Source organism: Telmatherina bonti, assembly GCF_933228915.1.
Source record: "Telmatherina bonti genome assembly, chromosome: 13".
In the NCBI taxonomy this organism is placed as follows: Eukaryota; Metazoa; Chordata; class Actinopteri; order Atheriniformes; family Telmatherinidae; genus Telmatherina; species Telmatherina bonti.
In genome coordinates, this window is record NC_136611.1 from 13327091 (window position 1) to 13449725 (window position 122635).

At 38.0% G+C, this 122635-nt stretch overlaps 5 protein-coding genes across 6 annotated transcripts in view; 1 reads left to right on the forward strand and 4 right to left on the reverse strand.

Annotated features, from left to right (window-relative positions):
• Positions 1-8928, reverse strand: part of kcnip3b (Kv channel interacting protein 3b, calsenilin) — a gene marked incomplete at both ends in the record, with an annotated part of 30682 nt that extends 21754 nt beyond the window's left edge. The window contains one exon of the mRNA XM_079250923.1: positions 8874-8928. Within this exon, the coding sequence (XP_079107049.1) occupies positions 8874-8928 (55 nt within the window). The remainder of the gene's footprint in view (positions 1-8873) is intronic.
• Positions 8929-52349: 43421 nt separating this feature from the next.
• On the reverse strand, positions 52350-55506 carry pcna (proliferating cell nuclear antigen). The gene is made up of 6 exons (XM_079251592.1): positions 55091-55506; positions 53634-53731; positions 53463-53530; positions 53177-53371; positions 52879-53002; positions 52350-52793 (listed from the first exon to the last, which is right to left on the reverse strand). The coding sequence occupies exons 1-6, from the start codon at positions 55309-55311 to the stop codon at positions 52717-52719; spliced, it is 783 nt and encodes a 260-aa protein (XP_079107718.1). The 5' UTR covers positions 55312-55506; the 3' UTR covers positions 52350-52716.
• Positions 55507-56954: 1448 nt separating this feature from the next.
• LOC306764820 (putative aminopeptidase W07G4.4) lies at positions 56955-64218 on the reverse strand. Its single transcript, XM_079252087.1, has 16 exons — positions 64132-64218; positions 63392-63433; positions 63187-63277; positions 62318-62466; positions 62112-62220; positions 61895-62022; positions 61703-61802; positions 61528-61603; positions 61361-61446; positions 59059-59163; positions 58720-58795; positions 58503-58621; positions 58339-58422; positions 58192-58249; positions 57365-57546; positions 56955-57273 (listed from the first exon to the last, which is right to left on the reverse strand). The coding sequence occupies exons 1-16, from the start codon at positions 64140-64142 to the stop codon at positions 57136-57138; spliced, it is 1554 nt and encodes a 517-aa protein (XP_079108213.1). The 5' UTR covers positions 64143-64218; the 3' UTR covers positions 56955-57135.
• Positions 64219-64735: 517 nt separating this feature from the next.
• On the forward strand, positions 64736-74725 carry fahd2a (fumarylacetoacetate hydrolase domain containing 2A). 2 transcript variants are annotated; one of them, XM_079250959.1, is made up of 8 exons: positions 64736-64743; positions 65375-65640; positions 65742-65958; positions 68752-68811; positions 68894-69056; positions 72170-72278; positions 72718-72805; positions 73748-74725. In XM_079250959.1, exons 2-8 carry the CDS (start codon positions 65375-65377, stop codon positions 73808-73810), a joined length of 966 nt encoding a protein of 321 aa, XP_079107085.1. In that variant the 5' UTR covers positions 64736-64743; the 3' UTR covers positions 73811-74725. The 2 variants fall into 2 exon arrangements, with proteins under 2 accessions (XP_079107085.1, XP_079107086.1); XM_079250960.1 differs by lacking the exon at positions 64736-64743 and adding an exon at positions 64782-64872.
• A 975-nt stretch (positions 74726-75700) lies between these two features.
• Positions 75701-117396, reverse strand: gpat2 (glycerol-3-phosphate acyltransferase 2, mitochondrial; the record flags this gene model as incomplete). The annotated part of the gene is made up of 22 exons (XM_079251618.1): positions 75701-75817; positions 78407-78462; positions 78806-78874; positions 79575-79695; positions 86164-86286; positions 89678-89755; positions 90276-90460; positions 95094-95197; positions 95386-95546; positions 95804-95874; positions 95969-96096; positions 98352-98434; positions 99160-99258; positions 100911-101084; positions 107456-107555; positions 107797-107930; positions 110320-110419; positions 113345-113467; positions 113889-113999; positions 114087-114157; positions 115543-115653; positions 117328-117396. The coding sequence occupies 22 exons, from the start codon at positions 117394-117396 to the stop codon at positions 75701-75703; spliced, it is 2388 nt and encodes a 795-aa protein (XP_079107744.1).
• Positions 117397-122635: the final 5239 nt, after the last annotated feature.

Below are 122635 nucleotides of genomic sequence, written 5' to 3' on the forward strand. Positions count from 1 at the left end.
GTAATATCCTGGAGGTGACACCAAGCATGCCTACCTGAGCGATGGTACCTGGCTGCACTGTGACCGCAGTGCGAAAGGCAGCTGGGTCGAGACAAGCGCCTCCTGGCCTCCACAGAGAGAGCCGCCATCACAGCTCCCATCATGCAGCTAAGAGATCTCAGAGTTCTAAGACCAGATTTTAACTTTAAAGGACTAAAAGTAAAAGTAAAGATGAGGAAATCAATCTGAACAAAAAGCTTTAAAAAGAAGAGCTTCAGTGTTTTACTTTGGGAGGAAAAAAAGTCAATTGATGGTGAAAAAACGAGAAGCTAGTAAAGCCTGAAATTCTGAGCCTGATATACTGACAAAGGTAAGCGACGGTACTGTAAGTAAGGTGACAAGCGGAAAGCGCTTTTGAGTTTGTACGTGTGTGTGTCTGTGTGTGTTCTTGTGTGCTTTTGTAAGAGGCCACCTTTGAAAATCTGTTTGAGTTTGCAAGACCGCGTCACGGTGTGATGGACGGAGATAAAAAAGAAAAAGGGATCAAACAGCACTGCAGAGTTTCTGACCTTTCACATCACACACGTCGCACACCTCCACATGTCTTTATTTCCCTCTATAACTCACTGCCTTCTAATCTGTACATAATACACACCCTAACAGACTTAAAACGTGCAAATTTCTACTTTTGTACATTTCTGGAATCCCAAGAAACACAATCATGCTCCTATACATTACTCACTATAGAACATTTGGTGTGTATCCGTTTAGTGCGCTTCACAGGGGACGGGGATTTGACAGGGAACTGTATAGTTACAGTTCACAGATGCACCTTTTATTGTGGTAATTTTTACTGTTTTATTATGAAATGTTGAACTTTTGTATCTTTTCACATTGTTTTGTGTTTAATTTATGTTTGTGTGTCTTGTTAGTCTAGAGACTACAGATGGAAATTAGTTCTGAGAGCTATAATCTGGTACTAGGCATATTTTCTCTGTGATTAATGCTGGTGTACATTGTCCCTGTCAAATAAACTAAACTAAACTAAACTAAACACTCCACGAATGTTGCATAAATTAACGTTATTGCCATTAAATACCATTCATTTTCTTGCATTTTGTATTAATTAATATATTGCATTCAAATTCATAGACTGCAGTCTTCTCTGCTTCATGTCTTTGTGAGCTGCTAAACAATGATTGATGGATGTTTGATTTGTTATAACTGGATTTTTTTATTGTTAGAAAATGGGGAAACCCATATGTGATCATCTAGCCTACATTTAGACTTCCTTTTTCTTGTTTTCTTTTTTTTTTCGGTAGATCTTTCATCACAAAACTTGGGTCAAGCAAATGCTGCATGTGATCTGGCTAGAAAGTGAGAAGTCACACCTCATAATGACATCATTTTGACCTTTTGATGTCCAGCATAGTGTACATGCAGACTGCTTCCAGGCTTTGTTGTCCAAAAGGCAAAAACAAAAAGAGAAAAACTCTTTATTTCTAGAAGAACAATTTCTAAAGAATTTCAGTACTTGTAAGATTATTACATAAAGGAAGACAAATGAGTTTGGGTTTGAATGGAAAAAAAAACAAAACTTGGAGTATTCTTAATAAGAATTAAGTTTGAGGTTTGTTTAATGATAGCTGTGTATATTTTAGTCATTTATATTTCTATATCATGTTTTCCTCTTTTTATTTGGACTCATTTGGACCTTGTTTTCAGCTGTGATGCTTTAAGCTTTTTAATGTAAGACTTAATCTGGTCAAAGACTAACTCATGGTATTTCATGATTCATTTTATCTCTATGTTAATAAATGCAGCAGAATGAGATGGATGTAAGTGTAGCTCAATGTTTTTCACAATTTCTGGGTTGTGAATGTTTTGATAAAAATCCTATTTAAAAGGTTTTTTTTGTTTTTTGTTTTTTTTTAAACTTTCAATTGTCTAAAAACAGATCAATATTTATGCCTTGATACAAACTCCTACTGTCCAGAGAGCTCACAGCTGGAGTTAAACCACAAAGCTGGCGCCATGCAGTAGAGGATAATGTCACACAACACAAAGTGTAAACAACAACAAATGATCTATCTATCTATCTATCTATCTATCTATCTATCTATCTATCTATCTATCTATCTATCTATCTATCTATCTATCTAGCTATCTAGCTATCTATCCATCTATCGTTAGATGCAATTTTTTTTCACCACTGGCCACTGGAGGGCGCTGTCATCCTTTCAACGAGCAGTCCCGTAAAGCTGCTCACAGTGATATACTAACCCAATCAAAGAGAGAGATGGAAATGAAACATGAGAATGGATTAGATTTTCTGACTATTTAAAGATCAAATTTACCTAGATGAAACCCAATAGGTGGATACTTTGGGGTTTGTAGCGTCTGCTTCTGTGTTTAACAAGGATGCTGGATCAGGAGCAAACACATGCGAAGACAATTCAAACCAAACAGAAATCGGTGCAATGAAAAGGTTTCTGCTTACTGCACTCCTATGAAATCACGACATGCAACTGTGCCTGCTGGTGAAAATAATGACGTTAAACGTTTAGAAACCACTGTTTTCAAGCTCACTGTTGCTTTGCCACAGAGAGCTTATTAAACTATCCAAGGTTTCAAAGAAAGTCCTCCAGGGAATGAAGATGGAAACTTTTCACTGTGTTGCACCAGGTCTTGATAAGATCTGTCTTCTCCACACTAGTAAACAACACCCAAGACATTTAATCCTGCTCTACATCATCAAACTTACTCCACAAGCTGCAGAAGTTATCAATAGGGAAAAGATGAAAGTGCTTTCAAGCTTCTCCTGCTCCTGCTATCTTTGCCGCTCTCCTTCAACTGCTTGATGTATTCCAATTAAAATCAAACCCAGGCCTGTTTCTACGAGAGATAATCTTCTTTTCATGAACCACCTGATCCAGGAAGGTGCAAACACAGCCTTAGTTTTGTAATTAAAGCATGGACTTTGGCAAAGCTTATTTCCTCTCCTTTTCCCTCTGCCCTTCTTGTTTTGCACCGCTCTTATCTCCCTTTATCCAACATCCAAATACTTATCCTTTTTTCTTCCTGCTGAAGACAGAATTATGTACAGCTAATGAGTTAGTGTAGACCTGAAGCTACCTAAGCTGGGCTCAATTAAAGGGATTTAAAGTGGGAACTTCTCAGGAGGACAGATGATGCAGAGAGACAAAATCAAGCAAGAAGCAAAATAACTTTTCCTTTGTAGGGAGCATCATCATCAACTTTTGTCTGCTGCAGTCTACCTTAACAGATGTGAAAACACACTGTACAGAGGTGTCCTCAGCTGCCTGCACACACTGGAAAATCTGAGACCAGCAGTAAGACATTTCTAGCAACATGTGATGGATGACCAATGTGAGAAACCAAAGATAGTGACAATAAAGAATGATGTGAATGAGGAAGATGGCAAGTTAAGGGTAGCTGATAGTAATATGTTGGATGAGAGAAGACAGATGACAACCTATCACAAAGAGGAGGACACAGATTGATTTAAAAGGACAGAAAAAGATAAACAGAAAGGTGATAAAAAAAACAAACTAATTCATTTAGTCTATTTTCTAAAAAAAAAAAAAAAAAAAAAAAATCTAATTCTGCACAAGTTCCAGTCACACATGCATGAATGAATGAAAATTTCCATACAGTTCCAGATACTTTAGTATTTGCATAATACAGTGAAAGTCCTAAAAACTCATCTCCAGTCAGTTCAGAACTGCAGACACCTTTTGGAAGAGAGGTGAAGCATTTTCAAGCCACAGAAAGAAGTCCAGCTGCCTTTGAACTGGATGACTGAGAATCTGCACCAACAAGAACTGAACCACAAAAAAACCACAAGAAAACAGGGACTTATGTACAGCTGAATTCTCCGACTGTATCCGAAAGAAAATAATTACATGAATTAACAGTGATGTGTAACTAAAATAGATTGTTCAATGTAAATCTTTGTCAAGCATTAATATGGAAACATGTGAATATCAAAGCATTTTAATCCAAGGACTTCCAGTGCAACCAGTTCCAGATGCTTTCTCTACAGTTGTGGGTTTCCACGACTGTACTCTACCCCTCCAACATGCGGTAGAGCTCCCAGTTTGAGGGGGTTGTCAGAATAAATTTCTATACATTGAAACATTTTTAAAAAAACAATACTTTGGCATTTTGAGCTGGAAATTTATTACATCAGAGAAATTTTGAGCTGAGAAATTCCTGTTGGCACCAAATACACAGTGTTTGGGCAGCATTGTGTGAAAATATCATTTTGAAATTTTAATAGTAACCCACAGTAATAGCAACCCATATTTTTAGATTTAACATAAATTCATCCATTCTGCCTGATAAAACAGCACAACTTAAATAATCATATAACAAAATCTAAAATTAAACTTAATTAAATGCAGGAAACCAAGGCATTTATGTTGGCTGCCATTCACCCAACTAGCCTAACTCAAACATTCATTCATTCGTTCATTCATTTTCCAAACCGCTCAATCCAATTCAGGGTCGTGGGGAATGGCGAGCTGTCCAGGGTGTACCCTGCCTTTCGCCCAAAAACAGCTGGGATAGGCTGCAGCTTCCCCACGACCCAACTTAAACAGATAAATAAAATATTTCTGCAATGACAACTTTTAAACTTGTTTGAACAATTATAAAGTATAAGAAGCATGAGAGTAAAAGAGAAAATACCTTGAACTAGCCTCCCAGAGACGAAGCCAAAGAGGCATCGCAGCAACTTGCTGATTTCCTTTTCACACTCTCTCATGCATGAAGTCATCGTATAAACTTGACCAGTGAAAAATGACCTTCCAGAATGAAATGAGCTCAAAATCTTCACAGTAAGTTTTAAAACACCTCCAAAAAATGTTCCATAAATGACTGTAAATGTTTCCTTGAGCTGATGTTGGCTCCTGCTTTTTAATGAAAACTTTATAACCTTTCCAGACTTGTCATATGACGTTCCCTCCGTTCTGCTCTTCTTCTTCTTCTCCCTTCTTTTTCTCTCTTCACTACCCTTGTCGCCTGAGAGGAGGTGAATCACATGATCCTGGGTCCATCCTGCTGTTTCATACGACAGACGGACTACATCACACCGATGCTTGTCAACACTTCTGTTTCAGGCATCAGTGCTGCACCGGTCACCAGGAAACGCTCGTCCTCTGAACTTCATCTCACTTTCTCCAGCATACAGAAGTCATGCAACCACTGGCTGGTGTGCTTTCATAAAGAAATCAAATCTCTGCTTCACTCGCTCACTTTGTTTTCTGCTCCACTACTTCACATCTAAACCAGCTCAAATTACACTTTTCATATTACATCTACTGATATCTTCTTGTTTAGTCTCTCAGTTTCCTTTCTTATCTGAATCTTACTCAGATATATATTCTAAAGGATGCAAACATTGAATTTTGTGCTCTTTCTTTCTTTCTTTCTTTCTTGTACTGTTAAATAAAAATCTGGACAGTGCATCTACAGATGAAAGAGGAGTCACAGATCAGACAACTTACGTTTCTGGGATCAGGATAATATTGGTAATTAATAGAAAAATAAACCAGCTTAGTTTCCAAATATTTCTATTACACCTGATAAATACATTTTTAGGATGCTTTATTTATTGTGTTGCCAAGATGAAATGCCTTGAGATCTTGTGACTGCAGAATTGTGTGGAGGGAAATATTTTAGCTTCGCTTTTAGCTCAACTCAACTGAAAAAAAAAAAAAAAAAAAAAAAATGGACGTTGTAAAATGGAAATCTTAAAGATATTTACAATTACAGTAACAGAGTAGGTTAGAGGTCAACTCACAACACGCTCGCGATCAATTTGAATCAACACCCATTTGGGGTCATTGAGCATGCAGAGATGTCCAAATGAACTGCTTGAACAAGCAGCTGTGCAGAACAGAATTATATGTATATATATATATATGTATGTATATATATATATATATATTATAATATATTGAAATGAATTTGAACTGACAAAAGAAATAGATAAAAATGTACTGAAAATGAATGAAATTTTAGACATCATTTGATTTGTTGTTAAACAGAATAATTTATAAACAAACTAATAAAACAAGACTGATGGCGTTCTAAACTTAATATTTTGTTGCAGGACTTTTTGAGGCAAACGCTGCAATCGTACTATTTCTGTAATTGTCAGACTTCTGCACCTGTTAAAAGACATTTTGACCCAGTCCTCAGGAACAAACTCCAGTTGTCTTTGGAGAAGGCTGAAATGTGAAGGCAAGTTTTAGTTGTGTGGTTTTGGTTAATGATCCTATCGGAAGACCCATAACCTGTGCCAGAGAGCAAGTTTTATGACAGTAAGTGGCCCCTTTTACTCCAGAATATCTTAACCTTGAAATGTCATTGCCCTGCACAGATTCAAGACACGCTGTGCCAGATGCAGCCAGGCACCCCCAGAACATAACTAAATCATAACTTTCTTAATCTGCTTCAATTTTGCGTCTGTGAACAGAATTGACTTGCTTTGCTTAAAAAGCTCCAGTTGTGTTTCATCTGTCCAAAGGAGAGTTTCCCAGAAGCTTTGTGTCTTGTCAATATGCATTGTGGCAAATAAAAAAACAGCTAACTGAGTATTCATAATAATTAACTTCACAGCAGGTCAGAACATCATCCATGTAGGATCCACAGCTGTATTTCCTTCATGCTCAGGTTTCTCCTTGTGGTTTCCTCACCGCAGCTGCTCTGCATAAGCCCTCAGCTCTGGCACTTCAGCAGTCTATTGGAGTGGGTAGTTATCTGCTCACTGTCTCAACCTCTTCACCCACAAACCACTATCCAACACTACCACCCCTCCTCTCTCTGATACACATCTCCATCTCTGTGCTGCTATTTTTAGCTACTAGCCATTATTGAGGTTAGGGTTTGCCTGGTGCCAAAGCTCAATCTCTTTTCCTTTTGCACTGCTGGGATGAAAGCCATCCCGTCACAGGCTGTCTTTTCTTTTCTCCTTGCAACTCCTTGTCCTGCTGTTTTATTTTTATAGCTATGTCTCTTTTTCAGCTTAAAAAAATCAGCCAAAATGGGAAAGAAAACCCCAAAAACTTAATGATTTTGAGAATACTGGTTATTTTTTTTGTTAATATTTGGCAAAAACTTTAGGCTGTATTTAAAAATCAGAATCCAGAAAGTGTTTGTTACAGAATTGAACATAAAAAGCTGCAATAAAGCATTTCTCAGTAGCAAGCTACTGTATATCACATGTTATAAGAGATTGAACAATAATAAACAAATAAAACCTCAGTAAAATGAGCTTTCTTGCTAAAGGAATATATTTAAGTGGTCACAATGGTTTTAGACTCTTAAAGTGTAATGCATGTTTCTGGAGGTAATGAATAAGGTGCAGCATGTCGGAAAAGAGGATGTGATAGAAGCGACCAGGAGGAAAGTAATAAGGAAGACGTGTAAGAAGGATAAGAATTTAATGGTGCGGACACATGGAGATAATTAAAATGAGAAAGAGACAAGGGAAGAAAGGAAGAGGTCAGAATAAAGGTGGATGCACAAGAAAAAGTCACAGAAGGGCAGGAGGTGGAAAAGAGGAGGAGAAAAGAGTAAAAGAATACAGCAGGGGTAAAGATTGAACACATTAAAGAAATGAAAAGAAAAAAATAAGGGAGAAAAAAATGTGAAGGAAAAAAAAGTGAAAGAGACAGATTAAGAAAATCATGGAGCTTAGGATGGAAAGCAAGTGAAGAGAGAAGCAAAGGAGTGGTAAAAAAGCTGAAAATAAAGACCAAGGAAAGAGGGAAGGAAAAAGGGTATCAGGACCCTTGAGTATCTGATATATGATAACAAAATATAAATAAAAGTTCAAATGAGACTAAAAGTACAGCTTCAAAACAACATGTGATACAGGGAGCCTAGCATATATACTGAGCGCTGCCATTCATTGAAAAAAAGATTTTAAAAAAAACTTCAGGCAAAAGATGGATAATGCACAGTTACGGATGGACCACTGGATGGAGCACTCAGACTAGTCCACAAACCAACCTGGACCTGAATCCAGTCCAAGCACAACAAAAGTAGGAAAAACAACCAGAAAATCCTCATTATTCCCTACGTTCTGCTAATGCTTTACAACCCAGTGTGTGATTTACTGAGTAATTAGATACTAATGGTAATTTGCTCCTTGTAGGCGTGTTCAGCCCTGCAGTCGCTCATAACTGCTGTGGTGAAACAGAAGGCAAACATACATTATTCTAACACCCCAAGACATCTCAATAGTCACCTGAGGAGCAAAAACATGTCATTTTCCTGATCAAAAAGGAGATTTTGTTCCTAAAACCGTCCCACAGACATGCAGTATAAACAAAATAATCTGATTCTCTAAAATCCTAAGTTTTTACTCAGCTGTGTCCAGATTCAAGCTTTTTCTCTTTGTGTTTCTAGATACTATACTATATTCTAGATACCAGTGATTTTTACACCCTGGTACCAGGCAGAGACAGAATAACGCAGTAAATTTGTGTTACAAAATGTTATCTCTGTACTTGCTTCATAAAACTATGTAAATATGTGTATGTGTTTGTCAGAGGGAGTAATAGTAATTACTGTGTAAGAGGCACAAAGCAGAGTGTGTGGAGATTATTAATGATGAATCGGGGGAGTGGGAGCAGTTGAGAAATGAGTGCACACGGTCCAATAATCTCTGGGTACTTGACCCTAAGGCCAACTGCCCAATGCAATGAGTCAGGCAAACCCAAAGGGACCTCCGTGGGCCAGGACAGGTCCATCTCGTAAAAACAGCATCACTCCAGAAACACTTGAGGCATTTGCTGTGTACAACAGCACCGTCAGGCCCACCAGCACGCCACTCACTCCAGATGTGTGTCTCTTCTCACCTTTGTCCTGTGGCTGCGTGCTGGCGATGATCCATTTCACCAGGCAGCACTTCATGAGAGCTTTCCTTGAGAATCGGGGCTTCTGCCACTTCCCAGAATCCTTCACTCTGCCTGGCGCGGGCTCGACGCCGTTGGCATCTCCCAGCAGGCTGCCATCGACCACCTTGCCATCCGCCTGGAGGGAGGAGTGAACAGAGAGCGCGTTCGGGTCATTATGGAAAGCAGATATTCAAATGAACCCAGGGATTATGTTTGTTTCTGGAAAATAGGTTTTGGCTTCTGATGTGGATGTAAGGTTCAGGAAAAGTTCATATCAGAACATAAATATTTTTATCTGCATGTTTAAAATACTTTAGCTCAATTACCAATCAAAAGCTGTTATTGACAAATATAAAACAATGAAGGAAATGAGTGCAGCATGTGGGAGGAATGGAAAAGTCTTCCTCCTTTTTAAAGTTGTTTGTACACATTACTCCATTTGTTAATGCGAAATATTGATTAGAGCGGCTGGACTATTGTTTTGTAGTATAGATGGTAAAATTATAGATCAGGAGTATTCAGTTCTGGTCTACGATGTCCACAATCCAGCAAGTTTTCTATGTGTCTTTGCTCTAACACAGCTGAGACAAATGAATGAGTCTTTGTGTGGGCTGTTAGATCCTTTTACACAGTTAGATTCAGGTGTGTTGAAGCAGGACCACATGGAAAACCTGCTGCAGCCCTCGTAGGGACTGAATTGAATCCTCCTGTTACAGATGTTTGCATTTAGGGGTTTTGAATAGATCACCAGCAAGACAAATTAGTTTAAAATGATTTTGCTGTTTAAAGCTGGGGTAGGTAATGTTGGGGAGTTCGCAAGATGTGAAAGTAGCACCCTGTCTTGGCTCCTCCCCCTCTGGTTTTGCTCCTTGCATGATCCAAGGCTTTTTTCTTACCTCTGCCAAGGAGGGTATGTTTTTACCGACGTTTATCTGTTTGTCTGTTTTGTGTTCAAGATAACTAAAAAAGTTATGGACAAATTTTAATTAAATTTTCAGTAAATGTTCAAAATGTGGAAAGGAAGAACTGATTTAATTTTGGTGGTGATCCGGATCAACTTTGATCCAGGAATTTTTTAAAGGCCGTGGCGGACTTTTTTAGTTTGCAGCATTTTCTACCAACAATTTTCTGTTTCTCCGCTGTTTAGCGGGAGGAGGCAAACAAACCGAACCAGGTCGGGGTAATCCTTCCTGCATTTTCTCAGACATGTTTGCCTTCCAAGTTTCTTCTTCACTACTTTGTATTTTCATCCTAACACGCTATTTATATGCAGGGTGTGGCTATCAGGTACGTGCTACGGGAGGGGAAGGAGGTAAGCCGGTAGAAGAAGCTTACAAAATATAAGAAATAAACAACTTCAATTTGGCCCGAACGTTTGGTTTGGTCAGAGTTTTTACAGATTTACAGAAAACTGAGGGATCTGACTATATTTCTTAGTGTTCATGATTACAAAATGTATGTAATATGATAAGAGTCAGAAACATCATTCAGAGACCTGCATCATGTAGAGCTGTAATTAACAGTTGTAAACTACCTGGACCCCACTCAGTTCAGCAGGTTGTAGAAATATAAACTTGTTCTCCAGTATTTAAAGTGGTTTGAGCAGCAGATATGTATTTTCATAATTACAGGCATCATCCTATTCCCATCTGAACTGAAGTAAATTCTTTAGTTTGTGATATAAATTGTATAAGGTTTCTAAAAGTGCACACGCGTCCTGATCGTTCACTAAAGATAGCTAGCAACAACCTAAAGATGCAGAATAAATTTAGTTTCATATCTGCCTTCGACTTATCCCCATGTCCCTTATGTGGCTAGACCAGGCCCCTCCAACTCATTCACATTCAGCATTTATCCTCTTCCATCAGAGGATATAAAGTTTTCTATCCTAATATAATTTTTCAATTTCTTTCCTTCGTATCCTAGCATCCTTTCAAATCTCCCACCCGCTAATGCTGATCTGATCTGATGTGATCTGATTCAGTGAGAATGACTTTTCTTAAACTCTTGAGAAGCTCTATTAGATCGCTGCTGCTGGGTGCATGTTTAACACACACACACACACATGCATGGGGAGAAAGATAAAAGAGGTGAACACAGAACAAACATCCGCTCTGTTTATTCTGGTGGAAGGAGAGAAGAGGAGAGGGATGATAGAGAGGGAGAAAGAGATGGAGATGGGAGGGGGGAGCACAAACCAACACAAACAGTGAGGACGTTTAATGGCTATTTGATCCCATGGGAGTCTGATCATGCAAATCCCTTCTCTGTATGCTCGCAAAAGAACAGAAGAAAGCTAACGTAGACAGAGAGGAAAAAGTCGGAGATGTGAGGAGAACAAGGCCTGATCAGGAACCCGGAAGAACTGAAGTCAATTAGCATCATGATTCTCAGTCTGAGTAGAGGAGCTAAGGACAGTCAGAGGACAGAGGGATGGACAACGGGAAGATTGTACAGAGGGGGATGAAAACATAAAGGGGCTTTGCTGAAGAATATATTTGGGGCTGTTTCTTTGCAGTTTCAACGCGAGCCGATGAGTGTGAACAGCAAAAACAGAGAGGAAGAGGCGAAAACGATGGAAGGCTGGTGGAAGGGAGAATGTCACGAATAAACATCTGCACTGAAGCTCAGATGCTTAAATGGAAAGAGACAGCAAAAAAGATTCAATTTACCCCAAATTTAATCTCGCAACATCAAAAGTGGCAGAGTATGGAAGAGTAAAATGAAAATACAGCGAATGACCTAAGCAGCCATTCACTCCTTTGGAGAAGTAAATAAGAGGAAAGAATGGTTGGCGACGTGGCCTCACAGTCCAAGTCACAAATTGGAAAGAGAGAGCCGGGAGACAAACAGATGCAGACAGTGTAAACAAGAGAAAATTCAGAGCTATATTAGTTGTTTATTCATGGGCTACTGGGCACGCAGGCATACTCACAATCTCAACTCATACACAACACACACACACACACTTTCAACAATATCTTTTGCTCCTTAATGCTTCAGCTAGCTTTGTCCTGGGGAAGCACTTCTCTTTCATAATGTCTACAACGCCCTGCAAAAATACAAACACACACACACTCATGTCCTATACGGCAGAGCAAATAGCCCTAACTCTCAGAACACACACAGAATCGGGACACTGTGCACATTACAATGCTCTGGCATAAATTATTAAATATCCCTTGCTGTGTTTTTGGTTAAGGGATTGTTGGTTTACATGAATCATAAATTCTATCCTCATGACATGATGTTATCCAACACAGCTTGGACAGAAAAAACAAAGTTAATTTGCAAATTAACCGAATATTCAGAGCTATTTAATCCCTACAGAATATATAAAGTGGCAGATTATCTGACCAGGCAGAACATGAGAGAAACGTTAACCTCTTTTTGCTCATCCAGTTGGACAAAGACAAACATGGCAACCCAGAGAAACACAGATTTCTGCCAACAAATACATACAGAAAGCAGCATTTAGAACTACATTACAGTGTGAAGAAAGACAGCCTTTAACTCAAAAACTAGAAATCCGACAGGCTCTCTGACCAAACTGGTGTGAGAAACCACTGCATATGCATGGAAGCAGTAGAATATGTCAGAGCCGGATGGAGAGACACTGAGGCAACACAAGAAGCCGAACTCGACTGAACATTTTGATTTATTTAATCTCTTTTTTGTTTGTTCCTCCTGTTTCAATCAACTCGCTGTCATCTTGTCAGATAGTTCATTCCCTATTTTCTATGACGCCTGCCAAAAACAATCTACTTACTTTCACCTTGGTAACTTTTTACTGGGAAATAGTTTGTGTCATGGCTGAGCATATCCTCCACAGAGGGGAACGGACTTAAACAGGCTTCGCTTCATATGCAACTACTCAGAAAAAGGATTTTCTACAAGATAACTGCGTGCTTTTCCAAGTCAAATTTGTGAGAATGTCAGAGAAATGTTGATGATTAACAGAGTGGGGAAGATGGAGGTGGTGGGGAGGATTTGCATTTTTAAATTGCTGTGCATATTAAATGAAGCAAATGAGTGAAGTTACAGTACATTAGTCATATCAAGGCAAAACTAGATTATTTTTTAAAGAAAAATATATTTATATAGGTTCAGTCAGTGCCTGTGGATCCATCCATCCATCCATCCATCCATCCATCCATCCATCCATCCATTTTTGCTTCAAGTCACTCATTGGTCATTTGGAATGACCAGTTCCGTGAAGGAGCAAATACGTTTCTGACTTTAAACCTGCTGTGAACCCTTTAAACTCTTCTGACTGGTTTTGATGGTACACTGAAGAGAAGAAGGGACCCACTTTATGTCAAATTATACCAAGAGTTAATGAACCGGAAGTCCCTCCCCTTTGTGATCCAATCAGCGTGTGCCACGTCACGAGTGGGCGTATCTTAATGAACCGGAAGTCCCTCCCCCTCTGTGACCCAATCAGCGTGTGCCACGTCACCAGTGGGCGTAACTTGGGTGAGGGGCGGTCCCTGGACCACGTGACGTCCGGAAGTGACGTCCCTCCTCCCAGGCGTGGCTCTAAAGTGACGTCATCCGTGGGCGGTCCCTGGACCACGTGACGTCCGGAAGTGACGTCCCTCCTCCCAGGCGTGGCTCTAAAAGTGACGTCATCCGTGTGCAGTCCCTGGACCACGTGATGTCCGGAAGTGACGTCATCCGGTGGCGGTCCCTGGACCACGTGATGTCCGGAAATGACGTATGTCCGTACGTCATACCTGGGCGGCATGTCCGGACATGTCTTCTGGACGTACGGCATGCCTGGACGGTGTGCCTGGACATGTTAGGGGCATGTCCGAACGAGTCTAGAGGTATAAAGAGGGGTCCGGGGGGGAAAAAAAAAGAAAATTAAAAAACGTCTAAGAGAAAGAGTAATAAAATAAGGTAAAGAAAGTTTTGGGGAAAAAAAAAAAAAAATCCCTTACCTTCTCCATATGCGTGTCACTCTGATGCAATCAGTATTTCTTCAGCGATGAGACGTGGTTTTTCGCCTTTGAGTCTTTTGGGTCTACTGGAAAAGAGCAAACTTATCATGGGAAATGCAAAAAGTAGTATAAACAGAGTTTACTGGGTGGGAAGAGTGAAAAAAGTTTTTTATGCTGGCTGCAAAAATCCTCTCTGAGTCTGTTTGTATTTACACCCCCGCTCTTCTACTGGCCCATGTGACAAGCACCCCCTCTTGTCTGCAGCAGGCTTTTTACGACCCTCTGTTTGTGTGTTTTCAGTGACTTTCGCGTTGATAAACTATTGGAAAAAAGAAGAAGAATTAAACTATTATGATAAATGCAAAAAGAGAAGTAAAAAAATAGAAGTGTTAGCAAAAAAAAAAAAAAAAAAGTGCTAATAAATGGATGGGAAAAGAAAAAACGTTTTTTTTTTTTTTTTTGCTCCTGCAGTCTGCAAAATCCTTTTCCCCCTCGGTGGTGGGACATGTGTTCTCTTGTTGGTCTGAAAGAAGAGCAAAAAAAAAGCTAACTTATTATGATATTTGTAGAGTTTTAACTGATAAAACGAGTACCTTTTTTCTACACACGTCTATCTGCTGCTCATGCGTTTTGAGTCTGTTTTTTACTGAAGGAAGAGAAAAAAAGTTCCTTTAACTGTCCCTGTTTAAATCCTCTAACACCTGGGTTAACTTGCAGAGAAGTGGCAGCAAGCTGTTAGCTGAGATAATACAAACAGAACATTCTTTCTGTCTCAAAGTAAGCTTTTATTGATTAATTACCCTCTAGCCGGGAAAAAGTTTTAAAAATCAGACACCTGGTCCATGTTTAAGAGAAAGGGTTTTTTAACCTATGGATGCTCATATATTTAACAGAAACGTGTGGTAAACATACATAACTTACAGAGAAGTGTCAGCAAGCTGTTAGCTGAGATAATACAAACAAAACATTCTCTGTGTCAAAAATGAGTTTTTATTGCTTAATGACCCCGTAACGGTCAAGAAACCTGTCAACAACGGTTGCTTCTTATCTGAAAGTTAAGTTAACCACACGTACTTTGGTTCAGTTGACAATGTTGGGTCAGTTTTGTCCTGCAGGTTTTGCTCTGGCCTTATTCTCAAGTACTTTTTGCCTTTGTCCGAAAGCCAACTTCAGTACATCAACTTTCCCGCCGATCTGAACGAGCTGAAAATAGTTCGCATTCCTCTAGTTGGGACAGGTGTCATCGCAGGTACTTCTCACATGGTTTCATAAAGTTATCAATGTTATACAAAGTTTGTGAGGTGTTTAGTTTACCTGATTCCATATTTTCTACTCGCAAGTCTTCTCAGCACAATGTGTGTACCTTTTAAATGTAACCTGTGGTCCTGTTCACAGAACAATGCTGACGGCCGACACGCTGCATAACAGTAGCATAGAATGACCTTGTTAGCAGACTGATGTCGTAACATTTTAACAGAGAAGTTTTTATATTAGCTAATATTAGTCACTGTGAGGTGCTTCATTCTGTTCACACAGAATTAAGGAATTAAAAAAAGAACTGTTTATGTTGTTCCAGAGAATTTGCTTCGTCAGTTGGACTTTTTAGGACAATTAACGTCTTTATCAGGCTGGGGAAGAGTCTTTCTTGTATTTTAAAAACAGATAAGAAGAAAATTAAAGAAATTTCTCAATTATCTTCTCCACTTATACCGTCTCCATTTTTGATTGTTGCTATTGGAACAAGCAAATCTTTCTGTCTCACACTGATTGAACAGCTATCAGTGATGAAACTATTAGCCTTTGGTTTACAGGTTATAACACCTGGGTTGTGGTTTGATTTCATCAGGTGTTAAGTGTGGAGCCCTCCAGGAACATTGCAATACAAACACTTTTGTACGTAATGGTATCCGCTCTCCTGTCCCTGGCTGTTGGTAAGACTTGGTTTTATCACAAAACCTGTAAATAGACACGTTATTAAGGCAGCTATCAATCATATTTAGTTTGCTGTTTGCTTCATGTTGTAGGACTAGTTTTAGTGGCTGTCTTGTAGGTAACTATGATCAAATCAAAGATACTTTAATTAAAACCGTGTCAGTCTTATGATCCGTTCTTCTGCTGAAACATTTTAAACCTGGAATCTTTGCAAACTACTTCAGGTGAGAGGAGTTTTCCATGCTTTAGTAAAACAGCTTTGCTATATATGATAGTTGGATAGAAAGTAACCTGCAGGCTTTTCTTTGTGTCGAGGATGAAAAGTACCCAAGCGGTGGTGGTGCAACTTGTTTGGCTTCAAAATATTAGATAATATTTAGGTACATGCAAAAGACTGTGGACTCATTGTTACCCACCATTAATTATTACTATTACTGGTCAAGCAGGGACAGACATGCTCCATCATAGTTCAGTTTTTTCTTTAAATTACTTGAAGTTTCTCTTGTTGTTTTATCATCATCTCCTATCAGTACTTTTACTAATTTGTCAAAAAACTGCCAAGTTTTATGTAGCCGCGCCGCTGTGATAACTCTGGCCTCTGAGATGAGGGATGTTCCAGCACCAGGAGATGGAGAAACTCCCGGGATGACAACGGTAAATATAGTCTCTTCTTCTCTGTATCGAGTTTGCTAATATTATTTGTGAAGTGTAGAAGTGTGATGAAAATACGACAGTCACTGTGTATCTCGGAAAAAAGAAGCCGGTGGACGGTTGTGTTCAAGGATCCAACGTTCTGGACCTGCATCTTGCTTGCTCCTTAATACTGAAGTAAAAAAAAATATATATATCCTTTTACTCCACATTGTGAAAGTTTAGAAAAAGCAGACGATTTTATTTGGTAACTATTTTTACTCAAATAATTTAAAAAAGAGTTAATATTTTATCCCTGTAAATTTCTGGGGTTTTTCAAAGGCTACCGAGCTGCACCTGAATTCTTACTGGGAACGACACTTTCTCAGCAGTTGCATGAGCTTTGATAAACTCTATATGCACGTACTTTCTATTCCAGCTACCTTCCAGTCGGAGCGGTGTTCCTGATTGCAGCCACGTGCTGGAGGTCAGCGACTGGGATTCCGTCAGAAAACTGGGACACTTTGCAGGAGCTGTGTTGCTCAGGTAGGTTTTACCACCAGGACCAGAATCCCACTCCTCCTGCAGCAGGACATACTATGCACACGCACTCTGGTTAAAGTTACAAGACAAGAACTCAGACATGCTCACACATTGGCTCCAATTACAATCATTTGTCAATCTAACAAGCTTTTTTTTCTTTGCGCTGTAGAAGCCGGACTATCAGAAGAAAACCTTTCATCATGTAGCAAAACAGAAATCATTTCCATGAGAGAACCATGATTCATTATGATTCATATCTATATCTGCTTTTTTTTTTTTGTTTTTATTCCTGGACTTCCGGATTGCTTACGACAGCTAGGGCCTGAAAAAAGTGCATTGTAGCACAAATATATCTCCATCCGCCGTGCCAAGAAGCTTGGAATGGAAAATAGTGAAGAAAAGCTGAAAGAAAGCAAGAAATTACTTCAGAAGAAAATTATCATTCCAACTCAATAAAAGTTGTTTTCACAAAGAAAATTGTATTTTCACAGTGTTAAAATTTTTTTGATTAACGTAAATTAGATAAACTACAAATTAGATGTATTAATTACATCTAGTAAAGTGATATAACATAAACCCCTTTTTAGCTGCACGGACAAAAGAATCCTTCATTCAATCAAGTTATGAAACGGAAATGAAGCCATATCTGTAATGCATTTTGGAGAAGATGCACTGGACTTAGACACACATTTTCCCATTTACCACAAAAAAAAAGAACCTCATATCTAAATATTACAAATGTCGAGATCACAAAAAACTATTTACAAAACCAGCCAATGTGTAAACATAAGATATGAAAACATGATAAAAACAAGTGCTACTGAGTTGCATGGCGGTGGTGATGGGTGTTCCAACGCGGTGTGGTGAGAGTCAGACCCCTGGCTGGTGGTGTGGAGCCGGATCTCCTCCGGGGAAAGGCCCAGGTCACTTTCAGACATGCTTATTGGACAAAGAGAACAACATAGTTTGAATGATCCCAGACAAACTGTTAAAAAAGAAGCGTGTTTCATTTCTCAGTGACAAACAAACAGGTAAGTACAAGTTTCCTCATTCTGGATTTTACAATATTGATATCAGATCTACATTTACAAACCTTAATCCGATTATAAATCTTATACTTGAAACCTAAAAATGCTGCATTTAGAATTAGTTTAGCATTTCCTCTTAGTATATTTTTGTAGCTCAGAGAAAATCCAAAACGGCTTCATGTATTTTTCATCCAGGTGACCGCTCTACTCTGCCCAACCCGACAGTTACTATCATCACAAGTAAACTGCAATAAGCAGAACCTCGCTATGCTAACTGAAACCAGACAAAAGAAAAAAATTATAACTGGTGTGTCATCTTATTGTGTAAACAATTGAAAAAATATAAAAATAAGTACACATACTTATTGGGCAGTAGACTTTGCTAAAAAACATTTAAAGGGGTGTCATCAGTTAAAAAGTAGGTTATGTTGATGAGAAGGACGTGAGACAGTATTCTTGTTGGATCAATGCAGCTGTTATTTGTAGCATGACTGAGATAAAGCGCTGCGTTTTGTAGAGAAAAATTGATGTGTTTATTGTTATTTAACACTTGATCCAGATGACGACACAGCGGTTTAAAGCGTGGCTGATTTTGTTTCGCTCCATTTTCTTAAAATGGACATAATGCAACATCTTTATTTAGTCACATAATTAAATCACATAACATACAACACATTTATTTGATACAAACATAACATTGTTGCGTAGTGACTGAAAGGTACTTTTTCCCTAAAAAGGATATTATTCATCAGTTTGGGCAACAATTTCGGCTTTGTTTCTAAATCAGTCTTAGTTGCATTATATCAACATGTATGTGCCTGAATTGCTCAACATCTTACTGGGTTTTTGCAACACAAATTGCTGCTTTACAACATTTGCACTGCTGCTCAGAAATGGGAAATTAGAAGTTGAAATTGCAATATAAAAAGATGGATAAAACATTTCTCATAAACAAATTGTAATCATCAGCATTTATCTATTTAGCTTCACTGGTAACACCTCAAAGATTCAAGACAGTTTTGATGCTTCGCTCCACTGAGGGGCAACATCCACCAACGGGCAGGAAGAAGCAACCGCTTCTCTAAAATGAATGAATAACTTCTTAAACGATATTACTGATCATCTTACTGTATTTGGAATATTAATTTTCAGCCAGGAAAAGTGAGCCAATTTACAAACTGGTGAGAATAGGAACTCCCAAAAAAATGTAAGTTTTAAAAGTGGATCTTGCAAAGTGTACTTGGGAAGACGGGGATGTTGAGGTTGGGAATTTGGTCTTTGATGCATTTTTGTTCACATTCACCGAGCTATATAAGAAGCATTGCCCTGTTAGAAAAAACTGTCAGACTGAGGAAAAATATAAGAGGGGAACCTTGGATGACCAAGAATCTACAAAAGGCCGGCAAAAAGAAAAAAAAATGTTACACAAGAAATATTTACAAATGCAAACCAATGAAAGTGAAAATATATAAGCAGTATTACAATGTTCTGACTTCTGTTATGAGAAGTAAAATGAAGGAGCACTAGAATGCATTATTTAAGAAACTTGGACTTTTATCAGTGATTTTATTCAGAAGAAGAGCAGCAACAAAGAATTTCCTATTTTTTAAACAAGTCTGGTGACACAGTGCACAATAGACGGGATAGTGCTAAAGAGTTCAACTATTATTCTGTAGGTGATAATCACGATATGGCCAAAACAATTCCAACATGTGATACTAATTTGAATAAGTTTACTTATACGATCAGGGATAATGAAACTTCAATCTTCCTTTGAGGGAATAATGAGAAAGATATAATAGTTCTAAATAGTTATAATAGTTCAGCACAGGCTGAAGCTAATGTAAGCCTGTCCTATTGAATAAATTAAGTTACCTTTCAACATGTATAAATATTACAAAAATAGAAAAACAAGAAAAGAGACAAGATAAAAATAAACAACCTGAAAACACGTTATCAATAAACAGTCAAATGGAAGAGTGATGAAGCCGACTCATAAGTTGTATAATTCACAAATAACTCTCGTAGCCCTCAAAAATCACCAGGAGAACCTTCTTTCTTTTTGAAAACCAAAAATGTACCACTGGTTCTTAAACTTAGTCAGCAGCAGTCCAAAATGAAATCCCAACAACAGATATACAGCTCTTTTTCATTTATTTTTTGGCCTTTGTTACCGTGAATTTGCAAGTGTCTCAATTCATATTTAGTCTCAGAATTGTATACTTGCTGGGAGTGACTTTGTCTTAGCTTTACACGAAATTTTCATTCTTTTGAAATACACCAAATAATTGAATTTTAAAACATGTAATTTCATAAACAGTGGATGACTATGTGCATCTGCCTTGTTAATCCCTATAACTCATTTTTGTAAAAAGAATTATTGCATTTAAAGTTGTTTTATATTTCCAGACTTCCACACAGTAAGATATATCAGGAAGACTGAGTGAACAATAAATATTATATAAAGCTTTACAGCTTCATTTATTTCTTGATTTGTACAAGATTGCTATCATCTTAGAAATCTTTCCTTTGATATAATAAACATGTAGTTTACCTATTCATTTAAAATCAGTAACTACCCTCAAAAATTAATTCTAATTTACACTTTCAATGTTACGTATTTTAAATTTAATCTCCTTATTCATTTAATTTCCATTTCCAAAAACCATGAATTTGTAAATTATTTCCAGAACTGTACATGTTTGTATCATCTGCAAATATAATGAAGTTCAACAGACTTGTAACATTACAAATATCATTATTATCAAGTAAGAAAAGATTTGGACCGATTACAGAACCCTGAAGTTCGCCACAAGTCTACACATTGTCTGCTTTCCAAGTTTCTCCTCTACCAAAAAAAAATCATTAGGTCAATACGATGATCAATGGTATCAAATGACTTCTGCATATCAATAAAAATATCAGCAGCATGCTTATCATTTACATTTGCTTTTGTTATTTTCTTCTTCTTCTATCTCCATAACCACATAAGTGCTTGTTCTGTTTCTCCTGAACCCGTGCTGCAAAGAGCCAGTTGTTTAACAAATAAACTTTCCAGTATTTTTGGTCTGGTCTATAGTTCTGGCCTATAATTGTCATGACAATATTTGTCTCCATTTTTAAATATCGGTATTACCATTGTCGTTTTCATATTATTTGGAAAGATACCCTTTTGAAAGGACAGGTTGAAATTATGAGTAAGAGGTTTTACAGTAACATTAATAACTTCTTGATTATAAGCATATCAATTAAGTTAATGTCTGTTGAGGTATTATTTTTAAATTTTGAGACTATTATATCTTTCTCATTATTCCCTCAAAGGAAGATTGAAGTTTCATTATCCCTGATCGTATAAGTAAACTTATTCAAATTAGTATCACATGTTGGAATTGTTTTGGCCATATCGTGATTATCACCTACAGAATAATAGTTGAACTCTTTAGCACTATCCCGTCTATTGTGCACTGTGTCACCAGACTTGTTTAAAAAATAGGAAATTCTTTGTTGCTGCTCTTCTTCTGAATAAAATCACTGATAAAAGTCCAAGTTTCTTAAATAATGCATTCTAGTGCTCCTTCATTTTACTTCTCATAACAGAAGTCAGAACATTGTAATACTGCTTATATATTTTCACTTTCATTGGTTTGCATTTGTAAATATTTCTTGTGTAACATTTTTTTTTCTTTTTGCCGGCCTTTTGTAGATTCTTGGTCATCCAAGGTTCCCCTCTTATATTTTTCCTCAGTCTGACAGTTTTTTCTAACAGGGCAATGCTTCTTATATAGCTCGGTGAATGTGAACAAAAATGCATCAAAGACCAAATTCCCAACCTCAACATCCCCGTCTTCCCAAGTACACTTTGCAAGATCCACTTTTAAAACTTACATTTTTTTGGGAGTTCCTATTCTCACCAGTTTGTAAATTGGCTCACTTTTCCTGGCTGAAAATTAATATTCCAAATACAGTAAGATGATCAGTAATATCGTTTAAGAAGTTATTCATTCATTTTAGAGAAGCGGTTGCTTCTTCCTGCCCGTTGGTGGATGTTGCCCCTCAGTGGAGCGAAGCATCAAAACTGTCTTGAATCTTTGAGGTGTTACCAGTGAAGCTAAATAGATAAATGCTGATGATTACAATTTGTTTATGAGAAATGTTTTATCCATCTTTTTATATTGCAATTTCAACTTCTAATTTCCCATTTCTGAGCAGCAGTGCAAATGTTGTAAAGCAGCAATTTGTGTTGCAAATACCCCAGTAAGATGTTGAGCAATTCAGGCACATACATGTTGATATAATGCAACTAAGACTGATTTAGAAACAAAGCCGAAATTGTTGCCCAAACTGATGAATAATATCCTTTTTAGGGAAAAAGTACCTTTCAGTCACTACGCAACAATGTTATGTTTGTATCAAATAAATGTGTTGTATGTTATGTGATTTAATTATGTGACTAAATAAAGATGTTGCATTATGTCCATTTTAAGAAAATGGAGCGAAACAAAATCAGCCACGCTTTAAACCGCTGTGTCGTCATCTGGATCAAGTGTTAAATAACAATAAACACATCAATTTTTCTCTACAAAACGCAGCGCTTTATCTCAGTCATGCTACAAATAACAGCTGCATTGATCCAACAAGAATACTGTCTCACGTCCTTCTCATCAACATAACCTACTTTTTAACTGATGACACCCCTTTAAATGTTTTTTAGCAAAGTCTACTGCCCAATAAGTATGTGTACTTATTTTTATATTTTTTCAATTGTTTACACAATAAGATGACACACCAGTTATAATTTTTTTCTTTTGTCTGGTTTCAGTTAGCATAGCGAGGTTCTGCTTATTGCAGTTTACTTGTGATGATAGTAACTGTCGGGTTGGGCAGAGTAGAGCGGTCACCTGGATGAAAAATACATGAAGCCGTTTTGGATTTTCTCTGAGCTACAAAAATATACTAAGAGGAAATGCTAAACTAATTCTAAATGCGGCATTTTTAGGTTTCAAGTATAAGATTTATAATCGGATTAAGGTTTGTAAATGTAGATCTGATATCAATATTGTAAAATCCAGAATGAGGAAACTTGTACTTACCTGTTTGTTTGTCACTGAGAAATGAAACACGCTTCTTTTTTAACAGTTTGTCTGGGATCATTCAAACTATGTTGTTCTCTTTGTCCAATAAGCATGTCTGAAAGTGACCTGGGCCTTTCCCCGGAGGAGATCCGGCTCCACACCACCAGCCAGGGGTCTGACTCTCACCACACCGCGTTGGAACACCCATCACCACCGCCATGCAACTCAGTAGCACTTGTTTTTATCATGTTTTCATATCTTATGTTTACACATTGGCTGGTTTTGTAAATAGTTTTTTGTGATCTCGACATTTGTAATATTTAGATATGAGGTTCTTTTTTTTTTGTGGTAAATGGGAAAATGTGTGTCTAAGTCCAGTGCATCTTCTCCAAAATGCATTACAGATATGGCTTCATTTCCGTTTCATAACTTGATTGAATGAAGGATTCTTTTGTCCGTGCAGCTAAAAAGGGGTTTATGTTATATCACTTTACTAGATGTAATTAATACATCTAATTTGTAGTTTATCTAATTTACGTTAATCAAAAAAATTTTAACACTGTGAAAATACAATTTTCTTTGTGAAAACAACTTTTATTGAGTTGGAATGATAATTTTCTTCTGAAGTAATTTCTTGCTTTCTTTCAGCTTTTCTTCACTATTTTCCATTCCAAGCTTCTTGGCACGGCGGATGGAGATATATTTGTGCTACAATGCACTTTTTTCAGGCCCTAGCTGTCGTAAGCAATCCGGAAGTCCAGGAATAAAAACAAAAAAAAAAAAGCAGATATAGATATGAATCATAATGAATCATGGTTCTCTCATGGAAATGATTTCTGTTTTGCTACATGATGAAAGGTTTTCTTCTGATAGTCCGGCTTCCACAGCGCAAAGAAAAAAAAGCTTGTTAGATTGACAAATGATTGTAATTGGAGCCAATGTGTGAGCATGTCTGAGTTCTTGTCTTGTAACTTTAACCAGAGTGCATGTGCATAGTATGTCCTGCTGCAGGAGGAGTGGGATTCTGGTCCTGGTGGTAAAACCTACCTGAGCAACACGGCTCCTGCAAAGTGTCCCAGTTTTCTGACGGAATCCCAGTCGCTGACCTCCAGCACGTGGCTGCAATCAGGAACAGCGCTCCGACTGGAAGGTAGCTGGAATAGAAAGTACGTGCATATAGAGTTTATCAAAGCTCATGCAACTGCTGAGAAAGTGTCGTTCCCAGTAAGAATTCAGGTGCAGCTCGGTAGCCTTTGAAAAACCCCAGAAATTTACAGGGATAAAATATTAACTCTTTTTTTAATTATTTGAGTAAAAATAGTTACCAAATAAAATCGTCTGCTTTTTCTAAACTTTCACAATGTGGAGTAAAAGGATATATATATATTTTTTTACTTCAGTATTAAGGAGCAAGCAAGATGCAGGTCCAGAACGTTGGATCCTTGAACACAACCGTCCACCGGCTTCTTTTTTCCGAGATACACAGTGACTGTCGTATTTTCATCACACTTCTACACTTCACAAATAATATTAGCAAACTTGATACAGAGAGGAAGAGACTATATTTACCGTTGTCATCCCGGGAGTTTCTCCATCTCCTGGTGCTGGAACATCCCTCATCTCAGAGGCCAGAGTTATCACAGCGGCGCGGCTACATAAAACTTGGCAGTTTTTTGACAAATTAGTAAAAGTACTGATAGGAGATGATGATAAAACAACAAGAGAAACTTCAAGTAATTTAAAGAAAAAACTGAACTATGATGGAGCATGTCTGTCCCTGCTTGACCAGTAATAGTAATAATTAATGGTGGGTAACAATGAGTCCACAGTCTTTTGCATGTACCTAAATATTATCTAATATTTTGAAGCCAAACAAAGTTGCACCACCACCGCTTGGGTACTTTTCATCCTCGACACAAAGAAAAGCCTGCAGGTTACTTTCTATCCAACTATCATATATAGCAAAGCTGTTTTACTAAAGCATGGAAAACTCCTCTCACCTGAAGTAGTTTGCAAAGATTCCAGGTTTAAAATGTTTCAGCAGAAGAACGGATCATAAGACTGACACGGTTTTAATTAAAGTATCTTTGATTTGATCATAGTTACCTACAAGACAGCCACTAAAACTAGTCCTACAACATGAAGCAAACAGCAAACTAAATATGATTGATAGCTGCCTTAATAACGTGTCTATTTACAGGTTTTGTGATAAAACCAAGTCTTACCAACAGCCAGGGACAGGAGAGCGGATACCATTACGTACAAAAGTGTTTGTATTGCAATGTTCCTGGAGGGCTCCACACTTAACACCTGATGAAATCAAACCACAACCCAGGTGTTATAACCTGTAAACCAAAGGCTAATAGTTTCATCACTGATAGCTGTTCAATCAGTGTGAGACAGAAAGATTTGCTTGTTCCAATAGCAACAATCAAAAATGGAGACGGTATAAGTGGAGAAGATAATTGAGAAATTTCTTTAATTTTCTTCTTATCTGTTTTTAAAATACAAGAAAGACTCTTCCCCAGCCTGATAAAGACGTTAATTGTCCTAAAAAGTCCAACTGACGAAGCAAATTCTCTGGAACAACATAAACAGTTCTTTTTTTAATTCCTTAATTCTGTGTGAACAGAATGAAGCACCTCACAGTGACTAATATTAGCTAATATAAAAACTTCTCTGTTAAAATGTTACGACATCAGTCTGCTAACAAGGTCATTCTATGCTACTGTTATGCAGCGTGTCGGCCGTCAGCATTGTTCTGTGAACAGGACCACAGATTACATTTAAAAGGTACACACATTGTGCTGAGAAGACTTGCGAGTAGAAAATATGGAATCAGGTAAACTAAACACCTCACAAACTTTGTATAACATTGATAACTTTATGAAACCATGTGAGAAGTACCTGCGATGACACCTGTCCCAACTAGAGGAATGCGAACTATTTTCAGCTCGTTCAGATCGGCGGGAAAGTTGATGTACTGAAGTTGGCTTTCGGACAAAGGCAAAAAGTACTTGAGAATAAGGCCAGAGCAAAACCTGCAGGACAAAACTGACCCAACATTGTCAACTGAACCAAAGTACGTGTGGTTAACTTAACTTTCAGATAAGAAGCAACCGTTGTTGACAGGTTTCTTGACCGTTACGGGGTCATTAAGCAATAAAAGCTCATTTTTGACACAGAGAATGTTTTGTTTGTATTATCTCAGCTAACAGCTTGCTGACACTTTGTAAGTTATGTATGTTTACCACACGTTTCTGTTAAATATATGAGCATCCATAGGTTAAAAAACCCTTTCTCTTAAACATGGACCAGGTGTCTGATTTTTAAAACTTTTTCCCGGCTAGAGGGTAATTAATCAATAAAAGCTTACTTTGAGACAGAAAGAATGTTCTGTTTGTATTATCTCAGCTAACAGCTTGCTGCCACTTCTCTGCAAGTTAACCCAGGTGTTAGAGGATTTAAACAGGGACAGTTAAAGGAACTTTTTTTCTCTTCCTTCAGTAAAAAACAGACTCAAAACGCATGAGCAGCAGATAGACGTGTGTAGAAAAAAGGTACTCGTTTTATCAGTTAAAACTCTACAAATATCATAATAAGTTAGCTTTTTTTTTGCTCTTCTTTCAGACCAACAAGAGAACACATGTCCCACCACCGAGGGGAAAAAGGATTTTGCAGACTGCAGGAGCAAAAAAAAAAACAAAACGTTTTTTCTTTTCCCATCCATTTATTAGCACTTTTTTTTTTTTTTGCCAACACTTCTATTTTTTTACTTCTCTTTTTGCATTTATCATAATAGTTTAATTCTTCTTCTTTTTTCCAATAGTTTATCAACGCGAAAGTCACTGAAAACACACAAACAGAGGGTCGTAAAAAGCCTGCTGCAGACAAGAGGGGGTGCTTGTCACATGGGCCAGTAGAAGAGCGGGGGTGTAAATACAAACAGACTCAGAGAGGATTTTTGCAGCTAGCATAAAAAACTTTTTTCACTCTTCCCACCCAGTAAACTCTGTTTATACTACTTTTTGCATTTCCCATGATAAGTTTGCTCTTTTCCAGTAGACCCAAAAGACTCAAAGGCGAAAAACCACGTCTCATCGCTGAAGAAATACTGATTGCATCAGAGTGACACGCATATGGAGAAGGTAAGGGATTTTTTTTTTTTTCCCAAAACTTTCTTTACCTTATTTTATTACTCTTTCTCTTAGACGTTTTTTAATTTTCTTTTTTTTTCCCCCCGGACCCCTCTTTATACCTCTAGACTCGTTCGGACATGCCCCTAACACGTCCAGGCACACCGTCCAGGCATGCCGTACGTCCAGAAGACATGTCCAGACATGCCGCCCAGGTATGACGTACGGACATACGTCATTTCCGGACATCACGTGGTCCAGGGACCGCCACCGGATGACGTCACTTCCGGACATCACGTGGTCCAGGGACCGCCCACGGATGACGTCACTTTTAGAGCCACGCCTGGGAGGAGGGACGTCACTTCTGGACGTCACGTGGTCCAGGGACCGCCCCTCACCCAAGTTACGCCCACTTATGACGTGGCACACGCTGATTGAGTCACAGAGGGGGAGGGACTTCCGGTTCATTAAGATACACCCACTTATGACGTGGCACACGCTGATTGGATCACCGAGGGGGCGGGACTTCCGGTTCATTAAACCACGCCCACGTGTGACGTGGCAGCTTCTCATTGGATGACAGGGGTCATAAATCACTCTTTGGTATAATTTGACATAAAGTGGGTCCCTTCTTCTCTCACTGACATTCATTTTGCACATTCCTGAAGCTGTTGTTGTCCTACATCAGTGTTTCTCAACTCCGGTCCTCAGGACTCCCTGTTCTGTGTGTTTTATGGGTAACCCCATCTTAAAAACATGTATAAATAAATAAAGGGCTCGTTGACAGGCTGAAAAAGAAGTTGATGAGGAGGAAAACCATCTCCAAAACACGCAGGGCATGGGTGTCCGAGGACCAGAATTGAGAAACACTGCCATACATCCTTCCAAGGCAGAGAAACTGCATGTCCAGTCTAGAGCGTCATGTGACAGCTGTGTTTGGCTTTATGGCACCATGTTGGCTGGTTGTCCTGTGGCTGTTTTGAAAACGCACCTCAGCTGATTCAGCAAAGAAAACAGAAGAGGATATTACTCCAGGAAGTTAGGAAAACAAAGAGAGAAAGTGGCAGAGCAAGAGATAAAACAAGAGTCAACATTAGACTGGCTTTTACGGGGCTGAAAAAAATCTCAAAGAACAGAAGAAGAAGGCTGAATTCGCCTTCATAATGGGAGCGTATAAAATATAAAAATCTGCTAAATTCAATAATGCAGCTTTAAGGTCACGAGAAGATCATTGCAAAATGTAGCGATGTTTCTTTTTCTGGCTCACTGACTGTCAACTCCTCTAATAAAAGGACAACTAGTGGTGATAATTACCTGCATGTCCCACTGAAATACATTTCTTTTCAAGTTTTGTACTGCTGTGCTCTGCTGTGCAGCCACTGGTGAAAAACTTTTTCATTTTTTCCTTAAATTATGATCAGCTGGCAAACAGCTGTAGTTTTTATTTCATATCAAGGTGCATTTTTTTAAAAGTTTGTGCTTACTGGGCCTTCAATATTAAATTAAATCTGATGACTCAATCTTCAATTAACAGGGTGAAAAGTATATTTTGGCCATGTACATAATGATGTTGCAAGGTAATGAACTTCTGCTACTAACTGATTTAAAATAATTGCTTTAATTGGGAATCGTTGTGATTTCCCTGCACATTTATTTAAGGTTGATCAAATAAAAAACAGAAAGAAACTTACAGATGAATGTAGAAGTACTGAGAGGTAAAGCAGGCTACTGTTCTTAATTATGCTTATCATGGTCGCCTACACATTCTGACACATAGCAGAAATTCAGTTATCACTTCTTTACTGCACAGACAACGTGGCGTTTAATGCATCGCTGCTTTTGCCTTTGCAACAAACCTGAGAGAACTGGAGAAGGTAGCTGATGGAAAGATGTCTGACACAGAGAGAAGTGTATCCTTGTAATGTTGTATTAGTGAGAAGGCGTCTCCATTAATATGAGATCAGAGATTAAGCAGGCCACAGCAGAGATACGTTCATGTCTCTCTCTGATGTTCTGCTTTAATGGCCCTTCTCACATGCTCTTGGATGTTCTCTCAGCGTGATGCAAACTCTCAGGCCAGGGATTCATCTGTTTGGTGTGTTTACTTTTCCAAGTTCAAAATGCATTTAAACATTCATGGAAAACCCTGGATATGAAATGTACTTCCTTACAGATCAAAAACAAAAACATTAAATCCTTAGAGTTACAAAAGAATCTTTATTTCAACTGACTTACCTGTTGTATGACCTCGGACACTTATTTTTTTTATTGTCCTTGCCAGGGCACAATAAAACTGAGATGTTACCCAGACTACAACTGAGATGTGTTCACTATACTTCTACAGAAAACAGTCAAGTGCCATATAAAAAGTACACCAAACTATGAGAGTATAAATACATTAAGATCAAAATGCATACGTAAACACATGCACTCTTCCCCTTGTTACACATATAACAACCACCCACATGTGTACCCATCTTGCAGCTCTGTGATACTATTTGCACAATAACCCTCAGGGCTGGTGACCCAGTACACCCAGCAAGATAATTGCTGGCTTAAACCACTTCCAGAACTGCAGTTGTCCTATCACAGTTTCTGCAGGTACAGCACATGGTTTCTAGTTCAAATTACATCAAAAGGATCATAGTTGTTACTTGGTACAGGCTCTATCTCAGATTATATACTTCCATACTTATGTTCTGAATAAAGAACCTTATTAAAAGGCTACAGAGTGCCGAAGGGGGAAATAATGGAACTTAGCTCCCAGAAACTACTCTATGTCAAACAATCAGTAGATTTCTATCCATAGATTGTGATACCATAATTTGGAGACTTAAACAAATCCACTATTTGTATATTTTCTTATTAAACTGAGCTGACACGTCTGTTATGAAAGAATGAAAAACGCTATTCATTAGATACTCTATGAGTACAGTTTCGGCAGTAATTAGTTGACCATTAAATTAAAATAAATTGATGCAAGATGTGATGAGATTTTTTTTTCAATCACTTCTATAATTTTAACATCACCACACACTTCTCTATTGTTCAGCGCCGCTTCATATAACCCTGAGGAGTTCAAGTTGATCCATAGGGCAATATTTCAAAGACAAAACCTGATTGACTCTGCATGAAACTGAGTCTACACACATGCATGCGCGCACAGATACACATACATGATGCATGAAATGGAAAACAACAGCCATGTCATTAGCAGCTCACATTAATATTTATTGTGTGTCTTCACCCTGAATGTCTGCACAAGTCTGTCCTCAATTGCTTCATCGCGTCCCCACTTCATTCATTCCAATTTATTTTACCGTCAATCACTCCTTCACCACAGAAGCACTCCTCCCACCTCTTCCCCATGTCGCCTGTCACCGGGTTACTCTGCAGGTGAGGGAGAAATGCAAACTGGGATCAGCTCAAGGGAGAGGTAGATTGAGACTCTGTGAGGCTGTGAGGGCTAACACAACAGAGGGTGGAGGAAAATGAGATGAGAAGCAGAAATATGAGCATGGTGACAAGGACTGACAACGCAAAGGGAGGATATCACTAAAAAGCAATGAAAATAACTCACACACCCTTGGAATTTCAGCAGAGCAAGAGGATGTGAACGATGCCAAAAAGATCCATCCTAGCATTTCGATGGCACACTTAGTGCATCATCCCATGGAAGTATTAAAAAGAAAAGGTGCTGCGAATCTTTAAAAACATATTTACTAAAGGAAATCGATGTCAGGAGTTCAAGAAAAAGTCAAACAGAACTCTGTTTAGTAAAAAAAAAAAAAAGAAAAGATATCAAATTTGTTCAAACAACAATGAGTACTTCATATTCTTGGGTATTTTAGCCGAAATTGATCAAATGCTTTGTTTTCATAAGAAAAACAGATCCAGAGATTTTATCCATACTGGAGGATGTAAGTTGAATACATAATTCACCAATTCTATGCAGAATTCTATTACAGTCGGTCATTAATTTTCCACACCTACTTGTTCTGCTTTAAAAGGCATTAAACCTTATTCTTTCAGGCCAGGACGGATGTCTTTTGTACCATGTGTAGCATGGTGGGGGTGGGTGCGGTGGGCCGGGGTTACATGTCATCTGAACTGACAAATGAGGTTGTAACAGAGGTGAGATGGCCCTACCTTGGTGTGTGCTTACACACACTGAGCCAGCATCACAGCCTGCTGTCACTGCACAGCAGATTTCACGATGCCACCTCGATATGTACCAATATCAAGCTAGACTTACAGTGATGCAGGGCTGACCCGAACCTTCTGTCCAAATCTGAAAAGAGCCAGGACTGCCAGCGGTGCTGGAACTCACCCAGCTGCCACACAATGAGCCACACACACTTTATAGGGACTTTGATGAGGGGTTACAATCAAACTGAGATAAAGTTTAAGATGTGTTGAAGATGTTATTATTTGCTTCTGGTCTAAGGTTTGCCAAATGGAACAGTTTGGATCTGCTCTCAATCATAATGGTGCTACTTGGCAGGAAAACACGTTCTGAGGTTGTATGTGGCATAAAAAGTTTGAAAACAACCACTGGACTTTATCATTTAGGAGCTGTTTGCTTCCTCATAAGGACTTATGTAATTTGAACCAAAACCAATCTGCAGCTTAAACGGTGTGTAAAACTAATGCTCTGAAAATAACTCACAGAACTGCCAGACAGGAAACTAAGACCACATGTACTCATGGTTTTATGGTTTATGAGTTTTGTTTGTATACTTTTTTGCCTTTGCTAGATTGATTCTTGTATATTTTGTCCTCGTTCTCCTGTATATTCTGTACAGTTTTGCTTGAAGTTCTTCTTTCACATCTGGTTTCATTTACAGACTTCTACCTAGCTGTGTTCTGTTAATCATTACCTCCATTCATATTTAATTATTTTAGAATCCTGCAATGTGATGGTTATCTGTCCAGGGCGTCCCCCGCCTCTTGCCCAGTGATTGCTGGGATAGGCTCCAGCTTCCCTGCAACCCTTAATTGGACTCAGTGGTTAAGAAAATGGAAGGATGGACTTCTTTCAGAGTGCATAATTGTGGGAGAACATTTAACTATGCAAGGAAATTTAATGTGAGCAACTTACATCATTACTTGGGAAAAATCAGTATATTTTTAACTTTGCACTTTTCTGACACCAAAGACTTAATAACAGATAATAAAGGGATTTATTAGGGAAAAGTTTGGCTTGATTGGTTCAAATCTATGTTCAGTTCCTTTTGCATTTCTGTCTGTCATTCAAAACCACGTTTACACTGAGATTATTCTTGCCTTGTGCAATCTTGTCTAAGCTGATAAAATCAAGTGAAATGTAAAACAAACGACGATATGCAAATAAAAGTTTTATAGAAAATAAAAAACAAATCATCTGACTCGCAGAAAAACAGTCACCGATGATGAGGGATTAATAAAAGAGAAAGACTGATGAGATGCTAGGAATGATCAGCGTTTGTTTTCAGTCAGCTGAATAAAACATGAGCACAACTGTAACCTTTACTGTAAGCTGAAGCATCTTTATGTCGTCTTGTGAGATGGCTCCGCGAGGCTGTGCGTGTGTAGTCAGCTGCATGATGGAGAAAACATGTGAGCAAGCTGATGGTCAAAAGCTGATACTATTTGTGTCCTGAGCGCTTGAGCCTCTCAGTATGGCTGTCGGTGCAAATCAGTGTGTCTGTGGGAGGACAGCACACCCATATGGACTGCATGCTGTGTGAGAGTGTGTGTGCGACAGCAGAGAGAGAAGTGAATATTATATCAATGTGTGAGCCTTCATGTGGACACAGAATTAATACTCTGGGGATGCTTTTAGCTATGTTTAACAACTCTTCTGCTTCTTTTTCTCTAACACACACACACACACACACACACACACACACACACACACACACACACACACACACACACACACACACACACACACACATACGCAAACACACATCCCAAAGCTCCACTTTGTCAATTAGATGTAATGCACAGATTTAGCTACAGTATGTGTCTTTGCCCACTAATGTCACATGTTTTTTTTATTGAAACAAACAATTTATTTAAAGAAAATAACAAATTTCTTAAGATTAAATTTGTGCAGAATTTCTTACAATAAAAGATATTTGTTGTTGTTAACTCAAATAGTTGGCAAAAAAAAAGAGTTTTTGCACAATTATTCTGAGGTTTTTATGGATAGTCAGTGTTGTTTTCAGCCAAATCTAGAGAAGTGTTAGCAAATGGCGAGTCTTATGGCTTGATTTTGCTCTCTGCCTTAACCATGTGAGAGAACTGTGACATCAACCCAGCACCATAGCTGCTTATGTGAGGACTAAATTAAATCTCGGTTCTAAATAGGACTGGGCGTCATTGTTGAGAAATTGAAGACTGGAAGCTATGATAATAATGATTACATTATGAAAACAAAGATCACTTCTTGGGTCACAGACTGTTTTAATTTTAAGCAGGTTTTGATATTTTTGCAGCATTTGCTGAAACTGGACCATCTTTGCTTTTGATGGTTTGTACAGATATCTTCAGTTCCTCCTGCTTTTTAAATAGTTTACAGAAAAGTGAACTATTATTATAGAGTAGACTAGTTTCCCTTGCTGAGTCGGGTTCTTATAAAAGTTTTTCCTTCCTATTAAAAAGGAGTTTCTCCTTTCCACTGATGCCTCGTACAACTCAGGATTGGGGATTTGATCAAAGTCAAGATTCGATGCAATCTGTTAGTTTTCCCTAACTAGACTAGTCATGAAAAATGAGCTCGAATTGATGTGTCTGTTAAGTGTCCTGAAATGACATTTTTGTAAAGTGCCGCTTGACAAATAAAGCTGAAGTTAAATTGAATAGATAAAATAAAAACTTGGTCAAAACGTGATTATTCTAATAAATTCCAGCGAAGCATTCAGATGTAGTATATCCTGCAGTTTTGTGATGAGATGGACGCTTCTCCTCTGTGTCTGTGTTGGCTGGAGAAGCTGGATCAGAAAAGTTCAGACACATCACTGTTCCCATTTCAAAGGATACAGTTACTGGAGCTGTTCAATTATTTAATGAGCCTAAATCCACCAATCACTCCACCTTTTTAACAGGTGGATCCTGACACAATATCAGGTGCAGTGCAAAGCATCCTGTGAGTCTGTGTGTGTGAGTGTATACACTACTGTCAGCCTGTCTGGTGTGGCGTCACTGATCTTTGCAGGTTGACTGTGTGCGATTGCTCTGATTGACGCGCTGCCCTGTAGAAACCTGCTCCATCAGTCTGAGTGTCTTAAATGAGAATTCCACCATGTAATACTTTACTGTGTGACATTGGCTGTAATGTTAGTACTGTTATCAGTGGGATTTATGTCACTTATCTGGGGAAGTACAATTCTGGGGAAGTTTTAAAATCCAAAACCTAAATTAATAATACAACATATTTGTCTGATGTACAAGTAATACCTGAACTGGTGAAGACATTACAGACTGGAAAAAAATCTGTTGTTGTTTAATTAGGTGTTCAATAATTGAATTGGTTTTATTTGTTACAGCAAATTCAACAAAACTACTGCATAAATTTTGTCTGTTGTCTTCTCAGAAGTGTGAGATTACTGGAGAAAATGTCTGAATGAATGGATGGATCAACAAAACATGGGGCTTTGCTACTGGTGACAAATGTTTCCTGAAAGTAACCAGCACTAAATCTAATCTCCTTACCTACAACTATTTTTTACACTGACCAAAAAAGTGATAACACCCATCTGTCTTTTTAAAGTTTAAAGTGTTAAAGTGAACTTAATCTTGCATCATACAACTCTGCAGCAATCATGGACATTAACTGGCTATGTATAAATAGATTTAGTATTGATGGAAACATAATACCGGGGGTGTACACACTAAATTTTTAACTAAAAACACTGCCCTTGCAACCTCAAGAGTGAGCACAGTTCCTGTTTTCTTCACAGAAACATGTGCTTACCAACCATTACTTGAAACATGAAGGTTCTGAAACTGATACAAGCAACCTGTGACATTAAAAGGAGAATAATAGATTTTATGGATGTGCAGGAGAACTCCCAGCTCACCATCAGTCAAACTGTGTGGGACTGAAGTCAACAATCCAGTCAAAGAAAAAAAATACTAAGCTTTTCTGTAAAAGTCAAGCTTGTCAGAAATGACTGTCCAATGCAGCCTGAGAAGAGCAAAAAGCTTCATTTTGTAAAATTAACAAGCTTTTCCTCTCAAGCTTTGTAGAAGTTACTAAACCAACTCTAAATACAGCCTAGCTAACAAAGTATATAGGGAAAATGCATCACTACCGACACTGGGAAAGGATTTTGCCATCTTGTTCTGACAGGTTTAAGTAACCTGTAAAAATCCTTTTAAAGAAAGCATTAGCTAATCAGTAGGTATTATTGTTTTATTAAATACTTATACATACATATACAAACACACACACACAGACACACACACACACACACACACACACACACACACACACATATATATATATATATATATATATATATATATATATATATATATATATATATATATATATATATATATATATATTAAAAAAAAAAAAAAAATATATATATATATATATATATATATATATATATATATATATATATATATATATATATATATATATATATATATATATATATATATATAAATGTATTCATTCATTCATTTTCCTAACTACTTAATCCAATTCAGGGTCATGAGGAAGCTGGAGCCTATCCCAGCAGTCTTAGGGCAAAAGGCAGGGTACACCCTGGACAGCTTGCCAGTCCAGAGACAAACAACCACTCACGCTCACACTCACTCCTAGGGGCAATTTAGAGTAACCAATTAACCTAACATGCATGTCTTTGGACGGTGGGAGGAAGCCGGAGTACCCGGAGAGAACCCACGCATACATGGGGAAAACATGCAAACTCCACAAAAAATGGCCACTGACCAAAGCTTGCCCCAGCGCTATATACATATATGTATATATACATATATATATATATATATACATATATATATATATATATATATATATATATATATATATATATATATATATATATATATATAAATTCAAATTGTACAATACAAGCCAAATAACCTTTTTTTTTTTTTTTTTAAAGATGATCCTCTTTATAAGCAGAATAATTTTACACACGTTATCTATTCACCATATTGTCCAATAATTACAAGATGTCTGAATAATCTCTATATGTCTGAATAATTACATTAATAATTACAATATGTCTGATATGAAGTGACCTCATGCCATCAATAAAACGATATACATTTATGTATGTTTTCATAAACCGTCTCTAGCTTAAAAAAATGATAGATGACAATGTGAGCAGCTTAAGTTGATCAGTTTGAAACTACCCCTCTCAAAGCCGGTACTGCACTCATTTGTTCATATTTACAGAATGACGAAGCTTGTGCAGTTTTGATAACTGCATGTCACTGCAATACACACATACAAGTCAATGTTCAATAATATTTGTCAAATTCACCAGAATAACTGCAACAACAGCAAACAAGATCATCATGATGAAGAAGTAAGAATTATGTACACCATGTGGCTCGTTGGTGTATTTCTCACAGTTTGTTTTAACAAATGGATATTCTTCAGAACAATACCACAACTTTCTTGTTTTGTTTTTACATTGTCTTTAAGACTGTGTTGTCTATAATTAAACACCAAACAGAGAAAAAAGTAATAACAAAAGCAATTCAGTTTTCAAACACAGAGTTCATGAAAAGAACAGGGCATTTACCAAACTGATGAAAAATCTCTTATATAATAATCTCACAAGCTATATAAGAACACATCAGTGGATTCAGTTTTACTTCTTCTGACAGGTAACTTGACTGCTGAATATGACTCAGAATGTGGTAACAGCTAATTCCCTTATTTATCACACAGTTATTTTAGATTGAAATTATTTTGGTGAAGCGAGTTAGGCACCCAGATGCTTTGCAACACAATTTCACACAAAGATCTGAATACTGATAATGAGAGAAAGAGGCAAAAGAAAAATTGTGAATGTCAAAGATCATTTCATACAAAAACAAATCAGTTCAACTTTCATCTAACCTACTTGTTAATAGTTAAAAACCTGTCATCCATATTTGAACGACATTTCAAGTCTGTGTGGTGAAGTGTTAATTGACAAGTCATCTCACCTTTAAGATTTGTTTCTTTCTTTTATATTATTTTGTTATTAAATTTGATACAATACAATTTTATTTATTTATTAGGTTTTATCACTTTGGAGAACTGATATAACCAACCTAAAACCTTAAGTACATATCCCATACAATCACGACAAAAGAGCTTTTTGAGGGAAAAAAAACGTGCAAGAAAAATTATATGGACACTCCAGAACTCTCCGGACCTCAGCAATCCATCTGATTTTATTGCCTGATTTACTGACAAATTTACAGACTGATGATGATCAACTAGGAGGTTCTTCCTCATTCTGCTGGCTCTACTCCAATCAGCATTTCACCAATAAGAGCCATATGCCCATACAGACATGGGTCGTTTATGTGAAATATAGGCTGACTGAGCACAGAAGTTTTAGTCCAACAGACTCTGCGGTTGTCCTCAAAATGCATGTCTATACACCAAACAAGCAAAAAAAGGACCAAATTCTACCAGAAAATATGTGATTTTTTCTGCATATGGAAAACATAATTCCACAGTCAGAAGTCATTAAACAACAATGTTTTGGTTGGAAGCTATTTTCTGAAGGGCACTGCTGCTTTATGTGAAGCATCAACATCGTCACATTGTGACAAATGTGAGCATCATTAATAGTGCAGCAGAAGCTGTGCTGCAGCCCCACTCTGGGTATTTTATCTCTGTGATGACATCACTTTAAAAATGGAGTTAAATTAAAGAAATTAAAATAACCACAAATTTAAAAAAACAAAAAAACAAAAACAAAAACAAATGAACAGCCAAGAGGTCACCCAAAACATGTCACAGAGAAAAACTATTCAGTTGTATTAATAACAATTTTACTGATCATAGTGATAATTTTGCTTGATATTTGACAAAATGCTGACCGGAAGGACCAAAACTAAGCAGAGGGAGGCCAAAAAAATTAGAAAAGATGGAAGTCAAATTGAAAAACAAAAAATGGAAATGAGAATACGATCAAAATGTGAAACAAAATTTTAAAAAATGAGACAAACAAAAAATGCTATGAAGAGATGCGGAAGGATTGCAAAAAAACATGTAAACTCCCATGTGACACATTGCTGAATTTCCATATCAAATGGTATCTGCATATTTTTTAGATGTAGATTTTTGCTTTGTGATTCTCAGCACAACTGAGGTCTGTGCCATGGAGGCTGGTTGCATCAGAAGCATTGTTCAAGTTTCATGCCATTCAGCTATGGGTTGGGGAAAAAAAACACAGTTCATTCACCGGAGCTTCTGGTGTATTTATGTGAAAAAGAGCTGTTCTGCTTCCTAAAAAGGCATTAGTTTGCGTGTAGTAACAGGTTGCCCTTTTGACAGCTCCAAAGAAAGATTCATCCAATAGGAAAACTCCCCCAGAGGCAAACCAGTCTGAGAGAGTAGCAGCGAGCTGGGAGACACTCTGTGGATGCAGGGTTTTCACTTCACACAGTCAACTTGATCAGATCAGAAGCAAACGTTGCTTGTTGCTGAAGACTAAACTGCTTCATCGCGAAGTGGAAAACACGCAGAGACACAATTTCAAACATAATCTCACTCCTCCTGCACGGAATGAGAATTTGAGCCAAACTGCACATTTAGACTATTAAAAGATTGGAATTCAAGCCCAAATGTCTAAATCACACAGCTGAAATCCCACTAATATACCCCACACTGAAAAAAATGTGTCTCACGAGTGGGAGGAAAAGTCGCGCTTGGAGGACGTGATGCAAAGTGACACTTGGTGTCCGCAGGATTTCTGCCGCGCGCGGAAAGGGACGCGTCTCATCCAAACACAGCTTCCAGTAGAGCCGCAATTACATAACTTCACTCCAAAAGCTCCTGCTTTGAGGGGGAAAAGTATGCGCAAACGAGCCGATGAAGCTCGCGGAGAAATGTAAAGATGAGGATAAAAATAGCAGGAATAACAACAAGTAGCCTGGCGATCAGACCCAGGCGCCTCTTTTCCTCCACCTGCAACTATTATAATCTCGTTTGTTGCAAGACAACAACAATAAATAAAAAAAAAAGAAATAATAGAAATGTTTCCCACCTGCATGATTTCCTGTGTTATAACGGTGACAATGGTGGCTGAGCTCTGCGGAGTGTGTCCTCTCTGCGCGGACCCTCAACCTCCGACTGCCGCTCCTCTGGATGCGAAGGAATGTGCGCATCCACACACACATAGAGACACGAAGGGGGGTGGGGTGGGGAGAGAGGTGTGTGTGTGTGGTCACAGAAGAAACAAGAGGATATCCACATATTCCATAATTACACGAGGACTGCCACCAGACAAGTGGATTTGATTTAGTTTATTTATTATTAGTGACACCTGGACAGATGTGATGAGGAATTATCAGCTGTTTTTATTTTTTTATTTTAAACTCAATGCTATAAATGTACTTGTGTGTGTTTTTCTACTTTTAGTCTTGTAACATTACTTTTCATAGTTAATAAGCTCTCACTAATGATGCTTCACACTGCAGAGCGCTTATTGGTCATTTTTCAGATTTTGGGTTGCCAGACTGATGAAAAACCCCTCTGGTGGTGTTAAAACAGCCGTGTTTGTGCTTTGTGAAATGTTGGTTCTTCTGTTTGTTCATTGTCTTTTCTGAATTTGTTTCTGTGCTCTGTGTTTTTTTTATGGCCGATGTCTTAATTTTGTCGTGTTTTCTGAAATATTTGTTGTTGTTGTTTGTTGCCATATTGTAAATGAGATAATTAACAAAATGCCACAGAAAGACTGAATGTGCATCGTGGGAATGAGTGCCACTAGATTAATTATTCATATGTGGCCTGTAATAGATTAACTGGGTAAAATTACTGAATGAAATGCATCTGTTAAAAACTTAAAGCTGCACATGTGGTGAATTGCTTCAGAGCTCTTTATTATCAGATCATTTAGATGCCTCACCACAGCTGTTGTTGTTAACCCTTTGTGGAGTGAGAACTTTGATACATATAATCGATCTAAAACTCTCTTCAGTGTTAAGCATGTTGAACAAATAAGAATTTTAAAGATCTGTTTTTTAAAAAAATATATATGACAAAGTTGTGAGATTTACAACGGGCCTTGAATGCAGCATCATACGAAAAGCATAATTTTCCATTTACCATTAATATAGTTTTCTCCTATACTGGACAGTCTGGTTTTGTCCTCTATTATCTCTGTAGCTTGTTAAAGCAAGTCAACATACCTTTTCGTGTGTGTAGGTGTGTGTGTGTGGGTGGTGTGTGTTGTGGGGAGTGTTCAGTGAGTGATTGTCTTGAGAGTTATTGGTACAGAAATGCAATTAAAGCCTTGCAGAAGAAATCATGTGCACTTGGTGGGAACCTGAATCCTTTTAGGCAACATGGTTTTCAGCTGCCTGGAGCAGAAAGAAGTAGTAACATGGCAAAAAGCAATCAAGCCAGGTCAAGCTTCTTAACACATCACATTGATTGCATAATGAACAGCCAAGAATTGTAAACAGCCTGCAGGATGCTTGAGGGTCGGCCATCTGTCTAATTAAACTGATACCTATTAGACACCAAAGCTGCAGACATGTTTCTGTATTTTCACAGGGTTCAGGCAGCATAAAAGGTCACATACAATAAGGCTAAATCTTAAAGCAGCCTCCTGTATATTCACTATATTCTGAAAATAGTGTAACCAGGACTTACTGGATTGGAGGTATAGTGGTAAAAGGAAAAGTGCCAAATTATCACCAGACATACTGCATGCTGCTCATCAAATACACAAGATTTATTCATGCAAACCCTCCGAACTATTATGTTTTACTTTCCTTATTAGATTTCTGTATCATTAACAATCATGATTCCACACAACACAAAACATTCACACAATGGATATTTTATAGTTTACATTGAAATGTTATCTATCTATTATACCACAACAAGTTATTTCTTTTATATACTTTTTGGGGTAGAAACTATACGAACATGGTTTGAAGTTCCTAAAACACCAAAGTCATTATTATCTGACTTTTAAACTCTGCAAGTCCTCTGATTCACTCCATCACAAGTTGATGTCTTTTTTTTCTGAGGGCATGTAGACCATAGGAACGCTGCACTACATAATCTTTGCATGTAAAACTAAAACCAAGTCTGTAGTTATTAAAATGAAAATCCTCCTGTAGCAAATTTGCAATCTCATCTTGCACAGTTTAATTTGACGGTGGGATTAAATGCCTCTGGAGGTTTGAATAAATTAAGTGGTACTCCAACAACCTCTGTACTGTCTTTAGTGTCAGCATGCGTCCCTTTAGATTGAAAGCCGATTGAAAGTTAAGGCTTGGCTGGCTGACATCAACTGCTGCATCTCAGAGTTGACTCAGCAGCTGTTTTAGAGCCTTCACACATCGCACACGCTCTTCCTCACCAAAGGAAGTTGTGTCTTTCACAGATTTTTTTGTCCAAGTTTAACTTATATTCACTATAACTTGTAAAAGGTATACCTGTGGGCAGCATGGTGGCATAGTGGTTAGCACTGAGCCCTCATGGCAAGAAGGTTGCTGGTTTGAGCCCTGGCTGGATGGAGGTTTAAAGAACAAAGAGTTTGCATGTTTTCCCTGTGCATGGATGAGTCCTCTCTGGGTACTCTGGTTTCCTCCTACCTACAAGTCATGCATGTTAGGTTAATTGATCACTTATTGCATGATAGTCACTTTAACTGTAAGCTATAGCATTAAGTATAAACTGCAGAATAGAAAATATCTTACAAAATCATTTGAGTCAGATGTAAGGTGGCTTTTTTTTTAACTTAACTTTAACTTTTGAAGGGGAAATATCAGTGTTTTTTTCACATGAGAAATGTCTATAATCTATTCAAAGCATGCAGTCAATTGATAAAATCTAATGACTTGCAAACAAACTCAACTCTAAGTGTGTAGCAGTAGGCTTCACCTCCACCACCCACAAAGCTGAGGAGCATTTGAATGTTATTGATATTGATCCAGTTCAACATGAACTTTAGAGTGAGTTTATGAACTATAATGTGATGTTAAGTGCATACTTATCTAGTAATTTGCAATGTGGGTTACATCATTTGATTTATTTTTTAGGTAGGGTTGAGTGTGGCGCTTAGGAGTAGTCGTTTCATGTGCTGCATTAAACTGTTGCCATTATAAACTGTTGTTTTTTGGTTTTTTTTTATTATTGCTGATTCTGTTGTTTCACTTGAATGAAATATTTACTACACTTTTTTGTTCGTTTTTGTGGTTTAACTTACGTTTGCTTCTATAACTTCTCTGGAAAGCAAACCCTCAAGCAGATTCAACAAAATTCATGTTGGTTGTAAGTTACATCATGCGGTCTGATGAAAATTTAATGCTTGAGTTATACACTCACATCGCATTATATTCATTTAACACAAGCAGAACTTCTTATTGTCCTCTCAAAGACTGACATATCTGCTCATTTTGGTGTAGTTTGGTGAGAAAAATGCTCTGCTGACTGTAAATATTTTGATGTCGAAATTTGAGGGCATGAAGAACATAGTCTGGTAAAAGAAAGAGCAAGAAGAAATGATCATTTCTGGAACCTAAGCTCTTATCTGAAAAGAGACAAAGTGGACTCTTTTGCTAATCTCAAATCTGCCAGATCCTGTTATCTTCATCTCTGCCTCTCCTCTCCTTTATCTTTGCCCTGAAAGCTTTTTATAATGCACATAACTGCATTGTTCTCCAATGACATTCAATGAACAAATGCATGTGTTCCCATAAGATGAGCATCACAAACAAAAACAAAATAACATATTAATCTGAGGTACAAAATCTTTAACTCTCCATTTGCTTCTCTTCTCCCTGTTGTGTCTTTGTTTTCTCCGCCGTCTGGGTTTAACCTCTCATTCTGTAAGCCTCCCCCTTATCTATCCACACACATTGTGCATTTGTCTTCCTCACAGTGAGGAAGGATAACAGATATCAGAGAAAACAGCTCAGGAGGACTTATAATCAGCACAAAGGTCAGCTCAAACAGCTCATTCAGAATAAACATAATGGATGCAGCTCCTGGAGGTACATCGAACCCTCTGATTCTGGTGTGGGGATCGAGTTTTCCATGGATGGATTGAACTGCCTGAGTCTGCTTCTTTACCCCCAAGGATGGCTCTGCTCTTTGCAGAGGAGAGGAGTTTACAACAAGGACATGAGGAATACCTTAAATTTTGAGTCACAGCTGTGTGTTCTTGCAGTAGAAATGAATGAAAACATGACTGGGGTTTGTCTGACAAAGTTAACAGCTGTATGGAAAAAAATATGCTTAAAATCAATACTTAACGGCAGTTATCAAGGATGCAACTTCTACTTTAGAGATGTCCAAAGCTAAAGATATTTCTGCCCTCAAAACAAATAAACAAAAAGAAGACCAACTCAGGAGCCCCCTCTATATGTCTTTTCTTCTCACGTTGCTTTAATAGATTTTTAGATACCGCAAGTCATAGAAAGGTCAGTTTTTAACTCAAGTTCAGATTTGTGGTGCATAGACTCGTGTTTCTGACTCTTTTCTATCCAATTTATCATATGATGGTTTCTTTTGGAGGTCCTGATCTCTACTTCTTTGAAACCATCTGCCAAATGAAGCCGATGAGCCCCATCTGTTCTACATGTAACATCATGACATTTGCACTTATAAATCTAAACCTTGAATGTCTAACATCACTCCAAACACCAGCCTGATCACACCACACAGTGCATAAAAATGTTCACTTATCAATTTATTAAATGCATAACGGTATAAAAGCCACTGCAATGTTTTCCATTTCTCACTTTATTAGGTTACATTAAACAAACCCGTTACCCTTTGCACATTCATATTTAAGCTTAACCATGTATTTTTTATGCCTAATCTTAACTAAACTCCACTGACAACAAAATTAAATAGTGAAAATTTATTAGATAACATTGTGTCTGATGGGACTTGATCTCTTTTCTTTTACATCACATTCTGTGATGCTACATAATCTAATCCCTGCTTCCTTCTTATAAACACAGCATCCACAATCCCATTTATGATTAATGTAAAGTGTACAATTTGCGAATGAAAATGAAAGCAGGTCAGAGCTTTTGTTCTTAGAAATAAAGTAAATTACAGTTTGAGGCATTAATATGAAGCTTAAACATAACTTTTAGACATTATATTGTGACACTGTGTTGTGCATGTTGTGCTGATAAGTTCTAGCAGTAAAATTATGTATTTCTCTGTGAATAGTCATCACAAAAAACTTCCATGTTAATGAAAGATATTCTCAGACACTTTGCAACTGTAAAGCTGCTTCAGTCTTCCTACTATATCAGAGCTACCAAACACCTGGCTCCCAACATCTTCACCTTCATCAAACCGCCTCCTTTCATCCCGTGAGCGTCCTTTGACCCGTTTTAAAGGTCATCTCCATCCCTCTGTGTAGGCAGCTTGATCTAAAATTGAGGTCTGCTGAGGCCAGCTCAGCATTTTCACAGCTCACAGAGGGTGTTAATTGCTTAATTGTATCACAAAGCACAACTGTGTTAAAGCCAGTGGTTTTTTTTTGTGTGTGTGTGTGTGTGTGTGTGTGTGTGTCTAGATTGCTAAGCACAATCACACGTGCATGTGCACACTTTTGGTTGTCTGGAACCACGTAAAATACAACAAATACTGTATGATATATAAATCTACGAACAACATATTCATTTAGACTTAAAAAAAATGGCACAGTGAAGCACATAGGTTTGTCAGTAAATACTGAATATGCAAAATATACATATGTATACTTGGCTTAACTCTTCTATATTCGTCAGATTGAGTTGGAGAACTTTGTCCAGTTCTTTTCGACAATTCAGAACTGAGTAAGCTGCACCCAACATTGTGGGATCAACTGTTTCTTGTATTTTAACAAAGGAACTATTGCAGGGAGAGGGGGGAAACAAAAACAAAAACTAAAAAAAAAGAAGAAAAAACAAACAAAACAAAACAAAAGCAATAAAAAAATTGCACAACCTTCCAGGAGGACATGGCAACACCTGCACCCAACTAGACTTGCAGCAGTGCGACTTGCTCTTGTCTATGATGTCCTCGACTGTTTGATTTCTTGCTCGGGTTGTTTTTACTCTCAGATGAAAGTCACTTTGGAGAAAAGCGTCTGCTAAATGACTGTAGAATGTGGGAGGATAAAATTATATCTTCACTGTCAAAACTGAATCTTGAGCATCAATCTGTCTTTTCAACTGCTTTTTTATGATCCACATCAGCCAGAAAAATGCAGATGCACAGATGCAGCAGAGTGACTGAAATTACATCCTCAGGGCACCACAGTAGCACAAACAGCAGCTCCTTTCTGACTCAAATTAACTTTCAAACAAACATAATTTAGCTTTCCATAGTTTTCCTTCGAATGAACTAAGAATAGAAACTTGCTCATATAGTTGTGTTTTTTTTCATATCATGTAGACAATATTTTTTTCACAGAGGATTAGCTAAAAAATCATTCAGTCCCCCCTCCGAAGCTAATGTTTATGAATCTACACCATGCATGGCAGCTTAGAATCTGTCGCCATGGTGGCAAAAGGCGGTGACGGATGGGGGGGTTGATGATCAAAGTAATGTAAATTTTTGTCTGCTGCAGACAGAGGTTCCCCAAGACAGAGCTTCACAGCTGGACTGACACAGTCAGTAATTTGCCTTCACCTATGGAAGAAACTGAAGAACGACACACAGACACACAACAGCAGCAGCTTGAGAGTAATTCGCCCCTCTGGATTTCATGTTTCTATGGAGAAGTATGTCTATTTTTAGAAGCAATAAAAATAGATTTTTCTGTTGCTCCGATGCTTGGAATCATGTCTGAATTTACCCCACAGCCTTCACTGTATATTGTTGTCTAATGTATGTGTTTCTCTTATTGTGTGTTAATCTGTGTTGACTTATTTTTTAAAAAAAAAAAACCAGAAAAACTTCCAGTCTTCCCACTTTCTGGCTGTCTTTCAGCATGATGGTCAGAAGCATGAATGGTTTCCAGGGAAAGTGTGGAAAATGAAGTGTAAGTGGTCTCAGTGACACTGAAGTTGATCTGTGTGGTCTCAGAGCACACTGACACTCAGGATGGTGAGAACAACAGAGCTGGGGGTGAAATGAGAAAAACGCTGTGACCTCCTTAGACGCATAAAACCACTCAAAAAAAGTTCCAAGTAGATGAACATTTTTCCACAAGAACGATTACTGTAGCCTGAGCATTGAAGCTGAAACAGATTCCAACCATGATGGAACTGCTTCATCTCCCAGCTTTATGGTGTGGACATGAAGCAGAGAGGGACACTAGCGACTTATTGTGGAGGCGAGGTGGAGGGTGAGACAGGCAGCAACTTTGTAGCCTTGGAAACAGTTGCTAAGTAGCAAACTAAGGCATCCCCAAATGAGCATGGACAAAGATCCAATTGTAATGGGAGACTAGGTGTGGGAAAAGAGAAGAAGAAGAAGAAGAAATTCCAGCATTTTCAAGGTTTCCAAGAAATTTTCAAGGATGTTCAGAATTTCATGTGACTGTTGGGAACCAAACTGTGAGACTGAATGAAAAGGAGTTAGAAAGCTGATTGTCTTTTCCTCGTTTATTTTCATTCATTCATCTTCTATACCACTTAGTCCAACTGGGTCACAGGTAAGCTGGAGCCTGGAGAAGCAGGGTACGCCTTGGACAGGCTGCCGGTCCATCACAGGGCCAACACACACACAGAGAAAGAACCATTCATGCTCACATTCACTTCTAGGACCCACACACACACACTGCCGAGATAAAAGCAGTTTTCTTGCTTGCAGATTGTCAGCAGTTGTCGGCCCTGCACAGTGATATCTGAAAGCAAATACAGGAGGACAAACATCTTATAAAACCTGGATGCTTCTAGATGCAGAGGACATGTTGTCCTGTCTTGTTAAGTATTGTTCTGATTTTTTCTTCATTGTTTTGGTTTTAGATTGTAGTTGGATACAAGATCCAGCCCCATTTGTTCCAGGTTTGAATAATAACTAATAATAAACAATAATAAAACAATAATAACAAACAATAACAATATTAATAATGTTAAACAATAGTAATAATTAACAATAATTTGGTTTAGAAATAACACAAAACGCACTTTCACAGCATTAACCTTGCATGCTGAAGGGCATCTAATGTGTTACAATGTGATGCCAGGGAGTCCTGACAAAGCGTCGGCATATGACGTGTTGGGAGAGAGACAGGCTCGCTCCTCTATCTTCCTCCCCATTTGCATCGCCTCATCTTCTCCCTTGCTGCTGTGAAATCTGAGTGACAGAAAACAGGGACAAAGAGGACATCCCATTAATATGCTAATCCATGCAGGGATGACTTCAACATGTGAAGCCGAGTCAGAAATACATGTGTGTCATCTGTGAGGCAAACTGTGTAAAATCAAAGCTCAGGGAGGAGGAGGGTGAGATGAGCACACCGTGGAAAATGAGCTGAGGCGACATGCATAAAAACTAAGGTTTGCAGGTCTGTGGCGAGGGAATCCCCATGTCATCATGAGCAAAAAGTAATACAGCGCCTCCCCAGAATCTCTGGAATAGAAACAGTGTCTTGCTGGAGCATGCAACATATGAAATTGCCACGTTTGGCTTTGATTGTTCTTCTCTGGCATCAATAATCCATGCAGCTTGCTTTTGTGGGGTGACAGCAAAGCACTAGGGGCTTATGTAAGATTGTCAAGTCTAAGAGTTGGGGATGACCCTTCGGGGTCTGACTTACTGACAAAGGGAGTTTATAAAGAAAAGAAAATTCTCCTCCCATCTATACTGTACAAAACAGACATAAAGTCATTTTGCTTGTACTGAAAGCAGTGACATCTTCCACCCGCAACCCATTTGTTTTTAGGCTGATACGATCTTTGGTAGCCTGGAATGGTCTGAAATGATGTTTCCAGAATCTCCTCTGCCTCATTGACTGCTGGGATGAGCCAAAACAACCCACTCTTCCCTCTGTCCTGTCAGTAGTCTCCCTCTGCCTCACATTGGAAGACAGAGATAGACAGCCAGGGAGGCTGTTTCATCCCATTCCCCTTATCTCCTTGGCCGAAATCCCATGCTTCCAGAAAGCCATTTAAAGGCCAGAGAGACAGAAGAGAGAGAGAGAGCAAGTCACGAAGATGCAGAAATGCAGCCTCATGATAACGTTGCAGGCTTCAGGTTCACTTTATACACAACAGGCTACATCCCTGACACATATTCACAGGTTGATCATGCATATAAGGCAGAGCAGTGAGTACAGGAAAGAAAAACATCTAATGAACGTCCTGTTTTACATTAAGCAACTCTAAATTATTCTCAATTTATAAAAAAAAACAAAAAACCACACACAACAACTATGGATCATGTAAATGTTCGGTAATGGTTTGCCACTCGTTGACCTACATAAAGATCAAGATCTGAGGATCAAGATACTAGCTGGGCTCAAGGGGTCCGAGCCCTCAAAGCCACACTTGTTTGTGTGCTGCAGCAAAGCTTCAAATGAGCAGACCCACTGCTGCATCGCTCTGACTCAAAGACAGACTGCCTGACTGACCTGATTTTGTCAAAACTTCCTCCAAGTGTCAAGTATAGCTCAGAATTACAGCCTTAACAGTGTTATAAAGGATAGCTGTGGGTGAAAGTGTGGCCAATTAAAAAGTGGAAACCCCAATCAGCAGGAATGCTCTTTGCTGCTTTCCAGGATGCAATTAATCTCAACCTGGATGGTGCTGGTTAATTAAATATTAAGGCAGCTTAAATGGCTGCAGCGTCTCTTTGCTTTATCGGTCACTTCCTAAGAGGACAGTCCCATCTTGTTTCACTGCTTTCCATTTGGAGATTGCTTCCCATCTCTTCGTGAGGTAGACAGGTGAAGCAGATGCGTTGTTCTTTAGAAAATTAAAGATAACTTCTCCCATGAGCACAGGGACATTTCAGTACATAGCACAACAATGGTGCAAGGGAGGTGGGGGCATTTAGACTCTTCAAACAGACGTGTCAGTATGAGGAATTACACAACACATTTTCAAAAGTATTCGTCATAAATAAATCCATAAAAATGAAATCCTCTTTTCCTGCCGCTGGATGCATGCTCAGCCCCTTCAGCAGATGAATTCTGCGTTCCAGAGGAGTTTGGGATTACATTGACAGGCAATCTACTGTAAGGTTATAATCTGCTCTGTCTGTGCCCGCGTCTCTATCTGCCATCATGCTGCTGCTGTTATTCAACCAGAGCAGGTACAGCAGGAGCAATGTTTACTGCCAAAATTACTTTTTTTTATGGAAGAAGAAACTACATATGTCTTTAAAATATATATTTTTAAAAAAATCAGGGATATATTGCTTCGATCTGCAGTGACGTTTTCTAACCTTTCATACACACACATGCTTTGTATTATGACATCACACTATTACAGGATGAACACCACCTTTAGGAGACTAGTGGTTTATCACATTACTAGCAAACGGTGGAGAGATTCTGAAAGATTTAAGAGACAATTATTATCTGAACATGAGCTAAAATGATTGTTTTCTGACCAAAAAATTAAGATGAAACTTTATTTTCTCACAACCAAACTGCATTTCAGCACATCCTTGCACATCTAATAAATTGTTTAACACACACCCAACTTTGCATGCATCAATTAATTCAATGTTAACACTTTAACTTATTCAGAGGACTACAAGCCTTTAATGTTTCATTCTGCAAGTGCAACTTGATAGGCTTAATTAAGTTACTTTATGCTATCTTTAATCTGAGATTTATTCATCTTCAATCTAGTAAAACCTACATTTAATTTTTTTAAACTGCTGCATTAATCTTGCCCAACCTATATGCTGGCTACAAAAGCCTAAATTGATCAGTCTATACCCAAAGTTAATACGTGTTCTTACATGAATGCTTCCTACATTTAAACTATTGTTGTATTTTAATACACACACTTTATGTTTAATGTCTATAATCACGGCTCAGTGGCATTTCTACCCCAGAACGTAACCAGACACCAAACATATCTGTCCACTGCAAATTAAAAAGATATTTTAAAGTAGTGATAAAATCATCATAATCTGATATAATAGGAAATCTTTATTCTAATTACAGTGACTCATGGAGTCCACAGCACATGACCCCATGAAAACCACTGCTGAATGTGTTTGGAAATGTTCATGTTTGTACACTTTAATTAATAGACAAACAAAAGAAGGCGAAAATTTTGGCACATACCAGCTGTTTGATCAGTAGATCCTGCACTAAGCTGTGTTATTCAATTTCTACAACTTCTATTTTCTTTGTTCTTTCTGTCTCCCTCTATTCCCTCTTTCTCCACTTTGGACCACTCTGATTAACTTCTTATAGTCAAATACAGAAATGCCGAACAGCAACTTGATTCTCAGGACCCAGCATGCAAATCAAAATAGGGACAAATGTGAGAAAGTGTGATTTACATGTCATGTAATGTGTGATTTTAGATATATGATTCACAGATACGCAATACTTCTCCTCAGAAACCCTGGTGTCAGCTGATCACGGCATGCTGTCAGACTGAGACAGAGGCCAGATGTGTCTGTCAGAAAGATTAAAGCTTTGCGAGGATTAACACTGTCTGACCAACACCACGCAACCTCCTGGCCCCAACATACTGAAGAATAACCAGCAGCACACACAGATTTATTCATGTCAAGCATTTCTGTCTGCGTGTGAATGCTTAAATCATTCAGCTGTCTGTACGTTTTGCTCACATACCAGCTTTGGCATTCCTGGAGTACTGAGGGTTCCCAACCCTCATATCTATACAACTTCTGTGATGTAATTTCTCTGAAACCAGGCTTGATGAAAAAAAAAGAAAAAAAAAAGAAAAATCTGATTATTTGGTTGGGTAACTGGATAACAGCAGAGCAACAATCCTAAAACTAAGCAGACTCTCTGTGAAATAAAACAGAGGAAAGATTATGAAAAAATGAGGCAGAATTTTTAATTTAATGTCAGTAATGTTTAATATTTTAAGACCTTTGATGTGTCCCGACAGATTATGCGGCCCCACAAAAAAATAATGAAACGGCCCCACCTTGTGGCTATTTTACGTTACTACACCATCCGAAATAAACACAAATCGAGTACAAGTTTCAATTAATGACACCTCCAATAACAATTTTTAAAACGAAATTTAGACTTGTGTATATTCTCCACCAATAGGTTTAAGTCTTACATAGCTGCAACAAATTAGTATGTTTTACCAGGGAATTATGCACCTGTATGAAACAAGTATTTTCATTTTATCTCCACAAGTTTTAGCAGCAACAATTTACAATCCAAGTGTTCATTTTATTATAATAAAATTTGGTTCACCAGCTCTTACTCACATGCTGTAATTATTACTGAATGAATAAATACCGATCTGTCCTCAGCATCACTTTCTCCTTTCTGCAACAAGTCTGTTAAACTATAAAATGCCTTTATTACTTTCCATAAACAGCCCAAGTTTGAGGATTTTAGCCAGAAAATATATTTAATAAACTACTAGATCTGCAGTACTAAAGTCTCATCATTTAAAATGTATAAGCATTGTTTATTCATTCAATCCCATGCTTTTTTTTTTTTTTTTTTAAATTATTTTTAGTATTATTTTTTTTTAGTTACAGATAAGAACTTGGTAATATACAGCACACTTCTGATTGTGTCAACTGCATACAATAGCAGAAGACTTTTGACTATGATACTGTAGATTTATACTGATACAGACAAGACTTGGGAAGTTCACTGTGCGAGAATGAAAACTAAAGCCCCTTGTGGAATTTGAACCCTGAATTACCTTCAGTGTTGTGACATACAAATGAATCAATTTACTTAATACAAAGACAAACTGGGAAACAACTTAACACTATGAGGGTCCTGACGGTAAATGTTGAAATGCATTGTGAAGAGCAACAAAAATATAGACAAACAGAAAGGAAATCTGGAATGGAAATCATTTAATCTGGGCTGGATTTATGAATACAAAAACATTTTGAGCTGATCGCCGGTGCGAAACCACAGGAATTATTTACAAATGTGTTATCTACAAAACAACAAAAAAAAAAAAAAACCCTTAAACTGCAAAGAACAGACAGAGCGAGACAGAGAGAAGCTGAAGGAACAAGGGCTGGGATTTACACTGGGAACATCAGGACCAATCTCTACCACTGGGAAGCTTCGGATAAACACAGCATCAACGGAGGAAGGTGGATGTCCTCGCATGCATGGAGATCAGAGATGCTGCAACATCACTTAGGTCCTTCAATCACTCAGGAAGAGTCCCAAGCATCTACTTTTCTCCATTCTCCCCTTTTGGTCTGCTGCAACTTAAGAAGCCTCTTCGTCGATCTTTGGAGCGAGGTAGTATTTAACGTGTCCCATGTCAGCAATCTTGTACTCCACCACTGCAGAGAGAAAACAGTCAAGTCTGGGATTGGATAACATTCTAAATATATTGATATGCTATCAGGAAGAAGGGCACGTGCTTACCGAGGGGGATATCAGCAGACATACTGAGGGTGACTGTCTTTGACAGTGGTGTGGCCTTTGTGAAGAAGTTCAGGTAGTTCAGGGCAAATATCAGCTGGACAGGTTCATTCATCTCAATAGTAACCTGAAGATCAGAAAGTAAATGGAAATAATTTACTACATACAAAGTACTACGGGAAAAGTACATTTTCTTTCTTTGTTTTGCAACTGCAAAAAAATAAATAAGCCTGAAGGAATCTGAATAAAAACTACCTGTGTATGTTTCACAGGACTTTTATCTAACTTTTTTTTAACTCACCGCCTCATCTTCCTTGTCAACGTTGCTGGTCTGGGACAACTTGATGTTTCCTGTTCCCAGCTCTCCAGAGGCAGAGAACTTGACTCCATCCTTGGCACAAGAGATCATGACGGCATCTCCGATCTGCGACAGGTCACGGCAGATGCGCGCAAACTCGCCAGAAGGCATTTTCACGACACAGCTATATTCCTGCTCCTGACGGGACAGACAGGCAACGAAGGATTAGGAGAGTAAAAGGAAATGAATGATCGATCAAAAACTAAAGATTAGTGGCAAAATGACTTACTGGAATCCCAAGCTGCTCCACATCCAGGTCCATAAGCTTCATCTCATAGTCTGAGACTTTCTCCTGATCTGCAAAAGTGAAAAGATAAACAGTGTTTTGGGGAGAAAAAAACTGCAACCACTTGGCCCTGGTTGAACAGACTGGATTTAAGATTTAAAGCAAAGTACTTACTGACTGTCTCAAAAACAAGAGCAAGTGTGTCTGCATTGTCTTCAGCTCTCAGAGTGATGATGTCTTCATTCCCAGCACATTTTAGGATCTTTGACATACTGGAATAAAGCAGCAGACAGGCAAAAGTTTGTTACAAATTGAAAGAATCAACAAAAGAGACAACACATCTCAGAAATGTGAAAACAGAATAACAAAAGTGGGACATAAATAACATATTTAAAAAACAAAAAGACAAAATAACATGAATTAGGACTAAAAATAGTCTTAAAAACACCCCCACCAAAAAAAATATATATATATATAAATTTTAATTTATTTGGTTGAGTTTCCTCCACAGGGTGGCCAGGCTCTCCCTAAGAGATAGGGTGCCTTGGGATCCCCCAGCAGAGTAGGCAAATGTGGCTGGGGAAACTGCAACTATTTGGTCTGGGCTTCCCTACTTAGGCTGCTGCCCCTGCGACCCGACCCCGGATAAGCGGCAGAAGACGGATGGATTCATTTCATGCCGTGCTGATGTATAGACATATGTGTCGATTAAGAGAGTCAACAAATGCAATTGTAATGGTTATGACTGAGCAAAAATTAAGTGACATGGTATTTCTCCTGTTTTTGGAAGCACTGGAATAAATGTCTTTCTTTACAGATGTTTTTATAAATATGTGTGTGTGTATATATAGGCTATGTGTCTATGCATGAATATGTGTTTTTTAGTTTTCTTTCTTTTTTTTTTCATTAATTGCTGATATGGGCCGATGTGTCTGGATTAAAGAATAAAGTAAGTAAGTGTTTGTTTTGTTTTGTTTTTTTTAAAAATGACAAATATCTGATAAACAAACTAATTAATCACATTAAAGAGAGAAAAAAAGTCATTTTTGCCGCATTTGAACAAAGACGCCGGTGCAAAGTTACAAAAGGCGTGACGGAAGTGGAAGTTCCCGGGTTAAACAACAATTCCCGCCAAGGCGACCGGCGGAGTTTGGCGCTCAAATGACGTTTCTATCTGACATAAAGCATGACACAAAGTTTCTAAAACTACCGTACATGCCATTTGACATGTCCAAACCATTTACCAGTCTGTCGTCTACATGTGTACAAGTCTAAAAACAGTTCAACATGAAAACAGTCATTAAACAGTTAACTTGGTGAGTTTCGATACAGAAACATGCCCAGACATCTCCGCCAAGATGGCCACCCTCTTTGTCAGCTGAACTACTACACTATAAACTACATTTTGCTTTCAAAGGACGCGTAAAGCCTGAGATCCAGTGTTGTAAACAGTTGCAATGTTTACAAAAGTGCTCTAAACAACTATACGATTACTTGTTAGGCGCCGAAGGTTAAATCTACAGCTAGCCGCATCAGTCTGAACAGATGCCATAGTTTCTGTAAAACCACCCAGTCTGAAAGTAAACTAAAACACCTTTTTCTATCAAAAACGTGAATTTAACTTGTCCAACCTGCTGAGGTTGACCCCCATGGCGAGGTTTCTGTCGCAGCGGTAGGAGTCGAAACCATCGTGCCGCAGAGTCAGCTGCACCAGAGAGACGTGAGAGGAGTCCATGCTCTGCAGAGAGATGCCGGACGAGCTGACATCCCAGCAGGCTTCTGTGATCAGATCCTTCAGGGCCTCCAGCACCTTCTTCAGGATAGAGCCTTGGACCAGTCGAGCCTCAAACATGGTTGCTGTGGAGTGTTACGTACGCGTGGAGGAAAGGAGAACTACTGCCGCTTTTCGCCTTGCGCTGCCTGATCGACTGTCAAAATGCGGAATCACCACGACGCAGACAGCTTTCTGGTACAGTTTTGGCTTCGTGTGGTTATATGGTTAACTGATTCAGCAGCAGTGAGTAGATACGATTCTCACAGCGGATCGCAAGTTTGAGCTGCAAGCGCGCGCTAACGTCATGTTTTAATAATTCGGCGTAGTTACGTCATTTATGTGCGTCTGTACGCTCCGCCCAGCTGTGTGAACGTTCATGTCCATTTATCGATCTGTAATGTACAGTTGTGCTCATGTATTTTATACCATTTCATTAGAGAAAAGGCTGAATTTACAACAGTCACTCAAATAACTGGAGTCTTAAAAAGGGAACAACTACTAAAAATATGAAAAAGTATAATTTAGTTATATAAGACACTTTTTTCATTTAAATGAGTCGAAGAAAGAAATAAACAAATAAATCGGTCCTGGACAAATTAGAGCACTTTTCTGTTGAACAGTGGGACAAAATACCTGTCAACAGGTGCAGAAGTCTGACTGAGAGGAACAGAAAACATCTGACTGTAGCGGAAACATTAAAGGATTGTTCAACAAAATATTAGTTTATGAGTGATGTAATATGTAATAAATTATCTTTTTTGATTTAAAAAAAAAAAAATTCTATTGAACCAGAATTAGAAAATAATGTAATGATTTTCATAAAATATTCATTTATTACTTTAGTCAAGTTCAGCTTATTTTACAGGCAGCTGTTTTTTTTCCTTCTTTAATGAAAGGGTATGAATAAATATGAGTACAACTGTCCATATATTATACATATCTTCATCTATATCTCTATATATATCTATATCTATGTCTCTCTCTCTCTCGCTATATATATATATATGTATGTATATATATATATATATATATATATATATATATATAATTTACAATAAAAAGTAAAACATATTTGAATAAAGGAATCAATCAATAAACTTATCAGTCTAATGTATAAAAAACCTTTTACTTAAACTGAAGACATATGTATTCATTCTAAGTAAGTGATTATTCATATCCCAGTTTTGCTATTTTGTTTCTGTTTGACCCAATTTATTTTACTGAGCTAGTTTCAGGTTGCTTTTTGAGCATTTGGCTTCTATCAGATGGACAAAATGTTAGCGGCCTTTATACTTATCACACCTAAGTTACACTTTAATTACAAACTATTCTATTTGGCCTTCTTATGTAAAACAAAGCATCTTAAATAAAATTCACAAATTACAATTTGAATTTTGCCCACCAAATAATCTACAACAGTTAGTACTCCAGCCTTCAGCTTTGAAGTATTAACATAAAGAGAAACCTTTACTACATTTCATTATAAAATGGCACAGAATGGTTAAATAGTTTTTTTTCCCTGTTTTTGGCGTAATCTGCAATGGACTGGAGACCTATCCAGGCTGTAAACCGCCTCTCATCCAATGACTGCTGGGAAATGCTCCAGCTTCCCCGAACCCTTAATTGGACTAAGCGGTTAAGAAAGGGGAAGCATAAATAAATGAATGACTGTTTGGTGTAATTTTTTATTCCATGATTTAACCACTGAGAAATTGCTAATTATGATCACTTAAAAGGTTGTTTGACACTTTATTCAGAAAGTTTAAAGATCTTACAAAAAAGAGCAACAAACAGTCTGACAGAAAATGACCTGAGGCATTAAGAAATACAAGAATTACTATGTTGTGGCATAGTTTTCACATATACTGGACTGTTACAATTTTTTGTTTCAACTGTATTTCTTTACAGAGTATCTGCAAGGATGTAGTTGGCTGCCATGGCGACGATGGGAGCTCCTGTTGGGATACCAGGGAAAGGACCACTGGACCCAGCGATATCAATGTGGGAGTATGGCAGAGGCTTGTCAGAATCAACGCCATGCTGTGGTAAATATTCAGGCAGAAATAAGAATGATTAATCACTGCACTCTCTCTATATTATAAATATACAAACAAAAAAATCTTGTAAACACCTTGTCCAAGCCTGAGGCCATGATGAGAAATGCTGCAGGGGTCTGATGTCCTCGGGGTGTAGCGCTAGATGGCAGGTTGTTGCACTGCAGGATGTCTTCATACTCAGACTTGCCCTTGTGGAACTCGTAGTCCTCTCGCCTGATGGTGGATATCTCAAATAAATCTCCCAACACCTCTCCAGCTGCGAGTGAAAGGATAAGCACCAGCGTTAGTTTGTTCTGGAATCACTCAACTTCTATGGAGCAATGTGGAGATGGATCCCAAGTATGTGGTATAGTCACAAGGGAGACATGATGACCTAAAGCATTGCCTTTGTATGGAAGTGCCAAATCAAACACGCAACCTCCAGGTCTGCCTCCTGTCTTTTCATCAGGGTCTGTCTCCAAACCATGCATCGCTGACTTCACCATCTTTCCTTTCCTTCTTGCCCATTTATCACACTTTACACCGACACTTTTCTCCACCTGCTTCAGCCTGTTTGTACACATCTCTTTTAAACACTCTTTGAACCGTTGACCTTATGTATATAAAATCCTCCACCATCTCAATGATGACTCCCTGTAAGGAATAATAATTTAACCCACTAACTGTTTTAGCTTTTGTTCAGGATAATATATGATCAAACTAAATGCTTTTCAAATCAACCCACAAATATATGAGACGGCAACTTGATGACAACTCTGGTTGCTTTCTTTTTCTATTCAAATCTTTAATAGTGGAGTTGCTTTATTGTTATTTTACAGTTTAATTACATTTTATTTCATTCTATTTTCAACTTGAGGTGGATGCTTTGGAAAAGGTCAGTAAGCAAACTTCTGTCACTCACCTTTCTGCCACTGAGCGGCATTCTTTCTGTGATGGGCTGGCCCGTTGTCCATGATGATCTACGAGGATAAATTTTAAACTCATGAACTGTAGATGTGAAATACTTCACTGACCAGTGAGTTTAGGTTTGTGTTTCAGCAGGACTCACAGAGTAGTTGGGTCCCATGGCTCTGATGGCGTGACCAGTCAGAGTTGCAATGGTGAACAGCTGAGGGTTGATCTCTTGTACTGCCTGCAGAGACAAAAAAGGGTGAAAAAGGATTAAACTGAAGCCTAACTAGTCCAGAAGAAGTTTTATGAGTTCTCTCTGACCTTCTCTTTCATCTCACAGAGCAGGTCCACCATCACCATACGTCCCTCTGCATCAGTGTTTCCCACCCTCACTCGACGTCCCGCACGAGAAACCACCAGTTCATCGGCCACGTAGCAGTCTGAAAAAAAAGCAACCAGGCTGCTGAGAAGAGGTTCAAAAACACAGACCACTCAGAGATTCATCAACAGGATCAGGTATGAGGGGTTCTACACTGACCTGCACCCACACTGTTCCTCACCATCGCCATCGCGCCAATAACCTTCAGGTGCTTTGGCTTCAGATGTGCTAATATCTAGACGGCAGAGGGGAGGAGTAAGAAGTGAGCTGCACTTAGAACGCACAAAAAAACCTCAAATTTAGCCATCCAGAAATAATAAAACAGAATTTGCACAGTGAAAATATTCATCTAAAAATATTTTGTTAAGCTTTTTGCTAAATGTGGCTCAGGAGCATTCAGGTGTGAGTCATCCTGCTTTCAGTGCTGGCTGACACACACATGCTACATTTATATTCCAAGTACCGAGATGCTTCCTGAAAGGAAGAGGGTTCACTCACCTGGAAGAATCCAGCAACAGCAGCAGCTCCACACTTGTCCCTGTGCATGCCGGCCATGACCCCGCCGGCCTTGATGTCGGCTCCACCAGTGTCGTAGGTGATGCCCTGAAATCAACACACAAGAACCAAACATTTTACCAAGTTGCCAGCAACAAACACACAGTTGGCATTCGTGCATATTCCTCCCTCAATTTTTTCCCCATTTCACCTAAAAGTGACAAACAATTTGGCAACCCAAAGTTCTTTTATTTAGTAGAATTTTCTACAAACTTTGCCACAACTTGAGTTTGCTGTATGAGACTATTTATGACACAGGTTATTATTATTATTTACAGATTACTCAAATTAGTACAATGTCTGTCCACAAAAATAGCCAAAACAAACAAAATACAAACAAACAAATCACCACCTGGATTTGACTAAGCAAACAGACAAGAGGCTTCCCTGGATAATTACAGCATGGATGATGACAATTCAGCTGGTAACAAGTTATTTAACTGTAAATGATGTAATGGGGAAGTTTTCATTTCATAAGCAACCATGTTGGAAGACACAGCCAGTGTTCATGGAAATGATGCAAGGCTAGGATGATGTTAGGAGGGTCAAATTATTGGTATCAAGTGGTGAAAACTTCTCAGTAGATAACAGAAACAACTAAAACTGGGTTAACCATAGGGGTAGGAAAATAAAATAGAAAAATCAAATATTGGGATTTTTTTGCTCCATAATTGCTCCATAATTTCCATAAGCAATATCAAAGAATTGTGAGAATCATAATTTAAATCGAATCGGCATTCAAAGAATCAGAATTGAATGGAATCAGGAGAAATGCATATTGTGGCAGCTCTCGTTAACGTCCAATGGATTATTAGAAACTGCGAAGACAGTGGGGAACCATCATCTTCCAGGAAGAAAAGCTGGAATGATAATTACTGGCAGTCACTTAACTTTTTGGTGAAATCAAATAATAAATAAAACAGTAGAACTCAGGTCTACATTTAATAGTGAAAGTGAGAACATTTCCACATGCACAGTGCAAAGGGAACTCTGTGGATTAGGAGTGAACTGCTGTGCAGCCATAAGATTATTAGTGCAGCTAATTGGAAAACAAGGCTTCAGTAGGTTGGGGATCATAAAAAACTGGACTCTGGAGCAATAGAAGAAAGTCATGTGGTCCAGATTTAACTTGCTCAGAGTGACGGAAGCATCAGGGTAAGAAGAGAGGCAGAGGAAGTGAGGCCCCCATTATGCCCAGTGCTTCCTGTATGAGCCTGTGGGGGCACCTGAATATACTGAACAAGCAGGTTAATCCGTTAGTGGATTTTTTTTTTCCCTCCATGATGGTATGGTCATATTCCAACATGACCATGCCAGGATTCATCACGCTCAAATTGTAAAAAAGTGACTCAGGGAGCATGATGCATTATTTTCATCCATGGACTGGCTACCACTCTGTCCAGACTTTACTGCACAGGCTCCCAGTTTAAGCCACTCCTTAATGCTCCTCAACTCTGGAATTCACCCCCACAGGGCATTCGCAACATCGACTCCCTCCCTCCCTCTCTCTCTCTCTCTCTTAAATCTAAAGTCAAGACTCACCTGTTGCTGCATGATTTCTCAGTTACACCACGCCTGCATTTTTATTCAGTTTTTGTTGTTTTATCACCTGTTTTTCTTCTATTGTCACTGAGTGACGTAAAGGCAATTAAAATGTGTTATTATTAGTATCATCTACATTATTATTAAATTTGGGTTGTGCTGCAGTCCGACTCCTCCACGCTGTCTGAGGTCAGAGCCCCCCCATGTCAAACTAGCCCCCACCCTGGAGTGTTTTAAGTCTTATCTTAAGATTCACTTCATTCTCCGGCTTTTAACACAGCGTGACTTGTGTGGTCCTCAGTGTCTTTTTACTTAATTTTCTTTTATTAAATTATTTATTTTTACTCATTTATCGTTACCTATTTATTGTGACCGATTTCAAGCTTACTACTATGTATTTATTGCTATTTTCATAAAGTCCATATTTTAGTGTTGTAACATTGTTTTTCTCTTTCACTGTTTTATTTGTGCAGGACTTTGGAAACTGTTTATGTTTATAAAATGTGTAATAGAAATAAAGTGGAATGGACTCTCCCATCATCACCATGAGTTTTTGGTAAGATATTAATGCAACTCTGGATGGAAATAAATGCGATATTGGTCAGTGTCTTTCATCTTTCTAGTTGATAGTGTAAACCATTTATAACATGTAACAACAACACTAGACTGCTTCTTGGACAGGTGTCTGAGGGTCACATCTCACCTTTCCCACCAACATGAGTGTCGTTTGGATTGGTCCCTCACCGCAGTACTTCAGTTTAATGACTCTGGCCTGGTGACGAGGTACAGCTGAAAGAGGAGGAAACATTGAAGGCATTTCAGAAGAACATGTAGCAGCCGTGGGCAGGTGATTAAGGACTGCTGTCTTACTGTTGGCACAACGGTTGACTGCAGCCAGACACGGATACTCTTTCTCCAGAGTCTTCAGATCGCTCAACACCTCCACCTGGAGGTCAATACACACAGATTTGCTGCTTAAAAAAAAACTCACTGGTACCAAATATTCTATTTTTATGAAGGCTAGATGTAATTTTCCACCACTTACAGACACAGGGCTGTTCTTGAACATTTCCTGGACGTAGTCAGCCGAACGGGGGGCAGCCATACGTTCAGGGTCTGAGCCGCCAATGTCGCGATAAGCCATTCTGTGGAGGGGAAATGAGGGATTGGTGAGCGTGTGAACACCAACATCTGAGAAATTTTGGGGTAATGAGAGGAAATACAGTATTTAACCCACCTCCCACTTTCCAGAGCATTAGTCAGCTCCACCAGCCTCTTTCCCTCTGCCTCCTTTGCTGCCCACAGCCCCAGAACACACACCTTGTAGTCAGAGGATTTTATGTGTGCCTCTCGCACTTCAAGTGGCTTTTAAAGAGAGAATATATAAAATTAGAGGGTTAAATTTAACATAGCTCACACATCCGACTTCTCTTTACAAGAGCATCTTTCCTCACCATGTAGAGAGCATGAAGGGCCCCAAGAGCAGCCACCAAGGTGTTGTTCTTATAGTCCCTGTGTGGAGGGCATACTAGCAGGGGGCGCTGCATGCCAGCTTTCAAGGCACTGAAAGGACAAATAGTAAAGCAAAACAGCAATAAAACCTGGATGCAAATCAGCAACAAGACACAAAGGAGGTAAAAATCGGCTACTGTTAACTGACCGTTTCATGCCGTTCAGTGCTGCATCACTGAAGCGTCTGACATCATCATAGTCACGGTTCAAAGGGCCGGTGCAGGCAAACACCAGGCGGTTGCCAGGGAGACCGGGAACCCTGAGAACAACCACCTCCTCCGCTAGACCACTGTCCACCTAGATGAAATGTATCACCACGAAAAACACAATAGCATCACTAAAATTCATCAATCAAGTATGTTTCTCAATAAATGACAAAGCCAGAGTCTGAGGAGATTAAACAGACAAAATTTGACAAACAGAATAATTTTATGAAAAACAAGTGTATTTCCTGCTCTTTCAGTCTCAAAGAGCCGAGCAGGAGGCAGAGCCTTTGGTTATCAGGCCCCTGTCTTATGGAATAAGCTCCCTGTTAGTGTTAGGGAAGCAGACACCCTCCCCACCTTTAAGACTAGGCTGAAGACTTATCTTTTTGATAAGTCCTATAGCTAGGGATGGTTAGCATCCCTTAGTTATGCTGCTATAGGTTTAGACTGCTGAGGGACATTTCCTGATACACTGAGCGTTTCTCTCCCTTTCTTTATCTCTCTGCCCCCCCCCAATTGAATTATGAAATGCATTACAGCAACCAGTCAGTCCCGAACCTAATCTTTTCTCTTGAAGAAAATTTTATTTGATATAGATGACATATATTAACTTTTATATTAAAAAAAAAAAAAAAATAGCCAAAAAAGCAAATCCATTATTTATTTAAATATATGTGTGTGTGTGATATTAATATAAAAATCAGAACAACTACAGTAAAAACAACAAAATATTTCAGCATCAACTCTGAATAAGAGTTAATACGATGAAAGCTCAACAGTATAATCTTGTGGTGTAGGAACAGACACTTACAGAGCTGTAGTCCTGCAGTGGAGCTCTCAGATAGTCCAGCTGATCAGACAGACTATCATGGCTTTGAGTCACAAGGATGACGCCATCAAAACTAGAAGAAAAAAAAAAAAAAAAGACAATCACCAGACTCAGCTATTTGCAAGGAAACAAATCCCCAGCATGCTTACAGCTGTAGAGGAAGTAAAACATATTTTACATGACTTACTTCTGGTTTTTCAGGTTAGTGGTCCACTCAGTGGGCTGGACGCTGCAGAAAAACAAAGTGAAGAGTCAGCAATAATGTTTAACAGACGCAGCTCAGATTGAGCAGTACAATCACATTTCTTATCTGTAACTGTGTAATTCAGGTTAAAGCACAGAGACTTGGAGGATCTTTGTACCTTTGAAACCTACAGCTAAGAAAAAGTGAAACAAAACTTCAGGATCAGGTGATGTTCTTAAAAAAAATCGCTGTATAATAGCTGACATACTATACTTATCTCATGATTTGGCTCACAGTGTGCACTTTGTAGGATGCAATCACATACGTTTGTAGGAGATTACAACGCTACATCTGACCTCCAAGCAGACATGCTTCACATTAGTCAGACGCTTTTGACATCACATGACAAAACAAAGGGATGTAAAAGTGTCAAATTTGCAGGGATGACTAAATTGGAAACTGAATCTAGATTTGTCTAAACCTCGTGAGCAACATGAGAGGATCAGATTTCTCTGGTTCGACCCAACTGAAAATGAGATATAATCATTAATGGATGAAAAGCAAAACACATACAACAATCTAATAAAGAAACAAAAACAGAGCTGTGATACAAACAGGCTAACTGATGCTCCTCAGCTGTTATTTTATGCACAAAAACCAACCAAGCGGATCGCTGCACATGGACTACATGTTAAATCCAGACTAAAATTAGCCGTTTAAAAGGAAACAGGCGTTAATCCTACCTGGTGCACATCGTTGTCCTTCTCTTCCGGTGTCTTCAGGTTGAAAGAGACAGCAGATAAATGTTACCAACAGATCCTCCCTGTCGGACTCGCCACTTGATCACGTGATCTGTTGGGTTCGAACTTCTGCTGCCTTCAGGGACCAATGTCGGTCGTATTTGCAAAAATCCCTGTCGGAAAATACTATTTTGCTCAGATAATTAAGACGGTTCAGATACTCATTTCACGCTGAAATAGTACATGAAGTAATAAACTTATTCTATGAATTAATAATCTATAAGAGTTAAAATTCTTGTCATATTCTTCGTAGGGCGGTCACGTAATGAGAAATTCCTATTTCATTTTAATGTGTATCTGTCATTCCTGGGAATTGTAGTTTTAGGAAATCTTCGCGCAAACGCCAAAAGCAGCGCCAAAATAACTGCAATCGCAATGACGATAAATTAGATCATGTAGTTATAACATAATATCAACTAAAATAAATATAGTTAGATTTGATGTTTTTTCTATCTTTGACTGAACTGACCTTCTGGACTACAAACCTGGACTAATGGACTACAAACGCTCACCGGAAGTAGTTTAAAATAGCGTTTTCTGTGCAGAAACGCGGAGGTGAGTATTGACTGGTTTCGTTCAAAGGGCAAAGTAGATGCAGCAGGTGTTGTAGTTATTCAGCAGTTCGTTGCATTAGCACATTCCTCTTTACAAGGCGTTTATCTAAAGATTAGCCTCAAGCAACGGGTAGGTAGCAAAGTTTGTCAGCTACAGTATCGCTGCTGATTTATGTTGTAAACAGAACAGCACTGATAATATGCCAGTGTTAGGACAGATGAGCTGTTAGTTTCTGTAACAGTTGCATTTTGCACCCCTGTTTGCAAACTAGTATGGTTAAGTCCACGTTTTGTCCTGGCTCGATTGATCATGTCGATGTCAAATGATCAATGATGACAAAAATGCCTGAGTTCGACAACTCTTAAGAAAAGCAAAGATTATAATTAGTATTTTTTTTAAAAAAAACAACAAAACTTTTTAAATAAAACTTCTCCAGAATTTGACCAGCTAACAATTTCAGTTATCAATTTCCTTAATGTAATTAAACTTAATAGACTTACAATTAAAAGATTTGTTAAACTTTTTAAAAAAAACAAAACAAAAAACACTTCAAAAGTGAATGATCTGATATGACCTACTTAAGAAAGAGAACTTTTCTAATGCTTCTAATAGTTTTCTTCTTCATCTGCAGATGAGACTTCTTCTTCGCTCTTTTTGTATATTCTCTAAATTTATCTCTCAGAAGAACACAGCAGCCACACAGAGGAGAGACTTCAACAGTGCAGCGATGCGTTTGGTCCAGTTCTGTCGCCATAGTGATGGAAAAACCATCAGGGTGGGAGTGGAAAAAGGCGAGGGGCTTGATGTGGTGGATCTGAATGCTTTTGATCCCTCCATGCCCTCAACAATAAGAGAGCTGCTGGAGTTAGGAGACAGGGGTCTGCAGTGTGCTCAGAGGTATCAGGCACATTCTTGCCGTTTGTCAAATTGAAAATGATCGAGGTCATTGTTTTCCTTTATGTTCAGACTCTCCTAAACTCATCGTATTTCCTCCTCAGAGCAATAGAATCTGGTCAGTGTATGGTGGATCGAGCACAAATCCAGCTGCTGTCTCCCATTTTGGCTCCGGAGAAGGTGGTGTGTGTGGGTATGAACTATCGGGACCACTGTTTGGAGCAGAATGCGCCCATTCCCAACGAACCCATCATTTTCAGCAAGTTTCCCAGTGCAATCACTGGGCCATATGATGACATTACTCTGCCCTCAGAGAGTCAGGTGAGATCAAGTGAACTTGCTGAAAAACTAAACCTGAATTAGTACAACTGGAGGTAAATAGATGAGCTTTGTTTTTACCGCGAGATGTTGTGGCTCCAAAGAATTGTGAGATATCACTTCCACTATATCAAATGGTGAAAAAGGAAAACAATACGGAAGCTCTGTCAAACCAAGAGAAATGAGCCAGCTCTTTATCGCAGCTATCGCATACATATGTGTGAGACAGTCAGTTAAAAGAGTCCCTGAGCAAAAACGACAGTCTCAGGTTGTACATCCAGCAGCAACAAGTGACAGATTTAAATAAGACTCTCCAAATTACTCTACATTTTGTCTGAAATGTGAGTTGCACCGTGCTGGAGATAACCACAAGATTCAGTTCATCATGGCTGTGTGTAGAATGAAACTAGAGGAGCTGGTCCATCTGCTCACAACCTCCCTGCTGAGGCTGACTGTAGTTGTAATTGTGATTGCAGGCTTGGGATGACACAACTGTCATTCAAAGTGGAGCAATTTCTCTAATTAATCTTCCATTCCTTTTTAAAGGACACCTGATTGAATTAAAATGGCTTTTTTAAGCAACTATTTACAGACTAGGATAGTAATTAACTTTCACATCGGTCATGTTAATCTCAGAACAATAGATAGTAAGAGGACAGAAAATCAATACAACTATTGTTTGTAGTTTAAACAGACTCTGCAGGCAAGTGATGAAACAATGGTGAAAGACAGCATAATAGCATGACTTATAGGTACCAATATCCTAAATAATCCCTGAGTCTAGGAGTTAAGATCCTAAAGACTATTTATTTCAACATCATAAAGCTAAATTTTTACTTGGAAGCACACCACCAAGAACTAGGGTTTATGATTCTGTCTTAACCTCTTTTCATGACGGCTCAGGTGGATTCTTTACTGCCTCACTAGAGTCATTAAATCAACCATTGCCCAGCAGTGTGAATCCTGGACTTTATACCGGTTGTTATACAGGGGTCTTGAGTCAATATTTGGCTTGAAAAAAAAAAAAAAAAAAACCTTTTAGCAGCCATCACATTAAGCAGTATCTCTCAAATATTACCCATGGGAAAATTTAGAAAATAAAGTCTTTTACCTAGGAGAAATATTTTCATTAATCATATTTTGTTCACAGAAAAGTAAAACCAAACATCCCACACAGAAATCAGAGAGATGTTCAGGTTTGAAGTGTTTAGCACCACATTATGCATGGTGCAATGATTATCTTTGGCCTCTAGATGGCACTGTGGTACAAAGGCAGATTACTGAAGGCCAACAAGAGACGGATTAGTAGAAAATATGTCATACAATTCTTTTGTCATTGTTGATTGTTATACAATCATCAACTTTACATTAATTCATATAGATTCAAACATGGTAGATTCAGCTTGAACCACTCTCAGGAATGCAAGCGAGACCTGCAAGGCCATGGGAAATGTCTTCTCTGGAGGAAGCAGGACAAGCATGTCAGAGAAAGATCAACAAAGGCAGAATGGAGGTTTAATCTGGTTGCATGTGATGTGTAGCAGAGAAAAGTATAGACTTTGTCTATAAGGTTTTTTTTAAAAATGTTGTTTCATTGGTGATATAGTGTCTACATGAGAAGCATGGAACGAATCAAAAGGTCATTAAGATGTTTGGGTTCTGGACTGAATTTATTACCCTTGTCAAAGCAGGGAACCCTCTCCAGGATGAGAGATCCAGTTCATGTTTTATTCTGTCAGTAGGCGGTGACAGCGAGTCTGTAAATCCTTTAAATGTCAACTGTACTTCTTTTGCCCCATGGAGATAAACTTTCTGGAGGAAAATCTAAAGCCCACCTTCATGCCTTTGATGAGAACAGACAGCCAAGGCTGCGATGGGGTCTTTGTGACAGATATGTGGTGAAGTTGTTGTATTAACAATGCCACAAGTGTTCAGTAACACATCTGTCACAGAAAGACGATTTGCAGCCATTGGCCACGAAGTGTTGAAGATCAGTCCTGTAAATTGGTGAAAAAACAGCATGGTGTCACATCATCTGTCTGTTTGTGTCCAGATATAACCTCCTTTAATTGCCAGCTTCTTGTATATGGACTGGGCCACCAGAACAGCTGGGGTCCCTGCAAAGTAATAAAAAGCTGTCCAGGGGGAGAAAACTACTTAAAAAAGAAAACCAAACAAACAAACAAACAAACAAAAAAAAAAAAACAACAAAAAAAAAACAGGTAAGAGGGTTTTCAGATGGGTATAGAAAGTTGGCATTATTAATGTAAAACATTTCCAACAAAAGAGAAAAGGCTAAACAAAAATAAATCTTTGTACTATTTTAGCTTTTTGGAAGCAGACTGGAACCGTTGTGAAGCATAGTGGTGGATGTGTTATGGTTTGTTTGTGTGACTGTCTCAGGGATTGTTTGTCAAATCCAGCAATGTTTATTAGCTCACTGATAAAAACACCAAGCTGCCTTCGTCAGTATACATGAGCAGATGTGTAAAACAGTGACTGAATAAAGTTGACACTGCAGTATGATGACAGTTTAAGAACAACCAGATATACAATTATGCAAAACACTAACAATAGGTTATTATAGATCAATAAAAGCAAGGAAATGATGTCTGCTTGCAGTATAGAAGCAGGTTACCTTCATCTGTAGGGAGTCTATCAAAGATCAGCTATTCACATATAAACCATATTGGTCTTGGTGAGATGCATTTATTATTTACCCATAAAAAAAAGCAAAAACAGCAGCTTAATATTAGTGTAATGTTGTGATGTATATGTTCTTCTGATTGACTGAAGGAGGTGGATTGGGAAGTGGAGCTGGCCTTTGTGATTGGACGAAGAGGAAAACACATCAGGGTGAGCGTCATACCACCACATCTAATGCACTCTAATGAAGTATCTGCTGTGACTCTGTTTAGCTTCCCTACTTGTTATTCAGGAGGAAGACGCTCTCTCCTATGTCGCTGGGTTCACTGTGGCTAATGACGTCAGCGCACGTGACTGGCAGATGAACCGCAATGGGAAGCAGTGGCTGCTGGGAAAAACATTTGACAGCTTCTGTCCCCTTGGCCCTGCCTTAATAACAACTGACGCAGTGAAAGGTACGAGTTAATAAGTGGCCAAAGCTGGAAGTGTGAGTCAGATGAGAGAATTAAAGTCAATCAGATGAATCATGCAATTTTCATTGGTTTCTGATGTCAGCAGCATCACTGAGTTACTGCAGATCAGTGAAAAGTGTAGCTCCATGGATGTGTAAGCAAACCAAAACAATCAGAGCCATACTGGAATACTGCGTTCACCTTTATCTGTACAGATAAATATGTGAACCAATTAAAACCAAAAAATTCCATTAAAGGAATGTTAAACAGTGTTTTAATCTTAACACAACTACAGTAAGTATGCAAAAACCTGAAGTAATGGACACAAAAAACTGAGTTCTTTGTGATTTACAACCACTAACTACACAAATGTTGTTCTGCAATTACCAGTGTGTCTCCATGCTGGTATTTCTCATGGTGGAACATAAAACAATAGCTGGGGGAATTAAAAGTTGTGATTTCATAACATAAAAGATGAAAATAAGGAAGATCAGTTACCAACTAAGAATGAGTGGAAACAACTGCAATAGGTATAAAGAGGTACAGAATGAGCCACAGTGGCACTAATCAGAGCAGGACTGGTTGTCTTCATAGGCTGAGGACGAGATAACTGATCAATCTTACTGGGCACCTGCTGTGGATCTGGCATAGAAGGTATAAATGGAAATGAGTTTCTGCAACAACCAATATTGTGTGAATAACTGGCATTTCTATGGATTTTATCCAAGAAGAAAAATACAAGCCGTGAAGAAAGTTTCCAAAGTCTGAAGACTCTATGTAAAACAGGAATATTTCAGCATCCAGAGACAAAAAGAGAAAAATATGTAAAACATAGGACCTGATCCAAAATACCACCGGACTCCATACCTGTACAACCTGATTGAAATGAAGTTGGGATGTTGTGCAAAATGTAAATAAAAGCAAAATAAAGATTTTAAAATGATTTTTAGCCTATATTATTTTGAAAACACTACAGAGACTAGATGTGTAATGTTCAAAGCAATAATACAATTGTTTTGTATGTTTCAAATATTCACTACTTTTATATATGATGCCGGCAACACATTTAAAAAGAAACTTGGACAGGGGTGTGTTTATCACTGTTGGATCACCTTTCCTTTTCACAGCACTCAATCAACGTTTGGGAACGAAGGGCACTAACTATTGATGCTTTGTAGGGGGAATTCTTTCCCATTCAGTTGCTCTAAAGTCCATGTTCTCCGTTATTGTAGCTTGTGCTTCATAATGCACCACATATTTTAAAAAGGCAACAGTTAAGTACCTCTTTAACTACGAAACCAAGCTGTTGCAGCACGTGCATTATGTTGCTTGGCATCGTCTTGCTGAAATCAGCACAGATGTCCCTGGAAAAAAAAAAAATCATCACGTAGATGCAGTATATGTTGCTCCAAAACCTGGATGTACTTTTCAGTATTAATGGTGCCTTTAAAGATGGCATGGGCACTAACACACCCCCATACCATCATAGATGCTGACTTTTGAACAATCTGGATTGTTCTTTTCCTCTTTGTCCTGGAAGACATGATGTCCATTATTTCCCCCCTAAAATGTGAAATGTGTACTCATCAGATCACAGCACTTTTTCCATTTGCAACAGCCAATCTCACATGAACTGCACTCTGTCGATATATGGATTTCGCTTTGCATGGCAGAGTTTTACCTTGCACTTGTAGATGTAGTGACAGAGGTTAACTGACAATGGTTTTCTGAAATGTTCCTGTGCCCATGCAGTAACATTCTTCACATGAGTCTGAGTTTCTTCTTCACTACTTTGTATTTTCATTCTAACACACTATTCATATGCATGGTGTGGGTATCAGGTATGCGCTGTGGGGAGGGGAGCCAGGAGAAGCTTATGAAATATAAAAAAATAACTTCATTTCGGTTTGAACGCTTTGATTGGTCAGTTTTTACAGATTTACAGTGAACTGTGGAGTCTAAATATATTTATTGTTCATGATTACAAAATATTTAGACTACTATTTAGACGAGGAACCACTTCACCCAGAGTAAAAAAAAAAAAAAAAAAGAAAAAAGGAAGATTCTCTGAGGAAGATTACCTACCCCAGCTTTAACACTTTCATGCAGAGATTTCTCTAGATTTTTTGAATCTTTTGATGTTCTGGGCAGTAGATGATTAAATCCCTTAATTCTTGCACTTGTACATTGAGAAACATTGTTCAACTGTTGGACTGTTTGATCATGCAGTTGGTTCATAGCAGCGAATCTTGTTCCATCCTTGCTTGTGAACTGCTGGGCCTTGTGGGGATGCTCTTTGCTCTTTTCATACCCAGTCAGAGCTCTTACCCCTTTCCAACGAGCCTGTTAACCTGTGTGAAGTTCTGAACAGAAGTTTTTTGAGCATTCCTCAACGTTCCCAGCATGTTGTTCCAGTGAAATGTGTAAATAAAAGAATATTGATGATAAATAATACATTCATTGACTTTCTTTACTGCTTACTGCAGTGGTCTCATCTCCAGTTTAAGGGCTGCAATTTGGCAGGTGTTTGTTGTTTCCCTGGTCCAACACACCTGAATCAAATCAAACGGCTTATTGTCAACTACTTTACAATGACCCATTCATTTCAGTCAGGTGTGTTGGTACAGGGAAACATAAACCTGGATTGCTGCCCTCAAGGACTGGAGTTTGAGACCCCCGGCTTACTGCAGTTTAGCATAACGGGGAAGCTGGAGCAGTGAGAGGCAGGGTACAGCGGCCTGGTTACCAGTCCATCTTAAAGCCAACACAAACAACTATTCATGCTCTGACTCTCCCTTTGGGAAAAATGTTAGAGACCAATTAACCTAACATGCATGTCTTTGGACAGCGTGAGACAGCCAGAGTACCCTGATATAACTTTTAGTCACAAAGTGTTTTGACTTTTAACATATCCAGTTCGCATCACGGGGCCTAAATTCATGACATTCTATCCAAATGATTAGATTTTAGTTGACAAAACTAAAAGTAACCTTTATTGACAGGTGATGCATTTTTGGATGACTTGATATTTAAATGAATCTTAATCCTTAATATATTTGTCTAAACTGACATTGATCAGGAATTTTGATTTGTCCTGCTTTGTGTTTCTCGTCCAGATCCTCACAACCTGGGCATACGCTGTCTGGTTAACGGAGACACAGTCCAGAGCAGCAACACTGATCAGATGATCTTCAAGACAGCAGCACTGGTTGCATGGGTCTCCAAGTAAGTTGACTCAGAATTATCAGTTATAATGCCGGCATGACAACCGCTCATTTTAGTCACAGTTTACATCATACAGAACTCCGTCTTTCCTCAGTTGCTGACTCAGTGTTGAATTTCTAATTAGGAAAGTATGAAAATCGAAACACGCCAGGGTGATCAAATGGTCTTTGTTTATCACAGACTGGGCTGAATTGAAGCTTCAGCTAAGACCACGACTGAAAATCTATACTCAGAACCACTCAACCAAATAAAGCGATCCCCATCCGACTTGAAAAGTCTGCATGATAAATCCCATAATTCCTTTTTCTGAATTGCTTCTGTTTTGCAGTATTGGCAACTTAATTTGGCCTAATTTGCCTGCAGATCAGGGTATTTTCATGCTGCTGTAAGGCTCATGTTTATTCCTGCCTCTCTGCACTGTTCTCTTTCATCCTCTCAGGTTCGTGACATTAACTCCAGGAGATGTGTTCCTGACCGGCACTCCTCCAGGTGTGGGTGTGTTCAGAACACCACCAGTCTTCCTCAAGGTGACTGATGCATGACACAAACAAAAGTCAGAGTACAGCTCTGCACAGAGGAGTTTCTGAAGAACTGAAGTGGCTTTAGTAGTTTGATAAAGACCTTAGTTCAGAAGTGTGATACTCTGAACATCTTGAGTAGCTGAGCTATGAAAAGCATATATTTGAAAATAAGATTAATCAATCTTAAATTATGGCATGAATTTAAGTCCATTATTTGTTTTTGTTAGTGTTATAGTGAAAGAAATGAACAAGTACAAACGTGATAATGTGATTATCCATATTGATCTCTTAACATTTAAAGTCTCAGATTTGCTCATTTGTTGGAGTAAAAATTTGTTACCGATCATCTTAGGACAGATCAGGTGATGTTTTTAAAGCTAATTAGAAAGTGACTTCAAATTTACAAATCATTAGCCACAAGCTCCTAATTAATTCTGCATGTAGTCTTCAGATTCAAATAACTTATTTAAACTGAATTATTTAAATGTAGAAAAGGCCCATTAAAACCCTGTTTCAATGAAGAACATCTTCAGGGAGGGTTAGTTTGGATAGTTGGTCCAATTTTTTTCAGCTTTACTACTAATCTACAGCTATGACCTTTGAGAAGAATGAACCGTCAGACTTTTCCTGAATGCGTTTCATTAAATTAGTCACCTGCAGTTTGATGGACACAAAGAGCCTGGTCCCAGTGAGCAGAGCTATGCTAGCTCTTATGTTTCTGGTTTAAATAGACCATTTGACTGGTGGTGGAGGTGTGTGTGGTTCAGGAGCAACAAATTCTGAGCAAACAGACCATTAATAACCCAGCCTTAACTCCATCCCTAATCCAACAATGCTGTGCGTCCAACCTGCTAGAGAAACTTTGACCTCTAAGTACTCAAACTACTGCATGCCACAGAAAGGTGTTTAAAACAAGTAAATGTGTCTTTTGTTTGTTTTATCTTTCAGAAAGGAGACATAGTGGAGTGCCAGATAGATCAGTTGGGCTCCATCATCAACAAAGTGGTTTAAATTTAGGAGTGTCTCTCCGATTAATAAACCATACTTCTGATCATCTGCAGGCTGTGCTATTTGATGACTTTTGTATCAGAGATACTTCTGGAACAGTGAGGATGGAAACTGTGGTATTTTTACAACCTAAAACTATGCAATTATGTGACCCAACCACTGAGTCAGTGATCAGCAGCTGGAAAAGCAGCAGCCACCCACTCCTGCTATACAACACAAACCTCCTGACTTGTTTTACCGTGTAAAAATAGAAAGTAATTCTCATCGTGTTTAACACTCAGGAACATATTTCTTTTTTTTTTTAACTAGCTTAGACAATTGAAATGGAAACTTTTCTTATAAAAAGAAAACAGATTACTTGCAATGCGATTTAATTAAAATAAGCAATTTTCAGAATCTGTCCTTCATATTGCCTGAGAGAAAATTCACAATAATTGCTCTGATTTATGTTTCTGTGTGCTTCGTTTTTAATTTTGCTGTAAAGACAGAAGTCCTCTTTTCACTGACACACAGCTTTAGGGAAATTCCAGCGACAAACTTTTATTCCCACTTGTTTTTTGCAGTGTGACGAAGTGGACCTGCTAATTTAGTTTGACTTTTGAATCACAAATAATTGAAAAACTGTTAAGATTCAAACTTTCACTGCATGAATGTGGCCATTTTCTCTGTGCAGAAGAGGATGTTTTCACAAATTGTGAAGGGAAACAGTTGTGATTATTGTCAAATGAAAGTATAATTCAGTATAGAATAAATTTGCATAGAAAAAAATCACTTCATTATTGTATATTTATAATTATTTGTATTAGAAATGTTTGTCAGTGCGTCCCAATGAGCTAACACATTTAGTGTTACGGTTTTGCATGTAGTACAAGATGTTCAAGTCATCAAAGGGAGGAAATATTTCATTTGACCTTGTAATGCCACGGCCAAAGTATCATTAAAATTTACTTTCAAAAACAATCTGACAGTTCTGTGCAGCAGCTTTAGAGAAAATTGCCAGGCAGCAGCTCATCAAACTTCTTTGTTTGCATACAGACTACGTTAAGCATGATTAGCCTTGAAACTATAAAAAAAAAAAATCCAAACCTGTTTCATATCAGCAGAGGAAACAGATTTAGGCGGTACTTTCAGTCTGGGCAGAGTTATTCACAGGCTTCAGGATTCTGGGTGGACACTGGGTGGCAGGAGAGAGTTACTGCTGCTGAGCTTCTGCAGCTTTAGTTTGTTTTGGGAGTTGGGGTGAGAAACAGCTGCACTGACTGTTTGACTGTACAAACAGTCAGCTGTAAACGGCAAAAATATTAACGCTTGGCAGAAAATGTCCCCATCAAAATGAGGCATTGATTTGTCTCGCCCTTTTGATGTCCAAAGGTCTGCGTCAAACAGACTCTCCGGAGGTCTGACTCAGCAGAGAGTGATCTACATCCAGGAGAGCGACTCAGAATGATGAGATGTGTGGAGGAGCACATCTAATACACAAGTGGAAAGAGGTTTCTTGTGCATGAGCAGAATTTGAGAGGAAACAACTTTTGTTTATTGTTACTACTTGAAAATTTCAGACGGGACTAACAAAAAAGTCATTTTCATAACAACATAAACAAATAACAGGCTGTAATGGGGCAACACCGCCCAGTGAGTCTCACCAGCTGATTAGCAGGACTGAAGAACATATTCTTTGTCTCCTGTGGCTTTATGCTAATGAAATTACCTAAGATGAACTTAAAATCAATGTCTCATTGAAAATAAAAAAATGCACCTACTGAAAGACACTTTTCAAACTCTGTCTATTTTTAATGAACAGAGGCTCCTCCAATATAAACTGAGGATGTTTTTTTTCTTTTAGCAGAACAAAGCCGAGTCGAGGCCTTGAGTCACGCTGCACTTTTAAACACATTAATTGTAGAGGTACTGTGAGATGAAGCGGTGCAGTTTCTGCCTGTTCTCTGACAACTGGAACAAAGGACTAACACCCAGGACGACGCCTCCCGTCTGACGCTCCTCCAAAATGACCTGAATTGAAAATAATGAACGAAAGCACAGAAGTTAGAGGACGCTTCAGCCACAATGCTTTGTGATTAATAACCTTTAAACATTGTGAGTGTTCAGCGTTTCATCTTAAGGAGTGGGCTTTCTGCACAAGGCAGAATGAAAAAGTAATGGAGGAGATAAAACAAAACCTTTCATATCAAGTCACACAAACAAAATTTAGGATGTAACACTGAAAAAAACCCCACTATGTTATTCACTAAACCAGGTCTGAAGTAATTAGGCCAAATGAGAGAGAAACTCCAGGCTGTGCCGTCTTGGCTTTTGTTTTGCAGTTGCATCAACACTAGAGGTATATTTCTTCTTTGATTTAACCTGAAGGTTTTACACATCATGCCTTCGTGATATTGGGTAGAAGAAGCAGCTGCCAGTCTGAAAGCACTATGACGATAATGACCAATTTTTACTAATGACCTCAATAATAAACTATCTCAAGTCTGTCTCAACTGTTTCAAGGGATCTTTGCAGATATGGGTCAATGATGCTCTATTTAAAAAAGAAAAAAAGTGACAACCACCCTGCAGAGAAGACTGAGGGGAACAATCACTGTCTGCTAATTTGGGAAGCCGAGTACTAATTTGCACCGAGAGGAGAATTTGAGTAATATCAATGTGTCTGTGTCAAAAAAAAATTTTTTTTTCCCCTTCTATGTTCTTTCCTAGATAAATGTTTTTTTTTCTCCCCCAGGTTTTTAGCATTGAAATCGATGCCTTCTGGCCTCCTTTTCCCTGTATTCTTCTTTATTCTTTGCTTTTTTTTTTTTTGCAAAATCTGTAGGTGGAGACAGCAGATGCTGATACTCTCATCCATTAAACCCATTTTTTCCAAGCCTTACTTTTTTGCACCATATGGAAAAACAACTTTCATTGGCTTTAAAACATGATTCAAGCATGATGATCTGTCATAATAAACAAGCTAACTTTTGTGTTTCATCAAAGTGTTCCACAGCATAATGTGCAAGTAGGGTGTTTTTCATACAAGGACATCTCACAACCCACAAGAAAAACAGGAAATATGAAGGAGAGCAGTCTTCAAAAATAAATTCCCTTACTTTTCATAACCCAGCAAAGTAGAACTTGGCTCTTTAGTGAGGAAAAAATGACACCATTACAATAAAACTTAAGAACTATAAATCTTACTTAAACACAAAAGTATTATTTCCACGACTCCATTAGAAAAAGTCTGGAGAGATTAATACTAAACTCTTCAGCCAGTCATCCCTCATTTCTTTGTACGTTTGGCACACAGGAAATAGAGGCAGCAATATTCTGAACATTTGAAAAGATAAATGTAGAGCAACGTATATAAAAAGGCAAATATTTAGTGTTTTTCTTCGACACAGCTTGAACCTTTCCAGGCTTTTTCATCATTTCTGGAAGTCGTCTTCAGGAATAGTTTTCTCGTTTGAAAGCTCTTCTTTGGATATGGGTTTTCCTATGTTCTGTTCTCTGCCAAGATGATACTACACTGCTTCACTAATGTTGAGATCCAGACCCTAAGGATGACGCCAAGACGTGTCACTGCTGACTCTCAGTCCAGTTTTCCAGCTTTCCTTGTAGAGTTGTTCTGATGACACACTGGATCAGATGCATCTCTCGGGTCATGGTTTAGATCTTTGCAGGATTTTTCTTACTTCCTAAAGACATCACTTTCTGATATAATTCCTCTGCTGGAGTTTTGTTTGTTTTTATACACACACACTTCTTGTCTAATTTCCCAAGAGAGTTTTAAACATGCTGCAGAACATGCAGAGATATGTCAAGATTTTCCCCTAATTAATGCAAACTTACTCATTTATGTCTGTCAAACTGTGTTTATGTCTGGCACACAACAGATATGCATTTGTCAGAGCCTGCTTAATATTTCATTTAAAATGTGTTGCTTAGTTGTGCTTAGTGTTGGTTTATCCCTTGAATTAAGTACATTTTTATGCTTGAATGATTAATAGATTTATGTTTAGGGACACAAACGAAAACAGGCCCTCTCCCAAAATTGTCGATACGAGGAGTGGACTGAAAATGAGTGATAAAGCAGCCAATGAGAAAAGAAAAAATGAAAGACCATCAGAAAGACTGGAGAACTGTTGATCAAGATCACAAAAATAAAAAAAAGGAAAACTTCAGAAGAAAGTCTGGCTCTTAGAAATAATACACAGAAAAAATGGACAGTTTAAGAGTTTTGAACAGTATTGTGCAATAATGAACAAATAACCTGCATCCTCCTTTCAGTTCATTGTTTCATAGGTGGATAATTCTGACAAAAACATGAACAGAAACAGCTGCTCTTATTCTCTGCTGCATTAAAGTCAGGTTAGATGCATGTTCACGCTGAGCTCAAGGCTCTTTACAATGACTAGTTAATCCAAGATTTAGGCTGCATTTAATGTCACCTGGGAATATTACCATTTGGACTGAACTTCTGGACAGCTAGATTACTCCTGAACTTTAAGTCTCAAGTCAAACTCTAATTTTCAGCAATCAGACACACACACTCACACACACACACACACACACACACACACACACACACACACACACACCACCTGTCACTCACCCCGAGGTCTATTAGTGTTCTAACTGCAGTGCGCGCCGCCTCCTCTGAGCAGCTTTCTGTGAGATACAGCACAAAGGCACACATGAATAAAAAGAACAGGCAGATAACCAATATAGAAAACCAGGTCGGGATAACAGAACAAAGCCACTACCAGTGGGACTGTAATTTTCATATGAAGTATTATTGAGGGGTTTCATTTGATTCAATTCTTACTGTCTTATGTGTTATTTCAGCAATGTGGGTGCATGTGATGCTGGTGTGGAGGCTGCTCTGTGTTTCCTCTTTGGTCTCTGCTGAATTGTTGAATCAGTGGGAAAAGGGAAGCTGACAAGCTTTTACAATTCTGACACAAAGACACCTTTGTACAGTTTTTGGGAGAGGATGTCAGGTCGAGCTCACCATAATGCTGTTTCTTCTGATTTGCAGTATCGCACAGATAGGAGTGTAACTGGGATACAAACTCTGCTTCTGCAGGAGAAAGGAAAATAAAGGCATTACTCCAACAAGGCAAAGTGATGACGGTGTGCTGTGAATGTGGATGTAGTCTTCATGCTTCAGTGCCAAGATGTATATTTGTGGCTGGTTCAGTAGGTTAGAGCAGTTTAAAATTAGAGACAGAAAACTCAACATCAGCATTCATTTGAATTCTAATATTTTAACCTAGAATTACCTTTTTTCTTTTTCCTTTTAAAAAAAAAAAAAAATATATATATATATATATAAATAAATACATACATACATACATACATACATACATACATACATACATACATATATCTATATCTATATATATCTATATATAGATATATATATAGATATATATATAAATATATATATATATAAATAAATAAATACATACATACATACATACATACATATATCTATATCTATATATATCTATATATATACCGTATATATATAGATATAGATATATCTATATCTATATATATAGATATATCTATATATATATATATAGATATATCTATATAGATATATCTATAGATCTATCTATCGATCGATAGATAGATCGATATATATATATATAGAGATATATGTATGTATTAGATAGAGAGAGAAAGAGACAGAGAGATAAATGTTCAAACATTTGAAAGCTGAATCAATCACACAAAACATCTCAGAAAAGAAGTTAAACATGGAGCACTCATACCAGCCAGAGGAGTGCTCATATGGTCCAGTGCAGCAGTGGTCCAGCAGAGCGCCCTCAGATGTCCAGCTAGCATACTGCAGAGGAAGAAGAGCATGTCTGGACACTGCCTTGGCTGGCTTATCTATAAAGGTAGATGGAGAGCAAAGCAGAAGGGATCAGAAAAATGTCAAATCAGAGTGAGGGAGTGTATTATTTCTGGGACACTGAGTTTAAAGTTAAAACTTCTGTCAACAGGATAAAGTACAGTTGGAGGATGCAGGGGTATCATACTGCTTATGGATATTTTTTTGTTTTTTTTAGATAATTTTGCATAATTATCCCACATTCATACTGTGTTAACTAATGTAAAAACCTTGTAAACACTGTGTTTCTGAAGAAATAAAAGCACAGCATAACATGGCAGAATGATCTGGACACTTGTTGTCTGACCTAATCTCATCTCAGGAAAAAGAGAAAATGTTTATGTACATGAGACTTATGTCTTCAAATAAAACCTTTGTTAATACTCATTTAGTACTCTGCCCTTTAAAAAACACAGCTGAGGGTAGAGCAGGGTTGAGAACTGCCCAACCTTGAATGTTCTTCTAGATTTACAGGTCACGTTAAATAAAAGTTTCTATGGAATGACTAGATGTAATTAAAACATCTAAATTCATGCAGTTAAACATGAATGGAGATAAATGTTTTAATTTGAACATTTTCAGCAAGAATGTTAAACCAGTTTAATCAATAACAATTTGACCAATGACTTGATCAATCAGCAGGACTTACTACAGTAATGTAGTAAATGCTTCAGTGGTAGTTGAAGAGCTGACAGCTGATGGACCATGCATGGATTTTAATTTGTATGGACGGTTATGACATCACTCAGATCACAGATTGATAATAAAAGCAGTTCTGATAAAGAACAGAATATTGAACAGCTTTGAAAGTCTACAACAGTCTGCTAACAATCAACGATGTAAAGTTTGTCTTCAATCTAAAACTCTTTCAACAAAAGCTTCTCTGATGGTTCCACTAAGAACAAAGGATATGTTGCAAAGTGTTGTAGTAACTATGCTGGCTCAGCAGCGTTAAATGAGCTCCAGTTCTGAATAAAACTAGTGTCTTCAGCACACCACCTCCCACCTACCATCCATCAACCACCTCCACAACAGTTGGAAAGGAAACTTTAAATGTGGACTTATTGGATTAAATATCCCTTGTACAGGTCTAATGGTAATGACTTTTGAGTTTTAGCACAAGCAGTTTTCGCCTCCTACTAATCTTCAACATACTTACATACAGCGGTTCTACCGTGAAGGCCTGACTCACCCAGTCTCCTCCAAACACTTGACTTTATGTTGTGTCTTTTATTTGAACTGTGGGAAGCATTGATGTGGGCTAATCTGCAGCAAGGAGACACTCTTGGTCTATATCTCCTGGGGCAGACTGCTTGAGAGCAAGTTTCATCATGGTGTTTGATGGTTTGTATGACTGCACTTGAAGAAACGTGATTTTTTTTTTTTTACCCAACTGACCTTCATGTCTTGAAGGAACATTGAACTGTCATTAGTCTTACCAAGTTAAGCAGCTGAGATGTCAAATAGAGAAGTTTGCCATTTAATGACACCAAGTACATATAACATCACCAATGGTAACAAATGCAAATAATGTTTAGCTGTTGACTTGAATCTTTCTGACAGATGACCCAAGTCTTTAAACAGCAGGGTTTGAAATTACTTTGTAAAATCTAAAATATAAAACATATTTTTACAAGTTTTTTTTTTTTATTTGACTTTTTAACATACAGTGGATGGGCTTCCTCAGAACTGAAAACAATTAATGAAATGATCATTAAAGTGCATCATTTCAAAATTCCTAAACTTAAAATAGAGACCACACTTATGTACACAAAATGAGTGAACAATAATGCTCATGTTGCTTTTTAAATTACTTGTGTAGACTTAATCTTTAATGGGAGGTTTTCAGAAGCTGTACATCTTCTAATATAAAGACTATTAAAAACTATACTTGGTAATGTGCAAGGCCATTAAACTGGGGTTTAATGAAAGCACTCCAATCATAATCAAGTCATGTAAAAATACGAGGAGGAGACATACTGTAGAATACAGCTGTTCCTGTAAAACTGCTTCATTTCTTGGTCATCACACAGCTGTACAAAGGAAAGCCTCTCAAGGGATGTGTGTTTCTGCAGCTACAGCATACTGAATAGTTTGCAGCAGGAATAATACGTTGCTTCTGTTATCAGCAGATGCAAACTAACTAACGTTTGAAACTGCAGTTTTAAGTATTTGTACTAAGAAATGCATCCTTTTCTTACTAAAAGTGGTACTTTTATTTACCCTGAAATCAAATGGATTTCATGCCACCTTTAATGAGCAGATGCCATTTAGTAAGATAGATTATTTAAAGCTGTGCTAAAATAATCATTGCAACAGTGAAATTAAAGTACAAAAAAGTTGAGATGGGTTGCTGTCAGAAGAGAAAATACCCTGAAATGTACTTGTAACATTTAATCCAAATAATAGCAATAAGTTGCATAACGTAGCTGTAAGAGAACATGGGAGCAAGTAAAGATATAAGCCCTGCTTTTAACATGGGTTAAACTAGGGTCATCAGAGGAATGCATCACTTTGCAGGCTAATAACTAACTAGATATGGCAGCAGAGAAGCAGTTATGTGAAATTAAATGATATTATTGCTGTTGTACAGAGTACTTGAGCATTTTCCAGCTGTTTTGTGTATTTATTAAAATAGTTCATCTGCCTCTGAAACTCAGAAAAACTGTAAATGATTTAACGATGAAAAATAAAAAAAAGTTAGCACCTTGACAAACAAACTAACCTGTTTGTGAATAACATGAACCTATGAAAGTTTGGATTTTTGGGAGTAAAGCTAAGCCTTCACAGCAGCAGGCTGTTCTGAGATATAAGCTTTTGTACTGACTTGACTTGGATTACAGCCAGGCTGTTGTGAAAGAACACCTGAAGTGAATTTATCCAGGCTAACTGAAAACAAGCAAAAAGGAGGAGGTGGTTGGGGAATATTTTCTTTTTTTCTCCCTTGCTTAGTATGGAGGTGTTTGGTGTCCTCATTCAGCACCTGATATGAGCAGAGGCGTTGAGTGAGTGCACTGGATGGAGGATAAAGATATTGTTTGAAAGAGAAATAATGTGCAAACTTTGGAAAAGCTTTCTGTTCAGTGAACACAGCTCAAGTCAGACAGACTTATTTTCCAGTGTGGGGGAGTTTTTACTTGGATTGCTGTGGTCAGCCATCAACTCGCTTGTAGAGCAAGTTGTCAACAAGAACTGCTTTTAATCATTAACTTTACCATATCATAATAAACTTACATATTTTTATTAATTCAGGGTTTTAAATGACTGCATCTCCACAATGTAAGAAGAGTAAATGTGTGTTAAACAACAGTGGCTTCTACCAGGCTTCTCTTGTAAAACACGTCAACATCTCCTTTAACAAAATCTTAATATCCTGCACCGGCCGAGTCAGTGCCTTGTATTAATATACCGTACATGTGTGTCCCTGCTTGCATCACCATTTAGTCTGTTTACACAATCTTGTTGAGAGGGATGACCATCTATTGGGAACAAAAAGCAAGTGCCAGTTTCAACTTAGGGTTGCAACTTTATGTTTTACTTAAATTTAGATTTACAAGAGTATTTCTTTCAGTTAGGATTACAATAAATCTTTAGAAAATCATAAATGTAATGCACTCTCAGGTGATGGGAATACAACTGTGTGATGTGTGAATAGGTGAGTGGGAGGCAAATTGTAAAGTGCTTTGAATAAAAGCTCTATATAACTACAATCCATTTATCAGCCCATATCCCAAAATGATCTAATATGAACAAAACCTGATGCCAAAATGTTCCATCAGTAGTAATTTTTAAAAGCTTGCAATATGTTGTGGGTGGGTGGTCTTTCTTTATTCATTTGTGTCAAGTTCCATCAGAAAAGTCCTATTACAGCACAGGCAACCCAAAACCTGCAATTATAACCCCAACTGTCCCTCAGATACATGAAACCCAATATATTATTGGACAGATACTGCTCTCACCATACTAAATAATTTACTGGATAATTACTGGCCTTCAATTGATTATTTTGTGGATCATTTTAATTGTAAAATTATAAGTATTATAGATATCATTGCTCCCACCAACGTAAAAGCGATCAGTGCCAAAAAGAGAGTTTCATGGAAAAAAAAAGTCATGCTGGGAAGTGCTGAAAAATGAGAATGTTGAAAAACTGAAAGCAGGTGGTGAAAAACAAAGTTGCAGGTTCACTATGAGATCTATAGAGTGAAGATTTATAACATGGATCTGAGAAATGCTGAAAATGATCGTTCTTTTCTCGGTATACTATTCAATCTACATTCTTCTCAGCTGCTGAAAAACGTTTAGTGTGATTGTGTCAGTGCTTACGCTTCAAAATTAGTGAAAACGTTACTAATTATGTGGTCTTCCATGTTGTAGCTGAAAAGAAAAACAGCAGGATATTGTTTTTTTTCCCCAGCTAACCTAAGTACATCACGTCCAGCTCTGTCCAATCAGAACCTCTCTTAAACCCCAGATATAGGACACATTCACATCAGCTTTTTTATTAGAATCCTAGTCTGTTTGCTCAGAAAGTTCGCTTTGTTTTGGGAAATATTAATGTGCCAAATAAATTCTGATATGGATGAAAGAAGCCGATTCGGTCCCCCAACAAATGCAAGTCTCGGTCCGTTTCAAGCTGACCAAATACAGGAAGTGAACAAAAATGTCACAAAAAAAGTCACTTCCTGCATTTGGTGCAGTATTTCACTGTGGTTAGCGTTAAGAGTCCTTTGCCTTGTCTGTTGTTCATACTACGTCCACTGTTGCAGCGGATTTTTGCAGAATACTTGCATAAGACAAAATGAAAATCCCAAAACAGCAATGGCTTCCTGCTACATGTTTAACCGGGAAAGTGGATGAAAGTGGAGTTTTCTTCTTCATGCAGGTCTTGTCCTGTGTTTTCCTAAATACTAGTGCAGCGCCTCCTTTGGTGAGAATGAGGATCTATTTTTCTAATGGTTTACACGTAAACGTGAACTTAGCATGCAAAGATTCACCCCTACAGCTGAGCCGAGTTCCTAACTAGACGAGTCTAGCGGGATATCCTGACGGGAATACACTCCTAAAGCAAAATTAAGTAAAGGTGAATAAAAGTTGTTTTCTATGTAAACCTCAATTTAAAATGATTATTTCCATGGAAATGTGAAGGAGAATACTTTAATTGGGAATTATTTAATTCTGAATAAAAAAAACAAAACAAAAAACAATCTTTCCATAGTCATTAACACACTTGTGAAGTATGACTTATCACTTTAGGAACATATCAGGGATTAAAGGATTGATGTTTAAGCAGGACTTATAAAAAGTTTGTCTTTACTAGACTAGACAACGCAACGCTGTCCTTACAGATCTCCCTAAAAGTCCAGCAGACGGCTGCAGTTAAAACGCTGCTCCTGGACTCCTCACTAAGCCCAAGCAAGTGGATTATATAACTTCAGATCTTTACGCTAGCTTCAGTTTGTCAGAGGACTGACTTTGAAACCCTGCCGCTAGTTTATAAAGTACTGAATGGTTGAAGGCCAAAATAAATTTGAGATCTTCTGGTTTAGTTTGAAGCAACCAGATCCCTCAGATCGTCAAGGTCAGGTGTACTTTCTGTTCCCAGAGTCAGGACTTAAATGAAGATGCAGTGTTCAGTTTTTATCCTTCTCACAAGTGAAACAAACTCCCAGAAAACTACAGGCCTGCTGAAACTCTCGGCAGTTTTAAATCAAGGTTAAAAACCTTTCAATCTGACACCAACAAAAAAAAAACTTACATTTTCACACAAACCTTTCTTTATTGCTTTTTATCTTATTTTAGCTTTACTTACTACAATTTCTTTTTAAAGTTTGTTTTTAATGTACTTCTGCATGTTTCTTCTGCAACCCACTATAATGCTTATATTTAATATAAAGCATTTTCAATAGTCTTGAACATGAAATATGTAATAGAAAGTCGCCTTGCGTCATTTTATAACAAGTTCTGTAGAAATGAACCATAGTCTTACAATATAAAACAAGTTCCACTCCTTTTATTTATTGGTAAAAATGAAGGACAAAGAACACATCTGACATTTTTTAGTTGCATTTACATATTCTTTAAAAAAATTCATTATAATGCCTACGCAGGTTCTGTTTGCTTCTGAATGATATAATATCAAAGTCACTTTGCAGTGATAAGGACTTGCACTCCAGCACCTTCGGGTACCTTTTCATGTTGCTTTGAAAAATGACATGTAATAACAGTAAAGTGTCTTTTGCAGATGACACATACCTCTAATTGACCTTCAAGCAAAGTGATTCATTTGTGTAGGAGCTTTTGTAATGTAGATTTAGTTGCTTCAAAGTACTTTTTCATGTTGTGTTTCCTGTATTTTGTAGGCAATCACCCCAAGCGGCTCCTAATCAACATTAAATCTTTTACCCTTTTGCTGCTATGCTGCATATGAAGTGGCCAAAAGGGGCCAGGTGAAACTCTTTTTGTACCTTATAAGAGCGCAGGTCTTCCTCCTCGCAGTCAGAGTCGCTTTGATAGGGGTCATCACTGGTGGTCCAGGTCAGAGCAACCCTCCTTTTCAGGAAATCACATATGGGAATATCTCTGGGAATCTAGATATGATAAAACACAGAACAGGTTGCAAGTGAAGGTCTCCAACAATGGACGAACTAAAATCTTTAGTTAGTTGTAATTTATAGCTTACTTAGAACAAAAGAAGATGAAACATGCCAAGTTATTCTATATACTAACTCTAAAAAGTCTTTGTTATGTACTTACTGGAAATTAAAGCTAAACTATAAGACCAATGGTATTTGCATGTAGCTAGTATTGATAAATGTCAATGTCATACAGCCAGTTTTCACACAAGGAGATAAATCTGTGGGATTAACAGATTTACTTTATATATCAATCCATCAAAAATCCCTTTATTCTCTTCATTTATGAAGTTTCTGACAGTTTTCAAACTTTACATTTTGAATTTGAAGCATCAGGTGTGCAGAAAAAAAGTTATTTCTGATGCCACCATAAAATTCTGAACCTGGCTTTACCTCAGCAAAAGAAGCTGATTTTGGGTCTGTAAGTGCCCAGAATTTCACAGTAGAAACAAATTATTTAGCTATTCTAAATAAATGAACACTTCAGTAATGAACAATAAAACACTGAAGAATACAGTACTTTGTTATTCTTTAACCATTTGTAATATGGAATATATATGAAAGCTTATCTCATTTGAAGAGGTCTGGTAGGTCTGTTAAAAAGCATACTCTGTTGTGTTTTTTCAGGCAGAATAAATTCACTTCTCTTATTAAAAAGGCCAAATCAGAATATTACTTATCTGTCACAACTGAGAAGCTTTAAATATTCACAGAAATTTTGGAAAGTTATTAAATCTTTATCTGTAATCAAATCCCCTCAGGTTCTTCCAACATTTGTTCTAGAAGACTCAGCCCCAGTATATGATAGAACCGAGGTCTTAAATTGCTTTAATAAGCTTTTTGTGGCATCTGGTTCTTTGTTTGACTCTATAGGAGCTGCCTCAAAGATTCCCTGTACAAACCCTCAAATGTTTTCTGGAGACTGTTTCCATTTTTTGCCTTTTACTGTGCAGCAAGTGCATAAGGCCCTTAAATCTCCTGGAGTAGATGTGATAGAGCTTTACTTTTTTTTTTTTTTTTCTTCTCGTGTCTTGTCCAGCATTTAAGCAAGCAGTATACATGTTGATCTGATGACTGCCGTCCCTGAGCCAGGTTCTGCTGGAGGTTTTCTTCCTGTTAAAAGGGAGTTTTTTCCCTCCCACTGTCGCCTCGTGCATGCTCAGGATGGGGGATTGGATCGAAGTCATGATTTGATGCAATCAGTTGGTTTCTTTTATAGGCCATGTATGAATTGGCTTGAAATGATGTGTATGTTGATTCGTGTATGTAAAGTACCCTGTGACAACATTGTTGTGAAGTGGCGCTATACAAATAAAGCTGAATTGAATTGAATACATTAATGATTTGGGATAGAATGTGTCTGATGTTAATAAGCATTTTTATGCTGATGATACAATTATTTACTGTCTTGGCTCAAACCCTGCTGGAGTTGTTGAATCTCTGAAGAAAGCTTTTGATGTGGTCCAGCTCACACTTTTACAGTTAAAATTAATTCTTAATGCTGACAAAACAAAACTAATGTTTTGGGTTTTTTTTTAACTCAAAGAAGGTTCCTCAAATTACCCCGACATTGTCCACTCTTGAGGGAAATGAAATTGAGGTGGTTCATATGTACAAGTATCTTGGTATTTTGCTTGATGAGACACTCACTTTCAAATCCCATATTGATATTTTTGTGAAGAAGCTTAAACTGAAATTGGGTTTTTTTTTAATCGAGATTAATTTAGTTTTTCTTTTGAGGTGAAAAAGCGGCTTGTTACTGGAACTTTTTTTTTTTTAATCCATTTTGGATTATGGGGATTTGTTGTATATAAGTGCTTCAGCTCAATGTCTGAGAAAGCTTGATGCTGTTTATCATGCTTGTCTGAGACTTATAACAAACTGTGGAGCCCTGACCCATCACTGTAAACTGTATTCTCAAGTGGGTTGGCCTTCTTTGTCCACCAGAAAGTTGGGACACTGGTACACTTTCATTTATAAGGCCATGCTTGGACTATTGCCCTTTTATATTTGTAACTTAATCACATAGAGAAATGTCGATTTGCATGGCTTGCGATCAACAATTGTCTGTTGCTCTCTGTGCCATTTGCCCGCACTGAACTGGAAAAAGAGCCTTTGCCTTCTCTGCCCCTTCTTCATGTCACATCATGCAAATGGATTGGAAACTAACAGAACCTATTTCATTGAATGACTTTAAATCCAGATTTAGAGCATCTGAGACAGCCTCCTTAACCTGGAAGTGCTTTTATTTATTTGAAAGTAATTGTAATCGTGACTTTGCTGTAATTGATACTTTTTGTTTCCTCTTGGCTAGGACTCTTTTGAAAAGAGGTTTTTAATTTCAATGGTTAATTTCCTGGTTAAATAAAAGAAATTAAATAAAATTTGGGCACAAGACCCAGTGAGAGGAGCGAGTGGGTGGGGGCACAGTGACTTCCGCCTGTAAAGGCGCACACATAGTGGCCAGTGAAGCAGTAAATAAAGTAGCAGCTTAAAAACAGACGGCAAGACCGTCCCATGCACGGCGGACCGAACGGTTTGGTATTTTACTGAGTACCATTGCGTCCCCAGAACATAACTCACCACAACTTCTTCATTAACCTACTTTATGGAGATTCTCACAGTGTCAAATTTTACATTTAGAGAAGGATGACCCATATGATATATAACACAATTAACTTCTCACTCGTTGGATCTGACATTCCGGTCCACACTAACCAGTGAACTGTAATCAGATTTGTTAGTACTTATATTTGTACTCGGTATCAGAAAGTACTTAAATATAAGTACAAGTATGAAAAAAAAAAAACGTGGTATTGGTGCATTCCTGCTGAAAAGGTGTGTGTGTGTGTGTGTGGGGGGGGGGGGGGGGGGAACGGACGGACTCTACATAAACTGTACTCTGTTACAGGTCTGTTGTAAACTGCTGGCTTTTGGACTGATGCCAATTTGAACAAATACAATATTGTACATATTTTCCAAGTTTTCTGCTCATTTTACAGAATTGCAAAGACGTATATTAAATTCTTGGAACTGAAATAGCCCCATTTTTATGGCCTTTCAATATTTTCAAGTAAATTATTAATGTACTTGTAAACAAACTTACAGTAATTCAAAATAAGACACTGAAAAAGTAACTGAATAAATAAATTAATAGCTCAAGACAAGGTAGTAAATTAAGAATCGGAGGGAACATTAAATATGTATTCATAGATAAAAAGCAGAGCAGATCAGATCACTGAATAATGAAGTTAACTTTAGGCAAGATAACATTTCAAAACCAGTGCTATTTTCAATTATGTACACTTTGAAAGAACAACTTTCAGAAATCTTTACGTCTTCTTACTTCTTCCATGATCAAGATGCCGCAGCGGACAAGACTGTCGACAGCATCCAGGGCAAAACTCTGGGAAGACTGACAGGGCTGGGGAGAGCAAGGGAGCAAGATTGGGTTAGCTCGGTGTTGAAATGCAGGAAGAAGCAAAAATAGCCTCAGCCCATCGCCTAACTTAGAAATGCAGAGGGAGACGGCTGACAGAGAGAGTAAGGTGTGTAGTAGAAATGTAGCAGAGATCACAGAGGGACAATGAGAGGCGGCCAGACGGGGGATGAGAGCAGGGGAGATTTTTTTTTTTTTGGTGAAAAATAGGATAGAAACAAAGCTAGAAGCGGAGGAGACAAGAAAAAGCAGCTGGTGAAATGAAAGGTGTGCAAACGGAAAGAAAAAGTATTACTGGCTCAAATTCGGAACCCTTGAAGTCAGTCTGATGACGCACATACTTACACAACCACGCACACACACAGTACACACAAGCACAATCTAAAACCTTTCTCTGTTTGAGATAGAGGCAGCAGAGCAGGATGAATGGCTGTTCAGCTCCATTAAACATCCATTGAATGAGACGCACTGGGTGTGTGTTTGTGTGATATGAATACAAACTTACTGGCATGACGCCTGGAGGCAGGAGATGGCAAAGCTGCAAGGCTCTCTCCGTCAACTCAGTCTGGCAGAGCACCACATCAAACTCCATGTCACCTTTGACCTCCTCTCCCTCCACTCCGTCAGTCCTCACCCTGCTGCTGACTCCACTGAAAACCACCTCACACAGCATGGCTGACACTGCACATGCTACACACACACACACACACACACACACACACACACACACACACACACACACACACACACACACACACACACACACACACACACACACACACACACACACACACACACACACACACACACACACACACACACACAAACACAAACAAAAAAACACACTCGTTTGCTGGAGTTAATCAAGAACATAAGAAAAGAAATATGCATTTTAATCCAATTGGGTCTTTAATATCAAATCAGGTGATGAATTCTCTACAATTTATTGCATATATTTATAAAGACGGTCCTCAGTTTACGAACGAGTTCTGTTCCTACGTCATGGCATAACCTGAAATTCCACGTAGAAACAGATTTACCTTTAAATACTCCTACTTAATCCCTTAGTCACTTAATAACTATCTAAATACAAGTTATACATTATATTAATGGAAAAAAGTACAGGCAATTAAAATAGACATTTCAATTAAAGTAAAATTGTTGTCTCAATCTCAGGGGTTGCAAGAACTAACCTTGTAACTTTGAAAGTTACTCTATTTTTTTTATTTACATTTATTTATTGAGCGTTGTAAAGTGAAAACGACATAAGTCAAGAACCGCTTAACCCAAGGGCCGCTTGTATCTCTCTCTACAGAGAGAAAGAGAGTGTGTGTGTGCTAACAGGAAAACCCCACTTGCATTGTTTCTTTCCCGAAACACAACAGCCCTCCAACATGACAAAAAAGGACTCCTAAAAAGATGATGTTACACACAAATCCCTGTGGAGGCTTAGAAGATTTCCCTTCAGGTGTCCTTAAATTAGCGTTTAATCCATGGCTTTTCACCAAACATCAAAACAAAATCTGGAGGTAAGATCGCACCATGCATGCACAGATTACACCAGGGCTTTCGGCCGCACAAACCAAATATCAAAGCAAGTAATGTGGGAATAAGGAATCATACAGTAAAGGTACCTTCCTGTAACATCAAAAAATAATTTTTACCTCCACCAACAATGCTGGAATGTGGCTACAGAAGCTGTGGCTTCACCCAAGCCTTCCTGTCAGCTTGATAATTAAATTTAGCAGACGGATATCTCTGAGCTACAGAATAAATTGATACAAGACTGTGGTAAGGATGTGGGATTCTAGGCTTTCTGCCATTAGATGATTACCATACATTAGTGATACATAATATGGTGTGCTCCAAACCCCACTGCCAGAGAGAAGCACGCTGACTAAATAAGCACTCTCATGAATTATTTAAATGTCATTTAGTAAAACTTAAATATGGAGGAAAAAAAGGCATAGTTTTAGTTGAAAATACAAGTCAGGGTTTCTGCTCCAAGTATATGATGGTGGCGCACCCCCACAGCAAAATAAAGGCTGCCATGCCCTCTGAATTATGATTTTTTTGAAAACCAGATTTTACTAATGTAAATTATTCGGTATGAAAGGATCCATAAACAAAGTCTATATTTGAGCACATTTACAGATCATAATAAGAGCATGAACTCGTGCTGAAAACGTGACAAGCCTCCGCAAATAACTTAATTTTGAAAAAACCAACACTTCCTGTCCATCTCTACTGCAGTTTGCTGGAGAGAAGCAGCAAAGAGTAAAGGGACAAAGAAAAGGCGAAGAAAAATGTTTCAAAACAAGGATAAGTTTAATGAATACTTTTCTAAGCCTGTGAAAGTGACCCTAATGTTAAAGTTAATAATGCAATATTAATATACCAGCAACCGTTACGTTTAATGTCAAGTTTCACCTTCACATGTTGTTTCAGATGACATTACAGGTATTTTTTTAAAAAATTTTTTAAGACTACATCAGGTAGTTTTCTGTAATCTGGAGGTGACAGGAACATAAAAAAAGAAAATCAAGTGTGTCATCTTTGCCCAGACCGGCACATATGACTAACAACATCACAAATCTTTGTACTCTCTTAAATGTGAAAATCAAACATGCAACTTTTTTTTTTTTTTTAAATGTAGCAAGTCAGCAGGAATCACAGAATCTAGACAAACATTTCTAATATAGTAATAACAGGATGATGCAGTCTGGTCTAAAATGAATGGATTTTTTTTGGCAAAGAGGCTAACAGATGCATCAGTATAAAATATGGACAAATATGTAAATAAATAAACAATCCCAAAAAATGTTTTGTTTCTGTATATTGTCTTACACACCTAAACAGAAGCCGCCTCTAGCACATTTTAAAGACAGAATATCTGACTATTAATACACAAGAAATAACCTTGACATTAAATAAAATCAGAAACTTTTAATGTTGCTGAATGACGAGTAAAAATTCTATTCTATTCTCCAGTCATTTAGCAGAAGCTTTTATCCAAAGCGACTTAAATACGAGAGTGAGAACAACACAAGCATGAAATCAAACAGTACAGAACATCATTAGGAAGGTGCTAGTGGACTGCTGGAGTCCAGTTGGACGCCGATCTTGACATGACTTTTTTTGTCCCCACCCCACCACACAATATTACCCATGTTAAAATACAAACAATGAATATCATAATGTTTGTTGCAAAGAACTGGGTTAAGTTCTCCAACTGTTCCAACAGATATAGCTAAACTAAGTGTGGAAGTGCTCCTTGAAGAGCCGACTCTTCAGCTTGCTCTTAAAAGTAGACAAGGACTCTGCAGAGCGGACAGAGTTTGGGAGGTCATTCCACCATCGTGGCACAACAGAGGAGAGTCTGGCTAGTGATTTAGTCCCACATAGTGGTGGTAACATGAGGCGTCTCACTAGTGGAACGTAGGTGTTGAGAGGGAGTGTAGCTCTGGATTAAGGAGTGAAGGTAGACAGGAGCCATTTGAGTTCTTGTTTTATAAGCCAGAAGCAAAGCTCTGAATTTGATGAGTGCTGCAACCGGAAGCCAGTGAAGTGTGATTAGCAGCGGAGTGACATGAGCCCGTTTGGGTTGGCTGAAGACCAGTCGTGTGTAAAAAAATCAAGATCTCACTTTCAATAGGACGATTTAGTTAAGAAAGACATAAAATAACTACAATTAAGATCAGCTGTTTTAGCCAGAAAACACAACCAGTTAGCCAGCAGGAAGCTGACATAACCAGTATCATAAATGTAATGAGACGAGGTAACATGAGGATAAAACAGTTGTTGTACTGACATGTTTTCATCACTTTATTGTAACTTTGTATACGTGTTCACTGCTAACTGGCTATATTGGATCAGACTTTCTGGGTTTAGTAATCTCCTTACGAAAAACAGTGATGTGAAGGTAGTACAGCTTACTACAGCTTCTATCATCATCATTATCATCACCCCGGCTGATGAAGGTCCGGCTGCAGTCAAAATGTCAGTCACTTTGGGGAATGGGGAATATGTTAAAGATTATGGCACAGGTTTCCTGTTTGCTAAACAGTCAGAAGTGGTAGAGGAGACTAAGCGGGGAGAAAAAAGTGGTGGTGCAGACCAGGACAGCGTGACAGGTGAAAGAAGCAGGGAATGTGTGGACAGCTTTCGGTACAGCAGAGCTGTCGAGCAATGCCACCCTTTTTGGAATGTTCAGCCAATTTCAGCTGTCATTTCATTGTGACGCCCTGGCCTTAACTATGTTTTTCTTTATTTGTAGGTAGGTGTGCTATGGGCGGTTCCAGTCATCAGAGCACCTGCCTATATAAGGCTGTGGGCTGTTTGCTCTCCAGCTCTCTCAGCCCACAGCTTGGTTTGTTCAGACACTGACTTGCAACCACTTTACACCACTGAATTCCACGTTTACACGCTGCATACACATACTTTAATTTCTTTCTTTAACAAAATACATCTTTGTGTATAAACAGCGTGGCTTTCCCTCACTGTTGTCACAGCCTTCTGCGCCGGTCGTGACAATAAGCTAATATGTGCAACAAAACAATAAAAATGATCAATTTGAACAGTAAGTGTCTTGCTTTGGGTCAACAATATGCAAATCTCTGTATTGTTTATATCTACATTTTACACAGCTTCTCAAGTTAATTGGAATTAGGGTTGTATATCCTTCTCAGCTTGTTGCAGACTGTCGCAGGACCATGTCTGGCAGTGAGTTGGACACCTTTGAGTCCAGCTGCATGCATATATGCAGTAAGAGATAGTCATAAGCACATTAGCTGTGTTTGTTTGTCTAACTTTGAAAGTTTCACAAGCCTAGGTTTAGCTGGCTGGAGAATCACTGCATCTGAAATTTGATTCACTGGCCACAGGTTCATAAAACAGCCTTTTTAAGACCCAAAATGCATTTTTCAGGATACAGCCTTTAACATTCACCTGTATTGATGCATCACTTTGAAATTTAAGAAATGAATGATTGAAAGAAGCCAACTCCTCATAGCATTTTGTCCTTGTTAAAAAAAAATAATAAAAAAAATAAAAATAAAAATCAAATCCAGCCTGCATGTAAAGTACCCAGGCACTGCTATTACTTGGTCTCCACTAAAGATCACAAATATCAACTTCTCCCAGTTTTAAATGTCATCTCTCAAATTGATTTTCCACACTGACATGCCAACAGCCAGAGTAGCTGCCAAGAACTCCCACGAAAAATAAGATGCCTGAAGAACATAGGATCTCAGGATATTTAAACTGAAGTAATGCAGGGAGGTTCTGCTAACCACACAAAACACAACCACTTAAAGTCACTCACCTCCAACAGCTTCTAGTATAAAGGTGTGTGTCACCGTCTGCGCCTGGAGGGAGAGGTGAAGTGTAGCAGCTAAAGAAGGACGGGGCACAATGAGAGGGTCTTTCCTAATGAGAGAGAGAGAGAGAGAGAGAGAGAGAGAGAGAGAGAGAGAGAGAGAGAGAGAGCGAGACAGAGAGAGAGAGAGAGAGAGAGAGAGAGAGAGAGAAAAAAGAGCTTTAACTGACAGAAAATAGGAATTCTCCATTTATTTTACTTTTACCAGGGTTCTGCTCTTTGTTTCTTGGAAACCAACCTGGACGGTGCTGCAGCAATGATGAGGTGAGGGGCAAGCAGAGAGAGGGAATAGTGAACAACCTCCACTAAACTTCCTCCAAATCCAACATCTCTCTTTCTGAACAGGACTTCCTCTGTCAGCCAGGCCACATCACGACACAGGACGGATGCTCTCACGCCCTGGAGAGCAGAGGAAGAAGGAGTCATTTCATTGCAAAATCTGACAGGAGCATTAACCATATGGTGACATTAGTTAGAGAACGATGGGTATGACTCAGAAAAATCATTGCCACACTTGACTACGCTAGCTCTAAAACCAATTTATTTTATGAGCCTTTTGGAGAACTGATGGATATTGAGAGGAGCGGAGGCAGATTTAAATGTAGGAAACACCAGGGAAACATTTTCTTTGCAAACCCACTGACACAGAGATGTACCTTGCGGTGCCTATACAGCAAAAGACTTGACACAAGACTGGTGGACATCACAGCCATGCAGGAAGTTGCCGCTACACGCACACACACACACACAAACAGAGGTAGCATCATTTACATATCTCCAAGACTTCATAATTCCTCATGGGAAGATAAGGATTAACTTACAAACAATGAGGTGGAGGATAATGGCAACACTGAGGTCTCTGTCTGGACAACTTTGTTCTTCAAGTGCAGATGGATAATAAGAAGGCAGAAGCCATGACATCCGCCTGTTACCAAACACGCAGTTAACTCTTAAAGGAAACATTGAAAGAAGGGAAGAAATTTGTGTTAGTTTACTTTTTATTCTGTAATTTCATCAAACTTTAAGCTTTCAAATTTACATGATATGGAAAAAAGTTACACTCAACAGCTTTAAAGTGACATTGTGTAACATTTTGTTGTTTACTGGCCAAAATTGATATATCTACATTTATATATGTGTTCTCAATGGTGTATTTCAACCTCAGCTAAATATCTGATAAAGCTCTCATAAGAGAATAACTTTAGATTGTTTTTATGTTTACAACTGGTTAACCAGTAAGGAAGGGCCATGACAGTCTGCAATCCTAAAACTACAGCCACTGTTAAAGGACAGATACCATCAACACTGAATAAGAATGACTGCATTCAATCACTGCATTCAGTGACTGAAACACGAATAGAAGAAACATCTTGGCAAACTGGAAAATCTGTTCCAATAGTCATTTACAAAAATGTAGAAAAATGCAGGATCATGGATATTCAGCAGCAGAACAAAAACCATTTTCACCATCACCAAGAGAGGGGACTTAAAAGGCAGTGCGACTGAAGCATCCAGAAAGTCGCTTCAACATTAAGAAGCAAGTCAGCTGTACTGCCTAAATTAGTTTAAAGCGAAGTTTTTTCATTCGTTTTGTTAGAGCTTCGCTCATTACCATAGGCAGCATAACAACAGATCCTGCTAAAATCAAGGACCATACACTTGTGTCCTCATGAGTTCAGAGGTGTTCATGTAATTTTAGTAGCTTTCAAAGTTGTGGTAAGTATTTTGTCCCAGTAAATGCCAACTTATGAAGTCTACCCACTGGCTTTTTGTCAGGCTTTACCGCTACTAAAAGCTGGCGTTTGAACCTCTTCACCTGAGTGAACACTCCATTAAGTATCAGATGTCACAGCTTCATCAGTGGCTTTTTGATACATGGTGGCTACCATTGCAAAAGGTGTGCATAAAGGTGAAGTCCTGAAATTAATTATTCCTTTGAATGTGATACACCCTTTCAAGGTTAGCTGGGAGAAATTCTCTCACAATATCCCTTTAAAATAGTTGTTTTTATTTTCCTTTATCATTTAGTTCTAAATATTGCATGGAGTTATTTACATCGCCAGCTGTGTGGTTGTATTTCTCACAAATCAGCTACGGAGTGTTTTAATGTAACCATGGTAACCGCAGCTTTCGCCAACCACAGCAGAATCTGGAGGATTATGACTTTGAAGAAAACTAACAAGCTTCAAGCTTATAGAAAAGGTACACTGTAGGCTTTTAGCTGTAAGATCGCATTGCTGTGAATTGCATTTACATTTCAAGGCGGTTAAATAAAACATCAAACAAATCTGTGTAAGCCAGCATTATTTCCTTCAGCTGAGCGGAAAAAAGGCCAAAAGCCATTTTCCACGTAAATTTTTATCAAGTCTGGTTCATTTATCCACTCAACACTTCGAGGTACATCATTCTGAAATTGAGATGTGTTTGATTTTCTTTTTAGCACCATTTATCTGGTGCAACACTGGCACAGCACAAGAGTTATATTTGTATCTTGGCTCTGCATGTATGTGTGAAATGTATGCAAAAGTCTATCAAAGAGAGCGTGTCTAATTTGGCTTTGTTGATGCACAAGACTTACCGACTGACAGGGTTCATCTCAACCAAGAATAAATAAACTGCACAGAGTTTGCGCACCTTTGTAAATAAATTCTTGCATGTGAAGAGTTCTAATTTTTACAAAGCCACCCACACATCTCCTCTGCAGGTTTTACATGGGCAAAAATGAGGAAGAGGAGGAACAAGTAGTACAGCATGATTATTATGCAGAGATTCACAGTGAGCTAAAAGTGAACACATGCTGGTAATTGCGACACTTTACCATCTTTACATCTGTGACTTGCAATGTTTTTTCACTCAAGCCCATTTTTAGCACCCCTTTATCTGAAAAGAATTAAACATATTATGGAAAAAAGCAACTCTGCTTAATAGACACCAAGCAGATTGAGCAGTAATGTTTTTCTTTCGGTTATCTTTTTTCCTGGCAGACAGTGGACTGCTGATGGTAACTGGACCGAGTCTAAGAGGATGAAACTCTGATCAGTTTGTATCATATCTGTGCCAATTTAATGTTTAAAGGGAAAGTTCTTCCAAGTTTAAGCAAAAGAAACTTTTCAGAAATTTTACAGATGATAGATAAAGAAAATCTGAATTCCACTATGGTTATATCATATACTCAGACCAACTTGTGCAAACAGGTGTAATTACCTGTTGTTGAGGATAACTGGAAGCAACAGGTCCTGTAGAGGGAGCCATTCATTCACTCTGCACCTCCCTGACTCGCACATCTCCTACACACATATGCAGACAAAAAGGATCATGTACACACACACGCACTCTGAAAGACCTTGTGAGCGCTACCTCTAAATCATTTAATACAGATGTTCTAGTTAACTGAACTCCAAAAAGTAGAAAAACTTCCTGCTGCATCTCATGCCTCCATTATTAACATCATATTATACATTTCTATTATTAGATATACCAAGAAAATAGCAACATAGCCACTCTGTAATTAATCATTATTCCTAGAAGTTTGGAAAGTCCAAGTCCCCAGCAAGTCACTGATTAATTTTTTACTTAATACAGTATTCTTCAGTTCAAGTGAGACTAAATTCAATGGCTGAAAAACAGTATTAAACTGAGAAAAAAGTTTAAACAAAACAACAGATTCAGCACTGGTTATTAAAAACAAACTTACTTTTAAAAGTCCAGCCAGCATTGTTTACAAGGCTTACTGCTTATCAGTCCAAGTAAGAATACATCAATGACCCCATGTCATGGGAGCCAAACAGGACAATATAATGAGAAATCTTTATCTTAGGAAACAAACCTCAAAGAAATAGAACATCAAACCATTACTTTAATTCTAACTGAAACCAACTCTCAGACCCGGCTGGACTACCAAAAAATGAGTACATAAACACAAATATTTGGGTTCAATGCTCAGCCATCATGAAGTTCTCAAGTCAGAAGTTACACAACTAGTCTTTACTGATATAATATTTCTGCAACACACCTTAAGAGAAAAGGGATGGGCGAAGTGGATTCTCACACTTCCACTTGGTTTCCCCAGGAGGAACGACCATAGCCAATGCAAAGCTGATCTTAAGCCCACCTATCGCAACACACAAAATTTACAAAGACACACATTCACAAAACTTTAACATCATCACATCATATAATGTAGTCTTTGCCTTAAGGGCAGGCATTCCATCAGCAGAATAATTAATAAACTGACTCTACAGCATGAGCAACACTAAGATAAATAGCCAATCTCAGAGTGTGTGTATGAGTGTAAAGACTGTGTACAGCACTTAATGTGTCTAAATGAAAGAGCATAATGATGGGGCAAGGACCTTATTATTGCAATTAACACAAAGCAACACCCCCTCTCCAGTATAGTCTCAAAGTGCAGATGACAGGCCAGGTTTAATGAAGAAAAATAGCCATCACCAATGCATCGACAAAATGAATTGCAAACATCAGCTGATCGACCGGTACTGGTCTATAAGAATTTAGAGAGCAATGCTGTGAGAAAAAACACTTTTTCTTTACACTATCAGTGTGACACTTCAAGTGACATCAATAATCGAAGCTTCATTTGGGTGATAAATATTGTTAAATGTAACACAAACTGACAAGATATCAGTTGTCAGTGCTTTTGTTTTTGGAAAAAGGTTCGCACTCTGACCAACAATTAATTTTGGGAGATATGGATAGAAACTACGCAAACCCAAACACTTTTAAATTCAGATAAACTGTACCATTACTACCCTATCAAGTGCCTGAAAAGCACTAAGTAGGCCAAGTCTGCATGTCCCTGAAACACTGAACACACTCAAGTGGCATGTACATCATCTTCTGCAACACAGCAGCAGAGTGGCTTTGATGCCATGCAATGAGGCACTTCTATGCCAGACGCATGCCTCATATTATTTTAAAATGTTCTTCTCCTTTTAACACATCAAATCTATGGCAAAACAAGGTTAAACTTGGTAATTATTTTAAAAATATTCTGCATTCCTGAAAAACATTTACCAGACTTGTTGCAGCGCACAAGTAAAAAAATGTCTGCAGATCTGATTTTATATCAGGCTTGGAAGATAGAAGCACACAATAAACGGCTTCAAGTCCAACAAAGAAGGAAAACACACACTGCACCTCGCTTTATAGTGTAAGAAAGAGTGTCTCTCCCTTTGCACCGTTGGCCTGTGCCTCCAGCTGTAGAAAACCCTACCACACCCAATAGGTTATTGTGTTAGCTACATATTTGCAAACTCCCATCATAAAAAGTATCTTATTGTATTGTATTCATATCCCACCTGTTTTCCGTTCCATTTGTACCACAGCTGGTTAAACTGATTCACAATTTATGTTACTTCCTAAATGGGCAGACTGATATCCCAGAAGTGTTACTGGTCATGTTTTACGTAGTACTAATTACACGTTATCTTTATGTTATTGAGCGGTGTACTTCCATTGGCAGCATGTCATTAACTTCAGCTACTGCAACTTTTACTGAGCAAGTCAGATCTATAAACCTAGCTATGGTAACTGACTTCCTGTTTACACACGAAGGCTGGCATGCATTTGTTTCTTTGGCTTCGGGCAGCATCTCTGGCTAACATGTCCTCCTCTCAAAAGTCTGAAAACCTTTATTCCAGACCAAATCTGTGTCTGTCCTCAGGGCATAACAGTTACAGATGGCTCTTATTAAGGGTGTGTACGAGTGTGTCTGCTTGTAAGTGTGTGTTTATACGCATGAACCTTTATGTTGGTCACACAGTCGTATGAAATGCCCACAGGGACCAGACTGACATCGGGGACAGATCCCTCTTTGATGAGCTGCCTGATGCGAGCCAGCCACTGGCCACCCTGGCCAGACTCTGCTGACACACCAACACTTATCGCCTGACCCTCATGTAGCAGCTCACGTACCAGCTGAGGAGGCAGGACAGATGAGAGGAAGAGAGAGATAAAACAGCAAAAATAAAAAAAAGATCAGAAAAGTTGTGGTAGAAGGGGGGGGGGGGGGGGGGGGGGGGCATTAGTATACAATGGCTGCAGACATGTTTTAAATATACATGAACAGTACTTCAATAAAGATCTTGAAGAAAACACAAAGATGCAGGGATACAGAGCATGGAGGGCAACTGAAGGAAGACACGTTGAAACAGAAGGAGCAGGATAAAGTGCAGACATATAGAGGGACTGTGGGGGACACTTTATGACATTCAGAGATACTTCCCTTGCCTCAAGTACTGTTTTCCCCTTACAAGGAAAATTCAATTACCACTGAACAGCAGCTAAGCAGGCCCACACTCAATAAACAATAAAGGTCTATTAACACTGAAATACAACCAATAAACAAACCTGCTTTCTCACGCAAAACCGATATGCTTACTCACATAAATGATAAATGAAATAAACAAAATAAATAAAAATAAAAAGGCAAAACAACTACTGCATCACTAATAAACAAGCTTTTTATGTACCACTGTGGCTGCAGTCTTGCGTATTAACATCAAACTGACCTGCTTCATTGAGCTGTATCGTGCAATATTGCCCTTAATAAAACCAATAACTCCTCCAAATGAAATGTGCCATTAGGAAAATTGATACAAAGCACAAATATCTTCCTGGCTAGTTACATACATAAAGAGATAATCATCAACAATGTTAGTCATTAACGAGAATGAATGCAAGCAATGAGCAAAGACCATTACCAAGGTACTTGAAAAAACTAAACAGTTTGAGTGAGAGGTTGAAGATAATGTACACTTGGAAATAAGGAGTTAAAATAACAACAATCCTCACATTAGAGAAAATATCAGTGGCATCCTGTCAAGTACGCTCTCACGCCAGCCACTATTCTTCTCATTTCTCTGCCCTTTCCTTATTGCTTCTACACTCCAGCCAACTCCACAGCTGGAATCTCAGCAGCAAAACACAAGCCTCCTGGTAATTTGTGAGAATGAATAGGAAGTGGGATGAGGCTGGGGAATGAGGGAGAGCTGAAAAGACAGGTTGTTCTGATTGAGGAGCTGAGTGTGATAACACTCCATGGAGTGCAAGGTAGTGTTGAAGAGCGAATGTAAATTAAAGGGAATGCACACAAAAATAAACTAAAAATCAAATTACAATGATAGGTATGATTTGGGCTGCTGATCCTTCAGTTTTTCTTAATTACCAACATTCTCCACTTCAAATTAGAACTATACCAGTTTCTGACCTCAAAACCCCTGACTCATTTGGATGGCAAAGGGACACTGTAATAATTTAAGAAGCCACCACTGCCTTTCAGCACCCTGAGGCTGGGATACCATACATTACCCCCCCCCACCAAATATCAATTTATGGCATTTCAGTGTCACACTCCTGCAACTGGACATCAGAATACTGACAGTTCTGAGTGTGAACCACGGTGGTTTAACCAAAGCAACTTAAAAGGACCTTTTTTGGGGAAGCGAGGAAAAGATGAAAACAAGGGCCTGAACAAGAAATAGACAAGTTACCATCAGATTAACTGCTTTTTGCTGGAGAGACCTCAGAGAACACACAAGAGGCAAGATGGATGCTGAATTAGCCTTTGTTAAAGGTACCCTCAGTGACAAAAATCTGCCAGTTCAGCTGAGGGGCTTTCACATTGGAAACTTGCTTTCTGAAGGACTCAGTTCATCACTATTGGTTTAACACACACAAATAGTTTGTATAACAGCGTGGTTTATAGTTTTTGACCAATAAAGTGATAAATCAAATGTTTGCAATATCTTTTAAACATAAACTAAAAGAAGTAAAGAAATCAGTGTTGGGTTGATTGTTTTAACAATGCCTCTTCACAATGAATCTCATACCTTTGGAAAGCCTATTTAAATGATGTCACATTTGTAAGAAAATGAGCAGCAGAACTGGGTATGTGGGTTGCACTGACAAAAACAGATCTTCTTTACCAGTATCCAATAGCTTATTTTGCTTTAAACTCGTTTTAAGCTTTGTATTCCAGACACCTATCACTACCATCTTGGTCACACACTGCAATGGGATGGCATCCCATTTTCAACCAGCTTTTCTTGCAATTCGGTCTATGCTTTTGCTTTGATCACTGTGGCACAAACAGCAAAGCCGTGCTTATTTCTGGTCAACAAGGTTGAGGTCAGGACTAGAGGAAGGTCATCACATCACTTCCACTCCCAAATTCTGGAGTTAGTCGCTGATAACTCTGTGGGGGCAATCATGGTCATCTTGAGGAACAGAGTTTAGTTCCAGACTGTGGAGATATGACATTGTCTATGGATGTTATTCTTGTCTTAATATCTTGGTGTACTGAAATCGCTTCCAGTGACAACAAGTCCAATGTTCCTGTGAGAGAGACTCCCCACATCATCGCACTAATACACCAAAAGGTGTTGCCCTTTCTGTTAAGCAATCAGTAGGCACAACTTCTCTGGTTTGACCCTATGGTCCAACTGACCTCAGAGCAGAGTTCATGCTCACAGAAGCTGCTAATAAGGTAATAATCAGGCACCTCATTATGAAATTATAGGCTTGAAAAAATCTGAATAAAAAGGAATAAAGTAAATATATATAAAAATACAAATGAAAGCAAAAATGACTAAATATTAGAGAATTTTTTTTTATTTTCACATTATCCCAAAAAATCCCCTTCTTCATTGGCCCTAAATATGTTCTTGTACATCTCCCTATCATTTTCCATATGTTCCCTATATATTTACCTCGACCAAGGAGGTTATGTTTTACCCAGATAAAATGGATATAAAATCCATTTTTCTGTTTGTGTTCAAGATAACTCAAAAAGTTATGGATGGATTTTCATAAAATTGTCAGGATTTGTTTGAAATGTGAAAATGAGGAACTGATTTAATATTGCTGGTGATCTGGATTACCATTTCAAACCAAGGAATTTGGCCTTGGCGGAGGTTTGTGCTTCTTTGAGTGCTTTTCTAGTTCCTTATTCTTTTCTATACTGACTTGCGCTGAAACCATGGCTTGGCTTTGGGGAGGGGTTGCTTGTCAACACTAAGGAGTTAATTACTGCATCATGTGAACAAGAAACCGTGCCTCAATGCCGATGACTAACAGCTTGGTTGTAGTGAAATAAGGAGAGAAAAGAATAAAGACATTGCTAGGGAAAGGGGGAAAAAAAGAAATTATGTGAAAAATAAAAAAAATGTTTTAAAAAAAAAAAAGGTAGATTTTTTCTAAATATATTTCTCCATTTTTATTTATCGTTTTATGCATTTGTTTACACGTCCTCATTCTTTTCCAGATTTGTTCTTTTTTGTGGCACTCCTGTCATTCCATCGTGACCTGGCTGTAGCGACTGTGTATTGTTCTTCCTCATGCTATCGAGACTTGTGTTTGTTAGATGTATAAGTTAAGTTGCCTACATGTTTTATATTTTAAGAATTCAACCATTCAATAAATCACTCTCAACAAAACTCAATAGAATGAGACATTCTGGTATTGCCAAAGAAGTTTTGAAAGTTTTTAAATGTGTGCAACTTACCTACATACTCATCTGTCACTAATCCTACAAATGCATTTTTCTTACAAATATGGCAACATTTCAAAGGAAAATAAATATGCTTTCCAAGATTAATTTTCAAGAAAAAAAACCAACACTAAATTCTTTTTTTTTTCCTGCCAAATTTACTCTTACGACGTTATGCAAACTGCTACAACTGTTACTTCAGCCATTTACAAAAGGTCGACAGTTTTATGATGTGAAACAATTTCAGGATATGTACATCCCAAATGGAAGGTGTGGTTTAAATATTTGAACTATTTGATAACTCAAACTCTTGTTTACAGGGTGCAAAAATTTAATTAAAAAATGAATGCAAAAGTTGTTTGATGGTCAAGTATGGGCTTTTTCTTTATTATTTATTCATCAGTGAAGTAGGTAGATAAAAAGGTCCGCAGCTGATTCAAAGTGTGGCATTTATAGCTGCAAGCTGTTGCTGTGAACTCACAGCAGGGTGTCCCTGGGCTGCAAATACAAATCAAATCCATATAAAATCCATGGCAGACATAGTGGGAACATTGGGAATGGCAAATTAACAGCTGCTAATGTAAATCTAGTGGAAAATAAAAGGAAAATATTGGTGTGTGTGTGTGTGTATATATAGAAGTGTTTATGTTTACAGAAGATGACAGAGCTGTGTGCCAATGTCCACACCATTCCAGGGGTGTCTAACACCGATCCTCGAGGGCCACTTGGTCCTGCAGGTTTTTCCATGTATCCCTGTTCCAACACACCTGACTCAAACTAATCAGTCATTGTGCAGAACTTCAATGGCTGTTTGATCCGTTTAATGGAACAGGGATACATCAAAAACCTAACAGACAGCGGTCCCAGAGGACCAACTTTGGACAGCGCTGTCCTACATAGTGCCCCTATGTAGTGGTCTCACCATTTTCTAGGGGTTTCCGAATGTCCAGAGGGAAAAAGAGTTGAGCAAAAATGACCCACAATGCATCATGAAAAAGTAGCGAGCATCGATGGTCACTAGATGGGTCAATATAGACCACAATGTATTGCAGGCAGGAGCTCAAAGTAGCTTAAGTGACATGAACATTGAAGCCGTGAAAAAAAAACAAAAAAAACAAAACATCAATCATTGTATGTCCTTATTTATTCCTTATTTATTGAATAAATATGCAACAAAGAAAGAATAAAATCCGATGTAATAATGGACTGGATTTGGAACGGCAACACATGGTGGTTGCCACGGTGAGAGCTGCTAGTCACTTTAACAGAGAGAAAATAACCAGCTTTGTGTGCAAATTGCCAACAGAATGAGCGCACTATATAGTCTGCTATATAGTGTAGCCCGTTACAGTAAATAAGGGGTTGGTACCAGTGTGGATATTTGAACACAGCCCATGTGTGGTAGATTACAACTTCCTTTTATAGTTTAAACAAACAAACAACACAAAAACAAACACACCTTTCCAAATGAAGAACACTTGGCTTGAGAGTACAACAGGGCAAAGCTAGTAAGCTGTTCTTCATCCAAACAGAGCAAAAATAAAGGCTACAATAAAGGCTAAAAAAAAACATTAATAGTAAAACTTTGTGTGCCGATGTTCCAGAGATGCTAACTTCAGGCAATTTCCTAAAAAAAAAGACCCCTGAAAATAAGTTTGAAAAGCCTTTATTCATTATCCTGTTAATTTGTCCAACTGCATTTAAGACCCAACTCTCTCATTTTCAAAGAGCTGCAACTCCCCACCATCTTTCCTTTGGCTTGAGTCAGCTTCATCTCAGTTTAAAGCTAAGTGCTGAAAAAACTGAATATGAACTGAAAAAACAAACGGAAGTTGAATTGGGGGAAAAAAAACAAAAGAAAACAGAAGATTTCTACTTTTGCAACCTCTATGTAGACATGATAGTAGCTTAGCTAAGTCGTAAAACTGTTGATTTTGGCCATAAACTGAAATATCTCAGTAGCTACTGGAAAATTTCTCTGTTATCTGGAGGACACAGATTTCCTGTGTGAATAATTCCTACCAACCAATATATTGACAGCTAATTGTTCTACCGGAGTTCATAGCTGACAGCCATAGTAAACCTGTGCTAATAGTCACAGAGATGACCTGATTAGTTGAAAGGTTCCAGAAAAAACACCTGGACCAGAGACAGGTGTGATTTTAATGTAAATATACTTAGAGCAGGGCTATTTAACTCCGTCCTACATTGAAGGTTTTCAATGTATCACTACTCCAACTCACCTGATCCAAATTAAATGAATCCAACAGCCAATGAAGTTCTGCACAACAACTCACTAATTTGAGTCAGGTGTATTGCAGTGATGTAAAGAAACCTGCAGGGGTGCAGCCCTCGAGGGATCGAGTTGAATAGCCCTGATTTTGGAGTATTCCCCTGATATTCTACTGTATAGTGAACATTAGGATATTCCATTTATTATTTATTGATTCTTCTTTGTACCTTTTATCATGCCTTTCCATTTTTTTTTTTATCTTTTCTTTCATGCAAATTTATTAAATATAACTGCCTGCATAATGACAAAAGCCTCTTCTTATCTGATAATTTGGTTGTTTTTGCTTTCACACTGCCCTTAAAAGCCTGAAAATGTTACACAATTACAAGTAATCATTTGAGGTAATTTTACCCAAAATGACCACAGACCACCAAAAAAAAGAAAAAAAAAAAGAACCTAACTTTTTAATTTGTCAGGACCAAAAACAAAAATTTGTTCTCTTCAACTGGCTTGCTCGCTGTTTTACTTTCGAGCCATTCCCAAACATGATAAACATGCTGAACTTACAGAAGTCATGACTGGAGAGTACAGGTTGTCCCTTTCAGCTTCCATCTCAGTCAATGCAGAGGATGGCAGGAGGATCACCCCCACTTTCTGTAAGATTGATCTTTAAAACAAGCAGATAAGTAAAGGTTGAGGTCATCAAGTAATTTCTTTGTGTTTAAAAAGGAATTTGGTGAGCTTTATTGTTACTGAGACAAAAGAATTCTGTATCCCTTCTGGTAATGTGTTGAGCTTTTGTAAGGGAACACAGTGTATTGCATAGTCACTATGCAATACACTAAAGTAACCACTATGCCATAGTGGTTACTTTTTACTAGTGTCTTTCTCTGTGAGTGTGAGTATACCTTAGGAAGGAGCTGTTAACGTGGAGAGGACAAACAGTGTATGGCACTTTCAGGTTGTGACAGAAGAGAGCGAGAGAGATTAGAGCACAATCCACGGCGCTCTGACGCACATACACATAAACCAGTGGAGAGTCCTGAATTAGAGAACAAAAGCATCTTCAGAAAAACAAATTCCTCAGATTGTTGCTCATTATGGCAAACAAAAGGTGGACTCTGCAGGTTCATCTGCAAGATCACCTTTAATCAGTGCTGCGATCAAACGGCACAAGTCAGACATTAACAGACTAATGGGATGCCAGGAAGATACATTTACAATCAGAAGACAATGTTCAAATTATCTAAACTCTAAATTTTGAGAAGATTTGCCTGCTCTAATATTTCCAAACTTTAAAAAGACCGTGTATTTTGTTTGGTTTTTGCTTTAGGAATATTTTTCCCTTTACAGACATGAATATAATAAGCTGCTATTGCAAACTCAGTTATTTATTGAGTGCAGTAAACACAGAGATTATATGTTATTGTGTTTTAAGTATCACAGCTCTGCCACAGCTTAAGAAAAAAAAGTTTTACTGTTTAATAAAAGTGTCACAATAACAAAGGTTTTCTAGGTTCTTCAAAATATTTATGAAAGCTTTTTTCCCCCTTGTAGAAAAACAATAAAATGATCCTCACTAAACTGTCTTACCAGTTTCAGTATTTATACTAGGGCTTGCAAAGCATTAAAACACAAATATGTTTATCATTTAACACTCTAAAAGTCTTATATTAATTAAGATATGTTTATGATGTGTGAAATCACAAGATGAAAATGTACATGAATTTACAAAAAAATTCTAAATTAAATGTAAATCCAGTAAATTTATGAACCACTAAACATTTTCCCAGGTTTAGTACATGCAGATGGATAATTCAAATTCATTGAGAATTGGATGATACTGTTGTAGGGAAAATAAAAATGGTCAACAATGAAAACTAGGAGTGTAGTGGTAAGCCAAAAGATGGTCTGGTAAGTACCTTGGTTTTAAGGTCACTTTTCAGTTGTTTTTTTTCCCAGTACAGTCAGGCAACAAAAGCAAAACAGCTTAACTTTGGTGGAAACAGGTGATGTTTAATCACCTTTAAAACTTCCTGCAGTAATTTTTTTCAATAAAAGTTGAAAACACGGCATATACACAGGCATGCTTCCTCTTTTTCAAAGGGACATTATTTGTACATACATAGAAGGCAGGGAAGGATCTTTCAAGAGAAAAATAAAAGATAGTCCAATCAAACTTGTTTAAGTTCTATGTTTTCCTTTAATAGTAAAATTTAATTGCATTTATACTGTAAAAGATCAAGTAAAATATGTTGAGTTGCAAGGTGATGACATTTTTAGTTAAACGAATTGTTTAAGCACACTTTCACATCATTTCTGTATTAAAGTGAAAAGCCTTCAACCATTTTACAAGCTTTTATTTTTTTAAATATAACAAACTCATTTTTTTAAACTTGATTTAAAAGAGAAACAATTTAAATGACAGAGGAAAAAAAGGCTTCATGCTTTTTGTGGCGATTTTGGGGTTGAGCACAGTTCATCCAGAACGAGTTTTCAGCGAGAATGCAATACCATCCACGTGTGAAAGGGGTGGAACTACAGGGGGATCGGTCTCTAACAGAGCACGGCACAAAACTGGTAGAATGCTATCGTCTTATCTATGTCCATTTACATGCTACACTGGGAACCTGCAGCGCTCCAAAACAGAAGATTTTAAAAACAAAAGTGAGTCTTCAAGCTCTGGGAGTTCCTTGACGCAGTTACTAGCCATAATGTCTGCCAGCCAGAAGCTGGGCTGCATTCAGTGTTGCTGTTTATGGAGGAAGCATGTGCAAGGCAGCTAGCCTTCCGTGTGAAAACGCTCTACGCCTCCGCTCCATATCAAAAAATCTGAATACAGTTACATGTGCCATTACACCCCGAGAAAATAGCATTGCTGAAGCCATTTTACTGATTTAACTTTCATTATTTCAAAGCATGTCAGTGAGACTCACAGAGAGAATATATCCTAATACAGTTTGTACATGCACATTTATACACTCCGCTATAGCGGCCTGATTTATTTACCCTCCTATTTAGTCAACCATGTAATTAGAGTGTTGCTGTGCTCGGAAAGAAAGAGGAAATGATTAAGTTTAAAAAGATTAAACAAACTTTTAAATGTTCTTTAAAAAAAAAAAAAAAAAGTCTTAATGTTTTATGTCCCTTTTCATGAAAATATTCACTTCACTTATTTTGTTTATCTTGCTTTAAAGTGTATGAACACAAACAAGGCTGCAGCTGTTTACCATATCATTAGATGGCTGAACATCAAATAGCTTCACACTGACCCTGAATGTGTGTGGAGCATAACTATTACAACTTTGCTGTAAATGTAAAGTGTACTCGCCACTTTTTGCAGAATGAATACCCCTGAGAGCCAGTAGTTTGAAAACAGTGTAACAATATCTTATCTGGACATGCATGTGTGGATTTACAGACACTCGTACCTTTTGTGAGGCTTTGTGCAAAGCTGACAGATGGTTGAGGTTAACATGAACACTTCCAAACATACAGGCAAACATCTTCTGCATCGCCCAGCCCATGAATCTAGCCAGAGGATATTGATGTTTAGAAAGAAAGAAGAGGAGAGAAAAAATTAATGGCTGGAGATAAGGAAAACAGAAACACACTGCATTCAAGAGAGTGATGGGCAGTCTGCAGTAAAGCTGAGGGAAATGGTTGCCAATAATCCAAGTATGTGAATGGTAGCTTTAATAAGAAGTCAGGATAGAGTTCAGTGTGACAACATGTAAATGAAATAGATGGAAGTGAGACACAGTGGGGATGAGTGATGACTTAGAGAGTAGGCAAAGCGGAAAGTGATAAAGAGGATGGGGTGTGAGGGTGCCAGATGCAGAGAGAGCGAGAGACAAAGGCTGCAGCTGTAAGGGAGGGAGAAAGAAAGAGAGAAAAAAAAATGAAGGTTTTGAGACCGATTCCTTAGACCACAAGAAAGTCAGAAGAGAATCTTTGGAGTTTCAACTCCATTTCATCAGACATTTACAGAATTTCTAACATTGTCTGTGGCTATATGAACATCATCTTAAGACCGACAGACTCACAGCACCCAATTTCACGTTAAAATATGACACGTATCTTTTCATCAAGGGCAGCTGAAGTGGTTGCATGTCTTCCTGTGCTCATGGACAAGTTTATGCTTCTACTGTCAGTCATCTTAAGAAGCAAGAGGAGTGACTGATGGATAGTCATGAATCTGTAAGCAGTCCCATTTGAAATATAGCAATCTAACCAACATCTTCCATGTGTACTAGTGCCTGAGGTTGTGCAGTGTTTCTTTGAGGTCTACAGAGTTTAAAAAGAAAAGTTCTTTGGTGCTTTTTTCCCTTTGTTATTCCTTCCATTCATCCACAAGATGAAGAGGAGGAAAACTACTATTATTTCCTTTTCATTTGGAGATATAACTCCAGGAAATATTAATGTCCTGCAGACAAGTTAGATGAGTGAGCTAGTCTTCAACAGATCAACAGTTTATATTAGTTAACTACACAATGGCCAAAAAGAAATTCCATGAAGGTAGATGTCTATCAGACAGTAATGCTACCAAATTTAAGGAATCAGTTGGACTGCATTCCCACTAATGCCAGGTGGCAATATAACAGAGCTTTACTCCTACACAGACTCAATAGTGTCGAGAGCAACAGCTTCATTTCATACAACACTAGACAATGTTGCCCTGCTGAAAAACAAGTTAATCAAGAAAAGGCTGGCTTCATGGTATAATTTACAGCCATGTACTTTAAATGACACTTTAAGACTATTAAAAAGAAAATTGCATTAATTTAATTATTTTTAAAAAAAAAATCACCTAGTCTGCAAAGTATTATCAAGAAAGCAAACCCTTTGAGTAGCTCCAACTGCTTATTATTCATTACTGGTAGAGAACAAGAACAACCCCAGGTTTCTTTTTAGTTCTGTAACCAGGCTGACTAAGACTCATGGCTCTCTGGAGTCATGTATTACTTTAACTCTCAGTTGTGATGACTCAATCAGTTTCTTCACAAATAAAATTGTTTCTATTAGAGAGAAAATCCATGACATCCTTCCCACTATTGATGTTGTCTCATTAAGCACGACCGCTTTAAAGATGTCTGTAGAACTTGATTTATATAGTTTCTGTTCGGTTCAGTTTCTGTTCTCCTAAAGAGAAAAAGAGCTTCCTCAAACCATCAGCTTGTGTTTAGACCCAGTCCAATCAGAATGTTTCCTTTAATTAATACTCTGTGCAGGATTTGATCATTTTATGGATATTGACTTTTAAGGTTGACTTAATCAAATTCTTCATCGAGGAGTGTTAACTCATAATCTCCTCTTTATTTTTTTTAAATTTTAAGCATAACGGTGTGACATGCTTGAAAAGTTTAAGTAAGGGCTCGGCAAGCTTTGTAGCAACACTGGTGGATCTATATAATCTATGTCAATACTTGTTCTGTTGGATCTCAGTAATACCATTGATTACCACATTAAGTTAAAGAGCCTTGAACATGTTATTTGGTTTAAGGAAATTCTATTAGGCTGGTTTAACTTGCATTTATTGGTAGAATCCAGTTTATTCATGGAAACGACAAGTCTTCCTTTAGATAACATTTAGCAATTTAAATTCTTCATTTCATTGATTAGTTTTTTTTCAGATTTTATCACCACCATGAATGAATAGCTCACTGATTGGTCTCTCCTGCTTAAAATCTGCAACTGCAGCCTATGACTATTGACAATTCATACAACAAAAATACAAAAAGAAACAACATGAAAGCCAAATTCAAAACGTTTATGTTATTCTGTGCATCTCAGCCTCAACAGTTTGTGCATTTGTTGGGAACTATTTCTTCCAACTCAGATAGAACTGCTAAGTGTTTAGGACACAAGGATGGTGTAAATTTAGTTCATTCAATTGTGTCCTTGTTCATTCTAATGAAAGACATGCCTACCAGTGGCTCATTAATGCATTTCTTCTTGTTTTTGTAAAGCAAATAAGCTTATTAGTAATGTTACATAAGGGTTTGGCTACATTTGACAGCATATTTTCCTCTAATAAGACAAATTTATTATTTTAAAACTTTGATAATATTTTAAATTTCCGTATTTTCAATATTAAGCTCTCATCAGTCTTGTCCACTGAATCCTACATATCAGGGAAATAAAAGCCTCTCATATGTAGCTGGAAGAAGTTTTTGCTGCTGAGCAAAAGTTTCTTATTTAACATGATTATTTTAAATGGCTTGTATTTGTGTTGGAGGATGGCTGAGGAATGTCCATTAAACCCATTTTCAGGTCAGCCACACTAAAAAGATGCAGTATATTGGATTAATTTAGTATTATTTGCAAAAAAATGTACCATGGCACTGCTTCAAATTAATATACAATCTTTTTTTGTTTTCAAGTAAACCAAAAAGAAAAGAACATTGAGTCTCATCCTTTATACAGTTTGTTCTCAAACAAAAGAACCACACAAACCTTAAGAAGCCTGGGGAAATACAGGTGTTAATGAGGGGAAGGAATGGTGACAGACGACTTAGCTGTCCTTGGCTGTCGTCCCCCTCAGGTGCTTTATGATCTGCTGTGAGCACTTCTCTAACCCTGAAACACATGGTCACAGGACAGCAGGATTGAAACTCCACAAAGCCTCGTTTGCACATAAACATCCGCCTTCCACTAAGACAGCAACAGCATCCCTAAGTGACACCGTTACATAAAGCTTCAACTCAATTACACAGGAGGAGGGAAAACAACAGATATGAACTGAGGACTCGGGGACAAAGATAGAGAAAGTGTCAACAACATCCCTAGGTATCCCGTTTCTCCTCATCCACTCTACACGGATTCATTGATTGCCTCCATTTTCTGTATCTTTGTTTGTGTTTCTTATCTGTTCTTGTACTCTCTCTTCCTCTCACCCTAAAGCCGTACATACCCCTTTCGTTTTCTGTATCTCTATCGTTTAGTTTATATACTCTTTCCTGGTATCTGCGCTGTTTTCTGCTTTTTCTCCTTTATGTACCTGTTGCTTTGACAGATTCTGTCTAGCCTGTCACTGGCAGGGCTCCCATAAACCTTGCACTCACTAACAAATAAGGCACAGCACACCCTCCGCACCAGCCAGCCTCGATGTCTGCAGGGGAGAGGGACATTAGGGTAACATGCATAAGTCAATGTACTTGAACCAGAAAGCTTTGTATGTGTTAGCCTGATCTACTACCTGGTTTGTGTTTCAGTGACATTCAGCAGGTTGTTGAAGCCAAGGAGGGAGTTTTGCTCTAGCTTCCTGCTCTAAAGAAACAACAAAAAGAGACAACAGCTAAAAGCACAACCTACTCATGGGGAAAAACAAATAGTTTTGCAAACATAAATATTTCATGCAAAATGCAAATGCCTGCAAACTTTCCTGATACATTTAAATGCATAAATTGTAAGCCAGACAGATCACAGACGTTTCTAAAGAGCACACAAAAGAGTGTGACATACTTGTTTTCTATACTTTATTTGAAGTGGACATCTCAAGGAAATTAGCAATATTAAAAGTTTGTCTATTTCATCACATTTATTAGAATCATTTAGATGTAAAAACTTATCCCAGCCTCAGTCTTCAGTCAGTTCTCAAACTAAAAATCAAAGAGCTAAACTACCCTTCTTTTATATTTTTATTACTTTAAGAACTGTGGTGCGTTATTCACTCAAATGGCTCCAAAAACATCACTAGTTGTTCTGTTAAACCTTCTCAGAAGCTGCATTTCCAAGTTACTGCTGTTAGTGCAGTCTGATAGTGTTTATTGCTTTAGCAGATTCCAACCTGAGAGAAACAATTTGGAAGTTTAAAAGCAAACAGCTTATGTGCAGAGAAATAGCACCTCAGAACATCTTTATTTATCTCTCGAAGTATAAGATATACTGGACCATCTATAATAAAAATGAAAGAAACAGATACTGCCACCGCTGCGTAGCCTCATCTCTTGATTATTTTCATAAGATCAGGAGTGTGGGTGCTGTTATCAATACTGTCAAATAGTTTAGCTGCTTTTTAGTTTCCATTTTTCCTCTCTTTGACGTGTGATCTAATCAAGAAGTCACCTCAGAAGGTAATTATTACACATTGTACAAGTAGTTGGATTATCTTCTTTATACATCTTTCCTGCTGATGTCATGCTTTTAACCAAAGTTAACAAAAAGGTGTTTGTGAAAATCAACAGAAGTCAATTCTCCCACTATCAGGTGTACATCTTGGACATCCCATTCTGATCAATCACTTTTTTGTATCCTCTGAAACAATGCTGTTGTTGCCTATGTTACATGGAATACCCACACACTCAATTTTTGTAAGTAGATGAAGGCTATATATTGCTGCGCTTCTGTTCCGTCTATTTGCAGGTTTTCTTGCGCTACATCATGATGAGCTCTGTCAGCCACTACAAGAAAAGGCTCTGACAAAATCAATTTAAACATATGGAGGACACATGCAGCCAAAAGAAATCATTAGAAAAAACATCGCTGTAAGCATCTTTCAATTCTGCAAACTTGGCAAGTTAAAAAAAAATATTGTGCTAGTGGGCCAATATCAGTATATAGTATGCTTCTCTAAAGTCATTAATCTCATTTTATGCCATGCATTTTCTCTCCTTTTTTGCTGACTCTCCTTAACCTCTGCACTGCACACTTACCAGACTATCAGGGGTACACTGGTGGCAGCACTGGCCCACTACTGGTCTGAACTTTCCCAGAAAAGGAGGTACCATCTTGACCTTTTGCTTAATCTTCAATTCCCATGACAACTGAAAGGTATGGAGACAAAAATATGTAACACGCAAGTTTTGAACCTCTTTCATTTCTTTAAATTTTATTTCAAATGGAGCCAGACCTTCCTGGAATCTTTTAAAGTGCTCGTAAATAATAGTTTAAAAGGTTTTGAAGCCATTTTAAAAAGTTCTTCTTTTGACATTTGCCTGCCTTTTGATTAAGTCACAATCCAGTGTATGTACCTGGCTATTTTCACAGAAATGTAAATGTAGTCTGCCTGGAAACAAGACAACTCAGCAATAAAAGAGTAGCACATGGCCATTCAGCTGATACACCTACTGCTGGACAAAGCCTCATCAGAAATGGTCTCCATGGAAAATTGCCTTTCCAGAAGCTATTCCTGAGGAAAGGGAATCAATGGTAACAGGATTTATGGAGTGGTTAATCCTCTCCTGAGCCCAGACCTCAACATTATTGAAGCAGTGTAGGATCACCTTGATAGAGAATGAAACAAAAGGCAGCCAACATCTAAAGAGCTTTGAAATGTCCTTCAAGATACCCAAAGAGCTAATCCTTCGGGTATTTTAATTCATCTAATTCTTAAACTACTACAGAACTAAAAAAAACGTTAATGTACAGGGCTCATGCTGTATTGAATAATAAATATTGTTACACCAATTTTTTTTTTTTTTAAATTTAACTTTCATTCCGTGTTTTTTTTTTAAAAATTATTTTTTCATTTCAAGATGTCTTTTGACACCAATTGTTTATGTTTTGATTCAGGCCAGTGTGCAATCCAGTTTGTCCAGTAATTCCTTTTTCCTCTACTCAACATTCATACTCCAAATAAAGGTCATTTTCCCATACCTTGTTGTATTCAGCAGTAGATCCAATAACCCTCAATTTAAGTAATGCTTAAAAAGCAATCCTGTGATGCAAGGAGCAACACTGGGGTAAATGTGAGTCCTTTAAATCTTTTGTGATGGATCCAAATTCTAAAATTATTCACAATGCAAAAAGTTAGTCAGGAAACACGAGTTATTATAAGCACTTTCCTATAAGAGTCTCTAGACTCAGTGCTTATCAAATAAGCACATCAAGCACCCTATAGGCCACAATGTGTACCGTTTACTAATTAACTAACCTTCAAGTCCCCTGTAGCTTCTTGATTGATTTTCTGTAGAAATATTTGTTTTACTGTATTATAGCCAAGACCGATTGATCATCATCTTCTGTGTGTAGCTAATTCATAGAGATCACCTTGTTTTAGAAAGATAAGATATTGAATCTCCTAAAATCAATGAAGGACTGAACGATGGTGATGGATTCCAGGAAGCTCAGTGAGACGCAGAAAAGGTCCATTTAAAAGAACAAAAAAATTGATTTAATGTCAATAATTGACATTAAATGGTAGCCCAGAGAAAAAGTATAAAGAAGGAAGGAAGTGGAACAGTATATGATTCAAACATGTAGGCAAAGTTTTAGCATTCATGTGGAATTTAGTAATCCTTTGAAAATTCTGTTCATTTTCTGATGGGCCAGCATGACTCACTGATGCATCACACTCTGATTTGGTAAACATCAAAAAGAATTAAGAACATAGGCCGTGTGTGTTCTCTCGTGATTGTGAAGAACAAAGCGTCAGATTAGTGCACACCGGGAAAGAGGGAGAGGACAGTGGGAGAGAGGCATGCAAGCAGAGTTCTTACAGCGGGTCTATTCTGCTGAATAGGAAGGCCCATGTCTTTGTTTATCCTGTTATTATTCCCCTCCACCATCGAAGCACCCCTGCAGATTTCAACCAACCTATAAAACAAAAAAACATTGTGAGAAAAGAGGATATTACTGGGTGTCATTTTAACACTGTGCATTGTCTCATTCTGATGAGTGGAAAAGTCCACTTTTAAGCACAAACATATGGCTTTTCTTTTCCCTTTCCCCCTTGTTTAAAGAGAAAAAAAACCTTGAAGATACAAACCAAAGATAGACTTCCATCACCCTATCTGAGAAATAAATACAGATTTACACTCAATCTTGATGTAAAGAGTCACTCTGGTTACTGGTTTCCAGGGAGTATTGTCAACCTTCCCCAGTGTATCATGCCTGTAGGTACAATTTCACCCATCTACCCAGAAACATTTTCCCGCTGCATCATCACAGATTCTCTAAACTTCTGATCAGTCCTTTACGTCTTTTCGAGTTAAGCAAAAGCATCTTTGTGCTGATATATGATAGCAGTGGTGTCTCATTGTGTTGTTTTATTGAACTTGTATAAAACTTTGTCCTTACTGTCCTGTACATAGGTAGAAATAAAACAAACGAATAATTGCCATTAAGAGGTAAGAGATTAAGAAAGATACAAGGATGCCTTTGCTCAGCAACATATGGCTGAAGCAAGGGAGACATTCAATAGTGAGTTATGAGTCATTCAAAGTAAGGAACAGCCACAAGCTGAACAGCTCTTATGTAATCATTGCTGGTCCTTTGCCTACTTGGAAATGCTTTAATTAATGTTGGAAACAGGCCAGATAGACAAAACGTAATATTTTGCTTAGCTTAAAGGAGTTATCTTATTGATCGCACTAACTGTGCTGGCCCTAAAGTCAGTAATTATCTGAAATTAAGGTAGATATAGTACAGATCGAGAAGTGGACTGAACTCTCTGAGGAAAGAACAAAGCCAGCATAAAAACCACAATGCTGAGAGAGACTTCCTTGGGGTTATGTAAGGCTTTGTTTCTACTACAAAGGGATGAAGACATGTCCCTTGGTCATCAACTCTCTTTAAATATATCTTTCTATGGCTACATTAATCAGATTCAGAGGTTTTATTAAGCCCAGGGAGATGTTTCCTTTGCATCTCTGTCTTTCAGTCTGTTGATCCCACTCTGCCCCATTAAGTTTGCTAATTAAAACGTAAGCCTTTCCCACTGGGGAGACGCTCCATTTCAACTAGCTCAGAGTTCCCACATTCATTACCAACTCCAAGGGGAGCAAAGACATTGATAAGAGGTTCCTGGGACTCTGTGATGCTTTACAGGTATGGTGGGTTAAGTGGAAACAAGGCAGTAAAATAGGGTGTAAAACTGTTAATTGTTAAAAGTTAATTGATCAACAACTAACTTCAATAATAAAGACATAAGTGGGTGCAGGAGAAAGAAAAAAACAAAAACACATTATGTTCATCAGAAGCCATCTAACGATGCCATATGTATATATATATATTCAAATTTATTAAAGAAATACCTGTGCTTTGTAGCTCGTTCAAAAAAAACGTTTAACAATGATTAACAATGACATGCAGCATGTAAGCCAACTACATTTAAGGGGAAATAATACATTAAAAATACTGTTTATGAATTCACAGTTCATTTGGAAAACCTACCAGCACCAAAAGCAACTTCTTTTTCAGACGAGCTTGCTTTCTACGAACAAAAATGAGCGGTTTCTGGCTTCTTCAACTCGTAATGCTAAAAGAGCAGGTAGCATTGCGCAGCTGCAGCTAGCTAATTAGCTCAATGTCCTGTCAATCAAAGCGTCAAAGGCATCGAACAAGCCACGCCCAGAAAAATAGACATATTTTTCAGTCACTGGTAAAATTATTACCCAGTCTGTTCCACAGACAAAAACTTTTTTTCAGGTTAAATAAGCAAATAAATGAATAAACAATAATCTTTTCTATGAATTCATTACAAGTCAGTGGAAAACTTAAGGTCTGCTGTAATTAAACTCAACTAAAGCTAAACTAAAGCAGCAGTTTTAAGCTGAATAGAAATGTGGCCAAAATAAATAAATAAAATCATTTATACACGAAACCGTTTTCACAATTGGATGATTTGGTGGCATTGGTGTCACATGGATGATTGTTTGCAATGTTTGTGTGCTTTGGTGATGGTTGTGTGTCTGTCTAAATTCTGATGATTGAAGGACAAAATTCAAAAGAATTTGGAAACTGCATCTCACACTTTACATGAAAAATAGCTTTTTAAGTTATTAAATAAATTGTACCCATATTTTAACATACCTGATTTCAATAAGCACAACACATGGGCAAATAGAAAAAAAATATGAGGCAGCAACTCTTACTACCTCGGCTGGAGTAAATGCTTAGATTAATGGCTACATTTAGACATTGTCACAGTCAGCAGTCTACGAACGCTTTCATTCAGGTAAGCTGCAAAGGTAATCTCTGCTAGAAGCTCTCATCAAATTGAGTGTAGAGTTGTGTTCTCACATGGAATCCCTCCTGAACATCCCTGGGCAATTTCAAGGCTGTCATGCATGTGTGAAAATGGCTTGACAAGTGGAAATGAGATACAGAATAATATTTAGTAATATCCCATAAAATGTAAAACATCAATTCACTAGCTATCAGCTACTCTAGAAATATTCCACAAACACGCTAGATATTTACATCAGAGTCAATATTTCTGTTAGGATTGCACTCACCATATATTTATAAACGGTTGGCAGTGGCTCGGGTGGTAGAGCCGTATGTCCTTTGACCTGAATGTCAGCAGTTTGAGTCCTGCTCCCATACACTGCAGCCCCAAGGGGGAAACAAGTGTGGGCTGATCCCAAGCCCAGATAGATGCAGAGAGTTGCTTCAAGAAAGTTATTTGGTGTAAAATGTGCCAAAATACAACCGTGCAAATAGGGCTTCTGTACTGTCTCTGTAGTTGAAAGCCAATGATTTGCTGTGGCGACCCCTTCAGAGAAAAAAGACAAAAGCAAAACAACAGTTAGATTTAATAACACCAAGTTTCCAGTAGATTCTTTAACAGCACCATAACTATGTGAAGATCTTTCACAGAGAAAATTGGACCAGTACAATGAATATTTTCTCACACTGTCCGTTGGGTAACTGTCAGACATACTTTGGATTAAAACAAAAACAAAAACAAAAGCAAAAAAAAATCTAGTTTGCAATGAATATTGCTGTTTAATGGCCAATTTGAGCTATAACTGTAGCTCAGCCTGATGGTACAAGCAAATTTCAAACATGGTGAGTTAATTTGAGCCACAATTCCTATCTCCATACCTAAGACGTACTCATATCTACCTGCACAAGACACTAAGATTGCCTGGAGCTTGTGTGTTATTTTGCAAATCTAAAGAGAATCCAGCTGCTTCACCTTGGAAGGAATCTCCCAGATGACAGATGAATATTTTAACAAATACTGAAACTCAACTCTGCCTGCTTTGAGTTGCCCAAGCAGGCATCTAGGATAAAGTCCTCCACGAGTGGCTCAGGATATCCAGACATGATCAAATGACAAGAGAGTACAGAATATGAAAACTTTGGTGTGAAGATTGTTAAAAGTTTGCAGTTCTGCAGCAGGTCAGAGCAGACAGACTGAAATTATGAATGACTGGACAGCAAGGGATTTTAATTGTCTGAGTTAAGGTGAAGCTTCACTGCAAATGAAGAATGAAAAGTGCTTGGTCATTGAAAGCATGTTGCCTTTGCCATTTGTCCCATCACCATTTGACCTGTGGTCTATGGTATTCAGTAGTGCTTCGCTTTGTTTCACAATAACTATTCAATTGGTTGCATTAAATTTGGTGTAGAACATTCATAGCCAATCTGTGATTGTAACAATTATGAAAAATGTTTGATGCTGGTAGAATGAGACCTCCCGCTGGAAAGAAAATATTAATTTTAAGGAATGAATAGGTGAAAAAAAGATGTTATGGTACAGTACAATTTGTGTTTTTAGAGATGTTATTCGCACATAATCTTGGGCATATTCATGATCCATCTACATAAATCAATGAAGAACGAGGATTCTGCTGACTAGGCCATGCGAAAAAAGCCACAGGGACAACAATACATTAGGTTTATATTTACCATCTGCAAGCAGATCAGGCTTTTCAAAGAGAATGCTAATATGGTAAATGCACACTACAACTGTATGCACCTGGATGTGTCAGCTTCTCGCAGCCACACAGCATGCACACACAGAAAATCAATCTGCGTCATTTCCCAGAACAAAAGGAATTCTATAACTTTGCTCTCTTTTTCCCTTTAGTGGCACATAGGTATTACTTGCACATCAGTGGATCAGAGCTTGTAGAAAATCCTCACACAAACATACTGACAGTCAACAGTCAAATGAATAAGGTTTACAAACAGTTACATAACTGCAACTAATTTTAAGCCTATCTGATTAAATCATTTCTATATTCATTGGACAGCTCTTTACACAATTATTATTAAAATGTAAAGCCCGGCGAGGTTTTGAAAAGACTTACAGAACAATATATTAATGCAAGAATTCCTCTTGAAATTCCCTGAGAGGACCATATAATCCTCCATTTGAATGAAAATCCCCTCCTACACACCATTACAGTTTATGGTAATATAAATATCCTCATTTTGGTACAGAAACAACATTTCTGTGCACCCAAATAAAGCAAGTCAGTAAAACTGATCACAGACTTTTTTTTAACCTTTAAAACAAGTCCCTAAATCTTCATATATCTCTTAGCAGGCATGCAAAAATAAAAAAAATGCATATATTTTTTGCATGACATAGGTTAGTTTTTGACATTTACTCTTGCTGTAGTTGGTTTTTTTTGGGGGTATCAGCTGAGTTTTTTCTGAATTACCCCTATATTAATGAAATACTCCTTTCATATTTTTCTTGCTACAAATCAATTTTCTAGCTGTAAATCCACTAGTTCAAACTACATAATGGTAGCTAAAGTGGACGATGATAAAAAAAACAAAACTGCTTAGCTTTTCACCATGACAACCAAATAGCAAGGGGTTCCCTTTTGATAAACAGTGTGACTTTCCCATGTCCATGGCAAAGAAATATTGATACTTTCATATAATTTGAATGGTCTGTCCTCTTCTCAGGAGATCGTGTCAGTGAGCTAGTCATTAGCCCACTTCTCTTGTAAGTTTTTTTTTTCACCTGTCAGGGAAAGTTGTTTGATTATCACTGGTATACCAGTACAAATATCTTCACACACGATCACTTCTAAAAAAAACAAAACTGTATAAATGAAT

Bases quoted from the DNA above. Each gene is read 5' to 3' on its own strand.
- pcna (XM_079251592.1), bottom strand. From the start codon at position 55,311: ATGTTTGAGGCTCGACTGGTCCAAGGCTCTATCCTGAAGAAGGTGCTG. The intron at 53,372-53,462 runs GTAAGTCATTTT...CTGTCCCGTCAG, and splicing joins TGGAGCAGCTTGGGATTCCA to GAGCAGGAATATAGCTGTGT. The intron at 53,003-53,176 runs GTGAGTTAAAAA...TCTGATCTTCAG, and splicing joins TTGACAAGGAAGATGAGGCG to GTTACTATTGAGATGAATGA.
- LOC306764820 (XM_079252087.1), bottom strand. The intron at 61,604-61,702 runs GTAAGTGGTGGA...ATTGACCTCCAG, and splicing joins TCAAGAACAGCCCTGTGTCT to GTGGAGGTGTTGAGCGATCT. The intron at 58,250-58,338 runs GTGAGTCCTGCT...TTATCCTCGTAG, and splicing joins CCATGGGACCCAACTACTCT to ATCATCATGGACAACGGGCC.
- fahd2a (XM_079250959.1), top strand. From the start codon at position 65,375: ATGAGACTTCTTCTTCGCTCTTTTTGTATATTCTCTAAATTTATCTCT. The intron at 65,959-68,751 runs GTGAGATCAAGT...GATTGACTGAAG, and splicing joins CTCTGCCCTCAGAGAGTCAG to GAGGTGGATTGGGAAGTGGA. The intron at 68,812-68,893 runs GTGAGCGTCATA...CTTGTTATTCAG, and splicing joins GAAGAGGAAAACACATCAGG to GAGGAAGACGCTCTCTCCTA.